We start from the raw sequence: 144,179 nt of genomic DNA, 5'->3' as shown, positions 1-144,179 counted from the left end.
ATAGAATCCAACCATAGTCTTGTGAATGTAACCAAGGTGACTAGAGAACTAGATTAGTCTAGAGAAGAACTCCATGGAAGCTCAGTAGATTCCACCGCTCCTGTCGTTGTGGGTGGATGGTAGCTGTCTGTTTTTACGAGCATGTGCCCTGGAAGAAATTAGTTCCAATCCCCATTGCAAATGAGAAACGCACACAGGGGGTCGGCCCTGAACATGAATGAATGGGAGGAACTGAAATGTCTGTCTCTCGTTTCCCCACCCTGGGACAACCTCAGATGCCTCTGCACGACCTGCCAACCCAAGCCTCCCTCTGCATTCCTCATTAAGAATGCATTATGCATGTGTGAGTGCATGTGTATGTGCATGTGTATGTGTGTGTATGTGTGTGCAGCAGACACACCTGAGGGTGTGTGTGCGGGGCAGCTGTCTCCATATTAATATACTGTTGCAGCTGACAAACTAATGTGCCACAGAAGTGTTATAGGAAGTCACGCTGACACTGTATAACACTGACTCAGAGGCCTGCAAGGATACTTGCTGGGGTGTGTGTGTGTGTGTGTGTGTGTGTGTTTGCATGTGTGTGTGTGTGCGTGTGATTCTGACACCAGGCCACTGTTCAGATAACTAATTGACAAGAGTCCAAACACCACAGCTATCAGAAAGGGTAAACAGGCTATGTCCAAAATCTCGCTTGTCTACTATTTACTAAAACTGCATACCTGTAGTTAGTAATCATACTACGTACTACTTAGTACACACTGTTTAGTAGAGTATGCAGTATGCCACGGCCGCAACATACTACTTTTGGTGCGTTCAAGACAACTGGGAACTCTGAAACAAAACGAGCTCAAACTGGGAAAAATCGTGACATCGGTGATCTTCAGGTCGGAGAAGTCGGAGCTCTAGGATGATGCCCGAGTTTCCAACTTGTATCTCCAAGTTGGGTGACCGTTCAGAAAAAAGAAGGAAGGGAAGCGCTGCTAAGGTACACAGTAGTAGATCTTTGTCGACAGAAGGTAGTCTTTGGTAAAAGGGGTGAGTTGGCCATCAAAAAGAAAGGAGAACCAAGGCACTCTTCATATAATTAATTAAAATGCCTTTAATTGTATAGCATGTTCAATGGAAACAAATATTTTTAAAAACTCTGATGCGTTTCGGCTGCATGGCCTTTGTCAGGGAGTATAAAGATGAAAATACAATGTCTTCTTTTGAACAGCATACAGAATTCATTGGACAGATGTCTTAACAAAATGCAAACCAAGGCTAGTAGAATCACTAGAAAAGACAAAGTGGTTCTAGCCTTGAATGGGCTTGGACAAAGTGGTGAGAGTAGGAGAGCCATACATTTTATAGTACACTAGATCACAGCAATGGACCACGGCAGTCCAAACATAGCAGAGGGCAATAAAGCACTGGATGACTGTTCAATTAGATTTTTTCCAGTCAGAGCACGTTTTTTTCAGACATCCCTGTTGTCTTGAACGCACCGTCAGTTACGGCTTCGCAAATGATCCGGCAGTGGTGGAAAAAGTACCCAATTGTCATACTTGAGTAAAAGTAAAGATACCTTAATAGAAAATGACTCAAGTAAAAGTGAAAGTCACCCAGTAAAATACTACTTGAGTAAAAGTCTAAAAGTATTTGGTTTTAAATATACTTAAGTATCAAAAGTAAAGTATGAATAATACAATATTCCTTATATTAATTAAGCAAACCAGATGGCACAATTTTCATGTTTTTTAAATTTACGGATAGCCAGGGGCACATGCCAACACTCAGACATCATTTACAAACGAAGCATTTGTGTTTAGTGAGTCCTCCAGATCAGAGGCAGTGGGGATGACCAAGGATGTTCTCTTGATAAGTGCGTGAATTGTACCAGTTTCCTGTCCTGATAAGCATTTAAAATGTAACGAGTACTTTTGGGTGTCAGGGAAAATGTATGGAGTAAAAAGTACATTATTTTCTTTAGGAATGTAGTGAAGTAAAAGTTGTCAAAAATACAAATAGTAAAGTACAGATACCCCAAAAAATGACTTAAGTAATACTTTGAAGTATTTTGACTTAAGTACTTTACACCACTGTGAACCGGAATGGATCATCTGTAGCCTTACCCAGTGACCTTTCACTACAGCGAAGTGTTGTTGTTTTGGGCTAACGTTAGCTAAGTAGCTAGCATTTGGAAAGACGTAATTGGAGTAAACTGGAGTTAACTGTAGGCATAAGCATGTATCAATTGAAGAGTCTCAACTGAAGCTTGAGAGGAATGCAGTGCTGAGGCAGAGGGCTCGTAATGAGGACGACTGGTTACTACTCTGAACTGTATGTAGTGAGCTTTCTGGCGCCCAAAGCTGCAGGCATCGCCCAAGGGTGTGCCATACATTGTGCAGGAGAAGTCCAGTGGCTACACGACTCAGCCTGGTTCAACCATCTCCCTGACCACCTTTCTCTGATCAAGCATTGAACTGTCCCTTGTTCTTTTTGGAGGATGCATGCACTCAAAGACTTGGCCTCTATTGGCTGACCTAGCCAACTATAGCTAAGCTACTCCTGACGATGTATTTCGAGTTTGTTTGCTTTTGATGCGCTTTGAGATTGTTATGAAAAGCGCTATAGAAATGAAATCAATTATTATTATAAAGATGGTTTATTTAGTTTAGTGGAGCAAAAAGCTCTGATGAAGGCTAAGAGGCTGACATGTAAGCTTCAATAAAACAGTGATAGTAGCAAGAGCAGCGTGCAGGTGTGAGTGGAATTGTTGAAAGTGTCTATCATAGTGCAAAACGTATCTGCGTACACACAGCAGGGTTCTAGAATATTGCACTGTGGCTTTGATACTTTTTGCCTGTGAGTAGAGGTCCTCCCTTCTCTTTACATTTAAGAACAACCCAACTTCCACCTCCCCCTCTCTCTCTCGCTCTCTCTCTCTCTCGCTCTATCTCTCTCTCGCTCTATCTCTCTCTCTCTCCTTGCCTCTGAATGTTGTAGAGGTGATGGGAAGTATAGCGTCTCAGTGTCTCTGGACGCGCTCCGCTCCGAGTGCAGAGTGGAGAAGAAAAGGCCGCTGTCTGGAGCCTGGTCCTGGAGTTGGAGAGTGGGCTGAAAGGAGAGCATAGATCCTCAGTGTGAGGCGGCCTTAAAAGGGACCCTTTGTCCAGAGATGAAACGACTCCACAACTGGCAGATACTGTATAAATGGGCCGTAGCTCACTCATGATGACATTCCCACACTTTATGTAGATGTGAAGGTCGCTCTGTTTTTCTTAGAGAGATAGTGACTGGCCAGGCCGGGCTATTGGTGGTTATTGACGATTTTTGTGGTTGGATATAGATTTCCTTCCTGTCTGTGTGATATTTATTCAGATATTTATTGGTAACCCTTGACTTGAGGTCACTAGCCTGTGGAAATCTTAAGTCAATAAAATTGATTTTGCTGCCAGTGGATTTGCCATAATACGATTGAACACTATTGGACTGTAGCCCTGAATAAATATCTATACCTCTGTTTCTTCACAGGAGAATCCACATATCTCGATGACCACGGACCCCCAGCTCCCCGCGTAAGACCATCACTACAGCACTCCTTCTTTTTCATGAGTCTATCACTTCATCTTTCTCTACCTCACACTTCCTCTGATCCCTCTCTTTCCACCCTATCCCTCTCCTTGTTTTCTTTTTTCTTTCACACTCCCTTTTCTTTTCTCCATCTCTCTCTGATGTGCTGCCCTGTGGAAGTGAGTGTGACAGTCCAGTCCATGCAGGGTAAGGGTGAGGTTTATGTCTGGAGAAGCTGTGTGTGAACATACTCTAAATACCAAATACTGACAAACACACACACACACACACACACACACACACACACACACACACACACACACACACACACACACACACACACACACACACACACACACACACACACACACACACACACACACACACACACACACACACACACACACACACTAACACACATACTAACACACACACATGCCCGCACACACACACTGGGCCTTGTGTCTGGCCAGCTGCATCTGTCTGCCTCTATCTCACTTCTATCCCTCTGGCCCTCTCTATCTCTATCCCTTTCTGTCAACCCTCATCCACACTTTCTTTGATCCCCTTCTACTTATCACCCTTTTATCTATACTGAACAAAAATATAAACGCAACGTGCAACAATTTCAAAGATTTTACTGAGTTACAGATCATATAAGGAAATCAGTCAATTCAAATAAATACATTAGGCCCTACTCTGTGGATTTCACATGACTGGGCAGGGGCACAGCCACGTGGGAGCCAGGCCCACCCATTGGGGAGCAAGGCTGAGCCAATCAGAATTTTTTTTAAATCCCGCAAAAGGGCTTTATTACAGACAGAAATACTCCTCAGTTTCATCAGACGACCCCGCAGGTGAAGAAGCCTGACGTGGAGGTCCTGGGCTGGCGTAGTTACACAGTGTCTGCGATTGTAAGGCCGGTTGGACGTACTTCCAAATTCTCTAAAACAACGTTGGAGGCAGCTTATGATAGAGAAATAAACATTCAATTCTCTGGCAACAGCTCTGGTGGACATTCCTGCAGTCATCATGCCAATTGCACACATATGTGACATTGTGTTGTGTGACAAAACTGCACTTTTTATTTTCGCCAGCACAAGGTGCACCTGTGTAATGATCATGCTGTTTATTCAGATTTTTGATATGCCACACCTGTCAGGTGGATGGATTATCTTGGCAAAGAAGAAATGCTCACTAACAGGGGGGTAAACAAATTTGTGGCCAAAATCTGAGAGAAATAAGCTTTTTGTGTGTATGGAACATATCTGGGATCTTTTATTTCAGCTCATGAAACATGGGACCAACACTTTACATGTTGTGTTTATATGTTTGTTTAGTATATATCATTATCTCTTCTCTCTTAGATCCACCTCTCTTTCAGTCTCTTTTTTTCCCTGTCTCACATTCCCCCTTCTCTCTGTGGGTGAGACACATATTTCTGTGGCCTTCGTAAATGTAGCTAGGCTAGCTAGCTTTGGCTACGCGTTCAGAGTTTATCTGACGTGAGTGCGCATGTGTTTGTTCACGTGTGTGTGCGCATGTGTCTGTGTGAGGAGTCTGGCCACGTGTCTCTTTGGAGCTGATCTGAAGGTCTGGCTGTCCTAATTAAGCCAGGTAACATCTGGCCAATGTTTATATGTTATTAAGTTGACTAGGAGAGGCCTGTTGAAGTGCATACTATTAACCCAGGCTAACTTTGAGGTAAAGTACAAGCCAGAGTATTATCTGTCTGAACAAGGGCTGGTCTGAATCAGATGAGTAAAGGAGGAGGTGTTGCAATTTTTGTGAAATCCGAGTTTAACACTTCTGAAATTCTCTCGATTACCAAAGCCAAACATTTTGAATTGCTTGCGGTTAAAGTGAACATATATAAGGACTCCCACTTCACTGTAGTCGGCTGCTACAAACCGCCCTCGGCTTTGGGAGACGCTCTTAACTCTCTTTCTGATGTCCTGCACAAGCTAAATGACTCTGAATTAATTCTTTTAGGAGATTTGAACTGGGACATGCTAACATCTGTATCGGACTCTTTTAAAGACCTGTGTGACTCTGAATCTCGCTCAATTAATGAATGTGCCTACAAGACCGAATCCCAGAGCACCTAACAAATCAACGCTATTGGACATTATTCTAACGAATACCCCTCACAAATACACATCGACTGGGATATTCTGTAATGATGTCAGTGATCACTGTGCAATTGCTTGTGTTAGAAATACAAAAATGACCAAAGCCAAACCTCGTTATATTTTTTTCTTACTTGATCTGTACCATAATATTGACAGAGTAAGACTGATTCACCATGTTGACACTGCCTGGGACTATTTTTATATGAAATGTGTGTGGATTTGTGATAAGCATGCCCCTGTGAAGAAATGTAGAATCAGTGGAAGGAGACAATCCCTGGTTTTCAGATAACTTGGCAGAATTCATTAGAAAGAGAAATATCTCTTGGGCTCAAGCTGGACATACAAATGCTCCTGTTGACTGGGCGTCCTTCAGAGTGCTAAGAAACAAATGAACAGGATTGATCAGGAAGTCCAAATCAGATGACTATTTAAATGCAGTCACAGAGAACCTAAACAACCCTACCAAGTTCTGGAAGCTAATCAAATCAGTGTCAGGTTCTAGTGTATCCTCTGGCCTTCCTGACCATTTAGTGATGGATTCTAGTGAAGTGAAGGATAAAGCCCATATTGTCGGGGTTTTTAACAAGCCCTTCATATCTGCTGGTTCAGTCTTTGATAATGGTGGGGCCCAGGCCTCTAATGTAAGCTCTGTTACAGTCAACTATGATATAGGCCCTCATGTCAACCATTTTAACTTTGAGCCTGTTTCTTATACTGAGGTCTATAAAGCACTAAAGGCAATAGACACAAAAAAGTCTGCAGGTCCAGACAACCTGGACCCCTACCTCTTAAAGATAGCAGCTGGTATTATTACTGGACCTGTGGCTCACATTTTCAACTTGAGTCTCTTGACCAATTCCATACCCAGCATTTGGAAATCAGCTTATGTTCTCCCACTGCTAACGGGTGGAGATCCCTCAGATGCTAATAACGATCGTCCTATCTCCAAACTCCCTATCCTGGCCGGTCTATGAATCCCTAGTGAGGTCACAGTTAAAAAATGTCTTAATTGAAAAGAATATACTGAGCAGGATTCAGTCTGGCTTTAGATCAGGTCACAGCACCACAACTGCAGCTATGGCAGTGGCAAACGACATCATTAATGCACTTGATAAAAAGCAACATTGTGCTGCTCTGTTTGTGGATTTATCAAAGGGCTTTGTTACAGTTGACCATGAATTGTTGCTACTGTAGCTAGACTCAGAAACATTGGTCTCAGTGAAGGGGCAGTAAATTGGTTTAGGAACTATCTTTCTGACAGAACACAATGTGTATATACTGACAATCACAAGTCTAGCTTTGTTGAGGTTAATAGAGGTGTGCCCCAGGGTTCCATTTTAGCTCCTGTGTTGTTTTCCATTTTTATTAATGATTTGGGAAATGGGATGCAACCAGCTAAGTTACATCCATATGCAGATGATACAGTTATATATTCATGTGCTCCTTCTCTGGTTCAGGCTGTTGAAGAGCTCCAGACTGCTTTTCAGTCACTGCAGGCCTCCCTTTAAGGTCTCAAACTGGTCTTGAATGTACAACAAACTAAATTCATGACCTTTACCAGAGTTAGAACTCCGCCAGAGAACGTTAGCATTGTCACATCTGGTGGCTTATCCATTGAAAAAGTTTCATCCTACAAATAGTTAGGTATTTGGTTGGACGGCAAGTTGTCCTTTAAAGTTCATGTGGATAATCTTGTGACAAAGTTGAAATTGAAATTGGATTTTTATTTTTGTAATAAGCCTTGCTTCCTGCTTCTGGCTAGAAAGAAGCTTGTTCAGGCCACTTTTCTCTCTGTAGTTGATTATGGTGACTTGTTGTATATGCATGCAACCTCCTCCGTCTTACAGAGACTGGACTCTGTTTATCATGCATCCTCCTCCGTCTTACAGAGACTGGACTCTGTTTATCATGCAACCTCCTCCGTCTTACAGAGACTGGACTCTGTTTATCATGCAGCCTCCTCCGTCTTAAGGAGACTGGACTCTGTTTATCATGCAGCCTCCTCCGTCTTACAGAGACTGGACTCTGTTTATCATGCAGCCTCCTCCGTCTTAAGGAGACTGGACTCTGTTTATCATGCATACTCCTCCGTCTTACAGAGACTGGACTCTGTTTATCATGCAGCCTCCTCCGTCTTACAGAGACTGGACTCTGTTTATCATGCATACTCCTCCGTCTTACAGAGACTGGACTCTGTTTATCATGCAACCTCCTCCGTCTTACAGAGACTGGACTCTGTTTATCATGCAGCCTCCTCCGTCTTAAGGAGACTGGACTCTGTTTATCATGCAGCCTCCTCTGTCTTACAGAGACTGGACTCTGTTTATCATGCAGCCTCCTCCGTCTTAAGGAGACTGGACTCTGTTTATCATGCATACTCCTCCGTCTTACAGAGACTGGACTCTGTTTATCATGCAGCCTCCTCCGTCTTACAGAGACTGGACTCTGTTTATCATGCATACTCCTCCGTCTTACAGAGACTGGACTCTGTTTATCATGCAACCTCCTCCGTCTTACAGAGACTGGACTCTGTTTATCATGCAGCCTCCTCCGTCTTAAGGAGACTGGACTCTGTTTATCATGCAGCCTCCTCCGTCTTACAGAGACTGGACTCTGTTTATCATGCATCCTCCTCCGTCTTACAGAGACTGGACTCTGTTTATCATGCAGCCTCCTCCGTCTTACAGAGACTGGACTCTGTTTATCATGCAGCCTCCTCCGTCTTACAGAGACTGGACTCTGTTTATCATGCAGCCTCCTCCGTCTTAAGGAGACTGGACTCTGTTTATCATGCATTCTCCTCCGTCTTACAGAGACTGGACTCTGTTTATCATGCAACCTCCTCCGTCTTACAGAGACTGGACTCTGTTTATCATGCAGCCTCCTCCGTCTTAAGGAGACTGGACTCTGTTTATCATGCAACCTCCTCCGTCTTACAGAGACTGGACTCTGTTTATCATGCAGCCTCCTCCGTCTTACAGAGACTGGACTCTGTTTATCATGCATACTCCTCCGTCTTACAGAGACTGGACTCTGTTTATCATGCAACCTCCTCCGTCTTACAGAGACTGGACTCTGTTTATCATGCAACCTCCTCCGTCTTACAGAGACTGGACTCTGTTTATCATGCAGCCTCCTCCGTCTTACAGAGACTGGACTCTGTTTATCATGCAGCCTCCTCCGTCTTACAGAGACTGGACTCTGTTTATCATGCAGCCTCCTCCGTCTTACAGAGACTGGACTCTGTTTATCATGCAGCCTCCTCCGTCTTACAGAGACTGGACTCTGTTTATCATGCAGCCTCCTCCGTCTTACAGAGACTGCACTCTGTTTATCATGCAGCCTCCTCCGTCTTACAGAGACTGGACTCTGTTTATCATGCATCCTTGCACTTTATTACAAATGCCTAGTCACTCACCCACCATTGCACATTGTACCAAATGGTAGGTTGGACCTACGTATTTTCTGGACGTTAGGGCTGAGAGATTAACCTGACATTTCGGTTATTTTTCAGTTTTAAACAACTAATTTAGTTAGTATTTTTCTGTGCACATTGCAAAGTTTCTGTAGAGATAAATCAGATCAAGCCTTAACTGTGAGATGTAGTAGGGAGTTGTAGTTTCCAACAGTCCAATATTCTATATAGTTTAATGCATAAAATTTGGTAATTAACTACAATGACTATAATACATTGCGCCCCTACTTGTCCGGTATGTGTTTCTTCTACGTGGGCTACATAAAAGACACAGAAGAATGCACAATTGAGCGGGATAGAGCAGTTGCTTCACAATGTATCTCTACTTGAAAATACATGATCTAAGTGATTGATAGTTGGTATTCAGCATCATAAATGTATGCCTTATTTCCTTTTAAGACCTACCTAAATAGTGATTTTGTCAGTCAGCACTGGCAGCAGCTCTGTAGAGATGAGATGATGACTTGGAATGAATTAATAAAGTAATCGAATATAGCAAATGTAATATACACAACAACTAAAATGATTTAGTTAAAGTGAAGTCATGTGAATAAATGATGGTTAATAAGCAGTAATGGGCAGTCATTAACATCATGGGACTTCCATGAATAGTTTTATTCTGTGTTGATACAGCATTCAACCCACATAATGCACAGTGCATTTAATGTTGTAAAAAATGATCGAAACCAAAGTCGTGATTATTCTGTCATAATCAAACCGAAACTGAAGCAACCTCATAAGCACTAACTAGCGGACGTTGAAATCAGGTGCATTTAGGTGCTGAATAAAAGGTGAAAAGACGTATTTTCCGGACAACAGAATATGTGTTATTGCTCCATCTGTCACATGCATTTACAATAGGTTCATTTTTTATAAAAACCTTACATCTGTCAGTAACGATGTTCAAAGTAGTCCAATCCACAGATTAAACTAAAAGACCACTTCAGCTACAATAACATTCTCAGTAACGGTTACAGACACTAGTCTGTATGCATGTTCAGGCCGCTGCATGTCTGTTACGCATTTTTGAGTGTGTGCCTGTATTTAGTCTGTTGATTATTTACCTTAGTTGAATGCAATGACTGTAAGTCGCTCTGAATAAGAGCTTCTGCTGAATAATCAAAATGAAAATGTAAATATAAACACTTGCAAAGCATGCTAAGTATTATTCAAATGAGTCCTTCCCCAAACAAGTACAAATCTCGTCGGTGCTGACTAAATCCAAGTCTGATCGAATCATAGACATCTAAGCTATGTTTCACAAGTTTGAATATCACAGTACAGTACTGCACAGTTAAGTACAATAGAGCACAGTAGAGCACATTAGAGTACAGTACAGTATAGTGCAGTATAGTTTACTTTAGTAGAGTAGAGTACAATTTAGTTCAGTAGAGTACATTAGAGTTAAGTAGGGTACAATGCTTTTCTTTACTTTAGTGTACTTTACTGTGCTCTACTGTATTGTACTGTACTATACTATACTGTACTTTTCTTTACTGTACTGTGTACTTTACTGTACTCTGCTGTGCTCTACAGTACTGTATTGTGCTGTACTGTGCTGTTCAAACTTGTGAAACATACAGTACCAGTCAAAAGTTTGGACACACGTACTCATTCAAGGGTTTTTCTTTCTACCATTTTCTACATAATAGTGAAGACATCAAAACTATGAAATAAAACATATAGAATCATGTAGTAACCAAAAAAGTGTTAAACAAATATTTGAGATTCTTCAAAGTAGCCACCCTTTGACAGCTTTGCACACACTTGGTATTCTCTCAACCAGCTTCATGTGGTAGTCACCTGAAATGCATTTAAATTAACAGGGGAGCTTTGTTAAAAGTTCATTTCTTTAATTTCTTTCCTTCTTAATGCGTTTGAGCCAATCAGTTGTGTTGTTACAAGGTAGGGTGGTGTACAGAAGTTAACCCTATTTGGTAAAATACCAAGTCCATATTATGGCAAGAACAGCTCAAATAAGCAAAGAGAAATGACAGTCCATCATTCATTTAAGATATGAAGGTCAGTCAATGAGGAACATTTCAAGAACTTTGAAAGTTTCTTCAAGGGCAGTCGCAAAAATCATCAAGCTCTATGATGAAACTGGCTCTCATGAGGACCGACACAGGGTTAGAAGACCGGGAGTTACCTCTGCTGCAGAGGATAAGTTCATTAGAGTTACCAGCCTCAGAAACTGCAGTCCAAATAAATGCTTCACTGAGTTCATGTAACAGACACATCTCAACATCAACTGTTCAGAGGAGACTGTGTGAATCAGGCCTTCATGGTCGAATTGCTGCAAAGAAACCACTACTAAAGGACACCAATAAGAAGAACAGACTTGCTTGGGCCAAGAAACACGAGCAATAGACATTAGACCGGTGGAAATCTGTCTTTGGTCTGATAAATCCAAATTGGAGATTTTTGGTTCCAACTGCCGTGTCTTCGTGAGACGCAGAGTACAGTGAGGGAAAAAAGTATTTGATCCCCTGCTGATTTTGTGTTTGCCCACTGACAAAGAAATTATCGGTCTCTAATTTTAATGGTAGGTTTATTTGAACAGTGAGAGACAGAATAACAACAACAAAAATCCAGAAAAACACATGTCAAAAATGTTATAAAATGATTTGCATTTTAATGAGGGAAATAAGTATTTGACCCCTCTGCAAAACATGACTTAGTACTTGGTGGCAAAACCCTTGTTGGCAATCACAGAGGTCAGACATTTCTTGTAGTTGGCCACCAGGTTTGCACACATCTCCGGAGGGATTTTGTCCCACTCCTCTTTGCAGATCTTCTCCAAGTCATTAAGGTTTCGAGGCTGACATTTGGCAACTCGAACCTTCAGCTCCCTCCACAGATTTTCTATGGTATTAAGGTCTGGAGACTGGCTATGCCACTCCAGGACCTAAATGTGCTTCTTCTTGAGCCACTCCTTTGTTGCCTTGGCCGTGTGTTTTGGGTCATTGTCATGCTGGAATACCCATCCACGACCCATTTTCAATGGCCTGGCTGAGCGAAGGAAGTTCTCACCCAAGATTTGATGGTACATGGCCCTGTCCATCGTCCATTTGATGCGGTGAAGTTGTCCTGTCCCCTTAGCAGAAAAACACCCACAAAGCATAATGTTTCCACCTCCATGTTTGACAGTGGGGATGGTGTTCTTGGGGTCATAGGCAGCATTCCTCCTCCCCCAAACATGGCGAGTTGAGTTGATGCCAAAGAGCTCCATTTTGGTCTCATCTAACCGCAACACTTTCACCCAGTTGTCCTCTGAATCATTCAGATGTTCATTGGCAAACTTCAGACGGGCATGTATATGTGCTTTCTTAAGCAGGGGGACCTTGCGGGCGCTGCAGGATTTCAGTCCTTCACGGCGTAGTGTGTTACCAATTGTTTTCTTGGTGACTATGGTCCCAGCTGCCTTGAGATCATTGACAAGATCCTCCCGTGTAGTTCTGGGCTGATTCCTCACCGTTCTCATGATCATTGCAACTCCACGATGTGAAATCTTGCATGGAGCCCCAGGCCGAGGGAGATTAACAGTTCTTTTGTGTTTCTTCCATTTGCGAATAATCGCACCAAGCTGCTTGGCGATGTTCTTGTAGCCCATTCCAGCCTTGTGTAGGTCTACAATCTTGTTTCTGAAATGTTTGGAGAGCTCTTTAGTCTTGGCCATGGTGGAGAGTTTGGAATCTGATTGATTGATTGCTTCTATGGACAGGTGTCTTTTATACAGGTAGCAAGCTGAGATTAGGAGCACTCCCTTTAAGAGTGTGCTCCTAATCTCAGCTCGTTACCTGTATAAAAGACACCTGGGAGCCAGAAATCTTTCTGATTGAGAGGGGGTCAAATACTTATTTCCCTCATTAAAATGCAAATCAATTTATAACATTTTTGCCATGCGTTTTTCTGGATTTTTTTGTTGTTATTCTGTCTCTCACTGTTCAAATAAACCTACCATTAAAATTATAGACTGATCATTTCTTTGTCTATGGGCAACCATACAAAATCAGCAGGGGATCAAATACTTTTTTCCCTCACTGTAGGTGAACGGATGATCTATGCATGTGTGGCTCCCACCGTGAAGCATGGAAGAGGAGGTGTGATGGTGTGAGGGTGCTTTGTTGGTGACACAGTCAGTGATTTGTTTAGAATTCAAGACTCACTTAACCAACATGGCTACCATAGAATTCTGCAACGATACGCCATTCCATCTGGTTTGCGGTTAGTGGAACTATAATTTGTTCCAGGCTGTGTAAAGGCTATTTTACCAAGAAGGAGAGTGATGGAGTGCTGCATCAGATGACCTGGCCTCCACAATCATCCGACCTCAACCCAATTGAGATGGTTTGGGATGAGTTGGACCACAGAGTGAAGGAAAAGCTGCCAACAAGTGCTCAGCATATGTGGGAACTCCTTCAAGACTGTTGGGAAAGCATTCCAGGTGAAGCTGGCTGAGAGAATGCCAAGAGTGTGCAAAGCTGTCATCAAGGCAAAGGGTGGCTACTTTTAAGAATATCAAGGATCAAATATATTTTGATTTGTTTAACACTTTTTTGGTTACTACATGATTCCGTATGTGTTATTTTATAGTTTTGATGTCTTCACTATTATTCCACAATGTAGAAAATAGTAAAAATAAAGAAGAATCCTTGAATTAGTAGGTGTGTCCAAACTGTTGACTGGTACTGTAGTGACTACGATTGGTTCAGATTTGGTCCGGACCGGACCAAATCCTAACCAATTATAGACGTCTATGATTGGGCCAAATATAGGCCGGTACGGACCGAACGTCTTGAGGACGTTGAAATAAAGGCCGGTCCAGACCGGACAAAATCTGAACCAAAAATAGACATATATGATTGGTTCAGATTTGGTCCGGACCCAACCAAAAATCTATGTCCTTGGACGTTGAAATCAAGGCCAGTCCAAACTGCAACAAAAACAAAGACATCCCAACAGGACCAAAAAAAGAGGCTAAATGCTTAGTGGGTGACTTATAGGCTACTGTAAAGCACTGTGCTCTATGCTTAGTGGGTGACTTATAGGCTACTGTAAAGCGCTGTGCTCTATGCTTAGTGGGTGACTTATAGGCTACTGTAAAGCGCTGTGCTCTATGCTTAGTGGGTGACTTATAGGCTACTGTAAAGCGCTGTGCTCTATGCTTAGTGGGTGACTTATAGGCTACTGTAAAGCGCTGTGCTCTATGCTTAGTGGGTGACTTATAGGCTACTGTAAAGCGCTGTGCTCTATGCTTAGTGGGTGACTTATAGGCTACTGTAAAGCGCTGTGCTCTATGCTTAGTGGGTGACTTATAGGCTACTGTAAAGCGCTGTGCTCTGTGCTTAGTGGGTGACTTATAGGCTACTGTAAAGCGCTGTGCTCTATGCTTAGTGGGTGACTTATAGGCTACTGTAAAGCGCTGTGCTCTATGCTTAGTGGGTGACTTCTAGGCTACTGTAAAGCGCTGCGCTCTATGCTTAGTGGGTGACTTATAGGCTACTGTAAAGCGCTGTGCTCTATGCTTAGTGGGTGACTTATAGGCTACTGTAAAGCGCTGTGCTCTATGCTTAGTGGGTGACTTTTAGGCTACTGTAAAGCGCTGTGCTCTATGCTTAGTGGGTGACTTATAGGCTACTGTAAAGCGCTGTGCTCTATGCTTAGTAGGCTATACTGGCTGCCTGGCTACTATTTGTGTTTTTCCCCCTATTTTTCTTCCCTCTTTTCAGATCAAAGTTTTGCCACAGCTAGCTACCATTAGCAACCACATCAGAGGGGTTGTACTGGGGTGGCTAAGCCCCTAGGGTTCTTTGCCCTCTGTGAGCTAATTCTAACAAACCCAGATGTTTCTTTTCTTCATACAAACACAGCAGATATGTTATCACTGCCATTAGAATGTGATAAGCTAAGAGGTCTGGTATTACTACAAAAACAGAGACATGGTAGGCCTGTTTAAGAGAAACACAATTGACGTGCACTGACTCCCTGGAACCTAATGTCTTTCTGTGCTGTGAGAATTGATACAGAGTTGACTGTCTTATTGTTTCACACTTTCAGAATTATTTCATTTCTTAGCTGGATCGAATTCCGCTGTCAGGATGTGCAAGAGGAATATTTAGTTTCTTCTAGCGCCAGACTGTTCTGGCCATAGGTTTTGATTGAATACAGCCCTCTTTTCTAAACCTTTTTCTATTAAATAAACCCACTTTAGGTCTAGAACGACCTCATACAGTGTTGATGATGTTTTATCAAAGGGGAGTTAAGGGTGTAAACCATGTGACACGACACAGACAGACTCATGCCTATCAACACAAGTTGTGCAAACAAAGTTATCACAGGGGATTGTCATCATCCCACCCTCTTTCAAGCCCAGGCCAAACAACACACATATTTCTGTTTCCACCCGCTGCCAGAGCATTTTATCCCCTGATGATTTCCTGTAACTCCAGTAATCTGGAAAAACAGGAAATACGTTGTTGATAAAGTGACGGGCTGTCCTCAAATTGATACGTGACAGGCCCTGTTTTTACTGTGCTGCTGGGGCGAGGCAGGCAGGGATACAGTTCAGGATAGAGGAGCAAAATGAAGTGGTGTGTGTGGCCCTAACCGCTCTGGGTTTCATCATACAAAACACTGTGGACTGGGATACAGGAGTTGTAGGTCATGTAGGGGTAAACATGGAGAAAAAACTACACACACACACACACACACACACACACACAAAGGCACAGACATGTGGACCACTACTCTAAAATGCCTGTCATGGGGTTCAGCACCATCCCCTAACCCTGAGTTGTACTGCAGTAGACATGTCTTCAGTGTCCCTGTCAGATGTGTAGAATTTCCCCCAAGGGGAATCTCAGCTACCATTCCAGACTGGGAATGCCGGCAGGAACTTCCCGCCGCTGAATTCTTCACTCTTTGTATTTGTAAAAAAGGCTTCATTGAAGTCATGACAGGGAAAAGGTTAGGAGCGTCCCTAACGACACCTTTCAGATTCAACTGTTACTAGCTTTGTCCTTCTTTCAGTGATCCTTCTGCTATCAGATGGAATCCAGGGATGCGTTACAGTGACCAGTGTGTGTGCTGTGTTTGTATGTTTGAGGGTGTGTGTGTGCGCAAGTGTTTGTGTGTGTGTGTGTGTGTGTGTGTGTGTGTGTGTGTGTGTGTGTGTGTGTGTGTGTGTGCCTGATAAAGCACTTCGTGTGGAGTTTATCTGCAGGATGGCAGGGCATCGGGGGTCGAATGAGAACAGCCCCCTGGGAAAATAGACACAAAAGACAGGTCAGAGGTCAGAGAGGAAGGACAGAGTAAGAGTTAAGAGAAGGAGCAGTCCAATCCCTTTGGCAGTGTTCCCCTTCTTCACTTTCTTTTCTTCTTTCCTTTCGTCCTAACCATATTTCAATTCGTCCTCACTTACTTGGTGTCATGTTTCAGCTGTACCTACCATCATTCCTTATCTTAGCCTTATGTTACCTCCGGAAGGCAATAATCATGGCTTTGATTAGCTAATTGTTATTTGATGAGATAATTGTTGCTGCTCTCCGTCTCCTCAGCAGTGTGTGTTCTATGTTGTTCTCCCATTCAGGTGCTGCCGTTCCCCAGTCAGGTGGTGTATAATCGTGTGGGGAAGTGTGGCAGCAGGACGGTAGTCATCCTACTAAGGTTATTGGCAGAGAGACATCAGTTCAACCTGGTCTCCTCAGACATCCACAACAAGACACGCCTCACCAAACATGAACAGGTATGACACGCCTCACCAAACATGAACAGGTATGACACGCCTCACCAAACATGAATAGGTATGACACGCCTCACCAAACATGAACAGGTATGACACGCGTCACCAAGCATTAACAGGTATGACACGCGTCACCAAGCATTAACAGGTATGACACGCCTCACCAAGCATTAACAGGTATGACACGCGTCACCAAGCATTAACAGGTATGACACACGTCACCAAGCATTAACAGGTATGACATGCGTCACCAAGCATTAACAGGTATGACACGCCTCACCAAGCATTAACAGGTATGACACGCGTCACCAAGCATTAACAGGTATGACACGCGTCACCATGCATTAACAGGTATGACACGCGTCACCAAGCATTAACAGGTATGACACGCCTCACCAAGCATTAACAGGTATGACACGCGTCACCAAGCATTAACAGGTATGACACGCGTCACCAAGCATTAACAGGTATGACACGCGTCACCATGCATTAACAGGTATGACACGCGTCACCAAGCATTAACAGGTATGACACGCGTCACCAAGCATTAACAGGTATGACACGTGTCACCAAGCATGAACGGGTAAAGATGGAGAAAGGGAGGGAGATAAGGAGGGAGATCAGTGGTGGTTGAGGGGGTGTGCTTTAAGGGTCAGAGATGGGAGGAGTGGGGAGCGTTGCCTTGTTGTATGATGACCGGAAGCAGGGCCCGATTACAAAATTGCCACGCAGGGGCACGTGCCCCGGGGCCCCCAACCTCCAGGGGGCCCACAACCCATTTTCTTATGTTTGATAGCACACGATAGCAAAATGTGTGGAATTGCAGGAAATTATGTTTAAAACTGCAAAATGTTCTCTCAGCCTCATGTCAAAATGTGTAGAATGGCAGGAAATTAGCTTTAAATCTGCAACATTTTATCTCAGCCTCATTGCAAAATGTGAACAAAAGCATGAAATGAGCTATAAAACAGCAAATGTTTTCCCCTGCCCCATGGCAAAAACTGTAGAATTGCTGGAAATTAGCTTTAAAATTGCAACATTTTATCATGACAAAATGTTTAGAATAGCATTATAAAACAGCACATTTTTCTCTCTGCAACATGGCATTAGGACATCACTACCACAAGAAGTGGTGGTAGTGATGTCACTTAAAGATGTAGCACAGCAAGCTACTGTATTGTCCTTCAGTCTTTCTAAGAACAGGCTGAAGGGATGGGAAATGTATTTTTAAGATCTCCAAGAGCATCTTAAGGACATCAACACAGCATTTATAGAGGAAGTGCTGCGTGTGTTTAAAACCGCATCCCTCAGAAACATGTTGAAATGACAGGCTGTGTCATGGGAAATGCCAACACAAATTAAAACATTACTGAACGCTAGTCATTCTGCATGATCAAAAATAGGTATTTATTTCTCTCTCTCTGTCTTTCTCGCTCTGTCTTTCTCTCTCTGTCTCTGTCTCTCTCTCTGTCTTTCTCTCTCTATCTCTCTCTCTCGTCTTTCTCTGTCTTTCTCTCTCTATCTCTCTCTCTCGTCTTTCTCTGTCTTTCTCTCTCAATCTCCCTCTCTCTCTGACTCTCTCTCCCTCTCTTCATCTTCCTTTATTCTAGTGATATTTGGGGAAAATTTTAATTAGAAAGCTGACTGTACTGACTGGAGTTAACTAGGCACACCTGTCTTGTGGTAGGACCCCTCTCAGGCATCTTCCATCAGTGCCAGACCAATAAAATATGCCCTCATATGCCTTTCTATAAATTACACTTCCTGCCGCCTAACACCAACTTAAGCAGACTCTCAGACTCTTCATAGAGGAAGAGAATAATGGTGTATTCCTGTGTCATAGTCTATGTGGTAATGTTTCATATCCTCATAGGCCTTTTTTATCAGTGTGAAAATGTGCTGTAGAAATCTTTTTATGTTTGAATGGTCAGTAGATGCTAAATATTCATAACCATTACTGGATTTGAAGTAAATATTTAATTAAAGCTAATATTGAAACAGGTAGTTTAAACATTCATCAACCCTGAACGCTTGGCTGTGCTAGAATTATTAAGCCTCTGAGAGAGCGAGAGAGAGAGAGAGAGAGAGAGAGAGAGAGAGAGAGAGAGAGAGAGAGAGACATAAAACACCTCTGTCTATGGTCCACTAACACGTCCTCTTAGAGTAGCTGTGTGTGTGCGTGTGTGTTGACTTATGCAGATCCAGATGCATGCTGTCTAAGTTTAGAGATGCTGGTCTCCTTAGCTCCAGTCTGGCTGGGGACTAGAGTGTTGGACCATTATCCTTTGGCTCAGCCAGTGGCCTGCTAATGTGTTTGCCCAGAACCGAGTGTCCCAGCCAGGGTAGCCAAACAGGTTAAGGTCCCCTACCCTTTGGAGCCCTGTGGAGCCCTATGTACCCATATATTATAGTGACCTGTCTGTCTCTCTATAGCCAGACTACAAGACCTGAGAGAGAGATGGCTTTATTTTAGCTTGGTCAGAAATAGCAACACAGCTTTTCTGTGAGTTTCTCTGTGTTGCTGTGTGGTGCTATGTTCTCTCTCTCACCAAATATGTTACACAGCAAACAAACGCAGCTCTGCCATGGAACCCATGTTCCTGAATACTAGCTACCACGGATATTAAAACATTGAAATGGTCCGGCCCGGCTTGGAGTAGCAGACGTTAAATAGGTGGAAGGTTTTAAGGGAGAAGTGAGAGGAGTGTGGAGGGGTGAGGTGGAGAGATTGAATGGAGAGGTGAGGGGAGTGGGGGTGGGGTGTTGAGGGACATATGCAGTAGCAATAGCAGAAAAGTTTAGTCTGTTTACACTAGCCCAGTCCCAGTGGTCTGCGGAGCCCAACCAGGAAGCCTATAAGGCACAGCCTTCAATCAGGAAGAGAGGGAGGGGAGGGGGGCATCAAATATTTCTGGAATCCCAGACTATCCTCCTCTTTCAGTCTTTCATCCTCTCCCCCGTCTTCCCCTTCTTCCTCTACTCACCTCCCTTCCTGAATGAGAGGGGGGTTGTGTGTGTGTGTGTGTGTGTGTGTGTGTGTGTGTGTGTGTGTGTGTGTGTGTGTGTGTGTGTGTGTGTGTGTGTGTGTGTGTGTGTGTGTGTGTGTGTTTGGCCTTCTCTATACCCATTAAATCAACCCAAATGTGTTTAGGGTGCAGGGAGAGGGGATGGGGTGTAGTGGGGGGTATAAGCTTTGGGCTAATTGGTCTGGAAGTCAGCAGAATTTAGCTTTTTCTGTATGGAGGGAGAATGTGAGAGAGAGAGCGAGAGAGAGAAAGAGAGAGAGAGAGAGAGAGAGAGTAGGGGCTGTCAAATTCTCGTGTGACTGGGGCCTCAGATAGCCTGTCCAAACAGACTAGCAGTGACGTCACAGTTTCTCATTGATGTTTATGGAGCAGCAGCACTTGTTTCATTCCAAACACAGTGTCAAAATATGTCCCAAAAGATTTACAACTGTTGATTGTAGGCATATGAACCATAATGCTATCACACTAGATAACAAATGGCTATATAACAAGTCGCAATAGATATCAAGGCTTTCCTTCAGTTTATTGAGTAATGCTGGTGAGCTCAGCCAAGGTTATGACAGGGTCAGCCCTCAGTATTTAGAGGGTTGTTAGCCACCCCACCTTCGTTCCCCTGTCCCACCTGTCCCATCTCCACCCCCAGGGGTCAGTGCCAGGTGTGACCCCCACCATGGAGCTCACCTGGGGTACAGGTCCGAACCTGTCTCTTGACAGGCCTGGGGAACCACAGAGGTGGAGAACATCCACCTAGGCTGGGATGATATGGAACACAAAACTGTGAATGAGCATCTTTTACATATGATTATGAACAGTACACAATGCGAACATTTCATTGTTCCAATCGGTTTTCTCTGCTAGTCGTTTCACAGAATGAAACCTGAGGACAGTGTTTTGGGTAGATGTCGTTTTCAGAAAGTCCTGGCTATCACCAGCACACTAGAACCAGATATACAGATGGGCTTTATCAACAGGGAGACCCACTGAGGGATAACGTAACATGTGGTGTGGTTTAGCTCCTCTCATTAATGTAATAATGGGAGATGAGGGGATTGGGGATCTCGCTCCAGCCTGTATGACGTCAGGTTCTGGCACAGTGGACAGGGGGTCTCCAACATGATGATGTTGTCAGGTTCTGACACAGTGGACAGGGGGTCTCCAACATGATGATGTCGTCAGGTTCTGGCACAGTGGACAGGGGGTCTCCAACATGATGATGTTGTCAGGTTCTGACACAGTGGACAGGGGGTCTCCAACATGATGATGTCGTCAGGTTCTGACACAGTGGACAGGGGGTCTCCAACATGATGATGTCGTCAGGTTCTGACACAGTGGACAGGGGGTCTCCAACATGATGATGTCGTCAGGTTCTGACACAGTGGACAGGGGTCTCCAACATGATGATGTCGTCAGGTTCTGACACAGTGGACAGGGGATCTCCAACATGATGATGTCGTCAGGTTCTGACACAGTGGACAGGGGGTCTCCAACATGATGATGTCGTCAGGTTCTGACACAGTGGACAGGGGTCTCCAACATGATGATGTCGTCAGGTTCTGACACAGTGGGCAGGGGTCTCCAACATGTTGATGTCGTCAGGTTCTGACACAGTGGACAGGGGTCTCCAACATGATGATGTCGTCAGGTTCTGACACAGTGGACAGGGGGTCTCCAACATGATGATGTTGTCAGGTTCTGACACAGTGGACAGGGGGTCTCCAACATGATGATGTCGTCAGGTTCTGACACAGTGGGCAGGGGTCTCCAACATGTTGATGTCGTCAGGTTCTGACACAGTGGACAGGGGTCTCCAACATGATGATGTCGTCAGGTTCTGACACAGTGGACAGGGGTCTCCAACATGTTGATGTCGTCAGGTTCTGACACAGTGGACAGGGGGTCTCCAACATGATGATGTCGTCAGGTTCTGACACAGTGGACAGGGGTCTCCAACATGATGATGTCGTCAGGTTCTGACACAGTGGACAGGGGGTCTCCAACATGATGATGTCGTCAGGTTCTAACACAGTTGACAGGGGTTCTCCAACATGATGATGTTGTCAGGTTCTGACACAGTGGACAGGGGTCTCCAACATGATGATGTCGTCAGGTTCTGACACAGTGGGCAGGGGTCTCCAACATGTTGATGTCGTCAGGTTCTGACACAGTGGACAGGGGGTCTCCAACATGATGATGTCGTCAGGTTCTAACACAGTGGACAGGGGTCTCCAACATGTTGATGTCGTCAGGTTCTGACACAGTGGACAGTGGGTCTCCAACATGATGATGTCGTCAGGTTCTGACACAGTGGACAGGGGGTCTCCAACATGATGATGTTGTCAGGTTCTGACACAGTGGACAGGGGTCTCCAACATGATGATGTTGTCAGGTTCTGACACAGTGGACAGGGGGTCTCCAACATGATGATGTCGTCAGGTTCTGACACAGTGGACAGGGGGTCTCCAACACGATGATGTTGTCAGGTTCTGACACAGTGGACAGGGGGTCTCCAACATGATGATGTTGTCAGGTTCTGACACAGTGGACAGGGGGTCTCCAACATGATGATGTTTTCAGGTTCTAACACAGTGGACAGGGGGTCTCCAACATGATGATGTCATCAGGTTCTAACACAGTGGAAAGGGGATCTCCACAACCTCTTCATCGATTTCTCTGCTGAAGCCAGAACATGTGAAATGAATGTGTCATTAATTACAGTTATTCCATCATCGCCTATTAAAGCACAAAAGGGTTTAGTGAAAATGGTTCTAAATGAACTTTATGTTTGGTTCTGGTTCCATCCTGGGGAGACATACTGTCTTTGAAACAAGTATTGACTAGTACAGTCATTTCTCTTGATGTGTGTCTTTCAGGTGGACCTTATGAGGAACATCAGCAACATTCCCCAGCCTTTCCTGTACACCAGACATGTCCACTTCCTCAACTTCACCCGGTAACTACAGCAGAGCACACCACGTATGACAACTGGCACCATCCATCCATCTATGATGCTAAGGTGTCAATGACACACAGAACCACCTGAACAGTGGTTTCACTGTTGTAGCTATGAATGGACAATGTTTTCATCAGAACCGTCTGAAACAGTGGAGTTTCACTGTTATAGCTATGAATGGACAATGTTTTCATCAGAACCGCCTGAAACAGTGGAGTTTCACTGTTATAGCTATGAATGGACAATGTTTTCATCAGAACCGCCTTGCTAGTTTACATTTTCAGAAAAGTCTTGACATTTGATTTATTGTACAAATCATTTGTAGACAGCAAATTGACCGCAAGGAGCCCAAACTTGGGGGGCCAAATACAATCACCCGCGGCCCGCCAGTTGGGGAACCTTGGTGTAGCGGAGGGGGAGGAGACTTGCCTTGAGACAATTGAGACATGGATTGTGTGTGCCAATCAGAGGGTGAAGAAGTGATTGAAGTGCTTTTGAACGGGGTATTGTAGTAGGTGCTATGTTTCCCAGTTTGAGTGTGTCAAGAACTGCAACACTGTTGGGTTTTTCACGCTCAACAGTTTCCCATGTGTATCAAGAATGGTCCACCACCCAATGGACATCCAGCCAACTTGACACAAATGTGGGAAGCATTGGAGTCAACATGGGCCAGCATCCCTGTGGAAAGTTTTCGATACCTTGCCCATGCCCCGACGAATTGAGACTGTTCTCAGGGAAAAAAGAGATGCAATGAATATTAGGAACGTGTTCCTAATGTTTTGTACACTTAGTGTAAGTCAGTTGCCCATCTCCTTTTCAACTAGGCCCCAATACTGCCCCACTGTGAAGAACTGTACTATGTACCCTGTATAAATGTGTCCATCCATCTGTCCCTCTGTCTGTCAGGTTCAGGATAGAGCAGCCCGTCTACATCAACATCATACGGGACCCCATTAACCGTTTCCTCTCCAACTACTTCTTCCGCCGTTTCGGGGACTGGAGGGGGGAGCAGAACCACCTCATCCGAACACCAGGGATGAAAGGTGAAGAGAGATACCTGGTGAGACTGCTCCTTTATTGTAGAACTCAATCCAACTCTATCTCTTTTCCCATCTTTCATATCTGGTCCAACAGCTCTTCTTCGTTCCATTAGCAGCATCAGTGTGTTGGTTTGAATGCTAATGGTCCAGGATATTAATGCAGTATGAGGATCATTCAGACCTCAACAGTAACTGACTGGATGACTGAATTACTAGATTGTACACAGTCCTTCTTTGTCTCCATCTGTTTCATCGTCAGGATGGCTGTGGAATGCTTCCATACATCTCTGGCAATGAGGTACGTTATTGAAAAAACGATTTAGAATAGATGGAACAATCATACATGAGATGTCTCATTCTCAAACATTCTACAAAAGGAAATTGATAGACAATTCAGTCTTAATTGGATGGTTTCAGATGATATGGATTATATAGATGTACAATGTTTTTGACTCTGCATGAGTGGCTTAGGTTCAACTGATTTAGATGCTGGAACATCAAACACTTATTCTTCTCACCTTAATGACATATTTGAGAAAAATAATCCGGTGAGGCTCAGCATATACTGTAGTAACAGTAATAATAATTCTGTGTTAGTTATAGCCCTACGGTATTGAATGTATGAGGTCCTGAAAGAGTTCCTTGTAACAGTTCTACAATAGAAATCATAGGTGTACTCGTTGAAGACACAGGGTACATGGTGTGGCATGCAGAGGAAGGGTAACGAAGCGTTTGCCCCTTGTGGGCTGTTGTCATCCCTCCATTTCTCCATTCTCCCATTCCGCCATTGCTCTCAACCCGGAACTACCTAGAACTCAATTACAGACTTGACTGAGTTAGACCAAATCTGATGGTTAGTCAGAGACCAGAACTATCTGGAACTCAATAGTCTGTGGTGATATTGGTCGTCTCAGGGTTTTCTAATGGCATTTACTGCTTTCGTTTTATTTCAAACTATCATTTCTATGTGATTTGTGTGTGTTTTATTGAGTGGAGGTCCCATTTAAGTAAGGTTCAAAAGAGAATTCATGCAGTGTTTTTAGTGGTGGTCTTGATTGGTGTAATCTGTATAGAGATGGAGTCAGCTAACATGCAATAGGAATTCCCCTTTTTGCTCCTCCAATCAAGCATGTTTGCCGGTAGACACACACACACATGCACGCACATACACAAACACACAGACATCCCGAGTTAGTTACATACCAACTGTGTTACATAATCAGAAAGTACAGAAGCATATGCCTTATTAAAGTATATAGAGGGCCCCTCCTACAGTAAAGGGGAGCTGCCGCTGGCTCACCTGAGAGTGTCTCTGTCTCCCGCTCTGTGTCCCTCCGCTCTGTGTCCCGCCGCTCTGTGTCCCGCCGCTCTGTGTCCCTCCGCTCTGTGTCCCTCCGCTCTGTGTCCCGCCGCTCTGTGTCCCTCCGCTCTGTGTCCCGCCGCTCTGTGTCCCTCCGCTCTGTGTCCCTCCGCTCTGTGTCCCTCCGCTCTGTGTCCCGCCGCTCTGTGTCCCGCCGCTCTGTGTCCCGCCGCTCTGTGTCCCGCTCTGTGTCCCTCCGCTCTGTGTCCCTCCGCTCTGTGTCCCGCTCTGTGTCACGCCGCTCTGTGTCCCTCCGCTCTGTGTCCCGCTCTGTGTCCCGCCGCTCTGTGTCCCTCCGCTCTGTGTCCCGCTCTGTGTCCCGCTCTGTGTCCCTCCGCTCTGTGTCCCGCCGCTCTGTGTCCCGCTCTGTGCCCCGCTCTGTGTCCCGCCGCTCTGTGTCCCGCTCTGTGCCCCGCTCTGTGCCCCGCTCTGTGTCCCGCCGCTCTGTGTCCCGCTCTGTGCCCCGCTCTGTGTCCCGCCGCTCTGTGTCCCGCTCTGTGCCCCGCTCTGTGCCCCGCTATGTGTCCCGCCGCTCTGTGTCCCGCCGCTCTGTGTCCCGCCGCTCTGTGTCCCTCTGTGTCCCGCCGCTCTGTGTCCCGCCGCTCTGTGTCCCTCTGTGTCCCGCCGCTCTGTGTCCCTCTGTGTCCCTCTGTGTCCCGCCGCTCTGTGTCCCACCGCTCTGTGTCCCACCGCTCTGTGTCCCACCGCTCTGTGTCCCGCTCTGTGTCCCGCTCTGTGTAACGCTCTGTGTCCTGCTCTGTGTACCGCTCTGTGTCCCGCTCTGTGTCCCGCTCTGTGTCCTGCTCTGTGTACCGCTCTGTGTCCCGCCGCTCTGTGTCCCGCTCTGTCCCGCCGCTCTGTGTCCCTCCTCTCTGTGTCCCGCCGCTCTGTGTCCCGCTCTGTGCCCCGCTCTGTGCCCCGCTCTGTGTCCCGCCGCTCTGTGCCCCGCTATGTGTCCCGCCGCTATGTGTCCCGCCGCTCTGTGTCCCGCCGCTCTGTGTCCCGCTCTGTGCCCCTCTGTGTCCCGCCGCTCTGTGTCCCGCCGCTCTGTGTCCCACCGCTCTGTGTCCCGCCGCTCTGTGTCCCGCTCTGTGTCCCGCTCTGTGTCCTGCTCTGTGTACCGCTCTGTGTTCTGCTCTGTGTACCGCTCTGTGTCCCGCTCTGTGTCCCGCTCTGTGTCCTGCTCTGTGTCCCGCTGTGTGTCCTGCTGTGTGTCCTGCTCTGTGTCCTGCTCTGTGTCCTGCTGTGTGTCCTGCTGTGTGTCCTGCTGTGTGTCCTGCTGTGTGTCCTGCTCTGTGTACCGCTCTGTGTCCTGCTCTGTGTCCTGCTCTGTGTCCCGCTGTGTGTCCCGCTGTGTGTCCCGCTGTGTGTCCTGCTGTGTGTCCTGCTGTGTGTGTACAGTAGGTGTCAATGAAATAACACTGTCAGTTTCTCACCCAGGTCTCGGCCCTAATGCATGAGTTATTGAGACATTCCTGTGGTAGACTTCTTACATTTTCCATCAGCCCCACTCCCTCTTTACTCACAAACAAACACACATGGACACAGTCATGTGAACACGCACACAAACACATGCTTTTGTTGTCAGGGCCAGAACAGCTCAGTCCCAGACACACAGACACAGGGCCAGAGCAGCTCAGTCCCAGACACACAGACATAGTGCCAGAACAGCTCAGTCCCAGACACACAGACACAGTGCCAGAGCAGCTCAGTCCCAGACACAGTGCCAGAGCAGCTCAGTCCCAGACACACAGACACAGGGCCAGAGCAGCTCAGTCCCAGACACACAGACACAGTGCCAGAGCAGCTCAGTCCCAGACACACAGACACAGTGCCAGAGCAGCTCAGTCCCAGACACACAGACACAGGGCCAGAGCAGCTCAGTCCCAGACACAAAGACACAGGGCCAGAGCAGCTCAGTCCCAGACACACAGACACAGTGCCAGAACAGCTCAGTCCCAGACACACAGACACAGTGCCAGAGCAGCTCAGTCCCAGACACACAGACACAGGGCCAGAGCAGCTCAGTCCCAGACACACAGACACAGTGCCAGAACAGCTCAGTCCCAGACACACAGACACAGTGCCAGAGCAGCTCAGTCCCAGACACACAGACACAGTGCCAGAGCAGCTCAGTCCCAGACACACAGACACAGTGCCAGAACAGCTCAGTCCCAGACACACAGACACAGGGCCAGAGCAGCTCAGTCCCAGACACACAGACACAGGGCCAGAACAGCTCAGTCCCAGACACAGACACAGTGCCAGAGCAGCTCAGTCCCAGACACACAGACACAGGGCCAGAACAGCTCAGTCCCAGACACAGACACAGTGCCAGAGCAGCTCAGTCCCAGACACACAGACACAGGGCCAGAACAGCTCAGTCCCAGACACAGACACAGTGCCAGAGCAGCTCAGTCCCAGACACAGACACAGGGCCAGAGCAGCTCAGTCCCAGACACACAGACACAGGGCCAGAACAGCTCAGTCCCAGACACAGACACAGTGCCAGAGCAGCTCAGTCCCAGACACACAGACACAGGGCCAGAACAGCTCAGTCCCAGACACAGACACAGGGCCAGAGCACCCCTTGACTGCCAACAACTCTATACTCTCCCTCTCTGACCCTTGAACTGGTTTACTCTGATGACACACACACACTTCAGAGAAGATATCCTGGCCGGCACCCAGCGTTGTTCTTACAAAGGCATGCCTTGTCTACGCATCAGATAGTAAAAGAGAAATGGTGGATGATTGGCTGTCACACTTTATCTTCATCTGCCTTCATCACAAGACACATTTTTGGTGACTAGACATTTTTTGGGACCAAAACAAACAGTGCTGGACTTGCTCCCATGGTAAACAGTTGAGAGCTTATGACCAGTTACGAGACAGTGGTAGTGGGTGCTACACTAACATCAGCTGGCCCCATATCGAGTGTGGTTGTCAGGAGGGACGTCCACAGTCTGTGATCATGGAGAGAAGAAGAGGCCCAGAAGGGTTTTAAATATCTGGACAGTCATTCTTCAATATTCTTCCTCTGCCGATGAGACTGAGAGAGAGTGAGAGAGAGTGAGACTGAGAGAGAGTGAGACTGAGAGAGTGAGAGAGTGAGAGAGTGAGAGAGTGAGAGAGAGAGAGAGAGAGAGAGAGAAAAAAAATGTCTGCATGTTCTACAAATGTTCTGGGTTCTCTTGGATTCGTATGGTTCCTTTGAAGCCTCTTCCAGTTGTTCTGCTCCCTTTTGCAGAGCATTGGATCTGAGAGACAGTGCAGAGCTGATTGAAAAGGCACACAGTGGTATGTGTGGATTTCTTTGGGGATTCAAAGTTTAGCTTGAACTGATCTCTTTAAGAATATTGCTCCCTGTGTTAACAGGTCAGACAGTCAGTCAGTCAGTCAGAAAGTCAGTCAGTCAGACAGCCTTATGGCCCCTTGGTGGCTGACTGAAAGGATAACGTCCTCCTCTCTAAACCTATCATCTACATAGACAGGAAGTGACACGTGTCCTTTTCTCTCATATTGTGTTACCCGCAGAGTTTGTGGGTTTAAGAGGAATTCATGATGTTTTTTTGGTGGGAGGAATAGAGAGTTTGAGAAATTGAGGGGTAGAGAAGAAGAGCAAGAAAGAGTGGAAATGGTGGTCTGTTATCAAAGCCCCAGTGCATCTAGGTTTCATAAGGCTTTTGTTAGTGTTCTATCATTGTCGCGTGGCCCCAGTCTGGCCCTATGAGGGTACAGGGGCCCACTCAAAGCTTATGAATGGTTTATGAAGCTAATATGTCATGTTCCTGACAGGTCTCTGTGTTGTGCTGTGACCTGACTGTACACCAGGTGTCCCAGTATAATTAACGCCACAGAACCCCAGACAGGACCAGAGCTGGGTGAGAGACTGTAGTCTTTAATAGTGGGCATGTGAAATGCAACCCAACACTTCCTGCAACCTTAGTGATATCATAATTCACACACACACACACACACACACACACACACACACACACACCTCACCCTACCACTCCCTCTCTGTTTTTGTGGGTACATTAAGTCATGTTTTATGTGTATAAGGGGGGAGGAACACAGTGGAACACAGGCAAATGTCATGTGAGTCACAGCGCCGACTTTGTTGATAAGTGTGAAAACGAGGACTGCAGGGATCTGGCTAAGAGTGGGTCCAGAATGGAAACATACAGTGCATTCGGAAAGTATTCAGACCCCTTCCCTTTTTCCACATTTTGTTACATTACAGTCTTATTCTAAAATGGATTAAATAAAACATTTTCCTCATCAATCTACACACAATACAACATAATGAGGAAGCAAAAACAGGTTTTAGAATTCTTAGCAAATTTATTATAAGTTAAAAACAGAAATACTTTATATGCATAAGTATTCAGACCCTTTGCTATGAGACTCGAAATTGAGCTCAGGTGCATCCTGTTTCCATTGATCATCCTTAAGGTGTTTCTACAACTTGATTGGAGTCCACCTGTGGTAAATTCAATTGATTGGACATGATTTAGGAAGGTACACACCTGTCTATATAAGCTCCGACAGTTGACAGAGAAAAAAACAAGCCATGAGGTCAAAGGAATTGTCCGTAGAGATCCGAGACAGGATTGTATCGAGGCACAGATCTGAGAAAGGGTACCAAAAAATGTCTGCAGCATTGAAGGTCCCCAAGAACACAGTGGACTGCATCATTCTTAAACGGAAGAAGTTTGGAACCACCAAGACTCTTCCGAGAGCTGGCCATCTGGCCAAACTGAGCAATCCGGGGAGAAGGGCCTTTGTCAGGGAGGTGACCAAGAAACCAATGGTCACTCTGACAGAGCTCCAGAGTTCCACTGTGGAGATGGGAGAACCTTCTAGAAGGACAACCATCTGTGCAGCACTCCACCAATCAGGCCTTTATGGCCAGATGGGATCCCCTCCTCAGTAAAAGGCACGACAGCCCGCTTGGAGTTTGCCAAAAGGCACCTAAAGGACTCAGACCATGAGAAACAAGATTCTCTGGTCTGATGAAACCAAGATTGAACCCTTTGGCCTGAATGCCAAGCGTCACGTCTGGAGGAAACCAGGCACCATCCCTACTGTGAAGCATGGTGGTGGCAGCATCATGCTGTGGGGATCTTTTTCAGTGGCAGGGACTGGTAGACTAGTCAGGATTGAGGGAAAGATGAACGGAGCAAAGTACAGAGAGATCCTTGATGAAAACCTGCTCCAGAGCACTCAGGACCTCAGACTGGAGGTTTACCTTCCAACAGGACAATGACCCTAAGCACACAGCAAAGACAACGCAGGAGTGGCTTCGGGAGAAGTCTCTGAATGTGGCCTAGCCGGAGCCCGGACTTGAACCCCATCGAACATCTCTGGAAAAAACTGAAAATAGCTGTGCAGTGATGCTCCCCATCCAACCTGACAGAGCTTGAGAGGATCTGCAGAGAAGAATGGAAGAAACTCCCCAAATACAGGTGTGCCAAGCTTGTCGCGTCATACCCAAGAAGACTCGAGGTTGTAATCTCTGCCAAAGGTGCTTCAACAAAGTACTGAGTAAAGGGTCGGAATATGTAAATGTCATGTTTGCAAAAATTTCTAAAAACCTGTTTTTGCGTTTTCAGTATGGGGTATTGTGTGTAGATTGATGAGGGAAAAAACAATTTAATTCATTTTAGAATAAGGCTGTAACGTAACAAAATGTGGAAAAAGTCAAGGGGTCTGAATACTTTCTGAATGCACTGCATAGTGTCCTACTCCCGCTACACACGCTCTCTCCTTCCTGCTTCCCTGCATGGAGGAAGAAATTATTCCAAAGACTGTTATAGTTCTAATTGATGGGAGAAGTGCAAGAATGAACAGTACTTTGCTAAATTGTGTGTGTGTGTGTGTGTGTGTGTGTGTGTGTGTGTGTGTGTGTGTGTGTGTGTGTGTGTGTGTGCGTGTGCGTGTGCGTGCGCGCGCGTGCATGCGTGTGCCTCTCAGTGTGGGTCTTTTCAAATCCATTCACCCTAGCTTTTACCCCCTGGCCCTTCTCCTTTTATCCCAGACCCAGGCTACCCTTCTGGGCATTGAAAACCACAAGGCCTGGGCCTCTGGTTCTCTCTCTCTCTGGGTCTCTCTGGCATAGCTAACCTTTTACTGCAGTGGGCTATAGGGTCACTGGTAGTCTTAAACAAATCTACTTTGAAACAAAGTATACACCTCACACACATGACTTAAAAAAAGAAGACACCTGTACCAAATCAAATCAAACTTTATTTGTCACATGCGCCGCCGAATACAACAAGTGTAGACCTTACCGTGAAATATTTACCAAATAAACTGAAGTAAAAAATAATAAAAAGTAACACAATAAAATAACAATAATGAGGCTATATACAGGGGGTATCGGTACTGAGTCAGTGTGCGGGGGTACAGGTTAGAGGTAATTTGTACATGTAGGTGGGGGTGAAGTGACTATGCATAGATAATAAACAGCGAGTAGCAGCTGTGTAAAAATAAATGGTGGGGGGGTGTCAATGTAAATAGTCCGGGTGGCCATTTGATTAATTGTTCAGCAGTCTTATGGCTTGGGGGTAGAAGCTGTTAAGGAGCCTTTTGGTCCTAGACTTGGCGCTCCAGTACCATTTGCCGTGCGGTAGCAGAGAAAACAGTCTATGACTTGGGTGACTGGAGTCTCTGACAATATTTAGGGCCTTCCTCTGACACGACTGGTATAGAGGTCCTGGATGGCAGGAAGCTTGGCCCCAGTGATGTACTGGGTCGTAGGGCACTACCCTCTGTAGCGCCTTACCTGTCAGATGCCGAGCAGTTGCCATACCAGGTGGTGATGCAACCGGTCAGGACGCTCTCGACGGTGCAGCTGTAGAACTTTTTAAGGATCTGGTAACCCATGACAAATCTTTTCAGTCTCCTGAGGGGGAAAAGCTGTTGTCATGCCCTCTTCACTACTGTCTTGGTGTGTTTGGACCATGATAGTTTGTTGGTGATGTGGACACTAAGGATCTTGAAACTCCCTGTTCGGCCCGCCTTTTCCTGTAGTCCACGATCAGCTCCTTTGTCTTGCTCACATTGAGGGAGAGGTTGTTGTCCTGCCACTGTGTCTCTGACCTCCTCCATGTCAGATATAGAGTTTAAATGTATTCAATTTTGAGTTTGCAGCCCAATATTACACTTTATATACATCACAGAAGACTGAAATATAACAAAACTGTTTGACATAGAAACACCAGATTTGAGGTGGGGTTCTTTAAATAATGTTTATTATGAATATTAATAACATTCCACCCATGAAGCCAAAAAGGGCGCTTTTGGCCAATGACTACAGGAAAGGGTTACCCTCTGTGGTGAGGCGTCTAGGCTCCAGCTGTTAACTTGACAAATTGCCCTTTTCCAAGTAAACTGAGGACATTCTCACCTATCAGCATGTAGGCCACAGTGAAATAAACCAACATCACACAAGACCTCCTGCTCTTTTTATTAATGTCTACACTCTCTTCACCTGTTTCAACTCAGAGAAATGGGTCTGGGTTTTCATGTGTGGGTGTCGTGTGTGTGTGTGGGTGTGGGTGTGTCTTGTGTATGTGGGTGTGCGAGCTTGCGTGCCTGCTTGTGTGTGTGAATGGGTTTGAGTGTGTGTGTGTGTATCTTTCATGTGTTTTTGAGTGTTGTGTCGGCCAGGCCTCGTTGCCGTCAATAAAGCTTACGTCAGCTGACATGACATGGATTTGACTCTTGGGTTTGTAGCAGAGAGAGAAAAGACTGGGTGACCTCACTCCTTTATGGGTTTTTAATCTCTCTTTCTTTTTTAATTTGGTCTCAGTGGGCCTCCTTCGTTCAGCCCACTGGTTAATCAGAGAGGTGGTTTAGTGTTTCACTGCTCTGCTCCAGTGGCTCCTGCCTTTGGACACTTTCTTTTGTCTTTTTCATACAGGCGGTGGGTCAGGAGGGAGAGAAGACGGTGGGATTGGGATGTTTGTAGCATGGCCAACATAATGTGGCTAGCGGAGGAGACCAAAGGTTACCCTTGTTTCACTATATTGGTCTGCATTACTAAACAGTCATCATTCTGGTCACAGAATAATACCATTGACCTCCCATTAAATGTTGCTCTTGAGATACCCTACATATTCCACTGAGAAGGAAACAGATGAGCTAATACCTGCTAACAGGAAGCTGAATGTCTTATTTAGGCTGTCAGAGAGTGGTTTGAAGACAGTGTCTGTTTACTTTTTTGGGTTTGTTTAAAAAAGTATCTTTATTTAAGATGTTAACATTTTACAATCATAAATAGTTCAAATAAATACATAAATACTTTCACATCAATTAATTTGAGTTCCTAATTACATAACCTGATTTAGAAATGTAATTAGGGGGTGGTGCGGGGAGATCGACATCGCGTTTAACTAATTGACCAGAGATCAAACATATTAATAGTGTCCATGGAAGTTTCTGGACTTCATCTTTTTTCTTCTTTTTAGTTCCTTTTTCATTTGTTAAAATAAAATATAAAATAGTGTTCAAACCAAAAAGTTATTTTATAGTCATAATGCAGCTTGTCTTCCAAATGTTACTGTTTACCACCATAATTCTTTAGTAACGTCAATGATTCTTGTCCACCGTAATAGGTTTACCAACGCTAACCATCAAAGTAGTATGAGTTCCTTAAGAGACAAGAAGACTTGGTGAAGGCTTCCCCCTAGTGAGCGTAATGTACAATTGCACTTTTCATTCAATCCCATTATTCTTGCAGAAAAGTAGGCGTCAACCTGTCACATTGGAGGCTGCTGAGGGGAGGACGGCTCATGGCTGGAATGGCGCGAATGGAATGGCATCAAACCATGTGTTTCATGTGTTTGATACCATTCCACATATTCCGCTCCAGCCGTTACCACGAGCCCATCCTACCAATTAAGGTGCCGCCAACTTCCTGTGCAACCTGAATGTGATTGTCTGTTTTTCTGATGGGCTGTCTCTTCGGTCTCCCTCCTGTCCAGGACATCAATGTGTGCATCCTGGAGAATTACCCAGAATGCTCCAACCCCAGACTCTTCTACATCATCCCATATTTCTGTGGACAGCACCCGCAGTGCAGGTAGTAAGACCTGTATTACAGGGAATCAGGCTCGACATTTGGTATTAGTTACACATTATCCTGACTGGTATTCATATTTTTGCAAAAGGCAATGTTTATTAAAGTATTATTGGTTATAATTCCCTCTGGGTTGGTTGATATTTTCCTCTGACTGTGCCTGTTGTTCTGTGTGTTTCAGGGAGCCGGGACAATGGGCACTGGAGAGGGCCAAACAGAACGTTCTAGAGAACTTCCTTATCGTGGGGATCCTAGAGGAGCTGGAAGATGTCCTGCTTCTTCTAGAGAGACTGTTACCTCACTACTTTACTGACGTACTCAACATCTACAAGAGCCCAGGTAGGCCTACACACCAGTGTTTCCACTGAAGTTATTTAACTGCCCTTTGTGCAGGCTATGTAACCATCTACCACGTTGTTGTCCTTATAAACTGGGGATTTCACTCGCGCAACACCTGTTTCCACGGTGGTGTTGTAGCCTCTACCCATATCAGTGGAGCAACTTTCACTGGGGACGGCTCCACATTCTGAAATAGCATTTTTCAGTTTTATCATTGGAATGTGCTACAAAACGAGGCAATGGTGTGCTTTAGGACCATACGGACGCCTCCGAGCGGTAGACTGTTTGGAGTGTTTATCCGACTGAATCAAAATAATAAAAAATAAATATAGTTATGTCCCCCCCACTTCTAAAACCAAAGTTGCGCCCCTGCCCATATCATAACCTTTCTTTTTATTTATCTGGTTAGGCCTAAATTAGTAATTTTAGCGTGAGCTAGGCTATATATATGGAAAGTTAACTTGGTAACGTGTCGTATTCTCACGTGGAGAGGGAGCATAAATTCTGCGTGTGGACAAATTAGAATGTTTTATCACCACACAAATAAGAGACGGTGTGCGTGGCTGGTAGCCTTATGTCTGCCTCGCTGCTCAAAGAATGGAATCTGAACACAATGCTACACAGCAAGCTCCTGGGTTTTTAAAAACGGTATTATATTGATAAAAAATGTTTCCGAACCGCAATGTAATTGTTCTGAACCACTAGCCGACCTAAGCGTTGAAAGAATGTTTTAATTTTACCCGCTAGCTGATTTTTTTGCGGCTCACCTGCTACTCAACTAATGATTAGCCCAATAGGGTAAATGCAGATAGGTATCCCCATGCTTCAGCCTATTTATTTCTAGCCACTATGCTGTATGGGCTACAGGTGATAATGTTTATTGTTAATAGCATACTTGATAATAGCATACTTAAAGTAATAGCATACTTTAAAATAATTTAAACAAATAATTCTACCAATATTATTTGGCTCATTTCTGGAGGTGGAAATTATATTTTAGATGGTGTTTTTTTCATTCATTTTGAAGTAGTGTGTCCTGAGCATCTCTGTCCTGCTACATAGAAATTATCCAGGGTGGGGTCCGCAACCTTTTCCCGCCAATGCCACACATTTTTCCAGAGGAAACACTGGTACATACACAACCACACCCTGGAATGTACAATACCAGTCAAAAGTATGGACACACATACTCATTCAAGGGTTTTTCTTTATTTTGTACTATTTTCTACATTGTAGAATAATAGTGAAGACATCAAAACTATGGAATCATGTAGTAACACAAAGTGTTAAACAAATCTAAATATATTTTATTTGAGATTCTTCAAATAGGCACCCTTTGCCTTGATGACATCTTTGCACACTCTTGGCATTCTCTCAACCAGCTTCGTGAGGTAGTCACCTGGAATGAATTTCAATTAACAGGTGTGCCCTGTTAAAAGTTAATTTGTGGTATTTCTTTCCTTCTTAATGCATTTGAACCAATCAGTTGTGTTATGACAAGGTAAGGGTGGTATACAGAAGATAGCCCAATTTGGTAAAATACCAAGTCCATATTATGGCAAGAACAGCTCAAATAAGCAAAGAGAAACGACAGTCCATCATTACTTTAAGACATGAAGGTCAGTCAATTCAGAAAATGTCAAAACCATTAAGTGCTATGATGAAACTAGCTCTCATGAGGACCGCCACAGGAAAGGAAGAACCAGAGTTACCTCTGCTGCAGAGGATAAGTTCATTAGAGTTACTAACCTCAGAAATTGCAGCCCAAATAAATGCTTCACAGAGTTCAAGTAACACACATCTCAACCTCAACTGTTCAGAGGAGACTGCATGAATCAGGCCTTCATGGTTGAATTGCTGTAAAGAAACCACTACTAAAGGACACCAATAATACAATAATAAGAAGAGACTTGCTTGGGCCAAGAAACACGAGCAATGGACATTAGATAGGTGGAAATCTGTCCTTTGGTCTGATTTGTCCAAATTTTAGATTTTTGGTTCTAACCGTTGTGCCTTTGTGAGACGCAGAGTAGGTGAACGGATGATCCCTGCATGTGTGGTTCCCACCGTGAAGCATGGAGGAGGAGGTATGATGGTGTGGGGGTGCTTTGCTGGTGACACTTTCAGTGATTTATTTAGAAATTAAGGCACACTTTTTATTGAAGTGTATTTAATTCTGTGGGGTTTTACCCTTTTTCTCCCCAATTTCATGGTATCCAATTGGTAGTTTTAGTCCTGTCCCATCGCTGCAACTCCCGTATATATACTCGGGAGAGGCAAATGTCGAGAGCCGTGTGGCCTCCTAAACACAACCCAGCCAAGCCGCACTGTTTCTTGACACAACGCCCGCTTAACCCGGAAGCCAGCCACATCAATGTGTCGGAAGAAACACAGTACACCTGGCGACCGTGTTAGCGTGCATTGCTCCCGGCCCGCCACAGAAGTCGCTAGTGCGCGATGGGACAGGAACATCCCTGCCGGCCAAACCCTCCCCTAACCCGGACGACGCTGGGCCAATTGTGCGCCGCCCCATGGGTCTCCCGGTTGCGGCTGGCTGCGACAGAGCCTGGACTCGAACCCAGAATCTCTAGTGGCACAGCCCTAGACCACTGCACCACTCGTGAGGCTCAAGGCACACTTAACCAGCATGGCTACCACAAGATTCTGCAGTGATACGCCATCCCATCTGGTTTGCGCATAGTGGGACTATCATTTGTTTTTCAACAGTACAATTACCCAACACACCTCCAGGCTGTGTAAGGGCTATTTGACCAAGAAGGGGAATGATGGAATGCTGCATCAGATGACCTGGCCTCCACAATCCCCCGACCTCAACCTTAATTGAGATGGTTTGGGATGAGTCGGACTGCAAAGTGAAGGAAAAGCTGCCAACAAGTGCTCAGCATATGTGGGAACTCCTTCAAGACTGTTGGGAAAGCATTCCAGGTGAAGCTGGTTGAGAGAATGCCAAGAGTGTGCAAAGCTGTCATCAAGGCAAAGGGTGGCTATTTGAAGAATCTCAAATATAAAATATATTTTGATTTGTTTAACACTTTTTTGGTTACTACATGATTCAATCAAATGTATTTCTAAAGCCCTTCTTACATCAGCTGATATATCAAAGTGCTGTACAGAAACCCAGCCTAAAACCCCAAACAGCAAGCAATGCAGGTGTAGAAGCACGGTGGCTAGGAAAAACTCCCTAGAAAGGCCAGAACCTAGGAAGAAACCTAGAGTGTTAGTGTTGTTTCATAGTTTTGATGTCTTCTCTATTATTCTACAATATAGAAAATAGTAAAGATAATGAAAACCCTTGAATGAGTAGGCGTGTCCAAACGTTTGACTGGTACTGTATATGCATATTACACTCCATTGAAATGATTCTCCTTTAAAGGAATATTTCACTCATAAAACAAACTTTGTCAGAAGTTTATTTTCATACCTCAAAAGTGGTCTACAGTAGGTCTAACTCTCCTTTTGATGGATGACAATATGTATTTTCTTCACATTTTAACCATACATGAATAACTTCCTGGTCTGTTTCTCTGTCTCCGCAGACTACAGGAAGATGGGGAACATGACTGGTACGGTGCGTAAACACACGCCCACTCTGGAGGCCCTACAGGTTCTGTACCACCGCATGCGCTACGAGTACAACTTTTACAACTTCATCCGAGACCAGTTCCACTTGATGAAGAAGAAGATTGGCCTCAAGTCGGTCTCCCGACCACCTTCCCACCAGGCCTCCTTCCTAAGAGACCTCTCCCTCCGAACCCCAGAGCCCCTGGATGAAGACGAGGAGCTGGAGACCGACCTGGAGGACGCCAACAGCTGGTTGGTCCAGCCCTGACCAATGCCGTGGTGACTGAGGACTTTACTTGCGTCTGGTTGGCTGGAGGTGGCATGATAAAGGGGCGGGGGATTTGCCCTGTCTGTCAGCATTCCCAGGAGGACGATTGGTTGGGGGTGTGTGGATCCTGATGCCTGTGTTTTTATGGGCTACATATTCCGTTTATCTCGGACTCTCTACTCACCGCTGAGGACCTTGGGAGTGGGCTCTGACTCTCTGCTACCACTGAGGACCTTGGAAGTGGTCTCGGACTCTCTGCTCACCGCTGAGGACCTTGGGAGTGGGCTCTGACTCTCTGCTACCACTGAGGACCTTGGAAGTGGTCTCGGACTCTCTGCTCACCGCTGAGGACCTTGGGAGCGGGCTCGGACTCTCTGCTCACCACTGAGGACCTTGAGAGTGGACTCGGAATCTCTGCTCACCACTGAGGACCTTCGTTGTGGGCGGATGGATGGATGGACGGATGGACGAACCGCCATATTTAAAGATTGACTAGAATAATGGGTGGGGGGGTTACTTTAAAAAACTCACTTTGCTTGGTTTAAGGTTTTATTTTTGTTTTGTTGGTTTGAGGCCGTCCTGTTTGGGGTATCTCCGGGTGAGATAAGACAAAAGGGATTTGGACCTATGAACTCATTAAGAAACATTTTAAATGTTGAGGGGAGGGCTGCATCTTAGGATCAGGAAAAATTCAAAGACACCAACGTAGGTGCAGGGATGATGGGGAAAGGAGCGTGTTGAGGTGTGAGAGAGCAGGGACGAGACGGGATGATGAAATTGGAGGGGTTGTGTGTAACAGGTCTACTTTTAGTGCTTGACCACTCCGTCTCTCCCTCTCTCCCAGCCTCCTCTTCTCTCCCTTCCTTTTCCCCTTATTTTCTCTCTCTCCCTCACACTCTGCCTGTTTTAAGGGCCCTTGTTTTCAAAGTGTGATTCAAAGTGCCAAACCGTCAAATGGTGTGTCATAGTCATAAACCTCTCTAAGTGCCAAACCTAACCAAGTGGGGTCAGACACCTGTTCCTAGAAACCCTGTTTGGGAGGATCCTCTGCTCACAGTGGGAGGGGGCAGGGGTGACTTGGTTTAGCCCAAATGTGATAGTGTCTATGCATAACAGAATCAGTTTACTTTGTTTAATAGATGTCGATATGACGAGAGGGTCAAATGGCAGGAAGAGCACCCAACTATGAATTCAAAGAATTCCAACTGTGTGTCTACGATTGGATTTGACAACAACATTTGTCAAACTGAAAATGTATGAAGAAAGGTTGAATATTTTAGTACATAACTTGGGAAATTTTAAGAAATGTATGATGTCGGTTGGTGGAAATGTATGTTTCTCCTCAAATGTTGACATCTCCATTGGACAGACCATTGATGTTTGACATCCTTCAACAACAACAAAAAATCGAATAAAAAGATTATTTCAAAGACAAAGCTGAAGGATGAAACATTTTAATCCAACGTTTTACCTGAACTCACCAAATGAAATGACAATGTGTTCACAGTCTGCACTTAGTCTTATTGAGGTTGTTCAACCTCGGCTTGTTGGTTACTGTAATGTCTAAATCCACAACTTTGTTTTTAAACTCTCCCCTGACTCTCAGTGCTACAGTATTTCATAGAGCAGCCATGGTGCTGCACTTTGGCCATTTACTGATAACTCAACACCCAGAGAAGAAAATGGCCACAACCACCTATTACCTGGCAGTCATACCTATAGTTGCAGTCAACTATATTGGCACCCTCACTATTTCTTCTAAAATAAGTAGATTTGGAGAAAGAAATATTCACGTGTATCTGTTTGATTTACAACTGCACAGGACGAAGAAGAAAGAAAAAATCCAAACTGAAATTAAGATTTTTCACTTCAAAGTCAAAAATGGCCTTGACTAAGTTATTCACAATTCAAATTAATTTGGTTCTAATTCTGGTTTACTGTGTAATTTATCTCACCTGTGGAAAGTTCCAGGTGCCTACAGGGTAAAAAGAGCAATTCAACCCGTTTTTAATGCTCCATTGCACTCAATTAAAAAAGGGCAAGGGTGCCAATATATCTGACCACATCTGTAAGCCATAGTCATTGTACTGTCATTGCCTTCAGCGTGGATTTTCTTTTTGAAATTTTAATTTATTATTATGTATCCATTTTCATTCCAGAAAGGATTCTCAGGAAAAAAAAAGGTTTGTTACAACATTGAAATAAGTTGTACTATCAAGCTATTCATAATATCTAAAGATGAGTAAAATATCCCCAATAAAATTATATGAACATCTTAAAGAAATGGTTGAACTGTTTTACAATAAATGGAATCCATTCATTTCAATCTCCTCAGACAGTTTTCTAAATAAAAACCTAACAATTGCAGTTGCTGTCTGTGTTTCCTCACAATTATTTTTTATACAATAAAGCAGTGCATGCCTATTGTTTTCCAATCCAAGAGAATACATTAATTGTACATTTACCCACCTAGCTCTGGATCCATGAAAGAAATGCAGTCTGTTATGTGCTAACAACCTGATAAACAAGTACTAGGTTATTCATGTGTAAATGCTGTTTCAGTTCCACCTGATGAACAAGAACATTGGCCTCAAGTGTCTCCCGACCCCCTGGACACCAGGCCTCCTTCCTAAGAGAGAAAGCCCCAGTCCACAACACCCCAGAGACCCAGGAAGAGGACAACCAAGAAGCCAACAGCTGGTTTGTTACTACAGAAATAGATCATTCAACCGTTGAGCAATGATCAAATCTGGCTGGAAGGGAAGGTTTATGTCAAACACTATCAGTTTCCATTGAGACTGACTGACGATAACAGCCATTGTCGCCGTTGTGTAGTTGGAAGCTTACTCCTCCACCAGACGCCATTTGGGGAAAAAGTCTGTCCTCCACCTGCTCCTCTCTGTCCTCTCTCTTACGTCACCCGGAAAGCGATAAGTGTTCGAAGGGATGTCCATTCGTTTAATAGGCGAATGGAAGCATGTCCTCCCCTCCTTGATAGCCACCTTTCATTTAGGATAGTCATGTGTATCCTACCGGAGTCCTTCACGGAAGAGTTTTCAAACCTCCTTTGAATCAGCTTTTGTTTTGTCGGAGGAGGAAAGCATGCTCACATTTAAAATGAATATGCTACTTATCATTTTATCAACTGGCTCGTAGCCTGTAGCAAAGAGGGAGACAATGCGGAGATAAGGAAATAAAAAACGTACAGTACCGGCCAAAAGTTTGGACACCTACTCATTCAAGGGTTTTTCTTTATTTTTACTATTTTATACATTGTAGAATAATAATGAAGACATCAAAACTATGAAATAACACATATGGAATCATGTAGTAACCAAAAAATCTAAATATATTTTATATTCTTAATTCAAAAGGCACTCGCACATCTGAGCAATCTTATTGCAGGTGCATGGTAACAGTTGAACAAGATCAAGGAAAAATGAAACCACACACTGATAGTATCACTGGTCTTTAGTAAGCTTACGTATCGGCCTCACGGCCTTCGTCAGAGCTTTTGTGATTTTTTAAAATTAGCAGCCTTATGTAGACCTAACCCCACCCACATCCGTTCCACGCATCGAAAGGGGTTGGAGGCGAAGGAAAAAAACAAATAATAAGTGCTACCATATATAACAATATGCATTTCATAAATATTCAAATAAAGTGTCTACATAAAACGTATTAAACACGTCTGTAAAACCACAATGAGGACATAACTTGCTCGGTAGGTCTTTCATTAATCATTGGGTACATCGTACGAAAAACATCAGAGTAATCTTAAATAGGGGCATAATTCATGTTCAAATTCACAACATAACATTTCATCATTAAGTCCTTTAGGAAATAATGTCTGGAGGGTGAAAATCCCAAAACATTCTCTTTTACTCAGAGTATTATTAATATCACCTCCCCTGTCTGATATCTTAACTTTCTCTATGCCACAAAATCTAAAGGTAGAAATGTCATGCTTTAGGTCATTAAAATGTACTGCGACTGAATAATCCCTGTCGTTTCTCTTCACTGAGAGAGAATTCCCTACAGACAGCGACTCGAGCTACCATGGCACACGGTCGTTTTTTTAGCCAGGAAGCAACACAAGGCTCCACGAAAGAAAAGAAACGATGTAGAAGAGGGGACCGGGAATACAGGCCGTAGACACTGAGCTACGGGCCTAGAAACACATCAAAGAACTGGTACCCATTTTAAGCCCAAAATAAATTCTGTCCTATAGTTAACAACTCCTCGATTAATACCTATTGTAGGTTAGTCGAACAAGAAGCCATGTCAGTATATAGGAGACAAACAAACCACATTCAGAAGAATCAGAAGAATAGAAGAACAGGCACTTAATGAATTAATGAAAGATTCATCTTTGGTTATTAAACCTGCGGATTAGAGGGGTGCTGTGGTTGTTTTAGACTATGAAAAATATAAAGAAGAATTTCAGAGACAACTCAGTAATGAACGTTTCTATAGAAAACTGACTGTTGATCCCACACAGGTGTTCCAAAGGGATATATGCTCTAATCTGGAGCAAGCACCATTATTAAACCACCTGCCTATTAAACCACCTTCCCTATTAAACCACCTTCCCTATTAAACCATAAAACCACCTACCTATTAAACCACCTGCCCTATTAAACCATTAAACCACCTGCCTATTAAACCACCTGCCTATTAAACCATTAAACCACCTGCCCATTAAACCACCTGCCTATTAAACCACCTGCCTATTAAACCACCTGCCTATTAAACCATTAAACCACCTGCCTATTAAACCACCTGCCCTATTAAACCATTAAACCACCTGCCTATTAAACCACCTGCCTATTAAACCATTAAACCACCTGCCTATTAAACCACCTGCCCTATTAAACCATTAAACCACCTGCCTATTAAACCACCTGCCTATTAAACCATTAAACCACCTGCCTATTAAACCACCTGCTTATTAAACCATTAAACCACCTGCCCTATTAAACCATTAAACCACCTGCCCTATTAAACCATTAAATCACCTGCCTATTAAACCATTAAACCACCTGCCTATTAAACCACCTGCCCTATTAAACCATTAAACCACCTGCCTGTTAAACCACCTTCCCTATTAAACCATTAAACCACCTGCCTATTAAACCACCTGCCCTATTAAACCATTAAACCACCTGCCTATTAAACCACCTGCCCTATTAAAGCATTAAACCACCTGCCTATTAAACCACCAGCCCTATTAAACCATTAAACCACTTGCCTATTAAACCACCTGCCCTATTAAACCATTAAACCACCTGCCTATTAAACCACCTGCCCTATTAAACCATTAAACCACCTGCCTATTAAGCCACCTTCCCTATTAAACCATTAAACCACCTGCCTATTAAACCACCTGCTTATTAAACCATTAAACCCCCTGCCCATTAAACCACCTGCCCTATTAAACCATTAAACCACCTGCCCATTAAACCACCTGCCCTATTAAACCATTAAACCACCTGCCTATTAAACCACCTGCCTATTAAACCACCTGCCTATTAAACCACCTGCCCTATTAAACCATTAAACCACCTGCCTATTAAACCACCTGCCCTATTAAACCATTAAACCACCTGCCCTATTAAACCACCTGCCTATTAAACCATTAAACCACCTTATCTCAAAACCGGAATATGATTATCTTTGCTGCAAATGTGCCATACGTCCATGCCTGTACATTTTACCGAAATTACACAAACCTAAAACACAACAAGGCAATTATCCAGGCAGACCAGTGGTTGCAGGAATAGGCTCAATGCTAGAGCCATTGTCGAACTTTGTAGACTTTTCTATTGAAACTCATATGCAAGCATTGCCATCATATGTAAAATACTCTATAGACTACATAAACAAGATCTCACCAATTACGGGTTTTTAAAAGAAGACTGCATTCTGGTCACATTAGATGTTGAGAGTCTATATACCAGCATTCCCCATGTGGGGGGGCTGGCAGCACTAGCTCACTATTTGGGAGACAGAGATACTAACGAATATCCACCAACAAACTTCATTCTAGAGCTGGCAGAATATGTTTTGATGTATAACTATTTCAGGTTTGATGATGAATACTACCTCCAAACGAATGGAACATCGATGGGCTCCACATTAGCTCCGAGCTATGCTAACCTCTATGTGGGTCTTTTCGAAGAACGTTTTTGTCACGACTTCCACCGAAGTCGGTTCCTCTCGTTGTTCGGGCGGCGGTCGGCATTCGGCGATTGGCGTTGCTGCTCTTCTAGCCATCGTCGATCCACTTTTCATTTTCCATTTGTTTTGTCTTGTTTTCCTACACACCTAGTTTTCATTTCCCTCATTAAGTGTTGTGTATTTAACCCTCTGTTTCCCCCATGTCTTTGTGTGGAATTGTTTGTTGTAAGTGCTTGTGCACATGTTTACTGGTGCGCGACAGGTTTTGTACCCATGTTAGTTATTCTTTATGCCGTTGGTTTTGAATTAAACTGCTCCGGCTATTACCTGGTAGGCTCCGCTCTCCTGCATTTGACTTCCCTCCCACCAGTTACGCACCCCTTACAGAATTCCACACCTGTGAAATGGAGTCAGCAGGAGCAGGTGCCCCTGGTATGGGGGTCGAGGAGCGCGTCCCGGAGCAAGCAGCGATGATCCACCATCTCGGCGCCACCATGGACCGCGTCGTCCAAACCATGGACCGCTGAGAGAGACAGGGAGTTCCTCCAGTGCCTCCACCAGCACAACCAGGGTCTCCACTACTCGCCCCCCCTTCACCTGGTCCCAGTGGGATTCGTCTCGCCCTTCCCCGGGAGTACGACGGGACGGCTGCACGCTGCCAGGGTTTCCTATTGCAGCTAGATCTCTACCTGGCAACCGTCCACCCGGCTCCTTCGGGCCGTGAGAGGGTGTCCGCCCTCGTCTCGTGCCTCTCAGGGAAGGCCCTGGAGTGGGCCAATGCTATGTGGGGAGACGGAGATGCGGCGCTGGACCATTTCAAGGATTTCACCCACCGTTTCCGGGCAGTCTTCGACCACCCACCCGAGGGTAGAGCGGTGGGTGAACATCTCTACCAGCTGAGGCAGGGGACGAGGAGCGCCCAGGAGTTCGCCATGGACATTCGAACCCTGGCTGCGGGATGGAACGACAGGGCCCTGATCGACCACTATCGCTGCAGTTTGCGCGAGGACGTCTGTCAGGAGTTGGCCTGCAGGGACACCACCCTCACCTTCGACCAGCTGGTGGACCTGTCCATTCGGTTGGATAACCTGCTGGCTACCCGCGGACGTCCAGAGAAGGGTCTGTCGGTTCCATTTTCCAGCACCACCGCTCCGATGCCCATGGAGCTGGGAGGTGCAGCACTCAGGGAGACCGGAGGAGGTTCCGTCTCGTGCACCATCTGTGGCCGCAGAGGTCACACTGCCGGATGGTGTCGGGTTGTTTCCTCTGGGAGTCGAGGCAGCAGGCAGGGCACTCTGGTGTCACCCCAGGTGAGAAGGCACCATTCTCACCCAGAGCCCTCTGTTGCACACATGTTTTTGTTTGTTACTTTTCCTGAGTTTTCCCCGCATTCCCAGCATAAGGCGCTCGTCGATTCAGGCGCGGCTGGGAATTTTATAGACAGATCATTTGCCCATAGGTTAGGGATCCCCATCGTTCCAGTGGCTATGCCCTTCCCAGTTCACGCCTTAGACAGTCGACCATTAGGGTCAGGGTTGATTAGGGAGGCCACCGCTCCTCTGGGCATGGTGACGCAGGGGGGTCACACGGAGAGAATCAGTCTCTTCCTTATTGACTCTCCTGAGTTTCCCGTGGTGCTAGGCCTACCCTGGTTAGCTTGTTATGACCCCACTGTTTCATGGCAACGAAGGGCCCTCATGGGGTGGTCGCGAGAGTGCTCGGGGAGGTGTTTAGCGGTTTCCGTAGGTGCTACTACAGTGGAAAGTCCAGACCAGGTCTCCACCGTGCGTATTCCCCCCGAATATGCCGATTTGGCTCTCGCCTTCTCCAAAAAGAAGGCGACTCAATTACCACCCCATTGACGGGGAGATTGTGCGATAAATCTCCTGGTAGACGCCGCACCTCCCAGGAGTCACGTGTACTCCCTGTCATGGGCGGAGACGGCGGCTATGGAAACATATGTCTCTGAATCCCTGCGTCAGGGGTACATTCGGTCCTCCACTTCACCCGCCTCCTCGAGTTTCTTTTTTGTGAAAAAGGAGGAAGGAGGTCTGTGCCCGTATATTGACTACCGAGGCTTGAATCAGATCACTGTGAGGTACAGTTACCCACTACCTCTTATCGCCACTGCGATTGAGTCAATGCACGGGCGCGCTTCTTCACCAAACTGGATCTCAGGAGTGCTTACAACCTGATGCGTATCCAGGAGGGAGACGAGTGGAAGATGGCGTTCAGTATGACCTCAGGGCATTATGAGTACTTCGTCATGCCGTATGGGTTGATGAATGCTCCATCAGTCTTCCAAGCCTTTGTAGACGAGATTTTCAGGGACCTGCACAGGCAGGGTGTAGTGGTGTATATTGATGACATTCTGCTATACTCCGCTACACGCGCCGAGCATGTGTCCCTGGTACACAGGGTGCTGGGTTGACTGTTGGAGCATGACCTGTACGTCAAGGCTGAGAAATGCCTGTTCTTCCAACAGTCCGTTTCCTTCCTAGGGTACTGCATTTCCACCTCAGGGGTGGAGATGGAGAGTGACCGCATTGCAGCCGTGCGTAATTGGCCGACTCCCGCCACGGTAAAGGAGGTGCAGCAGTTTCTAGGGTTTGCCAATTACTACCGGAGGTTTATCTGGGGTTTTGGTCAGGTAAAGGCTCCCATTACTTCACTGCTGAAGGGGGGACCGGTATGTTTACAGTGGTCGGCTGAGGCGGACAGGGCTCTGAGGGCTCTGTTTACCTCGGCTCCCGTGCTGGCCCATCCGGATCCCTCTTTGGCATTCATAGTGGAGGTGGACATGTCTGAGGCTGGGATAGAAGCCGTGCTCTCTCAGCGCTCGGGTACGCCACCGAAGCTCCGCCCCTGTGCTTTCTTCTCGAGGAAGCTCAGCCCAGCGGAGCGAAACTATGAAATGGGGGACCGGGAGCTGTTGGCTGTCATCAAGGCCTTGAAAGCATGGAAGCATTGGCTTGAGGGGGCTAAACACCCTTTTCTCATCTGGACTGACCACCACAATCTGGAGTACATCCGGGTAGCGAGGAGACTGAACCCTCGCCAGGCAAGGTGGGCCATGTTTTCACCCGTTTTGTTTTCACCCTTTCTTACAGACCAGGTTCCCAGAACGTGAAGGCAGACGCACTGTCCTTGCTGTATGACACAGAGGAGCGGCCTGTGGATCCCACCCCCATACTCCCGGCCTCCTGCTTGGTGGCGCCAGTAGTGTGGAAGCTGGACGCGGACATTGAGCAGGCGCTACGTGCAGAGCCCACTCCCCACTTTTCATTTTCCATTTGTTTTATCTTGTTTTCTTTACACACCTGGTTTTCCTTTCCCTCATTAAGTGTTGTGTATTTAACCCTCTGTTCCCCCCTTGTCTTTGTGTGGAATTGTTTGTTGTAAGTGCTTGTGCACATGTTTACTGGTGCGCGACGGGTTTTGTAACCATGTTTGTTATTCGCCAGCTATTACCTAGTTCTGCTCTCCTGCGTCTGACTTCCTGTCACGTCCTGACCAGTAATAGGGGTTATTTGTTATTGTAGTTTGGTCAGGACATGGCAGAGGGTATTTGTTTTATGTGGTTCGGGGTGGTGGTTTGTTTAGTAGGGTATTTGATTTATGTATTCCGGGGGGTTTTGGGCACTGTTATATGTTCTGTCTAGTCTTTCGTATTTCTATGTTTTGTTAATTGGGGTTGGACTCTCAATTGCAGGCAGCTGTTTTCTAGTTGCCTCTGATTGAGAGTCCTATATATAGGTGTGTGTTTGTTGAGTACTTTGTGGGAGATTGTTCTGTGTATAGCCTTGTGCCTTACCAGCCTGTGATTAGTTGTTGTGTTTTCTTTGTGTACGTGTTTATTTTGGTTCTCCTTCTTCACCAAATAAAAAAAGATGAGTGCACATAACCCCGCTGCGTTTTGGTCCACTTTATCTGACGACAACCGTTACAGAATCTCCCACCAACCAAGGACCAAGCAGCGGAGGAAGGAGCAACGGGTGGACTATAGGGAGCAGCACCTGGAGTGGAGAAAGCAGCGCGCTCGGGAGGAGAAGGCATCATGGTCGCTGGAAGTATTGGAGGCAAGGATTGACTGGACGTGGGAACAATTACTGGACCATTGTGACAACCTGCCTGGGAAGCAGGTAGAGGTGGAGAGGCACCCCCAAGATTTTTTTTTTGGGGGCACACGGGTAGTTTGGCTGGGCCAGGCAGTAGACCTAAGCCAGCTACCCGTGCTTTTTATGGGAAGCGTTTGGATTGGAGAGCGCCGAGGTATGCGGAAGTGCGCACGATCTCGCCCATACGCACGCACAGTCCGGTGCGAGTGATCCCAGCCCCTCGCAAGTGCCGTGCTAGAGTGGGCATCCAGCCTGGTAGGAGGATGCCTGCGCAGCGCATCTGGTCACCGGTGCGCCTCCTAGGTCCAGGCTACCCTATGCCCGCTCTACGCACGGCAAACATCAGGCCCCTGCACAGCCCAGTTCGCCCTGTACCAGCACTCCGCTCGTACAGGGCTACTAGTTCCATCCAGCCAGTACGGGTTGTGCAGGAGGTGCGATCGAGACCACCAGTGCGCCTCCACGGCCCGATACCTCCAGTACCAGCACTATGCATCAGGCTTCCAGTGTGTCAGCCCAGTCCAACTCAGCCCATTCCTGCTCCCCGCACTAGCCCTGAAGTGCGTGTCCCCAAACTGGCACTTCCAGTACCAGCACCACGCATCAGGCTTCCAGTGCGTAATCCCAGTCCAACTCAGCCCGTTCCTGCTCCCCGCACTAGCCCTGAAGTGCATGTCCCCAAACTGGCACATCCAGTACCAGTACCACGCATCAGGCTTCCAGTGCGTCAGTCCAGTCCAGAGTATCCGGCAACAGTGTCCAGTCCAGAGTATCCGGCAACAGTGTCCAGTCCAGAGTGTCCGGCGACAGTGCTTCGTCCAGAGTGTCCGGAAACCGTGTCCCGTCCAGAGTATCCGACGACAGTGCCCCGTCCAGAGTATTCGGAAACAGTGCCCCGTCCAGAGTATCCGACGACAGTGACCCGTCCAGAGTATTCGGCAACAGTTCCCCGTCCAGAGTATCCGACAACAGTACCCCGTCATGAGTATCCGGTAAGAGTGTTAAGCCCGGAACCGAGTGAGACGGCCTACAGTTCGGAACCAAGGGAGATGGCCCACTGTGCAGATCTGAGTGAGATGGCCTACAGTTCAGAACCAAGGGAGACGGCCCACTGTGCAGAACCGAGTGAGACGGCCCACAGTTCGGAGAGGGGTGAATGGGTCTACAGTCCAGAACCGAGTGAGTCTGCCTGCGATCCGGAACCGAGTGAGTCTGCCTGCGGTCCGGAACCGAGTGAGTCTGCATGCAGTCCGGAACCGAGTGAGTCTGCCTGCGATCCGGAACCAAGTGAGTCTGCCTGCGGTCCGGAACCGAGTGAGTCTGCATGCTGTCTGGAACCGAGTGAGTCTGCCTGCGGTCCGGAACCGAGGGAGTCTGCATGCAGTCCGGAACCGAGTGAGTCTGCCTGCGATCCGGAACCGAGTGAGTCTGCCTGCGGTCCGGAACCGAGTGAGTCTGACTATAACTCTGAACTGTGTGAGTCTGCCTACAGCGCGGAACCGAGTGAGTCTGCCTACGGTCCAGAACCAAGCGAGTATGCCTACAGTCTGGGTGGCTGTAGACCAGAACCTGAGCCACCTCCAGTATAGGTGGGTTGGGGAGGGGGGGTGTAGCACAGGTGCCGTCGTTGACGGCAGCCACCCTCCCTTCCCTCCCTTTAGTTTAGGGGATTTATGTTTGTTTTGGGGTAATTTTGTTTTTTTTGTGTGAGGTGCATCCGGGGTCTGCACCTTTGGGGGGGTACTGTCACGTCCTGACCAGTAATAGGGGTTATTTGTTATTGTAGTTTGGTCAGGACGTGGCAGAGGGTATTTGTTTTATGTGGTTCGGGGTGGTGGTTTGTTTAGTAGGGTATTTGATTTATGTATTCCGGGGGTTTTTGGACACTGTTATATGTTAGTGTATTTCTATGTTCTGTCTAGTCTTTTGTATTTCTATGTTTTGTTAATTGGGGTTGGACTCTCAATTGGAGGCAGGTGTTTTCTAGTTGCCTCTGATTGAGAGTCCTATATATAGGTGTGTGTTTGTCGAGTACTTTGTGGGAGATTGTTCTGTGTATAGCCTTGTGCCTTACCAGCCTGTGATTAGTCGTTGTGTTTTCTTTGTGTACGTGTTTATTTTGGTTCTCCTTCTTCACCAAATAAAAGAAGATGAGTGCACATAACCCCGCTGCGTTTTGGTCCACTTTATCCGACGACAACCGTTACACTTCCCTGCCACCAGTTACGCACCCCTTACAGTTTTGTTAATAATGAAAACGAAAGTCAATTTTTGAATAAAGTCCTGAAGTGGTATCGATACATTGACAACATTTTTTGCATATGGTCAAAGAGCTGTCAGATTTTATGGCACTACTCAATGACATTGACTCCAATCTCAAATCACTATTGAATGTGACGCTCAGCGTGTTCATTACCTTGATATGTGGATTGAGAAATCAAATGGAATCCTGTATAGAAAAGAAACGGACAGAAATACTCTATTACAGGGGGACAGCTTCCATCCTGAGCCATTAAAAAGAGGACTTCCAAGAAGCCAGCTTTTCAGACTGCCACTCCACAGAGGATTATCTAGAAAAAGCATTGGCTATTCGCCTCTTCTTAGATGAAGCTCTTAATTTGGCATTGGAAAAAACACGAGATGAACTGCTACAAAAAAGACCCGCTAAAGCTAAAGAACACTCCGTAATGTTTACAACCACATATACGCTGAACTCCGAAAAGTGGGAGATGCGGTCAAGAAACACTGGCACTTATTGTGTATAGGAGAGGTCGCAATTTACACGATAAATTGGTTCATGCTAACTGCCAGCCACAAAAGAAAATCAGCCAGGCCCTTTTACGCCCTCTTCCAAATGGTAGCTATAAATGCAGAGGATGCGCACAGTGCAACAATATGATGAAGTGTGAATATTTCTGCCACCCCCACACAGCAAAACGGTTCCAAATAAATGACATTATTACGTGTTTCACCACCCATGTTATTTACATTATTAAATGTCCATGTGGGCTGTGCTATGTAGGTAAAACCTCTCGTTCTCTCAAACAGAGAATTAGTGAACATAAACGTGCAATCAGGAGAAACGACAGGGATTATCCAGTCGCAGTACATTTTAATGACCTAAAGCCTGACATTTCTACCTTTAGATTTTGTGGCATAGAGAAAATCAAGATATCAGACAGGGGAGGTGATATTAATAATACTCTTAGTAAAAGAGAATGTTTTTGGATTTTCACCCTCCAAACATTATTTCCTAAAGGACTTAATGATGAAATGTTATGTTGTGAATTTGAACATGAATTATGCCCCTATTTAAGATTACTCTGATGTTTTTCGTACGATGTACCCAATGATTAATGAAAGACCTACCGAGCAAGTTATGTCCTCATTTGTGGTTTTACAGACGTGTTTAATACGTTTTATGTAGACACTTTATTTGAATATTTATGAAATGCATATTGTTATATATGGTAGCACTTATTATTTGTTTTTTTCCTTCGCCTCCAACCCCTTTCGATGCGTGGAACGGATGTGGGTGGGGTTAGGTCTACATAAGGCTGCTAATTTTTTTTTAAATCACAAAAGCTCTGATGAAGGCCGTGAGGCCGATACGTAAAGCTTACTAAAGACCAGTGATACTATCAAGAGCAGTGTGCGGTTTCCTTTTTCCTTCATATTTTATATTCTTCAAATAGCCACCCTTTGCTTTGATGACAGGTTTACACACTCTTGCCATTCTCTCAACCAGCTTCATTAGGTAGTCACCTGGAATGTATTTCATTTAACAGGTGTGCCTTCTTAAAAATTAATTTGTGGAATGTATTTCCTTCTTAATACGTTTGAGCCAATCAGTTGTGTTGTAACAAGGCGGGGGGGTATACAGAACATAGCCCTATTTGGTAAAAGACCAAGTCCATATTATGGCGCAAACAGCTCAAATAAGCAAAGAGAAACGACAGTCCATCATTGTGAATTTCTTGGGAGCCCTGACAACTACTGTTATGGTCAGTAGATGAGATTGGCTGGAGGTGGTGCGAGGAAGAGGTGTTTGCATTACATTCACAGGAGGAAGATTAGCTATCGGTTTGTGGACTGAATCCCAATGCTCCAGGGAAAATTAAGAGACATGGATAGAGGAATGGGGGGATGGGGGTGGGAAAGTAAGGGATTGGTGTATTGAGAGGAAGACAAAGAGATGGGTAGGAATGAGGAGAGGTTGTAGGGGCCTACAGACAGTGTACAGTTGTCAAGCTATTCAAGGGGTTGGCCCACAGAGAAATTGCATTCTCATCGATGTACTTAAATGTAGCTCCCAAACTGACCAGCAAGTGGTGGTATCTCCATGTCACAGCTTGACTGACAGGTCATCCAAGTCTTCAACTCTCTCTAGGGCACCTCAGGGAAACTCTGAAGATATGGAAAAGGAATATGTAGTACAGGGATAATCAACTAGATTTAACCGTGGGCCAACTTTTACTTTAGCGGATGGTCAGGGGGCTGAAACATAATTACAAATCATCTGTGGACTGCAAATTGACCACAGGTAGCCCAAAGATATATATAGTATGTGACTAAAACTTAATCATTTCAAACCTTGTTTATTTTTGTATACAATTACATACAGTATTTTTTTATCATGTGTGGGAATACTTTGGAACAGATTTCCAAAATGTTAATCACTTGGAGCTGATTTGCTAGTGATTTTACAGTGTTTTATGTCCAACAATTTAATTTTTATATATAAAATAAATTTGCTCCGAAAACTTGGGGTGCCAAAACACAATCACCTGCGGGCCGCAAAATTCATGCTTTAAAAATTGCTCTTTGCCTTTTAGTAGAAAACAATCACAGTAAGGTACTTAATTATTACCCAGAAATGGTTTGATATTGAGATAAAAATGGCTGCATTGGACCTTTAACATGGTATAAGTCTTGGCAAAATGTGTAGAATTGAAGGAAATTAGCTTTAAACACGCCAAAGTTTCTCTCCACCCCATGGCAAAATGTGTAGAAAATGAGTAGAATATGAATTTGAAAATTGCTAAACTTCTCTCGTCCCATGGCAAAATGTGTAGAATTACAGAAAGCTTGCTTTACAACTGCAACATTTTCTCTACTCCTCTTGCAAAATGTGTAGTTGCAGGAAATTAACCTTAAAACTGTCAGACATGGGACCAAACTATTCCTGTTACTGGATTAGCAGAACAACTATTTTAGGTACACCTGTGTGCATTCATGTCATTTTAGTCGACACTCTTATCCAGAGCGTCTTACAGAAGTGAGTGCATACATTTCATACATTTTCATTTCATCATTTTTTGTACTGGCCCCCCGTGGGAATCGAACCCACAACCCTGGCATTGCACACACCATGCTCTACCAACTGAGCCACAGGGAAGACCTGTGCGTGTTTGTGTCCGTGTGTCCATGGGTGTGTGTCGTGTGTGTGCATGTGTGTATCAGTAGGCTGTAGATCAAACTGCTAGCCTGACTTCAGTATGTCTGTTGCTGCTATTTCTGTTACATACTCCTGCTCACACATTTCTCTCTCTCCCTCTCCTGCCGGGGCCCATGCATCAGCTCATCACACTTCCTCAGAAAAGTAACACTTTATTTCAACGGTCTATAATAAATTATAATATGTATTAATGGTTAATTACCCCCACATTTATAAACAATTTACTAAAGTAGTCTTTTCCAGTGACTAATCTAAAGGGAGCACTATTTATGCTTTATAAATTCTTTGTAAATGTTTGAGTGTCCAGTGGTAGACATTCCAGCAGTATCTCATGATCCTTAAAGGGATAGTTCCCCTAAATTACAAATGACACATTGGTTTCTGTAAGGGGCAGAGAAGTCAGGCGCAGGAGAGCAAAAACTTTGTTTCCAACGGCGCAGTTTAATAATAAAAACCCACCGGAAAACAGAACAATCAATAAATGGGTACAAAACCTGACGCACACCAGACATAACGTGCACAAGCACTTACAATAAACAATTCCGGACAAGGACAAATACACAACATGTGATGGAATTGAATTGAAACCAGGTGTGTGGGAAGACAAGACAAAACAAATGGAAATGAAAGGTGGATCGGCGATGGCTAGAAGGTTGGTGACGTCGACCGCCGAACGCCGCCCGAACAAGGAGAGGAGCTGACTTCGGAGGAAGTCGTGACAGTTTCCTTACGCTGTAAGCAGTCTATAGACAGCAATTCATGATTTGGTTGAGTTTCCCTGGCACTGGTTCCAAATGCTAAAGTTTTAGCATTTGAGGCACAAATCCCATTCAAGAGATATTACCGATATTAGCATTTTTCGCACATCATATTCAACTCATCTATAAGTGACTTTGTTGAGCTTTGCAATTAATTTTAGATACTTTTGGATGATTATTTCATCTCTTGGCTGTCCCAGGCCAAATGCTGATGTTAAATGTGGAAAATGTTGTTTTGATGACCGCAGCAACAGTGCTGGGGAAAAGGAGCTTTCTGTTTTCTTCATGTACAGTAGTACAGACTTTATAAAGGCTTAATGCATACATTAAGAAGGCTAGAAACCTACATACATTAATTAGGAGAAAGGCAAGAATGGATCTCCTTTTAAATTTCCTTTAAATGGTAAATAAGAATACTAACATGTAACACTTCTGTACAAAAAACAACCAATCAATTCAATGATTCAAAAACATTACCTGAAAGTTGCATTAGTTGCTTTCATTACGTCGTGCTTTGTAGATTTTGTGTGTGTGTGTGTGTTCCTTTGGACAAAAAAAACATTCGCTATGAAATGCTAAAATGTACAATAGAGTATTGCTCAAGAATGATTTTAAAGCCTATATTTCAATCCTAGGGTTCATCCTCACATAGTTGTCAAAAACATCATGGTACCCCTTTCCTGCAGTCAAATGACCTAGTAGCCTCATGGGTGGAATGTTACTTAATAAACATTATCTAAAGAAACCCACTGAAAATCTGGTGTTTCTATGTCAAACGGTTTTGTTATATTTCAGTCTTCTGCAATGTATATAAAGTGTAATATTGGGATTCAAAATCCAAATGGAATACATTTCAACTCTGTATCTGACATGGCACAGGTGTCTTTTTATTAAGTCCACAACCATGCTTAAAAAGCATCAATAAAATCCATTGTTAGTTATATAAATTACAGCAATGTCTTTCTTCATTTCATCCAGCACCTATACTCCCAACACAGAGAAGTCTATCTGATACATTTCTGGACGGGAGACTAGAATGGAGCTTGCTTAATTTACAGTCACGGTCACATGCACACACACACACACGATTCAATCCGTAAGCCTGAAGATCAGAGCTGTAGCGCGACTGAAATTTAAAGGTCATTTTCGATTGAGTTACTATGAATGCAGTCTATGCGAACGCTTGAACAGTGCCTTTAAATTTCTCTTGCGCTGTAGTGCGGGTCTTCAGCTCTACGGATTGAATCAATCCCTTACTTCTTTTAGGTAGTCCATCGCATCCCAACACGCACAAACAAGCATATGCACAAGTACACATGTGCACACACACACACACACACACACACACACACACACGCACGCACGCACGCACGCACACACACACACACACACAGGGCCTCGTTTATACCTGGTGCTAACATGCGTCTTTTGTCCTGATCTTATCCACATTCTGATTGTGCCCACATTGAAGCCATTGCATCTACACATGGTAGTAAAATGTGTAGCCTATCTTTCCACTGTGTCCCACATGTGACAAGATTATTTGACACGCTTTCAAAATAATAGGAATGTGTTTATTTTAAGAGAATTATTGATGCCATAAGTCAAAGATTTTAGAGACCTGTTTACACTTAAATGTAAAAAAGCATCACGCAAATCTATAGAGTAAAAACTATACGCATAGTATCACAGTGAGATCCTGAATGAGCTCAGATTCAATATAAAGTAAGCACGTCTAGGAAACTCATGTACTATGCACTTTCTGTGTGTGTTTGGTTTTACTATCTTGCGGGGATCAGAAGTCCTCGCAAGGATAGTAAAACAAACGTGTGTGTGTGTGTGTCTGTTTGTAAGGACTTCAGATAAACCAAGTACACTTAAAATGACATAACAACAGCATCGATGTAACACATAAGCAAAAACAGCTACACTACATGATTATCGGGCTGAATAGAGGTAACCAAGGCCTAGATTCAATCAGGTCAAGCATTAACCGGCGATAGCAGTCACCCACATTGCGGATGTTTTGGATGTGTCAGAGCTTCACACCCACCCCACTCATAAGTTCCGAACAAGAAAGTGTAGGCTATATATGTTCAAATTGAAGAATCGTTAAAGTAAATAATGAGGATGTGTATCAATCTAATCTAGGTGTAGGCTAGATTACATCTCACATTCCACTGTTCCAACTTGTAAACAAGGCTGCATGGGATTTTTGTTAATGCGACTACGGGCAGGCAGTGGCAATATCCGCTTTAGGCATAATACCAAAGATATTGGAGAAAGGAGGAGAAAGCAATCCCATTGGTCAATGAATGGAGGAATGTATAACGCCCTACCCAGCATACTGTTGACCAATCGCGTTAATGTTGTTGCATCAAGCAAGCTAATCGTCACAAAATTCCTTCCCAGTCAGGGTATGAGCCGAGAAACGTGCCCATTTCCCTTGAAAGTACGTAATGTCACGATGCCAAAGCTATACAATATTACAGAAGTTAATTATCACATCTCGAAAAAAGATTTGAATGTTGTACTTCTTGTTGTACTTCATGCTAATGTTTTTGAGCAAGTGCCCAAATGACTCCGATTCACTCCTTGAAGGAGAGCTCTCGTTGCTTCCCATCTTCTCAAAAGTATATCTGATAATGCCTGGAGCAACTTGTGGATTTGACAGCACTAACACAATTCCACCTCTGATACCGCCGTAGGCTAAAGCGGATCTAATTGAATCAAGCCCTACATCACAGTCTCAGTCAGTGAAATATCACATTTCACATGCACAAACACACATGCACACTCTCTCTTGATCTCTTGCGCACATACAGCACTTAAGATTGTCTCGCTATATGTAAATTCATTGGTTGATGTGATTGGAAGGCACACATTACTTCAATGCCGATTATGAGGATCATTTTCATGTGGCTCTCATCAGGAGACTAAGATGTGATGAATAAACTTCACTTCCCTCTGTCTCTATGTAAACAGCTGCAGCCAGAGGCTGCCTGGCTCAACCAGAGGATACCAGCTCTGAAATGGGTCACTTTGCAAAAGTAAAATGTCAAAAAATACTTCATTATAAAAAGTCCGACTTGTTCGAATGTAGATGTTGTTGGTTTTTGTTGGTTTCTTGGCACCGTTTACAGTAGTCAGAGAGTCTCTCCCTCTCCCTCCCCCCTCCCCCTCTCTGTTTTCATGGACCACTCCTTCTCTCTGGTTGGTTGAGAGGTGGGTCCCTCAAGGCTTGACGTCCAGCTAGTTGCTCTGGTTCAAGTTCATCTCCATCCCTTCCTCAGGGTCTTTCTTGCCCTCCTCAGGGTTCTTCTTCCTGCCTAGAGCCTCAGCTTCCTCCATGGTGCTGGTCAGGGGCTCACCCAGGGTCTCTGGTAACCACAGGGTCAGAATACCTATTATAAATGCCAGGATCCCCACAATCAGCTATGGGAGAGGAGAGTAAAGACAGGAGAAAAGGAAATTGAGTTAGTGGAAGAAAAATGTGTAAGGGCATGTTATCATAATATATGCTCTATCTGTATATCTGTGTCTGTTGTTTACCTGTGGTAGGAATTGCCAAATGTCAGCCAGGTAGACACAGAAAGGAGCCACCACACTGCCCACACGACACATCATACTGCCACTGCCCACCGCCAGGGACCTGAGGGGAGAACACACTTTAATACAATTGATAGCATCTGTCAGGATACATTAAGTATGTTGGATAGAAGAATCTCACAGTGTGTCCTGTCTGTACCTGATGATGGTTGGGTAGAGCTCACTGTGTGTCCTGTATGTACCTGATGATGGTTGGGTAGAGCTCACAGTGTGTCCTGTCTGTACCTGATGATGGTTGGGTAGAGCTCACAGTGTGTCCTGTATGTACCTGATGATGGTTGGGTAGAGCTCACAGTGTGTCCTGTATGTACCTGATGATGGTTGGGTAGAGCTCACAGTGTGTCCTGTCTGTACCTGATGATGGTTGGGTAGAGCTCACAGTGTGTCCTGTATGTACCTGATGACGGTTGGGTAAAGCTCACAGTGTGTCCTGTATGTACCTGAGGATGGTTGAGTAGAGCTCACAGTGTGTCCTGTATGTACCTGATGATGGTTGGGTAGAGCTCACAGTGTGTCCTGTATGTACCTGATGATGGTTGGGTAGAGCTCACAGTGTGTCCTGTCTGTACCTGATGATGGTTGGGTAGAGCTCACAGTGTGTCCTGTCTGTACCTGATGATGGTTGGGTAGAGCTCACAGTGTGTCCTGTCTGTACCTGATGATGGTTGGGTGGAGCTCACAGTGTGTCCTGTCTGTACCTGATGATGGTTGGGTGGAGCTCACAGTGTGTCCTGTATGTACCTGATGATGGTTGGGTAGAGCTCACAGTGTTTACTGTCCCTGATGATGGTTGGGTAGAGCTCACAGTGTTTACTGTACCTGATGATGGTTGGGTAGAGCTCACAGTGTTTACTGTACCTGATGATGGTTGGGTAGAGCTCACAGTGTTTACTGTACCTGATGATGGTTGGGTAGAGCTCACAGTGTGTCCTGTATGTACCTGATGATGGTTGGGTAGAGCTCACAGTGTTTACTGTACCTGATGATGGTTGGGTAGAGCTCACAGTGTGTCCTGTATGTACCTGATGATGGTTGGGTAGAGCTCACAGTGTTTACTGTACCTGATGATGGTTGGGTAGAGCTCAGTGTTTACTGTACCTGATGATGGTTGGGTAGAGCTCACAGGTGTACAAGTAGATGAGGCCGAAGGCGATGGCAATAGCAAACTTCCCTGTCATACTGAGGAAGATGGCTAACACCTCGATGTCCTGAAGAACAAAAAGAAGGAGAACAAAGGAGGTGGAGGGGAGACAGGAAGTACCAGAGAAAGAGAGGGGAGGAAGATAGACAGAGAGTGAGTAATAGAGAGCGAGAGGAGAGCAATCAATAAGACTGTAAACAATTCCAAACATCTGTTTCCTGATTACTCAGCCAAAAACATCACAGACACTAACAGATTACCTTAGCCCTGAATCAGTCAACAACCAGTTAGAGCTGGAATACATCATTTCAACCTGAGGAAATAAGCTATGATCTTTAAACTGAGAACTAGTAGTGTGATCTTTAAAAAAAAGGTTTGCTTTTCTCCCTGTGAAGAAGGAAATTCAGTTTGTTCCCACCACCCCTCCCCTCTTTCTCTCCTCTCTGTCTCCTCCTCACTCCTCTCTGTCTTTGGCATCCCTCCCTGGCTGAGCTATCTGCTCATGCACTGAAAAGAGTATCATCTCAATATATCCACTATATATATATATATAAATACTGCTCAAAAAATAAAGGGAACACTAAAATAACACATCCTAGATCTGAATGAATGAAATAATCTTATTAAATACTTTTTCCTTTACATACAGTGCCTTGCGAAAGTATTCGGCCCCCTTGAACTTTTCGACCTTTTGCCACATTTCAGGCTTCAAACATAAAGATATAAAACTGTAATTTTTTGTGAATAATCAACAACAAGTGGGACACAATCATGAAGTGGAACGAAATTTATTGGATATTTCAAACTTTTTTAACAAATAAAAAACTGAAAAATTGGGCGTGGAAATTAAAGTGGAAAACCACACTACAGGCTGATCCAACTTTGATGTAATGTCCTTAAAACAAGTCAAAATGAGGCTCAGTAGTGTGCGTGGCCTCCACGTGCCTGTATGACCTCCCTACAACGCCTGGGCATGCTCCTGATTAGGTGGCGGATGGTCTCCTGAGGGATCTCCTCCCAGAACAGGACTAAAGCATCCGCCAACTCCTGGACAGTCTGTGGTGCAACGTGGCATTGGTGGATGGAGCGAGACATGATGTCCCAGATGTGCTCAATTGGATTCAGGTCTGGGGAACAGGTGGGCCAGTCCATAGCCTCAATGCCTTCCTCTTGCAGGAACTGCTGACACACTCCAGCCACATGAGGTCTAGCATTGTCTTGCATTAGGAGGAACCCAGGGCCAACCGCACCAGCATATGGTCTCACAAGGGGTCTGAGGATCTCATCTCGGTACCTAATGGCAGTCAGGCTACCTCTGGCGAGCACATGGAGGGCTGTGCGGCCCCCCAAAGAAATGCCACCCCACACCATGACTGACCCACCGCCAAACCGGTCATGCTGGAGGATGTTGCAGGCAGCAGAACGTTCTCCACGGCGTCTCCAGACTCTGTCACGTCTGTCACATGTGCTCAGTGTGAACCTGCTTCATCTGTGAAGAGCACAGGGCGCCAGTGGCGAATTTGCCAATCTTGGTGTTCTCTGGCAAATGCCAAACGTCCTGCACGGTGTTGGGCTGTTAGCACAACCCCCACCTGTGGACGTCGGGCCCTCATACCACCCTCATGGAGTCTGTTTCTGACCGTTTGAGCAGACACATGCACATTTGTGGCCTGCTGGAGGTCATTTTGCAGGGCTCTGGCAGTGCTCCTCCTGCTCCTCCTTGCACAAAGGCGGAGGTAGCGGTCCTGCTGCTGGGTTGTTGCCCTCCTACGGCCTCCTCCACGTCTCCTGATGTACTGGCCTGTCTCCTGGTAGCGCCTCCATGCTCTGGACACTACGCTGACAGACACAGCAAACCTTCTTGCCACAGCTCGCATTGATGTACCATCCTGGATGAGCTGCACTACCTGAGCCACTTGTGTGGGTTGTAGACTCCGTCTCATGCTACCACTAGAGTGAAAGCACCGCCAGCATTCAAAAGTGACCAAAACATCAGCCAGGAAGCATAAGAACTGAGAAGTGGTCTGTGGTCACCACCTGCCGAACCACTCCTTTATTGGGGGTGTCTTGCTAATTGCCTATAATTTCCACCTGTTGTCTATTCCATTTGCACAACAGCATGTGAAATTTACTGTCAATCAGTGTTGCTTCCTAAGTGGACAGTTTGATTTCACAGAAGTGTGATTGACTTGGAGTTACATTGTGTTGTTTAAGTGTTCCCTTTATTTTTTTGAGCAGTGTATATATACACACACACAGTTGAAGTCGGAAGTTTACATACACCTTAGCCAAATACATTTAAACTCAGTTTTTCACAATTCCTGACATTTAATTCTATTAAAAATTCCCTGTCTTAGGTCAGTTAGGATCACCACTTTATTTGTCAGAATAATAGTAGAGGGAATTATTTCTTTCAGCTTTTATTTCTTTCATCACATTCCCAGTGGTTCAGAAGTGTACATACACTCAATTAGTATTTGGTAGTATACCCTTTAAATTGTTTAACTTGGGTCAAACGTTTCAGGTAGCCTTCCACAAGCTTCCCTCAATAAGTTGGGTGAATTTTGGCCATTCCTCCTGACAGAGCTGGTGTAACTGAGTCAGGTTTGTAGGCCTCCATGCTTGCACACACTTTTTCAGTTCTGCCCACAAATGTTCTGTAGGATTGAGGTCAGGGCTTTGTGATGGCCACTCCAATACCTTGACTTTGTTGTCCTTAAGCGATTTTGCCACAACTTTGGAAGTATGCTTGGGGTCATTGTCCATTTGGAAGACCAATTTGCGACCACGCTTTAACTTCCTGACTGATATCTTGAGATTCATATATTCACATAACTTTCCTACCTCATGATGCCATCTATTTTGTGAAGTGCACCAGCCCCTCCTGCAGCAAAGCACCCCCCCAACATGATGCTGCGACCCACGTGCTTCCCGGTTGGGATGGTGTTTCTTCGGCTTGCAAGCCTCCCCCTTTTTCCTCCAAACATAACAATGGTCATTATGGCCAAACAGTTCTATTTTTCTTTCATCAGACCAGAGGACATTTCTCCAAAAAGTACGATCTTTGTCCCCATGTGCAGTTTCAAACCGTAGTCTGGCTTTTTTATGGCGGTTTTGGAGCAGTGGCTTCTTCCTTGCTGAGCGGCCTTTCAGGTTATGTCGATATAGGACTCGTTTTACTGTGGATATAGATACTTTTGTACCTGTTTCCTCCAGCATCTTCACAAGGTCCTTTATTGATGTTCTGGGATTGATTTGCACCTTTCGCACCAAAGTACGTTCATCTTTAGGAGACAGAACGCGTCTCCTTCCTGAGCGGTATGACGTCTGCGTCCCATGGTGTTTATACTTGCGTACTATTGTTTGTACAGATGAACGTGGTACCTTCAGGCGTTTGGAAATTGCTCCCAAGGATGAACCAGACTTGTGGAGGTCTACATTTTTGTGGAGGTCTACAATTCAAGTCTTGGCTAATTTCTTTTGATTTTCCCATGATGTCAAGCAAAGAGGCACTGAGTTTGAAGGTAGGCCTTGAAATACAGTGGGGAGAACAAGTATTTGATACAATGCCGATTTTGCAGGTTTTCCTACTTACAAAGCATGTAGAGGTCTGTAATTTTTATCATAGGTACACTTCAACTGTGAGAGACGGAATCTAAAACAAAAATCCAGAAAATCACATTGTATGATTTTTAACTAATTAATTTGCATTTTATTGCATGACATAACTATTTGATACATCAGAAAAGCAGAACTTAATATTTGGTACAGAAACCTTTGTTTGCAATTACAGAGATGATACGTTCCCTGTAGTTCTTGACCAGGTTTGCACACACTGCAGCAGGGATTTTGGCCCACTCCTCCATACAGACCTTCTCCAGATCCTTCAGGTTTCGGGGCTGTCGCTGGGCAATACAGACTTTCAGCTCCCTCCAAAGATTTTCTATTGGGTTCAGGTCTGGAGACTGGCTAGGCCACTCCAGGACCTTGAGATGCTTCTTACGGAGCCACTTCTTAGTTGCCCTGGCTGTGTGTTTCGGGTCGTTGTCATGCTGGAAGACCCAGCCACGACCCATCTTCAATGCTCCTCCCCTCAATAAGGTGCAGTCTTCCTGTCCGCTTTGCAGAAAAGCATCCCCAAAGAATGATGTTTCCACCTCCATGCTTCACGGTTGGGATGGTGTTCTTGGGGTTGTACTCATCCTTCTTCTTCATCCAAACACGTCGAGTGGAGTTTAGACCAAAAAGCTCTATTTTTGTCTCATCAGACCACATGACCTTCTCCCATTCCTCCTCTGGATCATCCAGATGGTTACTGGCAAACTTCAGACGGGCCTGGACATGCGCTGGCTTGAGCAGGGGGACCTTGCGTGCGCTGCAGGATTTTAATCCATGACGGCGTAGTGTGTTACTAATGGTTTTCTTTGAGACTGTGGTCCCAACTCTCTTCAGGTCATTGACCAGGTCCTGCCATGTAGTTCTGGGCTGATCCCTCACCTTCCTCATGATCATTGATGCCCCACAAGGGGAGATCTTGCATGGAGCCCCAGACCGAGGGTGATTGACCGTCATCTTGAACTTCTTCCATTTTCTAATAATTGCGCCAACAGTTGTTGCCTTCTCACCAAGCTGCTTGCCTATTGTCCTGTAGCCCATCCCAGCCTTGTGCAGGTCTACAATTTTATCCCTGATGTCCTTACACAGCTCTCTGGTCTTGGCCATTGTGGAGAGGTTGGAGTCTGTTTGATTGAGTGTGTGGACAGGTGTCTTTTATACAGGTAACGAGTTCAAACAGGTGCAGTTAATACAGGTAATGAGTGGAGAACAGGAGGGCTTCTTAAAGAAAAACTAACAGGTCTGTGAGAGCCGGAATTCTTACTGGTTGGTAGGTGATCAAATACTTATGTCATGCAATAAAATGCAAATTAATTACTTAAAAATCATACAATGTGATTTTCTGTATTTTTGTTTTAGATTCCGTCTCTCACAGTTGAAGTGTACCTATGATAGAAATTACAGACCTCTACATGCTTTGTAAGTAGGAAAACCTGCAAAATCGGCAGTGTATTAAATACTTGTTCTCCCCACTGTACATCCACAGGTACACCTCCAATTGACTCAATTGTGTCAAATTGCCAAATTATGTCAATTAGCCTATCAGAAGCTTCTAAAGCCATGACATCCTTTTCTGGAATTTTCCAAGCTGTTTAAAGGAACAGTCAACTTAGTGTATGTAAACTTCTGACCCACTGGAATTGTGATACAGTGAATTATAAGTGAAATAATTTGTCTGTAAACAATTGTTGGAAAAATTACTTGTGTCATGCAGAAAGTAGATGTCCTAACCGACTTGCCAAAACTATAGTTTGTTAACAAGAAATTTGTGGAGTGGTTGAAAAACGAGTTTTACTGACTTCAACTGTATATCCACTCAGGTAGGATAATAACAGATTAATGCAAGTTAAATGTGGAATTGTTCACATGCGAGCAGAACATTCGTTACATGGTCTTCCCACTCAAAAGTTTCAAAATGTCAATTTTTTTGGGTGGCTAAAATCAGTAAAGTACATTATCCTCATGATTCCTGTAATGAAAGTGTCTTCCCAGCCTCTGGGCCTGTTTCATTAGGGCCTGTTCTGCTGGGGAGAGAGAAAAAAGGCTTCTGATTGTATAACATTTGAAAATCTATTTGCGGGAAATACATAGCTTTGGAAACACCTACTGTTGTTCTCAGCTTTCCATTAGTATATTTTTTTATTTGTCATCTCTTAATAATGAGCTCAATAGCAACTATTTTGCGGCCAAGATATTTGATATGGCTTTGAGATACAATTTGTGCGAAATGCGCATCGGCCTTTGTGAGTGCATAGGGTAGCAGACTGCAACTACAAATGTACTGTTAGATTAATACATGACTACTAGCAGTGGGTATTATATGTACTGTTAGATTAGTACATGACTACTAACAGTGGGTATTATATGTACTGTTAGATTAGTACATGACTACTAGCAGTGGGTATTATATGTACAGTTAGATTAGTACATGACTACTAGCAGTGGGTATAATATTTACTGGTGGATTACTACATGATTACTAACAGTGGGTATTATATGTACTGTTAGATTAGTACATGATTACTAGCAGTGGGTATTATATGTACTGTTAGATTAGTACATGACTACTAACAGTGGGTATTATATGTACTGTTAGATTAGTACATGACTTCTAACAGTGGGTATTATATGTACTGTTAAATTAGTACATGACTACTAACAGTGGGTATTATATGTACTGTTAGATTAGTACATGACTACTAGCAGTGGGTATTATATGTACTGTTAGATTAGTACATGACTTCTAACAGTGGGTATTATATGTACTGTTAAATTAGTACATGACTACTAGCAGTGGGTATTATATGTACTGTTAGATTAGTACATGACTACTAGCAGTGGGTATTATATGTACTGTTAGATTAGTACATGACTACTAGCAGTGGGTATTATATGTACTGTTAGATTAGTACATGACTACTAGCAGTGGGTATTATATGTAATGTTAGATTAGTACATGACTACTAGCAGTTGGTATTATATGTACTGTTAGATTAGTACATGACTACTAACAGTGGGTATTATATGTACTATTAGATTAGTTCATGACTACTAACAGTGGGTATTATATGTACTATTAGATTAGTACATGACTACTAACAGTGGGTATTATATGTACTGTTAGATTAGTACATGATTACTAGCAGTGGGTATTATATTTACTGTTAGATTAATACATGACTACTAGCAGTGGGTATTATATGTACTGTTAGATTAGTACATGACTACTAACAGTGGGTATTATATTTACTATTAGATTAGTACATGACTACTAGCAGTGGGTATTATATGTACTGTTAGATTAGTACATGACTACTAACAGTGGGTATTATATGTACTGTTAGATTAGTACATGACTACTAACAGTGGGTATTATATTTACTATTAGATTAGTATATGACAACTAGCATGACTACTAGCATTTCAAATTACAAAAATGTGACTAAGACTTAATGGTATTATAGTCAAAATGACTTAGATTAAATAAAGAAATAGTGCTAAATGAACACTGGGCTGGAGTATGGCAGTATAACTCTCCTCCAGCTCAACCAATCTGACCTAGTGCACCTGCAGTACTATAACTCAGGCTGTTTCCATGACGCAGCAAATCCACAGCAGACCTTACTATAACAGGCCTCTCTCTCTCTGGTGGCCTGCGGCTGCTGTGGACAAGGCCGTGTACAGGCGTTTGGAGGGGCAGGTTGATTTCTTGGCTCTATGGCCCATTAGTAACAGATATGGAGATCCCTCCCTGCTGAGGGCAGAAAACTATTGGCTGCTGCTGGAACAAACCTGTTGAATCCCACCACTTAAAAACACATGCGCACATGCACACACATTGGCCAGTGTTGGTCAGGTTACAGTTAGAGATAGGTTTAAGGTGAAGGGTTTAGGTCAGGGCATGTAAACTTCTGTGCACAGGCCATTTCTACTAAAATGAATCCTGAATGGTTACCCCCCCATCCATCTGTTTAAGTCTCAGACGGATCTCCAGGGTCACATTAGGTTTCAAACGTTCTGCAGTCAGGATGTGTAGCATGTGTCATAACACACACATTACCACTAGACTGACTTAAGACGTACGGGACAGATTGGATTAGCTCAATGGAGCAATTCATATCACTGTGCACTCTGGGTAAATAAGACCAGGTAGTCAGGGTAGGCTGACCCTGTGGGATAATGTTGACTCCTTTCCTTGTTTTAATAATAGTGGCTTTAAGGGATTTGTCACACTTGCTCCTATCCTTTGATTTCACTCTAGCTCACACACCCTCCCACACACCCACACACACACGTAATTACTTGTACATACGTTTGGCACCACAATGATGAGCATGCAGGCCATTCCAGCCAGCAGCAGAGCCGGGGCACATGTCCTCTTCCTGCCCACCCGGTCCATCGCATAACAGCCAATCAGGTAGGAGGGGAACTCCACCGCACCTGGAAACAGACAATCACAAAGGAAGGCAGCGGGCACGGCTGGCATTGTGACATTCTGTGAGGTGACATCTGGAACTAAGTCTGAAAGGTCCTAGTGACGAGAATGTTTCATCTTTGATACTTAAGAGCATAGAGAAAAGAGCTTGCTAGATGGCACTTCATCTGAGTTTCACAATTGATCTAAAGTGCAGCCAAAAAGAGGGCCACAGACAGCTAGGCTTACTCTGAGCAGGAAGTGGGGTTTGTGGATCTTTCTTCAAACACATATCTTCCAAACACAATATAGGCTTATTACATTATTCTCATTGCCCTCATTACATCCCACAAGTACCTAGCTTAAAAATCTACAGTAGTGAGATATTTTTGTGTCTAACAAAGTGAATCATGGTTAAAAAAGATATAGTATCTTACTGACCTGGGCAGGTCCCAAAAGCATTGTAGCACTAAGATAATTGTAATTCCACTGAAACTAAATGTACAAAAGATTATCTTAGTGCTTACAATGCTTTTGGGAAATGGCCCTGATCTGCCGTTAATGAAACCAGAACTGGAGAAAACTAGTTCTGCTGCTCACAACACACACATAAGGTAATGACTTTAAAACTATGTATACATCCAATGGCACATCCAGTTTTAAACAGTTGTCTGTTTACAGTGGAGGTGCCCAGACATTAACTTAAAGCCCAAAGCAGTATTCTGTCCAAGATCCTTCCTGTAGAATAAACAGAATAGTAAACACAGAATAGTCAACAGGCAGAGCCATGGGACAGACCAGACACAGACCGTGTTCACATGGCCAAAAGCAGCTGTGTCTGTATAAACACACCTTTGTCTGTCGCTGTAGGAGCCTGAATTAGCAGCACCAGCTAGTAGCAGCAACACCAGCTAGCAGCAGCACCAGCTACCAGCAGCACCACCAGCTAGCAGCAGCACCACCAGCTACCAGCACCACCAGCTACCAGCAGCACCACCAGCTACCAGCAGCACCAGCTACCAGCAGCACCACCAGCTAGCAGCAGCAACACCAGCTAGCAGCAGCAACACCAGCTAGCAGCAGCAACACCAGCTAGCAGCAGCAGCACCAGCTATCAGCAGCAACACCAGCTAGCAGCAGCAACACCAGCTAGCAGCAGTACCAGCAACACCTAGCAGCAGCACCACACAACACTCCCTGCCTGTCTGTCTTTAGCTACCTCAGCCAGCCCATACTGTCTCAGTATCAACATTAGCCACATATACAGTAGTAGAGTTCAGCAGCTTTAGTTCAGTGTATAGAATGCCCATCTGTCCATGACCATCTACATGTACTATATGAATACATTTTTGCTTGATAGGGAAGTAAATATATACAGCTTGGTGGTCACTCCTAAATATATACAGCTTGGTGGTCACTCCTATAATCACCCCTAACACAGTACATACACATCATATGCCCCACCCACACACACCCCCATCCCAGTCTCACCAGCCAGGAAGAGGTTGATGTACTGGTTGCCTCCCAGGTTAACAGAGCCCAGGGAGAAGACGTAGTAGCCCAGGCTGCTGATGAACCACACGGCCCCCACCGTCACTGTCCTCCACGCCATCCTCCACGTCCCAAACAGGTCCAGGATGCTCAGCTTCTTCTCGGGCTCTGCCGGCTGGGCTACCCCCGCTGCCACCTCCTTCTCCAACAGAGCCTGCTCGGGTTCCAGGAGGTTCTCGGCCCTCAGGCGGCCAGGCTCCAGCCCGTTGAATCGGGCAATGGAGTCCAGCAAGACCTGGGTCTCCTGGAGCCTCCCCTTAGCCATCAGGTAGAAGGGCGTCTCTGGGAACTTCCAGCAGAAGAAGAGGAAGGGGGAGGTGCAGGTGGAGAGGATGATCTGATAGCTCCGCCAGGTTCGCACCAGGTAGCCCGTGATCGCTACCATCATGACGCCCACGGCAAAAGCGGCGTGCACGTGCATGGAGGTCCACGTGCGCACCTTGTTGCCGGTGAACTCGGTCACGTACACAAACACCACCACAAGGTAGCCACTAGACACCTGCCGAGAGGGAGAACATTAGAACACAACACAGGGCCAGAGCCTCTAATCCTATATAGGCTACACACACAGAGACAGAGAGACACACACACACTTTACTCTTGATGCATAAATCTAATGCCTGACGCAAGTCTCTGATGTGTGTTATCCTCTGATCTGTGTTTAGTAAATAGATCCTGAGAGCAGACTGTGGTTAGACCTTATCCTCAGGGAATGACCCAGATTTTAGCCCAAACAGCTCACAAACGTACAAGCATTAGCATACACATGCACACACACGGTAACATATATACACAGGAAATAGTATTGTAGGTTGGGCTTGTGGTTTCTAAAACGGCCTTTCAAATCTGTAACTCTTACAGGGTTTACAGACCACAATACGAACAACAGAATATGGCCAATGGTCAGAGAGGATGTACGGTTGAACAGACACCTGGCTGTAAGACTGAGAATGTGTGTATATGTGTTCTGTTATGAGCAGCACAGGGAGGGTGGGTGTCTGGGCACAACATAGGACCTACTATGTAAGCAACATTTTATAGCCTTGTGGCCTGCTAATATTAACAACCCTCTCCCTTTCCCTCCAGTACAACCTGCCATTCCTTTTAGACACAATCTAATACTGACAAATACAACTACTGTATGAATACTAACTAATGTTTGAATATAACTGCATTCCTGAACTTGACTTCTGCATAAATCAAGAACTCACAGTATGTCTATGGGAGATTAGTTTGAAATGTCAAGTAAAGTTTCTCCATAAGAGAATATTTTATTGAGTGTCTCCTTACTGCATGCCTTACACTACATTCCTCTCCACACACACACTCACCATGGCGAGCAGGAAGCGTATGAACATAAATAGGTAGTAGTTCCCCGTAAATGCCACGCTTACACCAAACACAAACTGGCACAGGCTGGTGATCATCAGGATCCTCCGTCTGCCAACCCTGAGAGACAGAGGAGAGAAAGAGACAGAGGAGAGAGAGAGAGACAGAGGAGAGAGAGAGACAGAGGAGAGAGAGAGAGGGAGAGAGAGAGAGGGAGAATGTGAAAAGTTAGGATTACTTGATAGGGTGTACAGTTGCACCAAGGCCTCTGTCGTGGCTGACTGTCATCCTGACTGAGCCATAAGTTCTAGAGCAGGGTTGTCAAACTAATTTTGCCATGGGGCCACATTCTGTCAGAAAACAGTCCTATATCCATCGTTTTAGGAATTTTCGATGCTCCCAGACTGTCATATCAGTTATTATTATCGAGCTGGACACACTTAACACTGTGTGAATGTAGGTCAATTATCATTTCTACACAGTTTGGATTTGGTTTTAGTAATTTTGAGTACACTTTTACTCAAACCGCCCGCTTGGCCGTCTGTTTGACACCCCTGTTGTAGAGGAAGAGACATACTTCATGTATTTACAAAAAAGGCTCTCTGCTATCTACTGTATCTGACGACATGGGAAAAGTTGAGAGAAAACTATTCAACGTCACACAAGCTCATATGATGTGAGCGCAAAATAAGAAGTATTGTATTGCTGACTGGGAATTGCACACACAGAAGTTGTGATTGAGTCGGTTTGTTTGTTGTGTGAGTACGTGACTTCATGCGACTCAAGGCATTGATCTGGAACAGAACAAATATTGGTTAAAATATTGTTAGACAAGTTGGGAGCAGCACAGGGTCAGCCACAGGGTCAGCCACAGGGTCAGCCACAGAGCAGCAGTTTGCGTTGAAATTGTACATCGCTATACAACAGCAGTGGCTGAGTTCATAGGTGTGTAGGTTGTGTGTTTGTTTGTGTGTGTACGTGCCTGCATGTGACTCAAGGCCGCCAGACTAGATGGAACAACATCAATGAACAAGTTGGCTAATGACACATTCATACTGCCCCAGTGTATGAGCTTTGAAGTAGTCTAGTAGTCTGTCTAACTACGAAACAATCTAACTCGTCACTGAATAGGATGTGATCTCTTAATGCCATGCTGTCCTATACCCCACCATATTGACTGGTACCACAAGGTTGTCCAGCCATAGTACCCACAAGCAGCATAGAATGCATAGCGACAACATTCAAAGTGAACACACTATGGAACTTTGAACTGGTAATATATAGGTTCCAATACACAATACAAACAGTTTCACAACACCACAGGCCGCCACTCTTCTGCATGGGTCATCACTATCAGTCACAAATAAGAGGCTAAAATGCCTTATTAGAATCTCAAAAACGGCCTAAAAAACTATCCAAAAGCCCATAATGATACAGCCCAGGTAGGCACACCCTCACCCCTCAGTCCCAGCTCAGGGAATGGGTTTGTGGGCATGAGGGTTCAACTGAGTGCCCCATTCTCTAAATAGTGGACACCTAGACCATGACTCAGGCTAGGGACCTAGCTGTAGCTGGATCCAGATACCTCTTCTGGCTTTGGCAGGCCTCTCCTTTCCTGTCTGGACAACTGGGCGTTATCCTGCCAGGGGTCTTGTATGTCCACACTGTACCAAGAGTCTTCAACTGTCTTTAAACTGTCTCTCTGGCTGTCGACTGGCTGTTACCCTGTAGTGTCAGATTCACTCACGGAAAAGCCTCTCTGAACCCACACACACACTGTTACCCAAACTAGAGGTCGACCGATTAATCGGAAGGGCCGATTAATTAGGGCCGATTTCGAGTTTTCTTAACAATCGGAAATCGGTATTTTTGGACACCTTTATTTAACTAGGCAAGTCAGTTAAGAACACATTCTTATTTTCAATGACGGCCTAGGAACGGTGGGTTAACTGCCATGTTCAGGGACAGAACGACAGATTTTTACCTTGTCAGCTCGGGGATTCAATCTTGCAACCTTACGGTTAACTAGTCCAACGCTCTAACCACCTGCTTTACATTGCACTCCACATGGAGCCTGCCTGTTACGCGAATGCAGTAAGAAGCCAAGGTAAGTGGCTAGCTAGCATTAAACTTATCTTATAAAAAACAATCAATCAATCAATCAATCATAATCACTAGTTACCTACACATGGTTGATGATATTACTAGTTTATCTAGCCTGTCCTGCGTTGCATATAATCGCTTAGGTACACGTTGCTCCACAGCCAGGGAGGGACAGGGGCACAGCCAGGAAGGTACAGGACACAGGGGCACAGCCAGGGAGGTACAGGACACAGGGGCACAGCCAGGGAGGTACAGGACACAGGGGCACAGCCAGGGAGGTACAGGACACAGGGGCACAGCCAGAGAGGTACAGGACACAGGGGCACAGCCAGGAAGGTACAGGACACAGGGGCACAGCCAGGAAGGTACAGGGGCACAGCCAGGGAGGTACAGGGCACAGGGGCACAGCCAGGGAGGGACAGGGGCACAGCCAGGGAGGTACAGGACACAGGGGCACAGCCAGGGAGGTACAGGACACAGGGGCACAGCCAGAGAGGGACAGGGGCACAGCCAGGGAGGGACAGGGGCACAGCCAGGGAGGTACAGGACACAGGGGCACAGCCAGGGAGGTACAGGACACAGGGGCACAGCCAGGAAGGTACAGGGGCACAGCCAGGGAGGTACAGGGCACAGGGGCACAGCCAGGGAGGGACAGGGGCACAGCCAGGGAGGTACAGGACACAGGGGCACAGCCAGAGAGGGACAGGGGCACAGCCAGGGAGGGACAGGGGCACAGCCAGGGAGGTACAGGACACAGGGGCACAGCCAGGGAGGTACAGGACACAGGGGCACAGCCAGAGAGGGACAGGGGCACAGCCAGGGGGGTACAGGGCACGGGGGCACAGCCAGGGAGGTACAGGGCACAGGGGCACAGCCAGAGAGGGACAGGGGCACATTCAGGGGGGTACAGAGCACAGGGGCACAGCTAGGGAGAGACATGGTACAGGGGCACAGCTAGGGAGAGACAGGGTACAGGGGCAAAGCCAGGGAGAGACATGGTACAGGGGCACAGCTAGGGAGAGACAGGGTGAGGGGCGCAGCCAGGGAGAGACAGGGTACAGGGGCACAGCCAGGGAGGGACAGGGTACAGGGGCACAGCCAGGGAGGGACAGGGTACAGGGGCACAGCTAGGGAGAGACAGGGTACAGGGGCACAGCCAGGGAGGGACAGGGTACAGGGGCACAGCCAGGGAGGGACAGGGTACAGGGGCACAGCTAGGGAGAGACAGGGTACAGGGGCAAAGCCAGGGAGAGACAGGGTACAGGGGCACAGCCAGGGAGGGACAGGGTACAGGGGCACAGCCAGGGAGGGACAGGGTACAGGGGCACAGGGGCACCGCAAGGGGCAGACACATTCCCCATATTTGGGAATAGGTAGGTGGGGAAAGCTCCTCTTACCTATCAGCTATGTCCCCGAACACCAGCGCTCCGACCAGCACACCCATCATAAAAGTGGGCTGACACAGCTTGGCCAGCCATTCCCTGTCACACACTAGGTCCCAGTCTGTCACGATGCTCTGATACACCTCGCTGTGGTCGTACACGTAATGGTAGTTCCTGTCGCACTTCTCTGTCGTCCTGTTGACGAGCTGCTCGTAGGTAAAGTCTGTGGGGTTAATCCGCTGGGCTCGCTGGCAGGTGCTGAGCTCCCACTGTTTGCCCTCCGCCGTCCGCACCACCATGGGCCCCTTCGCCGGTTTAAAGAACGGCAGCACCTCCTCCAGGGAAGCTCCCGTGTAGTTCCCGTACAGGACGTCAGTTACGTTACCGGGCGGTGCGCAGACAAAGCTTGGCCTCTCCACAAGGAACACAGAGGCCAGGTAGTGGATTCCACAGGCTATGGCCTGGAAGACAGCAGCAAAGTACAGACATGCCTGGAACCTAGGAGGAGCAGAACAGATGAGGGTCCTGTTACGTTCTGGAATCGAGGGGTTCAATAAAAGGACAACATGAGGAAGTTACATCAAAGGAATGAAACCCTTTACTATCCAACACATAGAAATAACTTCACCGTGATTGATGAATGCACAATGAAATAAAATGACACCCAATCATTTGATAGCCTACTGTAATATAAAATGAGTTTTCCATGTACAAAAAATACAAACATTGAATATAGGTCTACATCAAGTGTTTTGAATATAGTGAGAATGAAACAAAGAACTATAGGCTATTCTAATGGAGAATGTTTATCCCGTTTTAACGCGTCAATGATGCAAAGCACAACATACGTTTCTCTCCAAAATCAAGTTCAGACCAACTTGAAGGAAGAAAGCTGCTGTCTTTTGTTAGCAGAGAGAAATAAAGAAACATTTACTATAAGGGCTACAATACTTACTATGTAGGCTAACTAAACATCAATAGAACAATAATCACCGTATTTCTATCAAAATAACCATGTTGTCTTCAAGAGGGGTGTAAGACCATCATATGCCCAGGGAGGGTTGTCGGAGTAAACATGAAAGAGTCTCTGGATAAAATAAGTTTATGATATTAGTCATGTTAATTCAATGCAATTTAAGTGGAAATTACATTATTGTTCTGGGTACCTTTTGAAGTGTCCAAGCTCATCGAATAGACGATCCACGCTCATAATTCCTTGACAGGTATTTCGCGCGCCTCTCGCTCCAGTGAGTGGGGGATTCTGCATCGACTCGTCACTTATAATTTGTAAGTGTTGGCTTTTACTGGAGGCCGGTAGGAGGGGCACGTTTAGGGGAAATTTCCACTTAGTGCAACGAACAGGGAAAAACTTTTTTTAATTATGGTGAAAAGTGTGGCGGAGCTTGCATTTGACACCCCACAATGCAATTGTAGGCTGGGCAACTACTGTAGAAGTTGATAAACGATTGTGCAGACTAGTGTTCTTTTTTTTCAATCACTGCAATTTGCATAAAGACTATTAGACCTGGCCATCACGTTCCATTTGATCAGTCAAACAAGCACGTGCCGTAGACATATCGCCTCATCAAGCACTGCTTTCAGACATCCAGTGACTGATTCATCCTTCTAGCACTCCAAAACAATAGACGCTGTTTTCTCTGCTGAAAGACATCACATCCACTAAATCTATTATCCTACTAATGTAAATCAATCAAAATGTGTAACGTTTGTTGTCTCAGACATCACCATGTTAGGCACAACAATGCAATGTCAATATACTGTAATCAGACAGACAGGGACGGTGATATCAGGTGTGGACAGACTCAGGTTCAGGTGGTGAGTCAGACAGACAGGGACGGTGATATCAGGTGTGGACAGACTCAGGTTCAGGTGGTGAGTCAGACAGACAGGGACGGTGATATCAGGTGTGGACAGACTCAGGTTCAGGTGGTGAGTCAGACAGACAGGGACGGTGATATCAGGTGTGGACAGACTCAGGTTCAGGTGGTGAGTCAGACAGACAGGGACGGTGATATCAGGTGTGGACAGACTCAGGTTCAGGTGGTGAGTCAGACAGACAGGGACGGTGATATCAGGTGTGGACAGACTCAGGTTCAGGTGGTGAGTCAGACAGACAGGGACGGTGATATCAGGTGTGGACAGACTCAGGTGGTGAGTCAGACAGACAGGGACGGTGATATCAGGTGTGGACAGACTCAGGTTCAGGTGGTGAGTCAGACAGACAGGGACGGTGATATCAGGTGTGGACAGACTCAGGTTCAGGTGATGAGTCAGACAGACAGGGACGGTGATATCAGGTGTGGACAGACTCAGGTTCAGGTGGTGAGTCAGACAGACAGGGACGGTGATATCAGGTGTGGACAGACTCAGGTTCAGGTGGTTAGTCAGACAGACAGGGACGGTGATATCAGGTGTGGACAGACTCAGGTTCAGGTGGTGAGTCAGACAGACAGGGACGGTGATATCAGGTGTGGACAGACTCAGGTTCAGGTGGTGAGTCAGACAGACAGGGACGGTGATATCAGGTGTGGACAGACTCAGGTTCAGGTGGTGAGTCAGACAGACAGGGACGGTGATATCAGGTGTGGACAGACTCAGGTTCAGGTGGTGAGTCTTCAAACAATGAGGTCATTTATCTGATGTCTATGACTTTAAAGCAACCCTGTGATTCTCTCCATTCTCGCTCCATTCTCTCTCCATTCTCTCTCTCTCCATTCTCTCTCCATTCTCTCTCCATTCTCTCTCTCTCTCTCTCCATTCTCTCTTTCTCTCCATTCTCTCTCTCTCCATTCTTTCTCTCTCTCTCCATTCTCTCTCTCTCCATTTTCTCTCTCTCCATTCTCTCTCTCTCCATTCGCTCTCTCCATTCTCTCTCTCTCCATTCTCTCTCTCTCCATTCTCTCTCTCTCTCCATTCTCTCCAATCTCTCTCTACATTCTCTCTCTCTCTCCATTCTCTCTCTCTCTCTCCATTCTCTCTCTCTCTCCATTCTCTCTCTCTCTCCATTCTCTCTCTCTCTCCATTCTCTCTTTCTCTCCATTCTCTCTCTCTCCATTCTTTCTCTCTTTGTCTCTCTCTCCATTCTCTCTCTCTCTCCATTCTTTCTCTCTCTCCATTCTCTCTCTCCATTCTCTCTCTCTCTCTCTCCATTCTCTCTCTCCATTCTCTCTCTCTCCATTCTCTCTCTCCATTCTCTCTCTCTCCATTCTCTCCATTCTCTCTCTCCATTCTCTCTCTCTCTCCATTCTCTCTCTCTCCATTCTCTCTCTCCCCATTCTCTCTCTCTCTCCATTCTTTCTCTCTCTCCATTCTTTCTCTCTCTCTCTCTCCATTCTCTCTCTCTCCATTCTTTCTCTCTCTCCATTCTCTCTCTCTCCATTCTCTCTCTCTCTCCATTCTCTCTCTCTCGCCATTCTCTCTCTCTCTCCATTCTTTCTCTCCATTCTCTCTCTTTGTACGTTTCTTCCACTCTCTCAGATGCACACAGTCACTCTTTCCAAGCTTGTGCTTAATGCTTTTTGTAACTGGCACAAACTTTCACTGGCTGCCCTACGTCTGTTTATTTGTATTTATTTATTTAACCTTTATTTAACCAGGTAGGCCAGTTGAGAACTAGTTCTCATTTACAACTGTGACCTGGCCAAGATAAAGCAACGCAGTGCGACACAAACAACAACACAGAGTTACATGGAATAAACAAAACATAGTCAATAACACAATAGAAAAAAAGAAAGTCCATATAGAGTGTGTGCAAATGGCGTGAGGAGGTAAGGCAATAAATAGGCCATAGTAGCGATTAACACTGCAGTGATAGATGAGCAGATGATGATGTGCAAGTAGAGATACTGGTGTGCAAAAGAGCAGAAAAGTAAATAAAAACAGTATGGGGATGAGGTAGGTAGATTGGGTGGGTTATTTACAGATGGGTTATGTACAGCTGTAGCGATCGGTTAGCTGCTCAGATAGCTGATGTTTAAAGTTAGTGAGGGAAATATAAGTCTCCAGCTTCAGCAATTTTTGCAATTCGTTCCAGTCATTGGCAGCAGAGAACTGGAAGGAAAGGCGGCCAAAGCAGGTGTTGGCTTTGGGGATGACCAGTGAGATATACCTGCTGGAGCGCGTGCTACGGGTGGGTGTTGTTATCGTGACCAGTGAGCTGAGATAAGGCGGTGCTTTACCTAGCACAGACTTATAGATGACCTGGACCCAGTGGGTCTGGCGTCTGTGTGTGTGTGTGTGTGTGTGTGTGTGTGTGTGTGTGTGTGTGTGTGTGTGTGTGTGTGTGTGTGTGTGTGTGTGTGTGTGTGTGTGTGTGTGTGTGTGTGTGTGTGTGTGTGTGTGTGTGTGTGTGTGTGTGCGTGCGTGGGTGTACTGTTTGCTTGCATGCTTGTGTGTGTCTGCAACATGTTTTTGGCCATTTCTCACTATAATATGTTATAAAAGTTGATAGCACCTATTAATGAATGATCGTCAGGTGGAGCATGGCTCTGTTGACTCTACCTGCCATAGTAAGGCAGCAGGGGGAGAGCAGAGGACAGGGGTATTGTTGGTTCTGTTGACTTACTGTATCTCTCCAACCTGCCTTGACTGGCTACAACAGGTACACCTGTTTGTGTTCAGAGTGAAATTGAACTTTGACTGATTGACTGACCACCTGCCACTAAACCATAGGACAGAAAAGGGCCAATCGAATTCCAGAATTACACAAAATCTGTGAACTGTGTAGCCTTTCTGATAGGCACTTAACCTAATATACTGGACTACTGGTTTATGATGAACCTAATATACTGGACTACTGGTTTATGATGAACCTAATATACTGGACTACTGGTTTATGATGAACCTAATATACTGGACTACTGGTTTATGATGAACCTAATATACTGGACTACTGGTTTATGATGAACCTAATATACTGGACTACTGGTTTATGATGAAAATGGCTGAAAACCATTCCCAACCAATTAATATAGACCCTTACTCTCCATATCCACAGCATGGATATTTCTTTAATTTATATCAACATGCCCCAATGTCACTTCCATAGGCTCTATGACTCCATGTGTTGTCTGGTTATTACCATCTATCTGCCTGACTGAAACAGTGTGCTTATCATTACAAAGATCTTCAACAAGTAAATCATTCATGAATTCCACAGAAACAGACAGAAATCTGATGTGGAGATATAAGGTTGGTAGTAACACAACAGTTCCCCAGCCAGCCAGCCAACCCCACCCCCTCCAGTAGTACCCCGAGCCAGCCAACACCACCACCTCCAACAGTTCCCCAGCCAGCCAACCCCACCCCCTCCAGTAGTACCCCGAGCCAGCCAACCCCACCCCCTCCAGTAGTACCCCGAGCCAGCCAACCCCACCCCCTCCAGTAGTACCCCAGCCAGCCAACACCACCACCTCCAACAGTTCCCCAGCCAGCCAACCCCACCCCCTCCAGTAGTACCCCAGCCAGCCAACCCCACCCCCTCCAGTAGTACCCCGAGCCAGCCAACCCCACCCCCTCCAGTAGTACCCCGAGCCAGCCAACCCCACCCCCTCCAGTAGTACCCCGAGCCAGCCAACCCCACCCCCTCCAGTAGTACCCCGAGCCAGCCAACACCACCACCTCCAACAGTTCCCCAGCCAGCCAACCCCACCCCCTCCAGTAGTACCCCGAGCCAGCCAACACCACCACCTCCAACAGTTCCCCAGCCAGCCAACCACACCCCCTCCAGTAGTACCCCGAGCCAGCCAAACCCACCCCCTCCAGTAGTACCCCGAGCCAGCCAACCCCACCCCCTCCAGTAGTACCACAGCCAGCCAACCCCACCCCCTCCAGTAGTACCCCGAGCCAGCCAACACCACCACCTCCAACAGTTCCCCAGCCAGCCAACCCCACCCCCTCCAGTAGTACCCCGAGCCAGCCAACACCACCACCTCCAACAGTTCCCCAGCCAGCCAACCACACCCACTCCAGTAGTACCCCGAGCCAGCCAACACCACCACCTCCAACAGTTCCCCAGCCAGCCAACCACACCCCCTCCAGTAGTACCCCGAGCCAGCCAACACCACCACCTCCAACAGTTCCCCAGCCAGCCAACCCCACCCCCTCCAGTAGTACCCCGAGCCAGCCAACACCACCAACAGTTCCCCAGCCAGCCAACACCACCACCTCCAACAGTTCCCCAGCCAGCCAGCCAACCCCACCTCCTCCAGTAGTACCCCGAGCCAGCCAACACCACCACCTCCAACAGTTCCCCAGCCAGCCAACCCCACCCCCTCCAGTAGTACCCCGAGTCAGCCAACACCACCAACAGTTCCCCAGCCAGCCAACCCCACCCCCTCCAGTAGTACCCCGAGCCAGCCAACACCACCACCTCCAACAGTTCCCCAGCCAGCCAGCCAACCCCACCCCCTCCAGTAGTACCCCAAGCCAGCCAACACCACCACCTCCAACAGTTCCCCAGCCAGCCAACCTCACCCTCTCCAGTAGTACCCCGAGCCAGCCAACACCACCACCTCCAACAGTTCCCCAGCCAGCCAACCACACCCCCTCCAGTAGTCCCCCGAGCCAGCCAACCCCACCCCCTCCAACAGTTCCCCAGCCAGCCAACCACACCCCCTCCAGTAGTACCCCGAGCCAGCCAACCCCACCCCCTCCAACAGTTCCCCAGCCAGCCAACCACATCCCCTCCAGTAGTCCCCCGAGCCAGCCAACCCCACCCCCTCCAACAGTTCCCCAGCCAGCCAACCACACCCCCTCCAGTAGTCCCCCGAGCCAGCCAACCCCACCCCCTCCAACAGTTCCCCAGCCAGCCAACCAACCCCACCCCCTCCAGCAGTTCCCCAGCCAGCCAGCCAACCAACCCCACCCCCTCCAGCAGTCCCCCCAGACAGCCAACCACACCCCCTCCAGTAGTCCCCCGAGCCAGCCAACCCCACCCCCTCCAACAGTTCCCCAGCCAGCCAGCCAGCCAACCAACCCCACCCCCTCCAGCAGTCCCCCGAGCCAGCCAACCCCACCCCCTCCAACTGTTCCCCAGCCAACCCCACCCCCTCCAACAATCCCCCACCTGTTAGTGTCCTCCCAACTCTGTGTCCACTCACAACCAAAGAAATTCCGACCCTGCTGCACATCTACATTCACGCACTCGCCAAGCCTCAAAACACCAATCTAACCACACACACACTGAGCTTGTTCACATGCGCTCATGTGCTATACACACATACGCATACAAAAATGCCTGCATGCATGCACACACACACACATCTACACACACGCACACCCTGCTACTGTTTCCAGCACAGACACTCATTATTGGGGCCAATCTCCCCTCTCTTCCACTTTTCTCCCCTCTCATACACACATGGGGAGTCAATTTACCGTTTTCCTCTCTCAGTCCAGTTTTCTAAACACACTCATTCCATCTTTCTTTCCTTTTATTTTCTCCCCATTACTTTCCCTGTCCGACTTCATCTACCCTTTACTTTATTTCTTCCACAAGATGACCAGGTTTTCATGAATATGTGGACAGAACGAGGGAGAGGGCTGAGATTTTCTTCTCACCTCTCCAGACCCTAGAACAGCTGAGAAAGAACAAGAGGTTCTGCATTCTTCCACCGTGAGAACGCAAACATCTGTCACACAGTCACTCACTTCTTAGCTACCAAGAGCTTTCTCACCAAAAAAGTAACAACGCGTCTACCTTGTGTTAAATGAATAGCTGGCTGTGACTGGAGCAACATTGGGATTATTGTGGTGAAGTCGTTTCGACACTCAATCTCTCTGAAGCACGCTATGGTCTTCGTTATCGATTTGTGCTGACTTCTGCTCTGCATGGCCAACTGGAGTGGATTTCACAGAGCCCAGGGTGAAGCGTAGAGTCACTGTCTCCTTTATAAACGACATCTGATTCTTCCCTGTTACTTAATCAAGTCTCAAGCTGTCGCACACAGCGCAGAGAGGGGAATGGAGACTGGCCTTCCTAACTGTCCCTCTGCAAGCATGTCATTTTGCAATAGTATGGTGCCAATACTGTACAAACAAAGCAAAACGTGGCATGTGAACTGCATGGAGAAAGTCTTCCACCTACAGTATGTTCCATTGGGTCCAGCTAGGTCAGAAACATACTCCTTTTACAATTTGGTCTGGTACTTGAATGAATGGGTGGTGGTAGCAGACAGTGACCGTAGGGTTGCCAGTTTGAATCCTGGGGCTGACAGAGAAATCTCTCTCTCTCTCTCTCTCTCTCTCTCTCAGTTATTCCAATTAGACTTGCTTCACAGTGTCCCCTCATGGGGATTCCTTCTCCCCTTTCTTGTTCCCGTCCCCTCTCCTCACCCAAGTGAGCTGTATTCTGAATGTTGTACCACTGACTGGCCATATGATGGCGCCATAGAGTGCTACATCTGTTAGAGCTAATAGCTGGATGGTGTTGCTGTGAGGGTTTAATCCATCATGTCCCTGTATGGCTCTGTGCTTGTCTTCTACCGTTACACACTTACATAACTGGGTTTTTCAGAGGTGGGCAGTGGACAACTGGAGGGATGAAGGAATGAAATATAGTTATAATTTCTCCACTTTCCTCTCCTTAGATGGTATACTATGAGATGTGTTCTAATGCAGTTGGGTATATACTGTCTGGCTGGTTGTAGGACTACACAAACAAACTTTATACAATATAGTAGTGCCAATAGACATGTACTATGCGGTTAAGCAGGTATTACACAGGCATGTGCCATATGTCAATGCGAGGGTCACATTCATGGGGTGTAATGTGCAAACACACTGTGTGTACACACACCCATGCACAAACAGGTACACATAAAACACCTACCTTGACTGCGTCAGGATAGAAGCTAGCTGTTCCTGAAAACCACTTAGAATTTGAGTGAAACAGTCCAATAAAAACACAGCAGAAGGAGACTTAATCTAATTTATAATTAATTGAAAGTAATTTAATCTTTAACTAACGTCCTCCATATTGACTTGGGAAAATGACCCTGTGTAACTGCGTGTGTCTGTGTGCTACTTCTCTCTACATACAGGGGGCAGTAGAGCCCTGTGTCTCCAGTCAATCACAGCCTGTTTTCATAAATAAAGACTGCACTGTCTGATTGCCTCCATATTATTCTCTTCATAAAGCCTGTGTAAATCCTTAATCATTCCACCCACAACTTCACTGACATAAATTAATAATGTCCCCAAAAGTTGAGTGGATAAAGTTTCCCCAGCAGGCTAAAAATCCACTGTTCTTACTCTGACAATCTCCAATTGCCTACATTTTTTCCCCTCTGCAATGTCAATAACAGAGTTAATAGACGGGAGCTGCAGTAGGGGGATTGTAATTATTTTGTTTCTGAATAAAGGAGCGATTGGGCTGCTTCAGGGGGAAATCAATGAAGGAGTAGGTTTTAGATAGAGGCAGGAGGTGGTTTAGAGTGTTTCAACATGATTTCATAGGACTTCAGTACTAATGGTTTATAGATGAATCATGTTTATAGCTCGAGTTTTCAGATTGCAGCGAGCAGAAAGAGCGAGAAAGAGAGAGAGAAAGAGAGAGCGAAAGAGAGGGAGTGAGAGAGAAAGAGAGAGGGAACGAGGAAGAGAGAGAGAGAGAGAGAACGAGGGAGAGAGAGAGAGATGGAGAGAGAGAGAACGAGAAATAGAGAGAGAAAGAGAGAAAGAGAGAGAGAGAAAGAGAGAACGAGAAATAGAGAGAGAAAGAGAGAGATGGAGAGAGAAAGAGAGAGAGAGAAATAGAGAGAAAGAGAGGGAGAGAGAAAGAGAGAGAAAAAGAGAGAGCGAAAGAGAGAGAAAGAGAGAGAGAGAAATAGAGAGAAAGAGAGGGAGAGAGAAAGAGAGAGAAAAAGAGAGAGCGTAAGAGAGAGAAAGAGAGAGAAAAAGAGAGAGAGAGAGAGAAAGAGAGAGAGAGAGAGAGAGAGAAGAGAGAGAGAGAGAAAGAGAGAGAGAAAAAAGAGAGAGAGAGAGAAAAAGAGAGAGAGCTAAGGTAGATGAAGAACACTCACTCAGCCCTTCATTTCAAACACTCTGAAACATTTTCTTCTGGACCTCTGTATCCCTCTCTTCTCCATTCTTCCTATTTGTTTTCTTTTCCCCTCTCCTCTCTTTCTGTGATAGACTGCACAGACATGCAGTTCATACAGGGCTTCACTCTCCAAGACTGCACTTCCCTGTCTCCTTGTCCTTCTCTCTCTCTCTCTCTCTCTTAACACCTTCCTTCTCTCTCTTTGTCTCTCTGTCTCTCTCCTTCCATCTCTCTATGATCTCCTGTATGAAACAGTGTCTGTAGAGAGAGAATGAGGCCTTGGTAACAGCTAGCTGTGGATGTGCTGGCCCTGCCCAGTGTAGAGTTACACAGTAACCTAAGACACAGGGGAACGGAGCGAGGGAGAGAGGGAGGGGTCAGACGGAATGAGAGGGGTGTGTGCGAGAAAGGGGTGTGAGGGCTAGGACAGGGAGGGGAGAAGTTCCAAAACTTTTCATAGAGAGCAGCACGCTCTATTCCACCGAGTCAATGTGCAGAGGTTCACACACACTGACACATACAGAGAGAGAGAGTGAGACACACACACACACACATACTAAATCACACAGGCACACTCTCTCTCACACACACACACACACACACACACACTGACGTAGTTGTTTTGTGATGAACAGGTGTCCTCCTGTCTCACAAACCTTCAGCAATGCTCATGCTTATCTTGATCCAACTGTGGACTTAGGAGGAAAGGAAGGAGAGAAGGAAGACAAGAGAGACAAACCACTCAAAGGAGGAGGAGAAGAAGAATGGGATAGAGAAAGAGAGCGAGATCAACAGTCTCACTGTTCAGGAGGCGAGAAAGAGAGAAACAGGGAAAAGTGAGATAGACAGTGTGTCCAGGCATGTGGAGAGACAGACTGACTAGAGGACTGGCTCTGCACCTGTGTCTTCTCCTCACCTTTCTCTGTGTCTGTCTACATGTTTACCTGGAGCTGGGGGAAAGGAGGGGGCCACCTTCGCCCCTCACCTTGGGACGACCCACACAGACCAGCCAGGTGCTACTGGACAGTGGGGCGAGGAAACTGGGGGCCGCAGACCCCATGGAGCGCCGGGTTGGGGCTGAGGACAGAGCTGTGAAGAGAAGGGTGTCCTACGTACGCACGCCGAAGAAGGACTCTGTAGCAGGGAAGACAGTGGGCGGGGAGGAGCCCTCCACATGCTGCCCACCTCTACGCCCGAACAGAAAGGTGAGTGAGAGCGGTTATACCTGCCGTAGGGTGATGTGACCACTAAGCACTTATCTGATCAGAAGTCAGTATCTGCTGTTGAATTGTTAATGATTGTGGAACTGTATAAGTATTATCGGATCCTAGAGCAGAGCTTAGTGGATGATACCCACCTGGAGCAGTGAGTCACTGAGGGTGAGTTGATAAGGGGACGTCCAGGAGCGCTCGTTCAGTCACTGTTGGAACAAAGCTGCTTAATCCTTTGAGTCTGACAGACAGAAGAGGAGAAGGGCAGTGGGATCAATAGAGGAATGCAGTGCAGTCTCTAAGAGCTGTAGGCTGAAGAGGAGAGAGAGAGGAGAGGCAGAGGGAATGGCGTTCCTTAGGTTACAGAGAGGAAAAGGACTCCTGTGTGGTCGAACTGAACTGTTTTACTGTACTAAAGACAACAGACACACCACTCAGGGGAAGTACTTTATCTGATAGACTCTGACACTGAGATAGATACTCTCAAACTGAAAGACTCTTACGCGGAAACTTCTGACTGTGCAGAAAAACCTGAGAACACTGACATGTGCATTGAGTGAAACAACCAGCATTAGTTGGTTAAATAGTTGATATGCTATGAGATGTTTATGTGTGAAAGTGGGTGGGCCAAAGATGACTCGCTGTTTGAACCAGGGGTGTAAAGATTTGCTACTAAGTGACTTTAGGGCGGGAGTCCCAATGTCCAACGGAGAGACAAAGACACTCCTTGCTGCCACACAAACATAAACACAAACACACACACATTTACATTTACATTTAAGTCATTTAGCAGACGCTCTTATCCAGAGCGACTTACAAATCGGTGCATTCACCTTATGATATCCAGTGGAACAACCACTTTACAATAGTGCATCTAAATCTTTTTTGGGGGGGGTTAGAAGGATTACTTTATCCTATCCCAGGTATTCCTTAAAGAGGTGGGGTTTCAGGTGTCTCCTGAAGGTGGTGATTGACTCCGCTGTCCTGGCGTCGTGAGGGAGCTTGTTCCACCATTGGGGTGCCAGAGCAGCGAACAGTTTTGACTGGGCTGAGCGGGAACTGTGCTTCCTCAGAGGTAGGGAGGCGAGCAGGCCAGAGGTGGATGAACGCAGTGCCCTTGTTTGGGTGTAGGGCCTGATCAGAGCCTGAAGGTACGGAGGTGCCGTTCCCCTCACAGCTCCGTAGGCAAGCACCATGGACTTGTAGCGGATGCGAGCTTCAACTGGAAGCCAGTGGAGAGAGCGGAGGAGCGGGGTGGCGTGAGAGAACTTGGGAAGGTTGAACACCAGACGGGCTGCGGCGTTCTGGATGAGTTGTAGGGGTTTAATGGCACAGGCAGGGAGCCCAGCCAACAGCGAGTTGCAGTAATCCAGACGGGAGATGACAAGTGCCTGGACTAGGACCTGCCCCGCTTGCTGTGTGAGGCAGGGTCGTACTCTACGAATGTTGTAGAGCATGAACCTACAGGATCGGGTCACCGCCTTGATGTTAGTGGAGAACGACAGGGTGTTGTCCAGGGTCACGCCAAGGTTCTTAGCACTCTGGGAGGAGGACACAAGGGAGTTGTCAACCGTGATGGTGAGATCATGGAACGGGCAGTCCTTCCCCGGGAGGAAGAGCAGCTCCGTCTTGCCGAGGTTCAGCTTGAGGTGGTGAGCCGTCATCCACATTGATATGTCTGCCAGACATGCAGAGATGCGATTCGCCACCTGGTTATCAGAAGGGGGAAAGGAGAAGATTAATTGTGTGTCGTCTGCGTAGCAATGATAGGAGAGACCATGTGAGGATATGACCGAGCCAAGTGACTTGGTGTATAGTGAGAATAGGAGAGGGCCTAGAACAGAGCCCTGGGGGACACCAGTGGTGAGAGCACGTGGTGCGGAGACAGATTCTCGCCACGCCACCTGGTAGGAGCGACCTGTCAGGTAGGACGCAATCCAAGCGTGGGCCGCGCCGGAGATGCCCAGCTCGGAGAGGGTGGAGAGGAGGATCTGATGGTTCACAGTATCAAAGGCAGCAGATAGGTCTAGAAGGATGAGAGCAGAGGAGAGAGAGTTAGCTTTAGCAGTGCGGAGAGCCTCCGTGACACAGAGAAGAGCAGTCTCAGTTGAGTGCCCAGTCTTGAAATCTGACTGATTAGGATCAAGAAGGTCATTCTGAGAGAGATAGCAGGAGAGCTGGCCAAGGACGGCACGTTCAAGAGTTTTGGAGAGAAAAGAAAGAAGGGATACTGGTCTGTAGTTGTTGATATCGGAGGGATCGAGTGTAGGTTTTTTCAGAAGGGGTGCAACTCTCACTCTCTTGTAGACGGAAGGGACGTAGCCAGCGGTCAAGGATGAGTTGATGAGCGAGGTGAGGTAGGGGAGAAGGTCTCCGGAAATGGTCTGGAGAAGAGAGGAGGGGATAGGGTCAAGTGGGCAGGTTGTTGGGCGGCCGGCCGTCACGAGACGCGAGATTTCATCTGGAGAGAGAGGTGAGAAAGAGGTCAAAGCACAGGGTAGGGCAGTGTGAGCAGGACCAGCGGTGTCGTTTGGCTTAGCAAACGAGGATCGGATGTCATCAGCCTTCTTTTCAAAATGGTTGATGAAGTCATCCGCAGAGAGAGAGGAGGGGGGGAGGGGGAGGAGGATTCAGGAGGGAGGAGAAGGTAGCAAAGAGCATCCTAGGGTTAGAGGCAGATGCTTGGAATTTAGAGTGGTAGAAAGTGGCTTTAGCAGCAGAGACAGAAGAGGAAAATGTAGAGAGGAGGGCGTGAAAGGATGCCAGGTCCGCAGGGAGGCGAGTTTTCCTCCATTTCCGCTCGGCTGCCCGGAGCCCTGTTCTGTGAGCTCGCAGTGAGTCGTTGAGCCACGGCGCAGGAGTGGAGGACCGAGCCGGCCTGGAGGATAGGGGACAGAGAAAATCAAAGAATGCAGAAAGGGAGGAGAGGAGGGTTGAGGAGGCAGAATCAGGAGATAGGTTGGAGAAGGTTTGAGCAGAGGGAAGAGATGATAGGATGGAAGAGGAGAGAGTAGCGGGAGAGAGAGAGCGAAGGTTGGGACGGCGCAATACCATCCGAGTAGGGGCAGAGTGAGAAGTGTTAGATGAGAGCGAGAGGGAAAAGGATACAAGGTAGTGGTCGGAGACTTGGAGAGGAGTTGCAATGAGATTAGTGGAAGAACAGCATCTAGTAAAGATGAGGTCAAGCGTATTGCCTGCCTTGTGAGTAGGGGGGGAAGGTGAGAGGGTGAGGTCAAAAGAGGAGAGGAGTGGAAAGAAGGAGGCAGAGAGGAATGAGTCAAAGGTAGACGTGGGGAGGTTAAAGTCACCCAGAACTGTGAGAGGTGAGCCATCCTCAGGGAAGGAACTTATCAAGGCATCAAGCTCATTGATGAACTCTCCAAGGGAACCTGGAGGGCGATAAATGATAAGGATGTTAAGCTTGAAAGGGCTGGTAACTGTGACAGCATGGAATTCAAATGAGGAGATAGACAGATGGGTCAGGGGAGAAAGAGAGAATGTCCACTTGGGAGAGATGAGGATTCCAGTGCCACCACCCCGCTGGCTCGATGCTCTAGGGGTATGCGAGAACACGTAGGCAGACGAGGAGAGAGCAGTAGGAGTAGCAGTGTTATCTGTGGTAATCCATGTTTCCGTCAGCGCCAGGAAGTCTAGGGACTGGAGTGTAGCATAGGCTGAGATGAACTCAGCCTTGTTGGCCGCAGACCGGCAGTTCCAGAGGCTGCCGGAGACCTGGAACTCCACGTGGGTCGTGCGCGCTGGGAACAACAGGTTAGAGTGGCAGCGGTGTGAAGCGTTTGTATGGCCTGTGCAGAGGGGAGAGAACAGGGATAGACAGACACATAGTTGACAAGCTACAGAAGAGGCTACGCTAATGCAAAGGAGATTGGAATGACAAGTGGACTACACGTCTCGAATGTTCAGAAAGTTAAGCTTGCGTTGCGAAAATCTTATTGACTAAAATGATGAAAATGCTAGCTAACTAACACAACACTACACTAATCAAGTCGTTCCGTTGTAATGTAATAGTTTCTACAGTGCTGCTAGTCGGTAGAGGTTGGCTATTATACAAAAGCAACTTTGTAGCTAGCTAACATAACATAACACTAATCAAGACGTTCCTTTGTAATGTATTTAGTTTCTACAATGCTGCTCGTCGGTAATAGTTGGCTGGGTATGGAACAATGGCGTCGCGGGGGACGGAAATAGCTGGCTAGCTAACCTAGCTACCCTCGATAATTACTAAACTACACAATTATCAAGCTATGACAAAGACAGCTATGTAGCTAGCTAGCTAACACTGCACTAGCCAAATCGTTCCGTTGTAATGTAATAGTTTCTACAGTGCTGCTAGTCGGTAGAGGTTGGCTATTATACAAAAGCAACTTTGTAGCTAGCTAACATAACATAACACTAATCAAGACGTTCCTTTGTAATGTATTTAGTTTCTACAATGCTGCTCGTCGGTAATAGTTGGCTAGGTATGGCTAGGTATGGAACAATGGCGTCGCGGGGGACGGAAATAGCTGGCTAGCTAACCTAGCAAACCTCGATAATTACTAAACTATACAATTATCAAGCTATGACAAAGACAGCTATGTAGCTAGCTAGCTAACACTGCACTAGTCAAATCGTGCACCTCCACCCCTCCATCTTTCTCCTGTCTTCTTCCCTCTCCTGTCTTCTTCTTTCCTGTCTTCTTCCCTCTCCTGTCTCAGTCTCTCTCCTGTCTCAGTCTCTCTCCTGTCTTCTTCCCTCCTGTCTTCTTCTCTCTCCTGTCTTCTTCCTTCTCCTGTCTCAGTTTCTCTCCTGTCTCAGTCTCTCTCCTGTCTTCTTCCCTCTCCTGTCTTCTTCTCTCTCCTGTCTTCTTCTCTCTCCTGTCTCAGTCTCTCTCCTGTCTCAGTCTCTCTCCTGTCTTCTTCCCTCTCCTGTCTCAGTCTCTCTCCTGTCTCAGTCTCTCTCCTGTCTTCTTCCCTCCTGTCTTCTTCCCTCTCCTGTCTCAGTCTCTCTCCTGTCTTCTTCCCTCCTGTCTTCTTCCCTCTCCTGTCTCAGTCTCTCTCCTGTCTCAGTCTCTCTCCTGTCTTCTTCCCCCTCCTGTCTCAGTCTCTCGCCTGTCTTCTTCCCTCACCTGTCTAAGTCTCTCTCCTGTCTCAGTCTCTCTCCAGTCTTCTTCTCTCTCCTGTCTCAGTCTCTCTCCTGTCTTCTTCCCTCACCTGTCTAAGTCTCTCTCCTGTCTCAGTCTCTCTCCAGTCTTCTTCTCTCTCCTGTCTCAGTCTCTCTCCAGTCTTCTTCCCTCTCCTGTCTCAGTCTCTCTCCTGTCTTCTTCCCTCTCCTGTCTCAGTCTCTCTCCTGTCTTCTTCTCTCTCCTGTCTTCTTCCCTCTCTTGTCTCAGTCTCTCGCCTGTCTCGGTCTCTCTCCAGTCTTCTTCTCTCTCCTGTCTCAGTCTCTCTCCTGTCTTCTTCCCTCTCCTGTCTCAGTCTCTCTCCTGTCTTCTTCCCTCTCCTGTCTTCTTCCCTCTCCTGTCTCAGTCTCTCTCCTGTCTTCTTCCCTCCTGTCTTCTTCCCTCTCCTGTCTTCTTCTCTCTCCTGTCTTCTTCTCTCTCCTGTCTTCTTCCCTCTCCTGTCTTCTTCCCTCTCCTGTCTCAGTCTCTCTCCTGTCTTCTTCTCTCTCCTGTCTTCTTCTCTCTCCTGTCTTCTTCCCTCTCCTGTCTTCTTCTCTCTCCTGTCTCAGTCTCTCTCCTGTCTTCTTCCCTCCTGTCTTCTTCCCTCTCCTGTCTCAGTCTCTCTCCTGTCTTCTTCTCTCTCCTGTCTCAGTCTCTCTCCTGTCTTCTTCCCTCCTGTCTTCTTCCCTCTCCTGTCTCAGTCTCTCTCCTGTCTTCTTCTCTCTCCTGTCTCAGTCTCTCTCCTGTCTTTTCCCTCACCTGTCTCAGTCTCTCTCCTGTCTTCTTCTCTCTCCTCTCAGTCTCTCTCCTGTCTTCTTCTCTCTCCTGTCTCCTTCTCTCTCCTGTCTTCTTCCCTCTCCTGTCTTCTTCCCTCTCCTGTCTCAGTCTCTCTCCTGTCTCAGTCTCTCTCCTGTCTTCTTCTCTCTTCTGTCTTAGTCGCTCTGCTCAGCGAGCCATGCTGCTCAATAGCTACCCACTCTCTCCTCTCTGAATCTTTAAAGAGAGACACAACTCCAATCTCCCCAGCATGTCTCAACCGAGGCTTCTTGAAAATCACTGCAGGCTTGTTATGCCACATCACCCCCGCCCTGAGCACCAAGGGCTAGTTGACTACTGGTGTGACATCAATAATACATAGCACCATATGTTGCTCTCTGGTTTTTAACACACATTTGTCACATAAGCTGTCCTAGAGCAGTGTTTCCCATCTCCAGTCCTCCAACAGTCCCAACAGGGTTTCATCTCCGGTCCTCCAACAGTCCCAACAGGGTTTCATCTCCAGTCCTCCAACAGTCCCAACAGGGTTTCATCTCCAGTCCTCCAACAGTCCCAACAGGGTTTCATCTCCGGTCCTCCAACAGTCCCAACAGGGTTTCATCTCCAGTCCTCCAACAGTCCCAACTGGGTTTCATCTCCAGTCCTCCAACAGTCCCAACAGGGTTTCATCTCCAGTCCTCCAACAGTCCCAACAGGGTTTCATCTCCGGTCCTCCAACAGTCCCAACAGGGTTTCATCTCCAGTCCTCCAACAGTCCCAACAGGGTTTCATCTCCAGTCCTCCAACAGTCCCAACAGGGTTTCATCTCCGGTCCTCCAACAGTCCCAACAGGGTTTCATCTCCGGTCCTCCAGCAGTCCCAACAGGGTTTCATCTCCAGTCCTCCAACAGTCCCAACAGGGTTTCATCTCCGGTCCTCCAACAGTCCCAACAGGGTTTCATCTCCGGTCCTCCAACAGTCCCAACAGGGTTTCATCTCCGGTCCTCCAACAGTCCCAACAGGGTTTCATCTCCAGTCCTCCAACAGTCCCAACAGGGTTTCATCTCCAGTCCTCCAACAGTCCCAACAGGGTTTCATCTCCAGTCCTCCAACAGTCCCAACAGGGTTTCATCTCCAGCCCTCCAACAGTCCCAACAGGGTTTCATCTCCAGTACTCCAACAGTCCCAACAGGGTTTCATCTCCAGTCCTCCAGCAGTCCCAACAGGGTTTCATCTCCGGTCCTCCAACAGTCCCAACAGGGTTTCATCTCCAGTCCTCCAGCAGTCCCAACAGGTTTTCATCTCTGGTCCTCCAACAGTCCCAACAGGGTTTCATCTCCAGTCCTCCAACAGTCCCAACAGGGTTTCATCTCCAGTCCTCCAACAGTCCCAACAGGGTTTCATCTCCGGTCCTCCAACAGTCCCAACAGGGTTTCATCTCCAGTCCTCCAACAGTCCCAACAGGGTTTCATCTCCGGTCCTCCAACAGTCCCAACAGGGTTTCATCTCCGGTCCTCCAACAGTCCCAACAGGGTTTCATCTCCGGTCCTCCAACAGTCCCAACAGGGTTTCATCTCCGGTCCTCCAACAGTCCCAACAGGGTTTCATCTCCGGTCCTCCAACAGTCCCAACAGGGTTTCATCTCCGGTCCTCCAACAGTCCCAACAGGGTTTCATCTCCAGTCCTCCAACAGTCCCAACAGGGTTTCATCTCCAGTCCTCCAACAGTCCCAACAGGGTTTCATCTCCAGTCCTCCAACAGTCCCAACAGGGTTTCATCTCCAGCCCTCCAACAGTCCCAACAGGGTTTCATCTCCAGTACTCCAACAGTCCCAACAGGGTTTCATCTCCAGTCCTCCAGCAGTCCCAACAGGGTTTCATCTCCGGTCCTCCAACAGTCCCAACAGGGTTTCATCTCCAGTCCTCCAGCAGTCCCAACAGGTTTTCATCTCTGGTCCTCCAACAGTCCCAACAGGGTTTCATCTCCAGTCCTCCAACAGTCCCAACAGGGTTTCATCTCCAGTCCTCCAACAGTCCCAACAGGGTTTCATCTCCGGTCCTCCAACAGTCCCAACAGGGTTTCATCTCCAGTCCTCCAACAGTCCCAACAGGGTTTCATCTCCGGTCCTCCAACAGTCCCAACAGGGTTTCATCTCCGGTACTCCAACAGTCCCAACAGGGTTTCATCTCCAGTCCTCCAACAGTCCCAACAGGGTTTCATCTCCAGTCCTCCAGCAGTCCCAACAGGGTTTCATCTCCAGTCCTCCAACAGTCCCAACAGGGTTTCATCTCCAGTCCTCCAACAGTCCCAACAGGGTTTCATCTCCGGTCCTCCAACAGTCCCAACAGGGTTTAATCTCCAGTCCTCCAGCAGTCCCAACAGGGTTTCATCTCCGGTCCTCCAACAGTCCCAACAGGGTTTAATCTCCAGTCCTCCAACAGTCCCAACAGGGTTTCATCTCCAGTCCTCCAGCAGTCCCAACAGGGTTTAATCTCCAGTCCTCCAGCAGTCCCAACAGGGTTTAATCTCCAGTCCTCCAACAGTCCCAACAGGGTTTAATCTCCAGTCCTCCAGCAGTCCCAACAGGGTTTAATCTCCAGTCCTCCAGCAGTCCCAACAGGGTTTCATCTCCAGTCCTCCAACAGTCCCAACATAACACATTGTTGTTGTAGCCCTGGGCAAACTCACCTGATTCAACTCACTGAGGGCTTGATGATTAGTTGACAAGTTGAATCAGGTGTGCTTGTCTGGGGCTACAACAACAATATGTATTGTTGGGGGTACTGGAGGACTGGAGTAGGGAAACACTGTTGGGGGTACTGGAGGACTGGAGTAGGGAAACACTGTTGGGGGTACTGGAGGACTGGAGTAGGGAAACACTGTTGGGGGTACTGGAGGACTGGAGTTGGGAAACACTGCTGGGGGTACTGGAGGACTGGAGTTGGGAAACACTGTTGGGGGTACTGGAGGACTGGAGTAGGGAAACACTGTTGGGGGTACTGGAGGACTGGAGTAGGGAAACACTGTTGGGGGTACTGGAGGACTGGAGTAGGGAAACACTGTTGGGGGTACTGGAGGACTGGAGTTGGGAAACACTGCTGGGGGTACTGGAGGACTGGAGTTGGGAAACACTGTTGGGGGTACTGGAGGACTGGAGTTGGGAAACACTGTTGGGGGTACTGGAGGACTGGAGTTGGGAAACACTGCTGGGGGTACTGGAGGACTGGAGTTGGGAAACACTGCTGGGGGTACTGGAGGACTGGAGTTGGGAAACACTGCTGGGGGTACTGGAGGACTGGAGTTGGGAAACACTGCCTTAGAAGAGCAGAATACATTTTGTCATGTGTTCTCTCTATACCTCCCTTACTGCCTCTTACATCGTCATGTGTTCATCTTTCTCTCAAAGTCTTTCTATCGCTTTACCTCTCCCCCCTCTCTTTCTCTCTCTCTATCTCTCTCTCATGGAGACGTGTTTTCACATAACAGATGAATGACATGGGTTTGGAAGGCAGACGAAGGCTCAGTGTTTCTGACAGAGATGTTGAGGATGAAGAGCCAAATGGGAAACAGATGACCATCATGAGCAGTGAGAAGCACACAGGAACGCTCTGTGCTGTCGTGGCACACTTCACTCTATCAGTCTACACTTCTAAAAGGGATAAGGAGTTTGAAGCACTGTGAACTGGATTACTGAAAGCTGTATAGAGAAAAACACATAGCAGATCATAGCATGTGTGTCCAATGTAATGACAATCCATGAACCATGCTTGTTCTGTCTGTTTGACATGACGTACGGCTGAATGGATTGGAACATTGGCGCCTCCAATTTAATGAGCCCACAGTTCTAGTGGTTCTTATAGTGGTCTATAAATGTGTGTGTGTGTGTGTGTGTGTGTGTGTGTGTGTGTGTGTGTGTGTGTGTGTGTGTGTGTGTGTGTGTGTGTTTAAGTGAGTGGAGTAGACAGGACAGCCTGAGGGTTTGTTTGAGGTTTGTTTGGATAATTAACAAACCAAAGGAGATCCATCTCTCAGCTGTCAAGGTTCCTGCTAGTGCAAACACCCCATCTTTTATTTAATTATTTACCTTTTCAAGCCTTCTTTTATTTCTTCTGCTTGACTTTTTCATTTCTAAGTAAAGGGATGGAAGTATGGAGGGGGTGGAGGAGGAGGCATTATCACAAATGATAGAGAAGCAGAATGCATTAAGCCACTTACAAACATCAACTTCGACAAGACAAACAGCAGCTAAGAGACTGGGATGGGGTTGGAGGTAGGAGGGACGGTGGGTCGGGGGGACGGGGGACGGGGGGACGGGGGACGGGGACGGGGGGACGGGGGACGGGGGTGGACGGGGGTGGACGGAGGTGGACGAGAGGGGGGGGGGGCATGAGAACCAGTGATCTCTTGAGATAAGCAGGCCGTAGGCCCGAAACTGGATTAGAATAGGCTAGGGTTAAGGCTAGAGTTATAACCCTACACACACATGTACACACACACAAACACACACATGTACACACACACACACACACACACACACACACATGTTCACACACACACGCATACACGCACACTCAAACAATATTCTCCCTTAATCTCTCAATCAAACTCCATAGTTCTCTCTCTATTTCCCTCTCCCTCAGTCTCTCTATCTCTTCTCTCAGAGGACATCGAGTGAGTTATCTACGAGCCACGGTGCTTATCTGAGGAATTCTGCACCACAGCCACAGATCCCTCATCACTGATGGACCAGCTGTCCCTAATCCGGCTCACATACTCAGCAGAAAAAACACACTGGGGCGTATAACAAAACAATACCCTGCAATACACTCACCCTTACCATGAGCAACTGAGTTGGACATATACTGTTCATGTACACATAACAACTCATAATATACACGTGTCGACAAATAGCACTGCACAGAACACAACCCAGCACAACATAGAGCTTACACACAGAATGTCTGAGCTAGCTGGTACGTTCACCATCCTGTCTTCTGTTGTGTACTTTTCCTTCAGCTTGCCTAGTTTTTATTTTTATTCAACCTTTACTTGACTAGGCAAGTCAGTTAAGAACAAATTATTATTTACAATGACGGCCTACGGCCTTGCCTGCATTGGTAATAAAAAAGAATCACAAATGTTGTCCCACATCAAAGCCCTTTGCTGCAGTCAAATGACCTAGTGGCCTCATTGGTTGAATGTTATTCATATTTTTCATATTTTCCTAATTAATAAACCATTTTTCTGGAGTACATTTCAACTCTATATCAACTCTATATCTTCAACTGTTTTTATTAAGACCATAAACATGTGTGTGAGGTGTATACTTTTGCTTCAAAGTAGATTTGTTTAAGACTACCAAGAAACACCCTGTGTGACCCTAAATTTAGCCCACTGCAGTAAAAGGTTAATTGACTCTAGCAGTTTGCCTCGTCAGCCAGAATGGCCTGAATTTCAACTAGACAACCTTTTATTTAAATGAGTGGAAAGAGAGAAATAAACACCTATTTCAATTAAGCTCTTCTGTCCACCCAGGGAACCTTGATGACTTTGTTGAAATCAGCATCAACATGACTCTAAATGAACGCTGCACTCACTCAATAACATTCCATTTGGTCTGGTTCATTCCCCAACGAAGCCTCTATTTGTGAGCTTAGTCACTGAGTTCAACCAAACTCACTAACAGCAAGTGGGGTACCAATGGGTTTGGCAAACAAACTAAAGTGACCCTGGTTTAAGTCTCTTAGCAGTCTAGAAATGGGGAGAGAGAGAGAGAGAGAGAGAGAGAGAGAGAGAGAGAGAGAGAGAGAGAGAGAGAGAGAGAGAAGGAGAAGGAGAAGGAGACTTTTTAATCCCATAGATGTGACTGAGTTTCTCAGACAGCTTTAAACCCAGAGCTGAGGGAACCAGGGGCAAGGGAGCCACAGCAGATCAATGGCTGAAAAAGTGACATGTCACCTGGGGTCACACCATGTCTGTTCTCCCCTCCCTGGAGCTGCAGCTGGAATGCCCCATAGAGTCACAGACACACTGCATCTACCATGACTGGCTTTACCAGTTGTTACTAAATTAATTTGACCTGTATGAAGTCAACATATTATACTGAACAAAAATATAAAGGCAACATGTAAAGTGTTGGTCCCATGTTTCATGAGCTAAAATCCAAAACCTCAGAAATGTTCCATATGCACAAAAAGCTTATTTCTTTCAAATTTTGTGCACAAATTTGTTTAAAATCCCTGTTAGTGAGCATTTCTCCTTTGCCAAGATAATCCATCCACCTGACAGGTGTGGCATATCAAAAAGCTAATTAAACAGCATGATCATTACACAGGTGCACCTTGTGCTGGGGACAATAAAAGGCCACTCTAAAATGTGCAGTTTTGTCACGTAACACAATGCCACAGATGTCTCAAGTTTTGAGGGAATGTGCAATTGGCATGCTGACTGCAGGAATGTCCACCAGAGCTGTTGTCAGAGAATTGAATGTTAATTTCTCTACCATAAGCTGCCTCCAACATCGTTTTATAGAATTTGGCAGTACGTCCAACTGACCTCACAACCACAGACCAAGTGTTACCAGGCCAACTCAGAATCTCCATATCACCTGCGGGATCGTCTGAGGGGGGTGGTGGTGCTGGTGCTGAGGAGTATTTCTGTCTGTAATAATGCCCTTTTGTGGGGAAGAACTCATTCTGATTGGCTGGGCCTGGCTCCCCAGTTGGTGGGCCTGACTGCCAAGTGGGTGGGCCTATGTCCTCCAAGGCCCATGGCTGCTCCCCTGCCCAGTCATGTGAAATCCATAGATTAGGGCCTAATGAATTTATTTAAATTGTCTGATGTCCTTATATGAACTGTAACTCAGTGTAAAATGTTTTAAATTGTTGCATGTTGCGTTTATATTTTTGTTCAGCATAGATAGAGAGTGAAATAAATTATTGGTTAGAGGTTGATTTGGTAGCATATGGATTGCTGTAATGCAAAAGATAGTTAAGAATTTCCATAACATAACATCATGTGAGAGCAAATGGATTCCAGATGGACTTTTGAATAGAGGGCTATTCTATTAACGTTGTCATCTCCAAAGTATTTTGCTCCAACCCATATAATAGACTATGAAGAGATTGATTATTGAACCAAATTCACTTTGAGTTGAACATACAGTCTTCTGTTGTACAGTGACTCTTATCAGACAAAGGCTCCCACTAAATGTCTAAAACTGCCACGTCCTGAGGGTTAGTGTTGGGGTTAGGGTTGAGGGCAGCTCTCACAATGGTCCCTCTCAGACATGCTCATTTTGTTTGGGACATTCCATTAGTTCTCAACCTCCTACAGAGAAAACTGAGGTGAATAGGCGCCATTGACCTACGAAAAGGCTAGCTGCCCCCCCCCCCCATCAATCAACCCCAACCCCCAGCTACTTCCTCCGCAGTGAACTATGGGCTTTAAGTCCGCCACAGACACAGGCAGGCACACCAGGTCACCAAAGATAATATTTTACAGCTAAAACATCACGCTCCACTCTCAGAAAGAAAGGTGTCATCTAGAGTCTAAAATGGTTCTTCTGCTGTCCCCATAGGAGAACCCTTTGAATAACCATTTTTGGTTCCAGGTAGAACCCTTTTGGGTTCCTTGTAGAATCCTTTCCACAGATGGTTCCACTTGGAACCCGAAAGGGTTCTACCTGTAACCAAAAAGAGTTCTCCTATGAGGACGGCCACAGTGACTTAGTGACTGTAGAGTGTCGGGTCTTTTGTTGTAGAGGTGCCAGAATACAGCCACCACTTCTATGGTTGTGGTTAGGTTGTGGTTAGGTAGACACTATTAGAGACCCGAGTAGCACAGCAGACAAGGAGAGAGTTTTGTTCTTGTTATAAGCTCGCTATGTTGAAACAGTCAGTGCCATTTTTACTTTGTTAGGAAGGCTTTCTTACTCTCTCTGGTCTTCTGTGGGGTTTGTCTGCTTGAAGCTTTGAAGATGCAAGTGCTTGGCTGGTAGAGAAAAGAAAGGGAGAGAGAGAAGATGAGAGGGAGAGAGAGCAGAGGTGTCATGCCGAGAGAATCTGAAAGGGCACTTGTCTTGTCTTGTAGTGTGGAGTAGAGGTGCGATGAAGAGAATTTAAAATGTCGAAGTGCATAGTAGAGTAGTGGTGAACAAGTTTGAAGAAATTGAACAAGATGTCCATATATCTCAGATCTAACTCTCTCTCTCTCTCTCTCTCTCTCTCTCTCTCTCTCCCTCTCTCTCTCTCTCTCTCTCTCTCTCTTTCTCTCTCTCTCTCTCTCTCTCTCTCTCCCTCTCTCTCTCTCTCTCTCTCCATCTTTGTCTGTGTCATATGGCACTCAGCAGTACTGTCCATAAGAAATCCAACACAGATGTCATATCTGGGCTTTGGTCCAGGCAGACTGCCAGGGAGCTAGGCAGGGAGGGAGGGAGGGAGGCAGGCAGGCAGGAAGCCAGGGAGGCAGGGAGGGCGGGAGGCATGGAGGCAGGCAGGGAGTCAGGGAGGCAGGGAGGGAGGGAGGGCGGGAGGCATGGAGGCAGGCAGGGAGTCAGGGTGACAACCAGGGAGTCAGGGAGGCAGGCAGGGAGTCAGGGAGGCAGCCAGGGAGGCAGCCATGGAGTCAGAGAGGTAGCCAGGGAGTCAGGGAGACAGCCAGGGAGTCAGGGAGGCAGGCAGGGAGGCAGGGAGGCAGGCAAGGAGGCAGGGAGGCAGGCAGGGAGGGAGCACACATACACACACACACACACACTGAACGGAATATGGCATCAATTCAGTCCCAGAACACTTCAACGGTTCTTATTGACTAATGACATAGATTTGCTGGTACATAACCCATGCACATACACACACTAAAACACACAGCTGGGCGCACAAGTAGAGCCACACACACATTGCCACACTCCCTGAAATGCACACTGATATACACAACCACACACTCTAAACACCCCGAGTCTCTCTCACACACTCAAACAAACAACTACTGTCACCCTATATGGAACGAGGCCTGCTGTCTATTGAGCAGCAAAAGCGGAAGAAATAATCATTTGACTCTGGAAAGGTTCTGTAGTTCCTAGGCAAATTTAGGAGGGCACAATACATACTCACTAAATGGTGTGTGTGTGTGTGTGTGTGTGTGTGTGTGTGTGTGTGTGTGTGTGTGTGTGTGTGCGTGCGTGTATGCGTGTATGCGCGTGCTAAAGCATTTGCATGCGTGTGCAGTTGAAGTCGGAAACTCAGTTTTAAACTCAGTTTTTCACAATTCCTGACATTTAATCCTAGTAATAATTCCCTGTTTTAGGTCAGTTAGGATCACCACTTTATTTTAAGAATGTGAAATATCAGAATAATAGTAGATAGAATTATTTATTTCAGCTTTTATTTCTTTCATCACATTCCCAGTGGGTCAGAAGTTTACATACACTCAATTAGTATTTGGTAGCATTGGCTTTAAATTGTTTAACTTGAGTCAAACGTTTCGGGTAGCCTTCCACAAGCTTCCCTCAATAAGTTGGGTGAATTTTGGCCCATTCCTCCTGACAGAGCTCGTGTAACTGAGTCAGGTTTGTAGGCCTCTTTGCTCGCACACGCTTTTTCAGTTCTGCCCACAAATTTTCTATAGGATTGAGGTCAGGGCTTTGTGATGGTCACTCCAATACCTTGACTTTGTTGTCCTTAAGCCATTTTGCCACAGCTTTGGAAGTATGCTTGGGGTCATTGTCCATTTGGAAGACCCATTTGCGACCAAGCTTTAACTTCCTGACTGATGTCTTGAGATGCTGTTTCAATATATCCACATAATATTCCTTCCACATAATATTCCTTCCTCATGATGCCATCTATTTTCTGAAGCGCACCAGTCCCTCCTGCAGCAAAGCACCCCCACAACATGATGCTGCCACCCCCGTGCTTCACGGTTGGAATGATGTTCTTCGGCTTGCAAGCCTCCCCCTTTTTCCTCCAAACATAACGATGGTCATTATGGCCAAACATATCTATCTTTGTTTCATCAGACCAGAGGATTGGTTGAGAGAATGCCAAGAGTGTGCAAAGCTGTGATCAAGGCAAAGAGATGCTACTTTGAAGAATCTCAAATATAAAATATGTTTTTATTTGTTTAACACTTTCTGGGTACTACATGATTCCATATGTGTTTTTTCATAGTTGTGATGTCTTCACTATTATTATATAATGTAGAAAATAGTAAAAATAAAGAAAAATCCTGGAATGAGTAGGTGTGTCCAAACCTTTGATTGATACTGTATATCAACAAATTGAACAGTCTGTAGCACCCGGCATCACCCTACTAGAATCTGAAGTCAAATGTCTACTGTTTGCTGATCTGGTGCTTCTGTCCCCAACCAAGGAGGGCCTATAGCAGCACCTAGATCTTCTGCACAGATTCTGTCAGACCTGGGCACTGACCGTACATCTCAGTAAGACAAAAAGAATCGTGTTCCAACAAAGGTCCAGTTGCCAGAACCACTAATACAAATTCCATCTAGACACTGTTGCCCTAGAGCACACAAAAAACTATACATACCTCAGCCTAAACATCAGCACCACAGGTAACTTCCACAAAGTTGTGAACGATCTGAGAGACAAGGCAAGAAGGGCCTTCTATGCCATCAAAAGGAACATAATATTCAAAATCTCAATTAAGATCTGGCTAAAAATACTTTAATCAGTTATAGAACCCATTGCCTTTTATGGTTGTGAGGTCTGGGGTCCACTCACCAACCAAGAACTCACAAAAAAGGGACAAACACCAAATTGATACTGCATGCAGAATTCTGCAAAAACATTATCTTTGTACAATGTAAAACACCAAATAATATATGCAGAGCAGAATGCCAACATCCCTGAGTTGCCTCTTCACTGTTGACGTTGAGACTGGTGTTTTGAGGGTACTATTTAATGAAGCTGCCAGTTGAGGACTTGTGAGGCGTCTGTTTCTCAAACTAGACACTCTAATGCACTTGTCCTTTCGCTCAGTTGTGCACCGGGGCCTCCCACTCCTCTTTCTATTCTGGTTAGAGACAGTTTGCGCTGTTCTGTGAAGGGAGTAGTACACAGCATTGTACGAGATCTTCAGTTTCTTGGCAATTTCTCACATGGAATAGCCTTCATTTCTCAGAACAAGAATAGACTGACAAGTTTCAGAAGAAAGTGCTTTGTTTCTGGCTGTTTTGAGCCTGTAATCGAGGCCACAAATGCTGATGCTCCAGATACTCAACTAGTCTAAAGAAGGACAGTTTTATTGCTTCTTTTATCAGAACACCAGTTTTCAGCTGTGCTAATATAATTGCAAAAGGGTTTTCTAATGATCAATTAGCCTTTTAAAATGATAAACTTGGATTAGCTAACACAACGTGCCATTGGAACACAGGAGTGATGGTTGCTGATAATGGGCCTCTATGTAGATATTTCATGAAAAATGTCTGCCGTTTCCAGCTACAATAGTCATTTATAACATTAACAATGTCTACACTGTATTTCTGATCAATTTGATGTTATTTTAATAGACAAAAAATGTGCTTTTCTTTCAAAAACAAGGACATTTCTAAGTGACCGCAAACATTTGAACAGTAGTATATTTCCCATGTCAATAAAGCCATTTGAATTGAAATTGAATGGAGAGAGAGAGAGAGAGAGACAGTGATTCACACACACCAGCCTAGTCTTTCAAAGGTGGGCTGAGGGGTGTGGCTCTCTGGGTGTGTGTTACGAAGGTAGGCAGGGGATTCTGGAGCAGTCAACCCCCTCAATACATCTTATAGATAACACATGAATCGATAAATAACAGCCCATGTAATGTAGGCCTACATATCAGCATATGCTGGAGATAAAAACAAACTACTGTAAAAGGCATATGCGAAGAAAATATTTGTACAGTAAAGTGATAACACAACCAACCGTGATAAAAAGATACATAGACAAGAGATTAAAGAATTCTGTGTAAAAGCTATAATAGAAACTTGTGTTATTTTTATGAAGGGAAAAAGCTTTTTATGTGGTAAAGTAGTTTTTGTGCCGTAGAGGCTTTTAGAATTGATGTCCTCATCAACAGGAGTACTTCCGGATTCAGTCCTTGTTATGGCAGCTTGTTTTGATCCCCCTCTGTCTAATGGAGTTTTTCCTACCTGCTTTTTTTATCTCCCTCGTCCAATACTTTTAGAGGGGTTTGGGCCAAATGCTTTCATACAGCAATCCACAGCAATGACGCCGTAGAAGCCCACTTCTTTACTCAGGATGCACCAGTCAAGCTAAACTCTTTAGAATCAGTATTCATTGCAGAGCAATCAATGGCCTCTCAGTCAATTTTGCTACGATTATGTCTCGTATTCATTGCATGGCAAGCTAATGGAATAGAACACAGAGGTGCAGCATTTGGGGCGCAAAAGGGGGGTTCCCTTATTTGGATATTTTAGGGGCCCTAAATGAGAAGTACTTGTGAAAACATGACTAGGATCAGTGACTGCTTCATAAGAAAGCTTTCTTAAAGGCCAGAACAAACACAGTTCTCAGAGCAGCTTTATTGTAGATCTAGATGGATAGAATTCAATGTTACTGCCATGAGAAAACTGCTCAACAATGAGATTATCGTATTGTTATGATGCTGTTGAAAAACATAAGAACATAGGCTGTAATCCCCCCAATCTCCCATCTCCACTTTACACTAAACACATTCTGAAGAATCCTTTTAATCCTTTGAAGAATCCTCCGCCCCCCCTGCAACCCAGATGTTACTTAGGGAGAGTACAGTATGTTTTTACTTTTAAATCCGCTCTGCAGGGAATAGAGATGGAAACAGTGCCTCCCTCCATTCACCACTCCTACAGACCCTCCATTATCCCCCTTCTCCCTCCCTACAGACTCCCTCACTCTCTCCTTCCCCCTCCCTACAGACTCCCTCACTCTCTCCTTCCCCCTCCCTACAGACTCCCTCACTCTCTCCTTCCCCCTGTCCCTGCCATACAGACTATCACCCTCTATCCCCTTCTCCCTAACTCCCTCCCTCTATTCCCCTTCTCCCTCTCTCCCTCCCTCTATCCCCTTCTCCCTCTCTCCCTCCGTCACTTTTCCTTTAAACCTAGCTTAATCCCAGTCAGATTATGGTCTTTATTAAAAGGACTAGCGTAATCCTCCCACTTTAATTTGGTTATATTCTCCCTGTACACTGAGCTATACACCAGCTCTGAGCTGGGATGGTTGAGACGAGACCAGCCATACCTAAATTAAACCTCAGGGCTGTAATACATGGATTAAGTGTGGCTGGCATATTAATCATTCCTGCAGTTGGCCTATTACTGTATACATTTGCCTACCATTGTCTTGCCATTATGAGCAGAACAATTCACCTCAATCCATTTTGATTTATGAACCATATTGGTTTTTGATGATATCTATGGAATTCCATTTTCCATGGGTGGGTCCATAATAAGACCACCACTTTGGCTCTATTTTGCTCTAATCTTATAATAGCCTTAACCCCTTGACCTCCAAGGACCTAACATAAAGCCATGCTACCAGAACTAGATTCCCATCGAGAGCAGAATCCAGCTAGGGTTCCAAAATGGTTCTTCGGCTGTCCCCATAGGATAACTATTTTTGGTTCCAGGTAGAACCTTTTTGGTTCCAGGTAGAACTCTTTTGGGTTCCATGTAGAAATGGTTCTACCTAATAGGCTTCTACCTGGAACCAAAAAGGGTTCTTTAAAGGGTTTCCCAATGGGGACAGCCGAAGAACCCTTTTATGTTCTAGATAGCACCTTTTTTCCTAAGATTGTAGTCTGGAAGTCCACACAGCCTAACAGCGTAACTCAACAAGCAAGCTTGCCGTTGCCACCCAAATGAGTGATGGAATAGCTGCTGCAACAGTAATCATCATATTCATAGCTATAATCACTCTCTCAAACTGCGTGATAAAGAAAAGAGGGGGAAGGGAGGGGGAGAGAGTGATAGAGATGGATGATCTCCTGCTTGTAAAAAATAAAGACAGATAAATCAACAGAAGATATGAACGCTGTGTGTGACATTGGCCCAGAGCGCTAAGCAAGGCTAAATACTGTACTGAAAAACAACAGGCTGGGGTGTGTTTGTAATAATATATTTCCTGAATGAGATTTCAACAGCAGCAGGCACTCCAAACTCATTTAAACCAAATGTTTTGTTGAAAAGAGACACCCGGTGAGCTGAACTTTTAACAGGTGGATAGAGGCAGCTAATAGGCTGTGGGAGAGTTTATGTCCCACACCACATGTTTAGGATTGGCTATAATGGCCACCCAAAACCTCCCTCCGTACTAAACCAATTTGCACAAGCCGTTTATATGTTTTCACCCAAAGAGGGGGAGTGAGGACTTGTTATCCCACCTGTTCTGTTGAAGATGCCAGGCAGTGTAACAGCAGGTACCAGACCTGGACCATGTCCAGCAGACAGACAGAACAGACTTGGCCTCTCAGTGCCTGTATGTATCATGGTGTCCAGATGCACAGCTATGCAGACAGTTCACCTGTAGCTTTTACTTATACTGTACAGCAGACACAGGCCTTCTGATTTCTGTTCAGTTCTACCCCTCTGGGCACAGACATCAGTTCGAAGTCTAGTTTTGATTTACTTTTGATTTTGAATCAAAATGAAATCAAGAAAAAAATGTAACCATCTCATTGGATTTAGGGTCAAATGTGGGTGACACAAATGACCAAAAAAACACACACAAATGACCAAAAAAACACACACAAATTACCAAAAAAACACACACAAATGACCTAAATTCCTTTAAGTGTATTACTTTTTGCAAATCCAATACGTTTTCCACATTGATTCAACATCACATAGATCTTTTTTTCCATATGATGTGGAAACATTTCCAGAACTTGTAGCCAAGGCCATATCAGATACGTATAAACTTCTCCTTCTCTCTCTCTCAAATCAAATCAAACTTTATTTGTCACATGCGCCGAATACCACACGTGTAGACCTTACCGTGAAATGCTTACTTACAAGCTTACTTATTTACTAAATAACCTGAAGTAAAAAAATATAAAAAGTAACACAATAAAATAACAATAATGAGGCTATATACAGGGGGTATCGGTTCTGAGTCAGTGTGCAGGGGTACAGGTAATTTGTACATGTAGGTAGGGGTGAAGTGATAATAAACAGAGAGTAGCAGCTGTGTAAAAACAAAGTGGGGGAGGGGGGGGTGTCAACGTAAATAGTTTGGTGGCTATTTGATTCGTTGTTCAGCAGTCTTATGGCTTGGGGGTAGAAGCTGTTAAGGAGCCTTTTGGTCCTAGACTTGGCACTCCGGTACTGCTTGCCGTGCAGTAGCAAAGAAAACAGTCTATGATTTGGGTGACTGGAGTCTCTGACAATTTTTGGGGTTTTCCTCTGACACGACTGGTATAGAGGTCCTGGATTGCAGGAAGCTTGGCCCCAGTGATGTACTGGGCCGTACGCAATACCCTCTGTAGTGCCTTACGGTCAGATGCCGAGCAGTTGCCATACCAGGGGGTGATGCAACCGGTCAGGATGCTCTCGATGGTGCAGCTGTTGAACTTTTTGAGGTTCTGGGAACCCATGCCAAATCTTTTCAGTCTCCTGAGGGGGAAAAGCTGTTGTCTTGTTGATCAGGCCTAACACTGTTGTGTCGTCAGCAAACTTAATGATGGTGTTGGAGTCGTGTTTGGCCACGCAGTCGTGGGTGAACAGGGAGTACAGGAGGAGACTAAGTACACACCCCTAGGGGCCCCAGTGTTGAGGATCAGCATGGCAGACATATTGTTCCCTACCCTTACCACCTGGGGGTGATCCGTCAGGAAGTCCAGGATCCAGTTGCAGAGGGAGGTGTTTAGTCCCAGGGTCCTTAGTTTAGTGATGAGCTTCGTGGGCACTATGGTGTTGAACACTGAGTTGTAGTCAATGAACAGCATTCTCACATAGGTGTTCCTTTTGACCAGGTGGGAAAGGGCATTGTGGAGTAAGAGTAGATTAAAATTATTGTTCCTCCACTCTCCACCTCCTCACTCTCTACCTCCTCACTCTCTACCTCCTCAATCTCCACCTCCTTAATCTCTACCTCCTCACTCTCTACCTCTTCAATCTCCACCTCTTCAATCTCCACCTCCTCACTCTCAACCTCTTCACTCTCTACCTCCACACTCTCTACCTCCTCACTCTCTACCTCCTCACTCTCTACCTCTTCAATCTCCACCTCCTCACTTTCCACCTCTTCCCTCTCTACCTCCACACTCTCTACCTCCTCACTCTCTACCTCCTCACTCTCTACCTCCTCACTCTCCACCTCCTCACTCTCTACCTCCTCACTCTCTACCTCCTCACTCTCTACCTCTTCAATCTCCACCTCCTCACTCTCTACCTCCTCACTCTCTACCTCTTCAATCTCCACCTCCTCACTTTCCACCTCTTCCCTCTCTACCTCCACACTCTCTACCTCCTCACTCTCTACCTCCTCACTCTCTACCTCCACACTCTCTACCTCCTCACTCTCCACCTCCTCACTCTCTACCTCCTCACTCTCTACCTCTTCAATCTCCACCTCCACACTCTCTACCTCCTCACTCTCTACCTCCTCACTCTCTACCTCTTCAATCTCCACCTCCTCACTTTCCACCTCTTCCCTCTCTACCTCCACACTCTCTACCTCCTCACTCTCTACCTCCTCACTCTCTACCTCCTCACTCTCCACCTCCTCACTCTCTACCTCCTCACTCTCTACCTCCTCACTCTCTACCTCTTCAATCTCCACCTCCTCACTCTCTACCTCCTCACTCTCTACCTCTTCAATCTCCACCTCCTCACTTTCCACCTCTTCCCTCTCTACCTCCACACTCTCTACCTCCTCACTCTCTACCTCCTCACTCTCTACCTCCACACTCTCTACCTCCTCACTCTCCACCTCCTCACTCTCTACCTCCTCACTCTCTACCTCTTCAATCTCCACCTCCACACTCTCTACCTCCTCACTCTCTACCTCCTCACTCTCTACCTCTTCAATCTCCACCTCCTCACTTTCCACCTCTTCCCTCTCTACCTCCACACTCTCTACCTCCTCACTCTCTACCTCCTCACTCTCTACCTCCTCACTCTCCACCTCCTCACTCTCTACCTCCTCACTCTCTACCTCCTCACTCTCTACCTCCTCACTCTCTACCTCCACACTCTCTACCTCCTCACTCTCCACCTCCTCACTTTCCACCTCTTCCCTCTCTACCTCCACACTCTCTACCTCCTCACTCTCTACCTCCTCACTCTCTACCTCCTCACTCTCTACCTCCTCACTCTCTACCTCCACACTCTCTACCTCCACACTCTCTACCTCCTCACTCTCTACCTCCTCACTCTCTACCTCCTCACTCTCCACCTCTTCACTCTCTACCTCCTCACTCTCTACCTCCTCACTCTCCACCTCTTCACTCTCCACCTCCTCACTCTCTAGGGTGGAAGTATTCACTGGTTGGGCCTGGTGTGTCTGTCTGCCATTGTTTCATCCACCTCTTCACCTCTCTACCCCTCCACCCCTCTACTCCTTCACCCATCTACCCACCACCCCTCTACCCACCAACTCTCTACCCACCACCCCTCCACGCCTCTATCCATTCACCCCTACCACCTCTCTACCCCTCCTCTACCCCGCCACCCTTCTACCCCTCTACCCACCACCCCTCTACCCCTTCACCTCACCACCCCTCTACACCCCTCTACCCCACCACCCTTCTACCCCTCTACCCACCACCCCACCACCCTTCTACCCCTTCACCCCTCTACCCACCACCCCTCTACCCCCCTCTACCCCCCCTCTACCTCACCACCCTTCTACCCCTCTACCCCTCTATCAGTTCTAGGGATTATTTATGGTTAGCCCGTCTGTCTCGCTGCTCAGTGCTCACACCTCCTCTGAAGGGCAGAGCACTGAAAAAGGCACAACCTTTTCTCCCACTCTCCATGACTCACAAATTGTAAACCTGCCAAGACAACCTTGAGCTAAGTCTTTCACCACGTTACCTAACACACTGGCATAGAACTACTTCCCTGAGGAGGAACTGAGTGCCCAAATATTTATTCAGTTACAGCGTGAATAGAAATCTGTGAGTAGTATTGTATGACTGTCTTCATTTTCTTCCTGCAAACTATGCCTGATAGCCTACCAGCACACATTTATACCACAGTAGTGGGTCTGGGAAAGAGCTGATAGATAGAGATTAAGGACTGAGAGCAGAGAGAGAGAGCAGATGATACTCTGCCTCAGTCTGATTAACTGTGGTGTCCTGGAGGTGTTGATGGCTTGTTGCTGCTCCACTTATCAGCCGATCTAACAGCAATCCCATCACCACACACACACACACACACACACACACACACACACACACACACACAGGCACACAAACACACACACACACACACAAACACACACACACACACAGGCAAAAACACAAACACACACACACAAACACACACACACACACACACACAAACACACACACACACACAAACACAAACACACACACACGCCTGCAGGCAAAAACAAGTTGAGAACGTCAAGCCTGGGTAACATCACATTGAAGCCAGGATCTGATGCTGTGACCAGGTGTGTCTTCTTTTGTTAAAGGAGCCCCTTCTGAAGTGACTGTAGGTACACATCTCAACGGAATCACTCTGGCTAATGTGTGTGTCTCTCTGTGTCTGTCAGGGGTATTCTCATATGTTCTGTCTGATTTAGAGCATCCAGGTGTGTGTGAGTAGAAAACTCTCTGGCCAAGCAATTACATTTCCTCATCAAATAAGAACAAGGGAAAGAAGGAAATCAGAACACTACATTACTGGGGGGGGGGGGGGGGGGGCTGGAATACATGACAGTGTTGGTCCTCTAGGGTAATTCTTCTCAGAAGGGTAATTAAAACCGAAGGCAGATTCTCATTCTCTGTAAGCAGTCACACACCTCCACCCCTGGCTAAATGGCTCATAATCCACCCCTCCCTGATCCCCAGTTAAATACCCAACCCAAATATTTCCCTGTTAATCTGTGGTTGTCAGGGCCTGATCCAAACTGATGTACAGGCCACGACAGGTGGCTTTCACAGGGGCTACAGGCTGAGGGCGGGGCTATAGGCTGAGGGAGGGGCTATACACTGAGGGGGAGATGTAGGCTGAGGGAGGGGCTATAAACTGAGGGAGGGGCTATACACTGAGGGAGGGGCTATAAACTGAGGGAGGGGCTATAGGCTGAGGGAGGGGCTATAAACTGGGGAGGGGCTATAAACGGAGGGAGGGGCTATAGGCTGAGGGAGGGGCTATAAACTGGGGGAGGGGCTATAAACTGAGGGAGGGGCTATACACTGAGGGAGGGGCTATACACTGAGGGAGGGGCTATAGAATGAGGGAAGAGCTATAAGCTGGGGGAGGGGCTATAGGCTGAGGGAGGGGCTATACACTGAGGGAGGGGCTATAGGCTGAGGGAGGGGCTATATCAATCAATCAAATGTATTTATAAAGCCCTTCTTACATCAGCTAATGTCACAAAGTGCTGTACAGAAACCCAGCCTAAAACCCCAAACAGCAAGCAATGCAGGTGTAGAAGCACAGTGGCTAGGAAAAACTCCCTAGAAAGGCAGGAACCTAGGAAGAAACCTAGAGTGGAACCAGGCTCTGAGGGGTGGCCAGTCCTCTTCTGGATGTGCCGGGTGGAGATTATAACAGAATATGGCCAAGATGTTCAAATGTTCATAGACGACCAGCAGGGTCAAATAATAATAATCACAGTGGTTGTCGAGGGTGCAACAAGTCAGCACCTCAGGAGTAAATGTCAGTTAGCTTTTCATATCCGATCATTCAGAATATCTCTACTGCTCCTGCTGTCACTAGAGAGTTGAAAACAACAGGTCTGGGACAAGGTAGGATGTCTGGTGAACAGGTCAGGGTTCAATAGCCGTAGGCAGAACAGTTGAAACTGGAGCAGCAGCACGACCAGGTGGACTGGGGACAGTAAGGAGTCATCAGGCCAGGTAGTCCTGAGGCATGGTCCTAGGGCTCAGGTCCTCCGAGAAAGAGAGAGAGAAAAAAAATGAGGCCTACCATTCGAAGGCATGACAATGACCATGGGACAAAACAGCACAGAGATCTAGAACCAGGCTACCCAAAACATCCTAGGCTGAGGGAGGGGGTTCAGAGGCACAAGGGTCCAGGGCTCCTTGTAGTCTATATGGTATTTCAAGGATGTAGAAAACAAGTCCCATGTTTTAGGGATGTAGAAAACAAGTCCCATGTTTCAGGGATGTAGAAAACAAGTCCCATGTTTCAGGGATGTAGAAAACAAGTCCCATGTTTCAGGGATGTAGAAAACAAGTCCCATGTTTCAGGGATGTAGAAAACAAGTCCCATGTTTCAGGGATGTAGAATAGACGAAAACATAGATGTGAGCCTGGCAGTCCTGGAAGTCCATAGGATATGAGGTCTCCATATGACGGAGCTACGGTATAGTATAGCCTGGGCCCTTGATCTCTATGTTGATGTATAGTGTAGTCTGGTCCCAGATCTCTGTGTTGATGTATAGTATAGCCTGGGCCCTTGATCTCTATGTTGATGTATAGTGTAGTCTGGTCCCAGATCTCTGTGTTGATGTATAGTATAGCCTGGGCCCTTGATCTCAGTGTTGATGTATAGTGTAGTCTGGTCCCAGATCTCTGTGTTGATGTATAGTATAGCCTGGGCCCTTGATCTCTATGTTGATGTATAGTGTAGTCTGGTCCCAGATCTCTGTGTTGATGTATAGTATAGCCTGGGCCCTTGATCTCTGTGTTGATGTATAGTGTAGTCTGGTCCCAGATCTCTGTGTTGATGTATAGTATAGCCTGGGCCCTTGATCTCTATGTTGATGTATAGTGTAGTCTGGTCCCAGATCTCTGTGTTGATGTATAGTATAGCCTGGGCCCTTGATCTCAGTGTTGATGTATAGTATAGCCTGGGCCCTTGATCTCTGTGTTGATGTATAGTATAGCCTGGGGCCTTGATCTCTGTGTTGATGTATAGTATAGCCTGGGCCCTTGATCTCTGTGTTGATGTATAGTATAGCCTGGGCCCTTGATCTCTGTGTTGATGTATAGTGTAGTCTGGTCCCAGATCTCTGTGTTGATGTATAGGGTAGTCTGGTCCCAGATCTCTGTATTGATGTATAGTGTAGTCTGGTTCCAGATCTCTGTGTTGATGTATAGTGTAGTCTGGTTCCAGATCTCTGTGTTGATGTATAGTGTAGTCTGGTTCCAGATCTCTGTGTTGATGTATAGAGTAGTGTGGTTCCAGATCTCTGTGCTGATGTATAGTGTAGTCTGGTTCCACATCTCTGTGCTGTTTTGCCCCATGGTAATTGTCATGCCTTCGAATGGTAGACCTAGTAGTAGGAATGGCTTAATGCACAGACAGAGCTAAAAGGCTTGCATGCTGAAAGCTTCATAGCACCAGCCCAGCATCACAAGTGAGGGATTTTCAGTAAAAAAACTGAGGGGGTGAAGGCAATATGATTTGACAGAGATGAGAGGGGTTGCAATCTCCTGTGAGCCACTGTAACCCCCATCCCTCTCTTCTTCTCTCTCTTATTCTTTCTGTCTCTCCCTCTTTCTCAATCTTCTTTTCCCCCTCTCTCTCTCTCTCCCTCCCTCTCTACCTCCTTCCCTCTTCTACTCCTGTTCTGACTAATTGCCCAATTATGTTTTTGTGTCTTTTCTCCCCTCCGAGCTCTGCTTAATGAAACACTATCACACAGGGACAGAGGAAATCACAAGCAGAAAAACAAGAGAAACAGATATGAAAAACAAACAACAAAAAAAACTAGAAATTAAATCTGGTGTTGAAGGAACGGCGGCCACACCAATAATATCTGCTGGCCTGCATACATTATTTATGATCACACATCATTACTGCAATCATTTCAATCTGAGGGGGGAGGGATTGAGGCATGACAGAAATTCTGATGGTTTGACAGAGGAAATCGATGATCAGTTGAATTACTAACAGAGAAGACCAGCAGGGGTTAATAACCTCTATACTCAACATGAGCCTGTAGACACAATTGGCTAGGCTAGGTTAAGCTAGCAGCAGGAATATCTAAGATGGCCTGTCATAGAGAAAGCTGTTGCTGAGCTGAGACAAATGAAATTGTCACAGAGGTGAGTTATAAACAACCTCTTGGTCTAGGTTGACAGGAGAAATGGCAGAAAACATTTCATTCTCATTCCCCGTTACAAATGTACAGCACTAGAGTTAACGATTGGATTCCGGCGAGGTTGTTCTGTCTTTCTCTCTTTGTAGAAGTGACAAGGTTGAGGATTGTAAACAAATGTGTGTGGAACATGTTCTGTTGAAACACTTTGAGAGGGGAAAAGGGTCAGAAAGGAAGAGAAAGAGAGAAAGAACAAGAGAGGAAAATATAAGGAGGGATGGGGAAAGTAGACGCACATGGGTCTAGGCTAGGGGGTAGAGCGATGAGATTCTGGGAAACAGAAAGAGAGAGACAGGGAGAGAGAAAGTAAGAAGAAAACAGAAAGATTTAGAAAGAGACAGAGCAAGAGACAGAGCAAATGCATATGGACTGAAGAGAGAAGAGAAAAACACTGAACTGCATACTTTGATCTAAACACTCCCCTGACGTCATTGAGAGGTTCTGCACAGACTGTCTGACAGATGTGGCCTAAGCAGTGAGCCTAACACAAATGGCACCCTATTCCCTTTATAGTGCACTACTTTTGACCAAGGCCCATAACGTTCTGGTCAAAAGTAGTGCCCTATGTAGGGTCTAGGGTGCCATTTGGGACTAACCCATAGTACTGTGGTCCAGCTGAGTCTGAGAGGGGAGAACATCAACATCACCATGTATTAGTGTGCAGTTACCACACATGACAACACATGCACACTCTAATACTGTCCACATGAAAACACAGGAAGGGAACACAGACAGTTGACAGTTGACAATGACACGATCCAGTTATCATCAGCCTATCATTCTAGTTAAATAACCCAGCACCAGCAGTCATTGACATTGGTCACAGTGTTTGACCCATGCAATTACAGTGCAAACACAACCACACTATGGGATGTACTTCTCCAGTTGTCCAGTTGGCCAATGTGGGGATTGATTGCTGGAACACAGCACAGTGATTCTCTCTCTCTCTGGTTTCTCTGGTCTCTCTGGTCTCTCTCTCTCTCTCTCTCTCTCTCTCTCTCTCTCTCTCTCTCTCTCTCTCTCTGGTCTCTCTGGTCTCTCTGATCTCTCTCTCTGCTCTTTCTGGTCTCTCTCTGGTCTCTCTCTCTGGTCTCTCTGGTCTCTCTGGTCTCTCTGGTCTCTCTCTCTGCTCTTTCTGGTATCTCTCTCTGGTCTTTGTAGTCTTTCTGGTCTCTGGTCTCTCTGGTCTCTTTGGTCTCTCTCTCTCTTTCTGTCTCTCTCTGGTCTTGTTTGTCTTTCTCTCTTTCTGTCTCTCTCTCTGGTCTCTCTCTCTCTCTGGTCTCTCTCTCTCTCTGGTCTCTCTCTCTTTCTCTGCTCTAATCCCACAGACAAATTCATGTGATGATAAATGAGGTCATTGAGCCTGGGCCTGTATAGCAGCCAGGAACATTAGGAATATTACACAGAAGCATTCCTCATGTAGGGATATGTACTGGGGCAGCGGACCTGGACAGCAGCAATAGGGTAGCCTGTTAGACTGGTAACAGAACACAAGGTTTGTCACTAATGTCACTTTCATGGTTGTCATTCTTAGGATTTCACACTGATAATAACAGTGTTGCTGATTGGCCATCTCCCTGGCCCACTGATGCTGTTTGGCTGTGTCCCTGTTCCTTCTCTCAGCATGCCAGGTGGCACATAGAGCTGGAGCCGTGGGCCAGTGACAGCCACTCCCTGGAGGGGGAAGCACGGAGGTTCCTCAGCTACATCACATCACCGCAGGTGGGTCACACTCAGTCAATGCCTGTGTCTCAAATGGCACCCTACTCCCTATATAAGGCTCTACCTTGGACCAGGGCTCTAGTCAAAAGGACTGCACTATATAGGGAATGGGGTACCATTTGGGACTCACACAATGTTATTACATGTCATATCTGTACAATATTCATATGTACACAGATACATGCAGTGTACATGTACACATAATACAAATGCAGTGAATGAATGAATACTGTAGATACTGTATCTGATCTAGATTATAAAGCCAGATGGAGTGTCCTAGTTCTAGAACATTGCACTGTCTGTCTAGAATTGAGGAGGGAGACCAAAGTGGCTGCAGGACCATGTGTCTGTTCCCAAATCGCATCATAGTCACTGTAGTGCACTTCTTAGTGGTGCACTGTGTAGGGAATAGGGCGCCATTTGGGACACTGAATGGTTATTCAAATTAGCTGCTGCTGTGTAGTCTGACTGGAACTAAAGCTTCTATAGATGATTCAGTACTTTGTCATGCCAGTCAGTGGTGCATAAAGGTCTAACTGGTAAATAAACAGAGAATAACCAACTCGAACTGTAAACAAAGCACCCTTTTCATATTATGCTCATTGAAAAATATTTTGTCTTGCTTGACAGCTCACACATGCGTCATTACTCTAATGATTACCATAGAGATGGCATTCTGATTCGTCTGATTCGTCTCGTTCCTACTAAATCAATGAGAGGCTCTTGCCTTGTTAGATTGCTTGTTATTTCCTATGGCACAGGCAATCGATTGAAATGTTGTGTTGTGTGAGGATGAAGATTGAGAGGCAAAGACATACTCGGCTTTTATGTCCTTGTGTCTTACAGTCAGCAAAATACTAAATAAACCTGAAATGCACTGTGTGATGGAGGCTTCAGCATCGATGAAGGTGTTTAAATAGTCAAGTACATCGGATCCTTGCTAACAGTCCAAGTATTTTCTGATAATGAAGGCATTGTCCCTCCGTAATCAAATTAAGAAACATTGGCAACTTATTATCTTGTCTTTCATATACTGTGGGCCTACAGCCCTGCTAATAATAAAGCACCTAATCTATATCTAGCATGGCAGGCATGCTGCTCATAATGAGTAAGCCTTTGGGGGAGTGTGTGTGTGTGTGTGTGTGTGTGTGTGTGTGTGTGTGTGTGTGTGTGTGTGTGTGTGTGTGTGTGTGGAGGGGGTGAGTCATCCATCATCTACACTGACAGGCGGAGAGGGAGTTGCCATGGAGATTACAGTGTACCTCAGCAGTAATTCTGACTGACGTCGTGGTTGGCAGAACTCAGCCTCTGAGAGAGACACGCTGCACTGGGATTGTGCAATTAATATAATTAGACACATATACATACTGTGTATACACACACACATATACACTGAGTGTACAAAACATTAGGAACACCTGCTCTTTCCATGACATGACCAGGTGAATCCAGGTTAAAGCTATTAAATCCACTTCAATCAGTGTAGATGAAGGAGAGGAGACAGGTTAAAGAAGGATTTTTAAGCCTTGAGACAATTGAGAAATGGATTATGTATGTGTGCAAATCAGAGAGTGAATGGGCAAGACAAAATATTTAAGTGCCTTTGAACGGGGTCTGGTAGTAGGAGCCAGGCGCACCGGTTTGAGTGTGTCAAGAACTGCAACACTGCTGGGTTTTTTACTCTCAACAGTTTCCTGCACGTATCAAGAATGGTCTGCCACCCAAAGGACATCTAGCCAACTTGACACAACTGTGGAAAGCATTGAAGTCAACATGGGCCAGCATCCCTGTGGAACGATTTTGACACCTTGTAGAGTCCATGCTCTGATGAATTGAGGCTGTTTTGAGGTCAAAGTGGGGGGGTGTAACTCAATATTAGGAAGGTGTTCATAATGTTTTGTTCACTCAATATATATATATATATATATACACACACACACACACACACACACACACACACACACAAACACACAACAGTGGGAAGGGTGGAGAGTGCGATTGATAAATGTAACATAGTGTAGTATTGCAGTGTATTCAAAATGACAACAAAGTGTCACAACCTCTCTGTACAGAGTAGATTCATCATATCGCACGATATAGAAAGAATAATGTTGCAGTAAAACATTTGTTCAGATGAACAACAATGATGGGTCAATACTGTTCAATACCACACACTTTTGCTGGTTATGCAATTATGAACCTCTACAGCACATAACCAACCGCATTATGAACCTCTACAGCAAATAACCAACCGCATTATGAACCTCTACAGCACATAACCAACCGCATTATGAACCTCTACAGCACATAACCAACCGCATTATGAACCTCTACAGCAAATAACCAACCGCATTATGAACCTCTACAGCACATAACCAACCGCATTATGAACCTCTACAGCACATAACCAAGCGCATTATGAACTTCTACAGCACATAACCAACCGCATTATGAACCTCTACAGCACATAACCAACCGCATTATGAACCTCTACAGCACATAACCAACCGCATTATGAACCTCTACAGCACATAACCAACCGCATTATGAACCTCTACAGCACATAGCCAACCGCATTATGAACCTCAACAGCACATAACCAACCGCATTATGAACCTCTACAGCACATAACCAAGCGCATTATGAACCTCTACAGCACATAACCAACCGCATTATGAACCTCTACAGCACATAACCAACCGCATTATGAACCTCTACAGCACATAACCAACCGCATTATGAACCTCTACAGCACATAACCAACCGCATTATGAACCTCTACAGCACATAACCAACCGCATTATGAACCTCTACAGCACATAACCAACCGCATTATGAACCTCTACAGCACATAACCAAGCGCATTATGAACTTCTACAGCACATAACCAACTGCATTATGAACCTCTACAGCACATAACCAACCGCATTATTAACCTCTACAGCACATAACCAACCGCATTATGAACCTCTACAGCACATAACCAACCGCATTATGAACCTCTACAGCACATAGCCAACCGCATTATGAACCTCAACAGCACATAACCAACCGCATTATGAACCTCTACAGCACATAACCAACCGCATTATGAACCTCTACAGCACATAACCAACCGCATTATGAACCTCTACAGCACATAACCAACCGCATTATGAACCTCTACAGCACATAACCAACCGCATTATGAACCTCTACAGCACATAACCAACCGCATTATGAACCTCTACAGCACATAACCAACCGCATTATGAACCTCTACAGCACATAACCAACCGCATTATGAACCTCTACAGCACATAACCAACCGCATTATGAACCTCTACAGCACATAACCAACCGCATTATGAACCTCTACAGCACATAACCAACCGCATTATGAACCTCTACAGCACATAACCAACCGCATTATGAACCTCTACAGCACATAACCAACCGCATTATGAACCTCTACAGCACATAACCAACCGCATTATGAACCTCTACAGCACATAGCCAACCGCATTATGAACCTCAACAGCACATAACCAACCGCATTATGAACCTCTACAGCACATAACCAAGCGCATTATGAACCTCTACAGCACATAACCAACCGCATTATGAACCTCTACAGCACATAACCAACCGCATTATGAACCTCTACAGCACATAACCAACCGCATTATGAACCTCTACAGCACATAACCAACCGCATTATGAACCTCTACAGCACATAACCAACCGCATTATGAACCTCTACAGCACATAACCAACCGCATTATGAACCTCTACAGCACATAACCAACCGCATTATGAACCTCTACAGCACATAACCAACCGCATTATGAACCTCTACAGCACATAACCAACCGCATTATGAACCTCTACAGCACATAACCAACCGCATTATGAACCTCTACAGCACATAACCAACCGCATTATGAACCTCTACAGCACATAACCAACCGCATTATGAACCTCTACAGCACATAGCCAACCGCATTATGAACCTCAACAGCACATAACCAACCGCATTATGAACCTCTACAGCACATAACCAACCGCATTATGAACCTCTACAGCACATAACCAACCGCATTATGAACCTCTACAGCACATAACCAACCGCATTATGAACCTCTACAGCACATAACCAACCGCATTATGAACCTCTACAGCACATAACCAACCGCATTATGAACCTCTACAGCACATAACCAACCGCATTATGAACCTCTACAGCACATAACCAACCGCATTATGAACCTCTACAGCACATAACCAACCGCATTATGAACCTCTACAGCACATAACCAACCGCATTATGAACCTCTACAGCACATAGCCAACCGCATTATGAACCTCAACAGCACATAACCAACCGCATTATGAACCTCTACAGCACATAACCAAGCGCATTATGAACCTCTACAGCACATAACCAACCGCATTATGAACCTCTACAGCACATAACCAACCGCATTATGAACCTCTACAGCACATAACCAACCGCATTATGAACCTCTACAGCACATAACCAACCGCATTATGAACCTCTACAGCACATAACCAACCGCATTATGAACCTCTACAGCACATAACCAACCGCATTATGAACCTCTACAGCACATAACCAACCGCATTATGAACCTCTACAGCACATAACCAACCGCATTATGAACCTCTACAGCACATAACCAACCGCATTATGAACCTCTACAGCACATAACCAACCGCATTATGAACCTCTACAGCACATAACCAACCGCATTATGAACCTCTACAGCACATAGCCAACCGCATTATGAACCTCAACAGCACATAACCAACCGCATTATGAACCTCTACAGCACATAACCAAGCCGCATTATGAACCTCTACAGCACATAACCAACCGCATTATGAACCTCTACAGCACATAACCAACCGCATTATGAACCTCTACAGCACATAACCAACCGCATTATGAACCTCTACAGCACATAACCAACCGCATTATGAACCTCTACAGCACATAACCAACCGCATTATGAACCTCTACAGCACATAACCAACCGCATTATGAACCTCAACAGCACATAACCAACCGCATTATGAACCTCTACAGCACATAACCAACCGCATTATGAACCTCTACAGCACATAACCAACCGCATTATGAACCTCTACAGCACATAACCAACCGCATTATGAACCTCTACAGCACATAACCAACCGCATTATGAACCTCTACAGCACATAACCAACCGCATTATGAACCTCTACAGCACATAGCCAACCGCATTATGAACCTCAACAGCACATAACCAACCGCATTATGAACCTCTACAGCACATAACCAACCGCATTATGAACCTCTACAGCACATAACCAAGCGCATTATGAACCTCTACAGCACATAACCAGCCGCATTATGAACCTCTACAGCACATAACCAACCGCATTATGAACCTCTACAGCACATAACCAACCGCATTATGAACCTCTACAGCACATAACCAACCGCATTATGAACCTCTACAGCACATAACCAACCGCATTATGAACCTCTACAGCACATAACCAACCGCATTATGAACCTCTACAGCACATAACCAACCGCATTATGAACCTCTACAGCACATAACCAACCGCATTATGAACTTCAACAGCAAAGCAAAAATCTTCCAATACAACAGAATCATCGCTACCACAGCAATACATGGATGGATAAACGGCTGTTTAAAATTCTATACCATTCTGTATTTTATGTTTTTGGTATGGCCCTTTTTTTTACAATGTCCTTGTTACGTCCTGCTTCCTTTTATGTCATAAGCTCTGTTAGGAGAGGCTAAAGGCATATTCATCTCTATGGATAAATGATTCTCTTCTAAAGATTGAAGCAGTCGGAAACAAGACATTCCAAAGCCTTATGACATCACAACAAGAAAGAACGCCCCTAAAGATTCTAGACTCCTTACAGATTTTTTTTTGTGGCATGGGAAAGAATGCAGAAATGTCAACAGACTTTGTAAAGGGCAGATGGAGTGGTTAATGAATGCTGTAAGAGACGAATAACAGACATGGATATGGGTCTAGCACAGGATCACTATGATACAATGCAGGAGAGATCAGAACACAGATAAAATCATGGTTTTAGTCGGACTGTTATTAACATGAAGGTTCAGTGAGGTTCAGAAGAGAAGGATCAGTCACCGGTCTCTGCAGAGCAGTGGACTGGACAGTATCCCACACAGGGAGCCACACAGCCTAAGCTGCAGTCTGTATGGGAAAGACATTGTGATTACAACACATGATCAGTCTCAGTCTCTGTCAATGTCCGCTGGTCCAGTCAAGTTCAGACAGTCTCTGGAGACAGAAGAGATAAAGCAATCAGACAGCAAACAGTCATAAATCCTGACTGTTTCAAAACCTCCCACACACACTCAGACATTCAGGACGCACACACACACATGCACACACACACACATGCACACACAATGCACACACACACGCACGCACACACACACACACACACACACACACACACACACACACACACACACACACACACACACACACACACACACACACACACACACACACACACACAATTGGATTGTTGACTGGCACTAGCTGAACCTGTCATTCACCTTGGGAAGCGTTCTCTTTCTCTTTTGTCAATGGAATCCTTGAACATTAAGACAAGATGAAGGTGCCGTGTCACTTGTGGGATGGAGAATCATGTTAAGGATGGAGGACGCATTTCTTAACACTAAATCCAATCTTTTCTCCTTTACTGAAACCAAAAGGAAAAGAAGGCGAGGGGTAGAGGAGGAGAAATTGAGAGAGTGCTGAACGATGAGAAAGAAAAACATGTTGAAATATGAATAAGGCACCTGGTGAATGAATCTCAGAATGTGTGTACAGTATGTGGGTGTGTGTGGTGAACATGTGATGGGACAGGGGCAAGCATAACTATGGTACATGACATCGATGGCGATCACAATTACGATAATGATAACGATGGCGATGATAATAACGATGACAATGATATTTTTGGGGACAGGTGTATTAATGACCCCTGTGTCTACCTACAGGTGTTTTGTGGCCCCCCTTCCCCAGAGAGCCCCGTGGTACAGGGAGGTCAGGAGGGGCCAGAGGGGCGCTGGGCAGTGTGTCTGGACAGCAGGTACAGCCTGGCACAACGGATACACATCCAACACTGCCGGGTCTACTCTCTGGGGTGAGTACACACACACATGCACACACAGGCACACACACATGCACACACAGGCACACACACACACACACACACACACACACACACACACACACACACACACACACACACAAACATGCACACGAATGCATACACACCTCCACATGCACACACACACAGCACGGGCACACACAAGCCAGCACGCGCACACAGAGGAACAGCCTGGCCCAAACCAATCACATCATATCTCTGGAGTGAGTGTCAAGTAATCTAGTGGCTATATTGCAGGTTATAAAGGTATTTGACCTTCCAGGAGAGGCTGTGTCCCTGCTGTATTTCCAGGGCCGAGCTGGACTGGCTGGGCTTGGCAGTGGCAGCATGGTAGAGTGGAGGGTTAAAGAGATTAAACCGCTGGAGGGCCTATTAATGTGGGTGTTGAGAGACAGCACAGGTGTGCTGACAGCTGCAGGGTTAGCAGTAAGCAGGCTCTGGACACTAATTGGGACAGTAAAGGACAGTATAGGAGGGTAGAGGAAGGTAGAGGACGGTAGAGGATGGTAGAGGACGGTAGAGGACGGTAGAGGACGGTAGAGGGTAGAGGACGTAGAGGAGGGTAGAGTAGCGTAGAGGAGGGTAGAGGAGTGTAGAGGACGGTAGAGGAGTGTAGAGGACGGTAGAGGGTAGAGGACGTAGAGGAGGGTAGAGTAGCGTAGAGGAGGGTAGAGGAGTGTAGAGGACGGTAGAGGAGTGTAGAGGACGGTAGAGGGTAGAGGACGTAGAGGAGGGTAGAGGAGCGTAGAGGAGGGTAGAGGACGGTAGAGGACGGTAGAGGGTAGAGGACGTAGAGGAGGGTAGAGTAGCGTAGAGGAGGGTAGAGGAGTGTAGAGGACGGTAGAGGGTAGAGGACGTAGAGGAGGGTAGAGGAGCGTAGAGGAGGGTAGAGGACGGTAAAGACGGTAGAAGAGGGTAGAAGACAGTAGATGAGGGTAGAGGAGCGTAGATGAGGGTAGAGGAACGTAGAGGACGGTAGAGGGTAGAGGACGTAGAGGAGGGTAGAGGAGGGTAGAGGGTAGAGGACGTAGAGGAGGGTAGAGGAGGGTAGAGGACGTAGAGGAGGGTAGAGGAGGGTAGAGGAGGGTAGAGGGTAGAGAACGTAGAGGAGGGTAGAGGACGGTAAAGATGGTAGAAGAGGGTAGAAGACAGTAGAGGAGAGTAGAGGACATAGAGGAGAGTAGAGGACGTAGAGGAGGGTAGAGGAGGGTACAGGACAGTAGAGGATGGTAGAGGAGGGTAGAGGATGGTAGAGGAGGGTAGAGGAGGGTAGAGGAAGGTAGAGGAGTGTAGAGGAGGGTTGAGGAGGGTTGAGGACATAGAGGAGGGTAGAGGACGTAGAGGAGGGTACAGGACAGTAGAGGATGGTAGAAGAGGGTAGAGGAGGGTTGAGGACAATAGAGGACGGTAGAAGAGGGTAGAGGAGGGTTGAGGACGGTATAGGAGGGTAGAGGAGGGTAGAGGAGGGTTGAGGACGGTAGAGGAGGGTAGATGAGGGTAGAGGAGGGTAGATGAGGGTAGAGGAGGGTAGAGGAGGGTAGAGGACGGTAGAGGACGGTAGAGGAGGGTTGAGGACGGTAGAGGACGGTAGAGGAGGGTTGAGGACGGTAGAGGAGGGTTGAGGACGGTAGAGGACGGTAGAGGAGGGTTGAGGACGGTAGAGGACGGTAGAGGACGGTAGAGGAGGGTTGAGGACGGTAGAGGAGGGTAGAGGAGGATTGAGGACGGTAGAGGAGGGTTGAGAACGGTAGAGGACGGTAGAGGAAGGTAGAGGACGGTAGAGGAGGGTTGAGGACGGTAGAGGAGGGTTGAGGACGGTAGAGGACGGTAGAGGACGGTAGTGGACGGTAGAGGACGGTAGAGGACGGTAGAGGAGGGTTGAGGATGGTAGAGGAGGGTTGAGGACGGTAGAGGACGGTAGAGGACGGTAGAGGACGGTAGAGGAGGGTAAAGGACGGTAGAGGTCGGTAGAGGAGGGTTGAGGACGGTAGGGGAGGATAGGGGAGGGTAGAGGACGGTAGAGGAGGGTAGATGAGGGTTGAGGACGGTAGGGGAGGATAGGGGAGGGTAGAGGACGGTAGAGGAGGGTAGATGAGGGTAGAGGAGGGTAGAGGACGGTAGAGGACGGTAGAGGACGGTAGAGGAGTGTAGAGGACGGTAGAGGAGGGTAGAGGATGGTAGAGGAGTGTAGAGGAGGGTTGAGGACGGTAGAGGAGGGTAGAGGACGGTAGAGGAGGGTTGAGGACGGTAGAGGACGGTAGAGGACGGTAGAGGACGGTAGAGGAGGGTTGAGGACGGTAGAGGAGGGTTGAGGACGGTAGAGGAGGTTTGAGGACGGTAGAGGACGGTAGAGGAAGGTAGAGGACGGTAGAGGAGGGTTGAGGACGGTAGAGGAGGGTTGAGGACGGTAGAGGACGGTAGAGGACGGTAGGGGAGGATAGGGGAGGGTAGAGGACGGTAGAGGAGGGTTGAGGACGGTAGAGGACGGTAGAGGACGGTAGAGGAGGGTAAAGGACGGTAGAGGTCGGTAGAGGAGGGTTGAGGACGGTAGGGGAGGATAGGGGAGGGTAGAGGACGGTAGAGGAGGGTAGATGAGGGTTGAGGACGGTAGGGGAGGATAGGGGAGGGTAGAGGACGGTAGAGGTCGGTAGAGGAGGGTTGAGGACGGTAGAGGAGGGTAGATGAGGGTTGAGGACGGTAGGGGAGGATAAGGGAGGGTGGAGGATGGTAGAGGATGGAGGAGGACGGCAGAGGAGGGTTGAGGTGAGGGGGGCGGGGCGGGGCGCAGGAATAATGGGGTGGGAATGCAGCAGTAGACCTTTAGGGATTACTCCTCACTGTTGGCTGTCTGCCTGTTTATAGCAAGGTCAAGGATCACATGAATTGGTTGGAGGGAAAAATATCGGATTTGTTATTGGTGACTGATGAACACACACAGATACAAGTGAAATGCACACACATATACACACACACACAAACACACACACACATGACAAAGCTCCAGAGTAATTACCGGTCCGTACCATATCTACTAAAGTAATTTATACTTTAGTCAAAAACGGACACTTTTCATAATGTTACTTGTAGTAATGCCCACCCATGTCAAAGTACGCTATAAAAGTGTATAATATACTGTATATATATACCTGTCTGTATTGATCTAATGATCTGTGGGTTGGTTTTGTCTGCCACATTGGTTTGATGGACTCTTGTAATAGCAGATAAACAGGAGAATATCACCTACCTTATCACTCACATCAAAACTGTGGGAGAGAGAGAGAGAAAGAGAGAAAGAGAGAGAGTTGGGTTAGAGAGAGGGGGGGGATGAGAGTGAGATAGCTTAGGAAGTACAGAACATCATTAAGCGTTGTGAGTTTTCCCTCTAATCGACCAGAGAATAATAAACCTGGAACTAGGGCCCAGATTTGGTCTTGGTCAGGAAAAGGTCAAGCCAACCATGATGAAAGCTGGTTTGTTCCTTCAGCATGGCTGTTCACATAACCTTTGGTCCTATATGTACAGAACTACCAGTTCCAGTGATATTTGAGGATACAAACTGTGGACAAGTGTATTTTATAGTGGAGAGAGAGACAGCCACGAAGCTATTGCACCATGAAACCAATGGGACCTTGCCACACATCTGGAAAGTATTGGGGAGAGAGAGAGAGAGAAAACGAGAGAGAGCGGGAGAGAGCGAGTGAGAGAGATTAGGGAAACAATATAAATAGGTACATTTCACTAAGGGGGCATTTTGAAGATGCACACAGGTGCTACCAATAGCATCTACAACAGTTCTGAATATGTGACCTCACACAACCTGCATCCTTCATAAAAGAAGTCCTAAATCATGACCATCCTTTTAGAGCACTTGATACACTCCATGACCAAAAGAATTCACCTCGTCATTCTACATCATGGAAATAGCAAATGTTCCTCATGTTTTGTACACTCAAGTATGTGGACACCTGCTTGTTGAACATCTCATTCCAAAATCATGGGCATTAATATTGAGTTGGTCCTCCCCTTTGCTGCTATAACAGCCTCCACTCTTCTGGGAAGGCTTTCCACTAGATGTTGGAACATTGTTGCGGGGACTTCCATTCAGCCACAAGAGCATTAGTGAAGTCGGGCACTGATGTTAGGCGATCAGGCCTGGCTCGCAGTCGGTGTTCCATTTCATCCCAAAGGTGTTCAATGGGGTTGAGGTCAGGGCTCTGTGAAGGCCAGTCAAGTTCTTCCACACTGATCTTGAAAATCTATTTCTGTGTCACGCCCTGACCTTAGAGATCCTAATTTATTCTCTATTTTGGTTAGGTCAGGGTGTGACTAGGGTGGGTACTCTAGTTTTGTATTTCTATGTTGGCCTGATATGGTTCCCAATCAGAGGCAGCTGTATCTCGTTGTCTCTGATTGGGGATCATATTTAGGCAGCCTTTTCCCACCTGTTGTTTGTGGGATCTTATTTTGAGTCAGTGCATGTAGCACCTCTGTCGTCACGGTTTTTGGTTGTTTCTTTTTTGTTGTTGTTGGTTGTAAAGATTCACTAAAATAAAATGTGGAACTCAGATCACGCTGCACCTTGGTCCTTCTCTACACTCAATCCTGACATTCTGTATGGACCTCACTTTGTGCACGGGGGCATTGCCATGCTGAAACAGGAAAGGGTTGGCACAAAGTTGGAAGCACAGAATCATCTAGAATGTCATTGTATGCTGTAACGTTAAGATTTCCGTTCACTGGAACTAAGGGGCCTAGCCCGAACCATGAAAAACAGCCCCAGACAATTATTCCTCCTCCACCAAACTTTATAACACTCCAGCCGACGCTTTGCGCTTGGTGATTTTAGGCTTGGGTGCAGCTGCTCGGCCATGGAAACCCATTTCATGAAGCTCCCGACAAACAGTTATTGTGTTGATGTTGCTTCCAGAGGCATTTTGGAACTTAGGGAGTGTTGCAACCAAGGACAGGCGATTTTTACGAGTTACTCACTTCAGCACTTGGCGATCCTGTTCTGTGAGCCTGTGTGGCCTACCACTTCGCGGTTGAGCTGTTGTTGCCCCGGTCAACTGCCCCAGTTGACCGGGGCAGTTCTAGCAGGGCAGAAATTTGATGAACTGACTTGTTGGAAAGGTGGTATCCTATGACGGTGCCACGTTGAAAGTCACTGAGCTCTATGGGCCATTCTACTGTCAATGTTTGTCTATGGAGATTGCATGGCTGTGTGCTCGATTTTACACACCTGTCAGGGTATGGCTGAAATAGCCGAATCCACAAATTTGAAGGGGTGTCCACATACTTTTGTTTATATACTGTATATTACCATCTGAAGATGAGCCAGGATCATATCTAAGCTCCTCCAACCAAGCTCTGACTAATACAATAATAACAAACAGCCCACATCAGTAGAGGAAACTGTGCTCTGCTCTCATAAATAAAAAAAGTAATAAATACCTGCAACAGTAAATCAACCAGGGTCGTGTTCTGAAAAGTAATATTTCAGGAGAGGTCATTAAAATGACATTAGAAGTTATACCCCTGAGTATCTCTCCCTCTTTCCTGTCCCCAGTCCGTGGCCTAGATTTCTCTCTTTCCTTCTCTGTCTCTCTTTCTATGTCTCTCTCTTTCCTCTGTCTCTCTATCTATCTCACTTACACGTACACAAACACACACATGTCTGTAGATAGTTGGTTGTCATGCTGTAGCCAGGAATGTCTGGTATTTTATCCCCAGGAGAATTGTGTCCTTCTTTACCTAATAACCCCCCCCCCCCCACCCCCCAGTCCACCCAACACTACGCTCCACTGCTCCAAATTAAGATTTGTCAAACACAAATGTGAAATCTCATAGTGTGTCTGTGCGTGTGTGTGTGTGCGCTACGTCTCATGCGTGCTGTTAAACGAGGCGTGAGTGGCGGTGCCCAGGCAGGATGAGCAGATGTTCTTTCATTGGCCTGGCGCATCGCATGGGGGACCATGGTGTGATTTCACACATGAAATACCAAGGACCCATACTTTACCCCCATCTCTACTTCCGTTTCTCATTCTATCCATCCCTTTCCTCCCTCCCACCACTCTAGTTTTCTGTCTGTCTTTCACTCTCTTTCTGTTTCTCTCTCTCTTTTTCTCTCCCTCTATTCCTGCCCTGGAGGTGTAGCACACAGAGCAGAACCGCTGTGTGTTAGCGGAGTCACTCAGCCATTCCCTCTAATGCAGTCCCCAGTCCCACAGTCCTCATCCCCAGTCCCACAGTCCTCATCCCCAGTCCCACAGTCCTCATCCCCAGTCCCACAGTCCTCACCCCCAGTCCCAATGTCCTCATCCCCAGTCCCACGGTCCTCATCCCCCAGTCCCACAGTCCTCATCCTCAGTCCCACGGTCCTCATTCCCAAGCCCTTATTGTCTTCATCCTCAGTCCCATAGTCCTCATCCCCAGTCCCACGGTCCTCATCCCCCAGTCCCACAGTCCTCATCCCCAGTCCCACAGTCCTCATCCCCAGTCCCACGGTACTCTTCCCCCAGTCCCACAGTCATTATCCCCAGTCCCATAGTCCTCATTCCCAGTCCCATAGTCCTCATCCCCAGTCCCATAGTCCTCATCCCCAGTCCCATAGTCCTAATCCTCAGTCCCATATTCCTCATCCTCAGTCAGATAGTCTTCATCCTAAGTCCCATAGTCCTCATCCTCAGTCCCATAGTCCTCATCCTCAGTCCCATAGTCTTCATCCTCAGTCCCATAGTCCTCATCCTCAGTCCCATAGTCCTCATCCCGTCCCATAGTCCTTATCCTCAGTCCCATAGTCCTCATCCCATCCCATAGTCCTCATCCCATCCCATAGTCCACATCCTCAGTCCCATAGTCCTCATCCTCAGTCCCATAGTCTTCATCCTCAGTCCCATAGTCCTCATCCTCAGTCCCATAGTCCACCCGTGTGTCATAACCCCCCACCCCCGACACACACACACACACACACACCTTTGTGGTTGTCATGACACCACGGTCAACAGGGAATCCACTATAATCCCCATGTTTGACTGTTCTCTTCCCTCTGACACAGCAGCGGTTCTGTCTTTCCTGGCTTTCACCACACAGTCTTGTGGGACAGAGGATAACTACCTGTAGACACTGTATGATTACCACCCTCTTATATCAGACATGTAATCCAGGGAAGCAAACAGACAGACATGGGCTGCATCCCAAATGACACCCTATTCTCTGTATAGTGCACTACTTTTGACCATGGCCCTTAGAGACCTTAATCTGTCGTTCTGCCCCTGAACAAGGCAGTTATGCTAGGCCGTCATTGAAAATAAGAATTTGTTCTTAACTGACTTGCAGAGTTAATTAAAGGTAAAAAAAAAAATATATATATATATATATATATATATAAAGAAAGGGAATAGGGAGCCATTTGGTACACACACAGAGTCACCATTGACAGTACTTAGTCTTTTCCCCCATCCTCTCATGAAAACAGCAAGCCCTGTCATCTGAAGTATCTTTTGACTAAAACAATAGTGAAGAATGAGCCATTCTCCTGGTAGGGCCTGCTATGATACCATTAGTGGTTGTGTTAACTGAATCATTTAGCAGAGAGAGTAACAGAGATGTCTGAAGGCAGCATTCCCCTCCCTGCCCTTACCTCTCTCATCTCATCCCTGCATCCCCCTCCTAAACGCATGATTGTCTATGGGGGACCAGAGTAGCTCATCCATGAGAAATTAGCTTTGAGAGATACTCCCTGAGCCACAATTACTGTACAGGGATACAGCGAGCCACATCACAAACAACACACTCAGATACACAGACAGGGAGATGGAGATAGAGTCAAGGAGAGAGAGAGGGAGAGAGAGAGAGAGTGATAGAGAGAGAGAGAGAGAGAGAGAGAGAAGTCTGCCTGCAATGATTTACAGACGACAAGGAGCTTTCAGTGAAAGAGGAAAAGAGTGAGAAGAGAAGAAACGGTGGAGAGAGAAAAGAAGAGAGAAAAGGGAGACGCTGGCTCTGATGCTCGTCGGATGTGGCAGGGCTTGAAAACTATCAGGGAAACCCAGCCGTGAGCTGCCCAGTGACACGAGCCTACACTCTTAGAAAAAAGGTGCTAAGTAGAACCATACAAGGTTCTTCAGTTTGTCCCCATAGGGGAACCTTTTTTTCTAGGAAGAACCGTTAGATTATAAAATGGTTCTTGGTAGAATCCTATGCAGAGGGTTCTATCTAGAACCCTCTATGTAGTGTTCTTCAAAGAACCCCCTGTATATTGTTCTACCTGGAACCCTCTATGAAGGGTTCTGCCTAGAGCACTCTGAAGGGTTCTACCAAGAACCATTTTATAATCTAACGGTTCTTCCTAGAACCCTCTATGAACGGTCCCACCAGCCTTATTAGCCTTTTAAATTGTATTATTTCTGACTATATATTACATACATCATAATGCCTTTCTTTGATGGCCAAGTTATCTCCTGGTTTACAGGCCACATCAGGCCTGCAAGTCCCATTATGCTGGTTTGCAAAGTGATGGGCAATTCCTATTGGAATCCAGCCAGAGTTAGGATATCCAAAAGTGGAATTGTTAATCACCTGCAACTTCCATTCAGAATGACTGCCAGGGTAGGGTAAATTGAACATTGAGACTACCTCAATCATCTAAACTGGAACAACTATCTCAGTAACGGGTGCAATAAATCCAACAGACTGGATTAGTTTAGAAAACTGTGTTATTTATATTTGTATAGCATTAAAGTTATTAACCAATCAATGTAAATGCAAAAACACAGACATTAAAGCAAAACAAACTATTCTGAAAATCTCCCTGCAATAAAACATGCTGGGAAATATTATATATGGTTCTGTGAAGAACCCTTCTTTCCTTCCAAAGAATCGACAAAGAACCCTTTCTTCCAAAAACGGTTCTTAGGATGTTAAAGGTTCTAGATAGAACAATTTGCCTTACAAAGAACCCTTGTCTTCCAAAAAGGGTTCTTCTGATCGAAAGGGTTCTTGGTAGAACCCTATCCCCTCCACAAATAACTATTTTGGAATAATTTTTCCTTAGAGTGTACCAGACAAGGTAAATGCCTTCTATGCTCACTTTGAAGCAAGCAACACTGAACCATGCATGAGAGCACCAGCTATCCCGGACGACTGTGTGATCACGCTCTCTGTAGCTAATGTAATACCTTTAAACAGGTTAACATTCACAAGGCCGCTGGGCCAGATGGATTATCAGAACGCATACTCAGAGTATGCGCTGACCAACTGGCGAGTATCTTCACTGACATTTTCAACCTCTCCCTGACTCAGTCTGTAGTACCTGCATGTTTCAAGCAGACCACCATAGTCCCTGTGCCCAAGAACGCCAAGCACTCACTTCCAAGCACGCACTTCTGTAGCCATGAAATTCTTTGAAAGGCTGGTCATGGCTCACATCAACACCATCATCCCAGACGCCCTGGACCCACTCCAATTCACATACCGCCCCAACAGAAACACAGATGACACAATCTCCTTTGTACTCCACACTGACCTTTCCCACCTGGACAAAAGGAACACCTATGTGAGAATGCTGTTCATTGACTACAGCTCCACGTTCAACATCATAGTGCCTTCCAAGCTCATCACTAAGTTAAGGACCTTGGGACTGAACACCAGCCTCTGCAACTGGATCCTGAACTTCCTGACGGGATGTGCATGTGTGCTTAGTCCCCTTAGTGTCAGAGGAAGGCCCTAAATATTTTCAAAGACTCCAGCCATCCAAGTCATAGCCAAGTTATCGTTACTTATTGTGTGTTTATTATTGCTTATATTATTACGTGTCATTAGTTTTATATTGTTTCTCTATTTTCTTTCTCTCTGCATTGTTGGGAAGGGCCAGTAAGTATTTCATTGTTAGTCTACACCATTTTTTGTTCAAATCATGTGACAAATAACATTTGATTTGATTTGAAGAGAGAGCCCACTGGGCACACACTGGTTGAATCAACGTTGTTTCCAAGTAATTTCAATGAAATTACATTGAACCAATGTGGAATGGACATTGAATTGACGTTTGTGCCCAGTGGGAAAAGAGGGAAGTGAGGGAGGGGCAAAACAAGCCTTTGTCAGTATTGAAAACAATCAAGAAAAAATCAAATATTTTTCTGCTCATATCCTCCCATACTTTCAGCCTTCCATTAAATTATTAATTGAGCTGCTGAAGTGAGCAATACTTTTCAGCTCCATCAGATGTACAAACAGAAGTCCTTATACAATATGCCATATATAATTCTATCTGTAGCCATCCACTCAACCATCCATCAAATATGCTGTATATAACCTCTCTCTGTGTCTCTCTCTCTTCCTCCCTCCCCTCTCTCTACCATAGGTTGGGTATGGAGGATAAGACTCTGGAGCGCTCTCTGGTCAGGGCGGGCTGTGAAGTGCACTGTTTTGACCCCAGCCTTAGGCAGGCCCACCTACAGGAGTCAGACATGTGGCTCCACCGTCTCTCCGTTGACTGGAGGGACCCCAACCCAGCCATCCCCGCCCAACGACAGCACAGCAACACCAAGAAACTGGCCACCATTCTCAATGACTTTGGACACAGACAGGTCAGAATGCACAGAGAGAGGAGAAGGGGTTTATGGGTAAAGGGAGATTACAAATGGGCCAATGTGGCCTGAGTCAGACATAACAGATAACTAATGTATGGGATTATACCCAGAGAGTACACAGTGCCCTCCGTATTTATTGGGACAGTGAAGCATTTTTTATTATTTTGGCTCTATACTTCAAAAGTTTGGATTCAAACGATAGCTATAAGGTTAAAGTGTATACTGTCTGCTTTAATTTGAGTGTATTTTCATAAATATTGAGTGAACCATTGAGAAATTACAGCACTTTTTGTACATAGTCTTTTTGTACATTATTCACGATTCATTCAGGATTATCCGTAATCATGGTAGCATCCACATTCATGTAGAAGTGTTCAGAAACATATTCTATTCTTATTTACAATAAAAGTGACTCCAAAATGACACAATACATTAATTTCTATTGGGCATAAAATAATCTGAAACACAAAATAAATAGAAAATAAATCCAACTAATCTGTAGAGTCATTGTGTGCTATCAATACCGGACTAAATACTTAACTTTTGTTACTTTAATAGACATATATGTGAATTTGTTCAATACTTTTGCTCCCCTAAAATGTGGGGACTATGTACAAAAAGTGCTGTAATTTCTAAACCGTTTACCCATTATAGATAAAAATAGCCTCAAGTTAAACTTGCCAGTCTAATCCTTTGGAGTATAGAGTAATTATCCCAATAATGACAGATGGCACTCTATGTACATAATACAGTAACAACATACTCCACTACCAGCATCCAGCACACAATATACAGTACCTGTCTTTTACAGTATATCATATACATGACCACAATACACACAACCCACACAATAGTCACTACAAAAGTCACCATAAAAACAAACCAAAATGACTTATTTTCCTCACTTCAACCAGAAAAGACTATAAGAAAATGGATCTGTTCTCTCCCTATGAGCTGAGAGGTTGAACTTTAGTATGGCTTGTTGACTCCTGCAGCTCTACTGCTCATCATTCATTCCTCCAATGTCTCCTCTTGCGCTGGAGGGCAGAAAACTCACTTATAGTTATGGCTTTCCTTCTTTAAACATTATCATTCAGAATATTAAGTCCCCCAGGGCTCTGTGTTCTGCCTCATCAGATATGGATCTGCATACAAGATCAACGACATCCACACACACACACACACACACACACACACACACACACACACACACACACACACACACACACACACACACACACACACCCACACACACACGCGCGCACACACGCACACACGCACACAGACATACACACACAAACAACAAGCCAGCGGTGCGTGTGTAGAACGGCGCCCTTCCCTAAATACAGCAATAGTATGCATAGTATTCGGGTGAGAATAGAAGTATTCAGGCGAGGGCCTCCCGAGTGGCACGGTGGTCAAAAGCTGTGCCACTAGAGATCCTGGTTCGAGTCCAGGCTCTGTCGCAGCCGGCCGCGACTGGGAGACCCATGGGGCGGCGCACAATTGGCCCAGCGTCGACTCGGTTAGGGAAGGGTTTGGCCGGCAGGGATGTTCTTGTCCCATCGCGCTCTAGAGACTCCTGTGGCGGGCCGGGCCCAATGAACGCTGACACGGTCACCAGGTGTACGGTGTTTCCTCCAACACATTGGTGCGGCTGGCTTCCGGGTTAAGTGGGCATTGTGTCAAGAAGCAGTGCGGCTCGGCTGGGTTGGCTGGGTTGTTTTTCGGAAGACACACTGCTCTCGACCTTCTCCTCTCCTTGGTCCGTATGGGAGTTTCAGCGATGGGACAAGACTAACTACCAATTGGATACCACAAAATTGGGGACAAAAAGGGATAAAAAATAAATACAAATTATTCGGGCGAGATCCCAGCTATTCATCCTGTGGAAGGAGTTAGTCTTTGATGAGGACTTGATAATTCAAGTTTGTGGAAGTTGTATAGTGGAAAGGAGTTTACAGTTGATGTGAAATCAGTGCTGTAAAAAGGAGGTTTGGGTTGATACTCCCACACAGAGAATCAATCTACCTCAGCAGAATTCATCTGACTTCATTTATTTGTGCTGCTCTCGTTTTGTGAATTCTAACCTCTCACTGCATTTTCCAGAAGGCAGGTTACCTCAGTCTAATTCATCACTCTGTTTTTTTCTCTCCTTTTTTGCATGAGCAACAGTTTAATCAGTGCAAATTTAAATCAGGCTGTTGAGCAGAATGCCAACAAGCCACGCACCGGCGCCTAGCATTAGCAAGTCCATGCTTAGAGGCGTCAGCCATTAATTCCTCAAAGCTCACTATACCATACAAATTAGTGTGAGAGAAATAATTAAGACGTGTGGGTGCGTGTTCGTGTGTGTGTGTGTGTGTGACAGATAAAGAACAGACCACATCCCTGTACCTGCTTTAGATGCAAAGCAACACACACATCTCCATACTGGGATTTTTTTAATGTGAGTACACAGCATGCTAAAGAAACAAGCGTTTGTCTTTCTTCTCTCTGGCTTTGTTACAGAAGAATAGCATGGAGAACTGATGAGTCGCTTCTAAAGGTCAAAATATGCATTAGTTTGTGTTCCTTATCGGTGATTACACAGCTCATAAATGAGTCATACCCGCTCTGGTCAGCATCAGAGGCTGTCTCCATGGGGATGAACACACCAATTCAACAGTCCTTCAGATCTCATGCAAATTGATTTGCTTTCTCCGAATGCACAATAGAAAAACAATCAGAGACACTCTTTCTGACAATCAGGTCACTTCTCAATGTCTCACATCCACACTGTCACAAGAGGGATACACAGCTTTTAACATGGCTTCCATTGTATGACTCCTCCACAGTGCAAGCCTTTCCTCACCATGCTTAGGGTTAGTGTTATCATACAGTTGTGGGGGACAGTTTGGAAACAGAACAGGCCCTGGACCAGTTGTTAGGGGAGGCTGTGAGAGTCTAAACAGAACCTCTCTCTCTCTCCTGATCCCATTGAAGTGTAATTAAATGTCTGCTCATTACGATGGTCTCTGGAGAGGCCTGTTTCAGATATGTCTCCCCTTGCCTCACATCCACTAATTAAAGAACACAAAATACTTCATCTCTGCTTGATACAATCATAGAAATCACACAGGCAGGAAATACATCCCTGTAGCCCCGCTTATCTGTGTACTGTGTTGTATCAAAATACATCCCTGTAGCCCCGCTTATCTGTGTACTGTGTTGTATCAAAATTGTCATAAACACATGTAAACATTGTGACAAATTTGGGGGTAGAGTTGGACTCTTGTGATAGTCAGCCCAACAGTTTAAACCATTATGCCAAGAGGTTCGAGCCTCTTGATGAAGTTGCTGGTATTTTGGGCGCCACAATAAGTTCTGCAAAAACTGCAATTAGCCGCTGAAAGAAATCATTATGGGCCTATTAGTTAGACTCAAGTGTCAGTTTCCATTTATAAAGGTTCATCAGAGGTCAGATAACTTGTTTGTTCACACCAAACGATCAGCTTTCCTCAAAAGCGTTTAGAAATTAATTAATTCTTCTGTTTGATGGCTGAACGGATTTCATTCCAGCGGAAGGCCGACTCAACTCATTGAATATTGTCTGCAGTTTCTCTCTGACTGGGATGTAAAGTTCCTCTCTTATCACAAAGAGATAACAGGGTCTCTGGGTTCTCAGTGATTCTGTTGAAGACATCACCTTTGGCAGTGGTTAAAAATAGTGTGTAGGTGGCTGTGCATTTATCGGCTTAAACCACGTTGAGCCAGCAGGCTGTGAACAGTGAACATACTCTCTGTTTTTCCTCTCATTAAAAAGATGGAGTGATTTTGACCTCCTTCCTCTTGAGCCTGAGGGACCACAATTACTTTACTGCCTGACAGAGACTGCACAACTAAAGGTCTGGGCTGAGAGAAACTTCACAACTAAAGGTCTGGGCTGAGAGAAACTTCACAACTAAAGGTCTGGGCTGAGTGTGACTTCACAACTAAAGGTCTGGGCTGAGAGAAACTTCACAACTAAAGGTCTGGGCTGAGAGAAACTTCACAACTAAAGGTCTGGGCTGAGAGAAACTTCACAACTAAAGGTCTGGGCTGAGTGTGACTTCACAACTAAAGGTCTGGACTGAGAGAAACTTCACAACTAAAGGTCTGGGCTGAGTGTGACTTCACAACTAAAGGTCTGGGCTGAGAGAAACTTCACAACTAAAGGTCTGGGCTGAGAGAAACTTCACAACTAAAGGTCTGGGCTGAGAGAAACTTCACAACTAAAGGTCTGGGCTGAGTGTGACTTCACAACTAAAGGTCTGGGCTGAGAGAAACTTCACAACTAAAGGTCTGGGCTGAGAGAAACTTCACAACTAAAGGTCTGGGCTGAGAGAAACTTCACAACTAAAGGTCTGGGCTGAGAGAAACTTCACAACTAAAGGTCTGGGCTGAGAGAAACTTCACAACTAAAGGTCTGGGCTGAGAGAAACTTCACAACTAAAGGTCTGGGCTGAGTGTGACTTCACAACTAAAGGTCTGGGCTGAGAGAAACTTCACAACTAAAGGTCTGGGCTGAGTGTGACTTCACAACTAAAGGTCTGGGCTGAGAGAAACTTCACAACTAAAGGTCTGGGCTGAGAGAAACTTCACAACTAAAGGTCTGGGCTGAGAGAAACTTCACAACTAAAGGTCTGGGCTGAGAGAAACTTCACAACTAAAGGTCTGGGCTGAGAGAAACTTCACAACTAAAGGTCTGGGCTGAGAGAAACTTCACAACTAAAGGTCTGGGCTGAGAGAAACTTCACAACTAAAGGTCTGGGCTGAGAGAAACTTCACAACTAAAGGTCTGGGCTGAGAGAAACTTCACAACTAAAGGTCTGGGCTGAGTGTGACTTCACAACTAAAAGTCTGGGCTGACAGAGACTTCCCAATTAAAGGTCTGACTGAGTGTGACTTCACAACTAAAAGTCTGGGCTGACAGAGACTTCCCAATTAAAGGTCTGACTGAGTGTGACTTCACAACTAAAAGTCTGGGCTGACAGAGACTTCACAATTAAAGGTCTGGCTGAGTGTGCCTTCACAACTAAAAGTCTGGGCGTGTGTGGCCCAAAGGTAAAAGGCGATGGTAGACATTTTTTGCTGTTCTGCAACTCCATAACAATATCTCCAGACTACAGGGGAACAGAGGATGAGACAAGAGGAGGAAGTGGTTGTTTAATTAGCTTCAATCCTCGCTTGCCAGGCTTTATAGCAATGCTATAAGCCTACAGTGTTTAAGACACAAAGCTAGGAACAAGACAAGGCTACTGCTGACCTTGGGAAGGCAGACTGAGGCATAGCCTCACTAAACGACTAGATAAAAGCTCCTTCCATCTCCAACACCACGGGCCTCACTGAACCTCCCTTGGTAGACCACAATTCAGGCCAAACCACCATGCACCCACCCACCTACCCTCCCTCCCCAAATCCATTAGTTTATTGCCCTACTTCCAATCCTCCCTGTCAAGGTAGTTTCTGTCTGCATATCTCTATTCCTCTCACACACACACACCGTTTAGTGCCGCTACTTCTGCACAGCGGTGATCGGAGATCTCTTCAGAGATGTGTGGGGCCATATGGAGATGCTCACGCAAGACTGCCGCTTTTCGAGGGCTCACAATTTCTCATACTAGGAAAACGAAGGGCAGATGAGCTGCCGGTGGTGTGGGCTTAGGGGACATCGAGAGGGATATGTTGTGAAGTCCTTGGGATTTGCCTTGCATGCCAGTTGATGACACATCAGGGAGAAGAAAGCTGTCAAATAGAATGAAGTTATTGAAAGTAGCCCATTCAATACACACCCTGAGAAATCTATATCTTGAGTAGAACCATTCTGGGATTTGTAAGATCTTCATAGCCTGCACACACGCATGGGGAAGAGGGGGGGTTATAACATCCCTGTTGGTTAGGGCAGTTCCATTGGGAGACCCAGAGACAGAGAGCACTTCATTCTGACTAGTTCTATCTGGGGGAATAGCTGCTTTTATGAAGGCTTGAATTTGTGGGGAGAAAAGGGATTTCCGCAGTCACTAAAGAAATATAAGGGTTGTGTAAAGTCTTGTTAGCCCTTTGTTAGAGGGATGGAGTGGATATTGGATATGGGCTGTCAGAGAGCCAGCCAGCTAAAGTTATTTTACTCTAGCCATTGAAGAAGTGTTTTTCTGTTCGACAGGTCAGATACTCAATACTTGCATTAGTGTAACACTAGTGTGCTGGAAGATAAATATGATTGGTTTGTGGAAAGTTTGGGTCAACTATTGACAAATATTATTGGCAGCATTGGAAGTTGCCAATGGTGATGTCATGAGGCCATGAGGCAATCTGCCAATGTGAGTGTAGTAAGGTACAGAGGAGACAATCAATTGGTGAAATAAAATGGCAAAAGCAAAGAGAAGCTCTTTCATTAATAAGGCTTTGAAACAGTATGGGTTCAAGGAGTTGATATGACATCAGAAACATTACAGCACATTTAAAGGCCCAGTGCAGTCAAAAACATGATTTTTCTGTGTTTTATATATATTTCCACACTATGAGGTTGGAATAATACTGTGAAATTATGACAATGCCATTTTAGTGTAATTGCTGTTTGAAAAGACCGCCTGAAATGTCAGCTTCTTTTGGTGGGAGTTTTGGCCTTCCATGGTGACATCACCATACGGACCAATAAGAAAGAAAGTTCCAAACCTCTCTTCCAATAACATATCATTTTCAGTTTTTCCCTCCCCACTCAAAACCACTCCCTGACAGTCCTATAAAAAATATTGCTTGAGAAATTGCTCTGCTAAGAAGCATTTAAATTGAGAAATAAAAATCACAGTAAGGTACTTAATTGTTACCCAGAAGTTATTTAATAGTGAGATAAAAACGGCTGCATTAGACCTTTAAATGGCGGCCCAAGGCCTAATATACAATATGTGCATGAAAGTAGCCCATGCATATGATGACTCAGTAAGATCATATCCTGAGACCATTATTAACATTAATGTTAATGCATCTCTCCTCCTCTTCACAGACCTTATACCACATTCACCCTCTCCCCGGCATATCCTCCCTCCTCCTCTATTCAGACACATCCTTTCTTCTACTTGTCCTTCAACCAACCTTCTCTCTCCCTCTTTGCACTGACTCTCCCTCACCTCCATCAAAAGTCCTTTTCCCCTCTCTCCATCTTATATCTCTCCCTACTGCGAGATATTATCATTGTTGAGTCTCTCTCCCTCTCTGTTCCAGGTGGATGTTCTGAAGGTAGACATGGAGAGTGCGGAGTGGAAGATTCTAGAGAACCTGGTTCTAGAAGGGGTTCTGAGCTCTGTGGGTCAACTACTACTAGAAATCCACCTCCACTGGGCGGGCTTCGAGGTGAGTGGGGATGACCCATCCGTGGTGCGCTATTGGTTCAGCCTACTGAAGGAGCTGGAGCGTGCTCACTTCCGCCTCTTCCATTACCACAGCGACCCAACAAAGCCCCGCCTCTTCCTGCACCGGAACGTTCTGAACGCCACGAGTGCCTATACACTGGGCTGGGTCAATACCCAGTGGAGGTCCTGAGAGCTGACTGACTGATGGACAGGGCTCTGGCCAATGAGAAGGGGAGATCTGGGAAATATAGTTCAGCTACGATGGGAAAGTCAATCCCATGGGATGTTTCACTTTGGATATTTATTTCTGACCAATACCAGATTCATCAACCTAACCAAAGTACTGTACTCCAGAAAAGGAATGTCTCAATCTATGGAGGTTAATGTAACATTTTGTGAGCTATACTGTACTCTTAACAAGCTCCTATCATTTCAACTTTTGAATCACTACTCCCCTACCCTTCCCTGATATGACCTTAGACATGAGGTAATTGCCTCGAGGGCCCAAAGTCCATCTGTCGGTCAGAGCTGCTTTAAAGTGGCTGTTTTGGCTGGAGGTCAGCTGGCAAGCATTGCGGCAGCCATCTCTGTCATCATGGCCTCATCTGGGCTTGGCCCTGAGCCAGCCACCCCTAACAGATACATCCACCCCCTCCTGGAGAATTATCCTCAGAGGCATGGGTAATGAATAGTGAGGTAAGACCACAGCCCAAACTAATAGCCTCAATTTGTCCTCAGGATCTTCTGCATTAAAAAGAGTACATAGGGCTGGGGGAGTAGCTGTCAGACTGAGGCTGAGCACATCTCATTTAGCCCAGGGATGAGTTTCTGTGGGAGGCTACTTACGAGGCAGGGGGGGCTGGAGGTAGTTAAGGTAAAGGCTCAAACGTTTGCCTGGGAGGACAGACAATATGCCTCCTGAAGAGAGACAGAAAGACATGACCGTCTACCCAGAGAATGACCATACCTGGGTTTCAACGGACACACCTACTCATTCAAGGGTTTTTCTTTATTTTTACTATTTTATACATTGTAGAATAATAGTGAAGACATCAAACTATGAAATAACACATGAAATCATGTAGTAACCCAAAAAGTGTTAAACAAATCAAAATGTATTTTATATTTTATATTCTTCAAAGTAGCCACCCATTTGGGCATTCCCTGTGGCTCAGTTGGTAGAGCATGGTGTTTGCAACACCAGGGTTGTGGGTTTGATTCCCACGGGGGGGCCAGTATGGAGAAAAAAAAGAAAAGATAAAATGTATGTATGCATTCACTACTGTAAGTTGCTCTGGATAAGAGTGTCTGCTAAATGACTAAAATGTAAAAATGTAAAATGTTTGCCTTGATGACGGCTTTGCACATTCTTGGCATTCTCTCAACCAGCTTCACCTGAAAAGCTTTTCCAGCCGTCTTGAAGGAGCTCCCACATATGCTGAGTACTTGTTGGCTGCTTTTCCTTCACTCTGCAGTCCAACTCAGCCCAAACCATCTCAATTGGGTTGAAGTCCGGTGATTGTGGAGGCCAGGTAATCTGATGCAGCACTCCATCACTCTCCTTCTTGGTAAAATAGCCCTTACACAGCCTGGAGGTATGTTTTGGGTCATTGTCCTGTTGAAAAACAAATGATAGTTCCACTAGGCGCAAACCAGTTGGGATGGCGTATCGCTGCAGAATGCTGTGGTAGCCATGCTAGTTCAGTGTGCCTTGAATTCTAAATAAAATCAGTGCCACCAGCAAAGCACCTCACACCATCACACATCCTCCTCCATGATTCACGGTGGGAACCACACATGCGGAGATCATCCGTTCACCTACTCTGCATCTCACAAAGACACAGCGATTGGAACCAATACTCTCATATTTGGACTCATCACACTGCCTGAAATTTTCCAGATTGACTGACCTTCATGTCTTAAAGTAATGATGGACAGTCGTTTCTCTTTGCTTATTTGAGATGTTCTTGCCATAATATGGACTTGGTATTTTACCAAAAGGACTATCTTCTGTATGCAAACCCTACCTTGTCACAACACAACTGCTTGGCTCAAAACTCCTCAAATTACATTTAAAAAGGCACACCTTAATTTTAATGCATTCCAGGTGACTACCTCATGAAGCTGGTTGAAAGAATGCCAAGAGTGTGCAAAGCTATGAAGGCAAAAGGTGGCTACTTTGAAGAACCTCAAATATATTTTGATTTAACACTTTCTGGGTTACTACATGATTCCATGTGTTATTTCATAGTTTTGATGTCTTCACTATTATTTTACTATTATGTAGAAAAGAGTAAAACAACTACAAAAACTTGAATGTGTAGGTGTGTCCAAACTTTTGACTATTACTGTAGGGAAAACAACTAATCAAGGATGTGAAGAATCGCCTCACTCGTCTTAGGTCAATACACATTTAACATGTATGACATTTGACATTAAACTGGGAATTTGAAAATACTTAAGTTGTAAGGAGACCGAGTTTGCCTGAGCAAATGTTGAATCAGGATGATTCGGATAGCGAATACCAAAGATGGTGAAATTTGTGTTAATGTGTAACCTTAACTGCAGCTATAATGAGCAGATTGAGGGAATAGTATGGTCTCTCCCTCTTCACAATTTGAATAATAATAGAAAATGTCAATCCAGCCGCCACAACTTCTGCTGTTTGTTTTCCCACTCTCTCAAACCCTTTTCCTTTTTAAAAAATTTATCTTTAGTAATGATTCCCTTCTCACCATTAAATCCACACAAACCCCCCCTGAAAAGAATAGTGTTGCCAAGTCGCTATTTCCCTAAGTGCCTTCATAGCAGCATCAAAAGATCAGGGGTATTAATTTTTAATTGAAAGTTTTCAGAATGTATTAATCCTTAAAATGTAAGCCTGAACCGAGCTTAGAATTGTGTAATAAATTTGGTGACAAAGTAGTTGGAGAGCTGCAGAGAGAAGGGAGACAGAACGATTGAGTCAGAAAGGTTGAGATTGAGTCAATCTCTGTCTCCCTTTACTTCTCGCCGTCTCCCTTTACTTCTCGTCGTCTCCCTTTACTTCTCGCCGTCTCCCTTTACTTCTCGCCGTCTCCCTTTACTTCTCGCCGTCTCCCTTTACTTCTCGCCGTCTCCCTTTACTTCTCGCCGTCTCCCTTTACTTCTCGCCGTCTCCCTTTACTTCTCGCCGTCTCCCTTTACTTCTCGCCGTCTCCCTTTACTTCTCGCCGTCTCCCTTTACTTCTCGCCGTCTCCCTTTACTTCTCGCCGTCTCCTTACTTCTCGCCGTCTCCCTTTACTTCTCGCCGTCTCCCTTTACTTCTCTTCTCGCCGTCTCCCTTTACTTCTCGCCGTCTCCCTTTACTTCTCGCCGTCTCCTTTACTCTCGCCGTCTCCCTTTACTTCTCGCCGTCTCCCTTTACTTCTCGCCGTTCTCCCTTTACTTCTCGCCGTCTCCCTTTACTTCTCGCCGTCTCCCTTTACTTCTCGCCGTCTCCCTTTTACTTCTCGCCGTCTCCCTTTACTTCTCGCCGTCTCCCTTTACTTCTCGCCGTCTCCCTTTACTTCTCGCCGTCTCCCTTTACTTCTCGCCGTCTCCCTTTACTTCTCTCTGCAGCTCTCCAACTACTTTGT

At 46.0% G+C, this 144,179-nt stretch overlaps 3 protein-coding genes and 1 long non-coding RNA gene across 5 annotated transcripts in view; 3 read left to right on the top strand and 1 right to left on the bottom strand.

Moving 5' to 3' along the window:
- LOC115177667 (uronyl 2-sulfotransferase) overlaps positions 1-40,926 on the top strand; it is a 113,998-nt gene extending 73,072 nt beyond the window's left edge. The window contains exons 2-8 of the mRNA XM_029738649.1: positions 3,517-3,560; positions 16,754-16,909; positions 22,803-22,882; positions 23,789-23,942; positions 34,276-34,373; positions 34,552-34,709; positions 38,267-40,926. Of these exons, the coding sequence (XP_029594509.1) occupies positions 3,517-3,560; positions 16,754-16,909; positions 22,803-22,882; positions 23,789-23,942; positions 34,276-34,373; positions 34,552-34,709; positions 38,267-38,559 (983 nt within the window). The 3' untranslated portion in view covers positions 38,560-40,926. The remainder of the gene's footprint in view (positions 1-3,516; positions 3,561-16,753; positions 16,910-22,802; positions 22,883-23,788; positions 23,943-34,275; positions 34,374-34,551; positions 34,710-38,266) is intronic.
- On the top strand, positions 19,674-22,734 carry LOC115177819 (uncharacterized). Its single transcript, XR_003872514.1, has 2 exons — positions 19,674-21,014; positions 21,062-22,734. It is a non-coding gene; the product is annotated as an uncharacterized LOC115177819 (long non-coding RNA).
- A 15,013-nt stretch (positions 40,927-55,939) lies between the features above and the next one.
- On the bottom strand, positions 55,940-84,507 carry LOC115177540 (solute carrier family 22 member 16). Of its 2 annotated transcripts, none has more exons than XM_029738535.1 (8): positions 84,261-84,507; positions 74,233-74,715; positions 70,735-70,852; positions 69,344-69,902; positions 67,751-67,878; positions 59,781-59,890; positions 58,626-58,725; positions 55,940-58,508 (listed from the first exon to the last, which is right to left on the bottom strand). In XM_029738535.1, exons 2-8 carry the CDS (start codon positions 74,514-74,516, stop codon positions 58,326-58,328), a joined length of 1,482 nt encoding a protein of 493 aa, XP_029594395.1. In that variant the 5' UTR covers positions 74,517-74,715; positions 84,261-84,507; the 3' UTR covers positions 55,940-58,325. The 2 variants fall into 2 exon arrangements, with proteins under 2 accessions (XP_029594395.1, XP_029594323.1); XM_029738463.1 differs by lacking the exon at positions 84,261-84,507 and adding an exon at positions 75,384-75,943.
- A 159-nt stretch (positions 84,508-84,666) lies between these two features.
- Positions 84,667-141,492, top strand: LOC115177747 (methyltransferase-like protein 24). The gene is made up of 5 exons (XM_029738738.1): positions 84,667-85,485; positions 115,270-115,368; positions 122,430-122,575; positions 132,963-133,188; positions 140,434-141,492. Exons 1-5 carry the CDS (start codon positions 85,141-85,143, stop codon positions 140,749-140,751), a joined length of 1,134 nt encoding a protein of 377 aa, XP_029594598.1. The 5' UTR covers positions 84,667-85,140; the 3' UTR covers positions 140,752-141,492.
- The last annotated feature ends 2,687 nt before the right edge of the window (positions 141,493-144,179 follow it).

Source organism: Salmo trutta, chromosome 1, assembly GCF_901001165.1.
Source record: "Salmo trutta chromosome 1, fSalTru1.1, whole genome shotgun sequence".
Classification (NCBI taxonomy): Eukaryota; Metazoa; Chordata; class Actinopteri; order Salmoniformes; family Salmonidae; genus Salmo; species Salmo trutta.
Note: the sequence above shows the minus strand (reverse complement) of the source record. Positions and strands in the feature narration are given on the sequence as shown.

What these genes read in the sequence shown, in the direction of transcription:
- LOC115177540 (XM_029738463.1), bottom strand. Translation starts at nt 75,484, where the DNA reads ATGCAGAATCCCCCACTCACTGGAGCGAGAGGCGCGCGAAATACCTGT. An exon ending in TTCGGGGACATAGCTGATAG is followed by an intron (nt 70,853 to 74,232) that starts GTAAGAGGAGCT and finishes TCTGTCTCTCAG; the next exon opens with GGTTGGCAGACGGAGGATCC. An exon ending in TCATCATTGTGGTGCCAAAC is followed by an intron (nt 59,891 to 67,750) that starts GTATGTACAAGT and finishes TTTGTTCTTCAG; the next exon opens with GACATCGAGGTGTTAGCCAT.
- LOC115177747 (XM_029738738.1), top strand. Translation starts at nt 85,141, where the DNA reads ATGTGGAGAGACAGACTGACTAGAGGACTGGCTCTGCACCTGTGTCTT. An exon ending in GCTACATCACATCACCGCAG is followed by an intron (nt 115,369 to 122,429) that starts GTGGGTCACACT and finishes GTCTACCTACAG; the next exon opens with GTGTTTTGTGGCCCCCCTTC. An exon ending in ATGACTTTGGACACAGACAG is followed by an intron (nt 133,189 to 140,433) that starts GTCAGAATGCAC and finishes TCTCTGTTCCAG; the next exon opens with GTGGATGTTCTGAAGGTAGA.